Source organism: Apium graveolens, unplaced genomic scaffold, assembly GCF_009905375.1.
Source record: "Apium graveolens cultivar Ventura unplaced genomic scaffold, ASM990537v1 ctg1727, whole genome shotgun sequence".
Classification (NCBI taxonomy): Eukaryota; Viridiplantae; Streptophyta; class Magnoliopsida; order Apiales; family Apiaceae; genus Apium; species Apium graveolens.
In genome coordinates, this window is record NW_027417368.1 from 26,171 (window position 1) to 165,995 (window position 139,825).

Below are 139,825 nucleotides of genomic sequence, written 5' to 3' on the forward strand. Positions count from 1 at the left end.
TGATATTCAGTGAGTAGTTACCGTACAATCAATTCATTCTACCCTGCAATGTCACGATTAAATACAAGGCATGGAACTTGTGTCAAGCCTATCTTATTTAATCATTTGCTTTCTCATTCATTATGCTTAGTTCTATTTAATGTAAATTAGAAACTCCTTTCTAATTTCATTCACTCTGGCCAGAGATTCCTGAACTAGCATAAGTGGATCAGCATTGAACATTCTCTTCCTTCACTGGAAGGGGTAGATCCTTTATTGATCATACACTATCTTCATGTACAAATTCCTATACCCAGTAGAGCCCTTATAATTGTCCCTGGAGACTAAGAATTAAACCAAAGCATAGTTCAGTGTACACAAGATGACTATGATGACCTCAAGTCTAAGGATACTTGTACAACTATCACTATGTGAATAACTGCTGACACGTGAGTGAACTCCATCAGTTATTCAGCTGTGTGAGTCATGTCCAGTGAACTTATTCTATAATAAGCACCTACATACTAGCTATAGTGTCACCACACAAATGTCTATGAGAACAGACATCCTTCATAATGAAGCAAGCATAGTATGTACCGATCTTTGTGAATTACTAATTACCAGTTAGTAATCCTACGACCAGGAAATATTTAAGTTTAGAGTTATCATCTTTTAGGTCTCATTATTATGATCTCATCATAATCCATAAAAAGCTTTAGTCTAAACTATGGTATATCTTATTTAAACACTTAAATAGATAAAACCCGCAATAAAACCAAAACAAGTCTTTTATTAATATCAATGAAATCAAAACAGATTATATAAAAGTTATTCCTAAATCATCATACATGATTGGACTTAGGACACATCTCTTTCAATCTCCCACTTGTACTAAAGCCAATCACTCTGGTATCTAATACCCATCTTGTCTTTATGACGATCAAAGTGACTTTGAGAAAGTGGCTTTGTGAGTGGGTCTGCTACGTTGTTATGTGTGTCAACTCTCTTGACGTCTCCTCTTTCAATACAATACAAGAAATGTTACAGCGCTCCCATTAACCTTTTTGTAGACACATGATTCATCTATGTTTTTGATGAATCCAAACTCTTTGATTGTCTCATCAAAACGGATGTTCCATCTACGAGAAGCTTGCTTTAAACCATATATGGTTCGCAGAGCTTACACACTAGGTGTTCATTTACCTTGGAAAGAAAACCCTCTGGCTGTGTCATATACACTTCCTCTTCAAGTTTCCCATTAAGGAAGGCCGTTTTCACGTCCATTTTTCATAGTCGTAGTAAGCAGCAATCGCAAGCAAAATCCGAATTAATTTTAACAGGGCTACAGGAAAAAAAGTTTCATCAAAGTCAATCCCTTGCCTTTGGCTGAATCCTTTTGCCACGAGCCTGGCCTTATAGGTCTCCACCTGCCCATCTGCTCCAATCTTTCTTTTGTATACCCACTTGCACCCAATAGGCTTAACACCTTCAGGCGCCTCAACTAGAGTCCATACTTGGTTGGTATACATAGATTCCATTTCAGATTTCATGGCACTATGCCATTTCTCTGAGTCAACATTACTCATAACCTCATTATAGGTCACAGGGTCGTCATCATCAATGATTGACAACTCATTGTCATTCTCAATGACAAGGACATAATACCTCTCAGGTTGGCGAGACACTCTCCCTGACCTACGAATGGGCTGTTCCACAGAAGGTTGTTCAGTCTGAACAGGTATTTCCACTTGATCCATAGTAGTTTGTGCTTCTTGAACTTCATCAAGTTCAATTTTGCTCCCACTGTTTCCTTCAAGGATAAACTGCTTTTCCAAGAAGGTAGCATGTTTGGAGATAAACACCCGATGATCGGTGTAAAAGTAATACCCTAAAGTCTCTTTAGGATATCCCACAAAATTACATTTTACAGATCGAGATTCCAGCTTATCTGGGTCAACTTTCTTGATATAAGTTGGACATCCCCAAATCTTAACGTGTTTAAGACTCGGTTTCCTTTCTTTCCATATCTTTTATGGAGTTTGAGGAACAGATTTGGAAGGCACCTTATTCAGTAAATATACAGAGGTTTCCAATGTAAAACCCCACAGGAATACTGGAAGATTCGCATAGCTCATCATGGACCGAACCATGTCTAACAAAGTTCGATTTCTCCTTTTAGATACCTCGTTCAACTGTGGAGTATATGGAGGAGTCCACTGGGAGGCTATACCATTTTCTTTGAGATAAGCTAGAAACTCTCCATTCAAGTATTCACCACCCCGATCTGATCGAAGAGTTATAATACTATGTTTGGTTTGTTTCTCCACTTCATACTTATATTCTTTGAACTTTTCAAAGGCTTCAGACTTGTGTTTCATCAAATACACATATCTGAATCTAGATTGATCATCTATGAAAGCAATGAAGTATGAAAATTCACCCATGGCTTGCGTAGACATTGGTCCACATACATCTGTGTGTACCAATCCTAGCAAATCTGCAGCCCTCTCTCCATGTCCAATAAATAGAGATTTGGTCATTTTACCCAATAGACAAGACTCGCATGTAGGATATGATTCAAAATCAAAGGGGTCAAGTAACCCTTCCTTATGCAATGTCCGCAGTCTATTTTCACTAATATGACCAAGTCCGCAGTGCCACAAGAAAGTGAGGTTTTCATCATCCCTTCTTCTTTTATTATTATGTTCGATTTGTAGTAAATTATGCTCTATGTCACATACATACAGACCATTGTTTAAAATACCACTTCCGTAAAGAACGTTATCTCTAAGAATTGAACATTTATTATTCTGAATAACAAACGAAAATCCAGCCAAGTCTAACATGGAATAGAAATAATAATCCTCACAATCGAGGGAACAAAATAACAATTATTTAGAACAATAGTCTTGCCCGTAGGCATATGTAAATGAAATGATCCTACAGCTTCAACAGCAACTCTTGCTCCATTTCCCATCTGTAGAACCACCTCCTCTTCTTCAAGAGTCCTACTTCTCCTTAGTCCCTGCAACGAATTGCAAATATGAGAACCACAGGCGGTATCTAAAACCCAAGTAGAAATTTGACTTAGTGACATATTAACTTCGATCCTGAACAAACCTGAATCAGAAGCGGTAGTCTCACTACCCTTCTTCTTCTTTAATTCTGCAAGGTAAACCTTGCAGTTCCTCTTCCAGTGCCCCACCTTGTTACAGTGAAAGCAAACAGCTTTGCACTTGGGGTCTTCAGCTTTTTGTGGAACCGGCTTTTTCTCATCTACTTTCTTCTTCTTGGAAGGGTTCTTCTTCCTTTTCTTAGGATTGGAACTTTCACCAATTAGAAGAACAGAACTCTTCTTAGGGGGAAATTCGATTCCGCAGTCTTCAACATATTGTGGAGTTCAGGCAGGCTGACATCCTGCTTATTCATGTGAAAGTTCACAACAAACTGTGAGAACGAACTCGGAAGTGATTCCAAGACCAAGTCTTGGCTCAGCTCCCCATCTATGGCAAAACCAAGTTATCCAAGATGTTCAATCAAATTGATCATCTTAAGTACATGGTCATTCACAGATGATCCCTCAGACATCCTCAAACCGAACAGTTCCTTCGATATCTCATATCGAGCTGTCCTCCCTGCCACATCATACAACTCTTGTAGATGCATAAGGATAGTGTGAGCATCCATATGCTCATGTTGCTTCTGTAGCTCAATGTTCATGAAAGCTAGCATGATGCATTGAGCAACATTCGCATCATCTATCCACTTACGATACACAACATGTTCATCATTATGTGCATCGCTAGCAGGTTCAGTAGGCTTAGGTGAGTCAAGCACATATTCCAGCTTCTCAACCCTGAGAACAATTCTCAAGTTTCGAAGCCAGTCAGCAAAATTAGGACCAGTCAACTTGTGAGCATCTAGTATACTCCGGAGTGATAGTGCAGAAGACATAACGAATATAGTAAATCTGTAAATGATGAACACATAACAACACTTAGCAAATATTCAATTTCATTTTAAGACACTATATGAATCGGGTCTTTATTCATAAGTGGCTCCCACTAGTTTATCTAATTTATACAACCCCTAAGTGAAAATTAAGCATTCATAATGCTAGTGGGAATAGGGATCCTACATTCCATCACACAACCTCAGCTGTAGCATGAAAAGTCATGTGATGTTCAATCGGCAGACAACTCTTGTCAATTACATCTTATGTTATTCCCTAATAAAACTTTGGCCTCTTGAATAATTGAGTCACGGCTTAGCACGACAAACTCAATATTCTAAGTCAAGTCTAACCCAACATTTCGTACAATTGAATCAGTCTCCAACGGCCCACGGCTCTAGCACGTAACGACCTTTAGATTATAATTCAATGTACACATCTCTATGTAATAGACAAGTATTTCTTATTTCGAAATCAAAGCCCTCGGCTGTAGCACGAAATGACAATGATTTAAAGATAAGAACCACTTTCTACCATGTTGGAAGGCTATGACCGACACAAGCCCGTTGTGTCATTGGCCAATTACTACTTGGTATTATTTAATTTTAGAGGGATTATATTATGTTACAATCATAATCATATTATAAAGAGATTATTCCTTTTAAATTAAATATTTCAAATCAATAATCGATAATCAGATGATTCCCAGATCGGGGGGAGCATTGTTAAGAGGCGTCACTTAATACCCCTTTCTTACAGATAGAAATCTGCTTTTGACAGAATCATCCTTTCTCTCAATATTGAAAATTCATATTTAATTACGTGTTTCATAAACACAAGAATCTCATGATTGTATTCATAATATTATTGTTAAGGCAAGAAACGATTCCTATTCTAGATTTTCTAGAGCACGCCTTATATTGATTTAAGTTCACCTAAATCTATCATCGCATGGTAAACATAGGCATATATCTCATATATAAAATTAAATAAACAAGTAAATGTAAAGTGCAATAAAGTAAATGTGTTTGGTTATGGCCCTATCCTATGTGATCTTTATTAAGCTCATGATAAAGAACAAGGTCAATCTAATATGGTAATGGAAATAAATACAACTACTTATTACATAAGTCTTCTTTGTTTAGACTTCTTGTATGCCTCGTCTTCTTCTTTGTATAACCTCCATTGGATAACCTTTTTGAGTCTTCAATTACATTACATAGATTGAAAGTAAAACTAATCTAATGAACTTACAAGAATAACTCGACTTACATTCACGATTTATGATTACAAAGATTGACGACATGCAAGTCGTTTTTAAAACCAAAACCAAAACCATTACACTAAGGTCGAACGGCCATAACCATCCACCATGCTCATACAACACATAAAATCATGTTAAAACACATAATCTGATCTTAACATATCATATTATCCATGATCTAATCATAAAAAAAAATATGACAAAAATCAGAAAAATCAGAATCAAATCAGAAAAACAAGAATCACTATTTACGGGCAGTAAACGACGTCAAACGCCTTACAGAAGAGTCGTTGATAGCTATAGCTATCTATTTTGTTCAGACGCTCGTTTACCTATATTTTAGGGTATTCGTTTGCGTAAATCGGACACCAGACCCAGATTTCAGCAAATCTGAAGCAGCCAATTCAGAATCCGTATTTAATATGATTCTCATAATTAGAACAAACATAAATAATGTATATATCAATATATATACAGATTACATAATCATCTTATGATTATACAACTCACATGAATATCATATATTCAAAATCATACATATATAAGCATATTATATCAACATCAAATCATGGCGAATCACGTACATGCTCATATATCGAAAATAGTTAAACACATAAATGAATTAAAAACTTTTCGCAAGTAGCTCTGATACCATTGAAGGGTTTTTAGCACATAAACGCAACGAAAACGTAAATTTAAATCTTAAAAAAACCGAAACCCTCCGCAAGATCCATGCGAAAAATAATATTTAATTCGTAGTTCAGTATGTTTACCTTAAGAATCTTTACGTTAATGAAAAGGTGGAGGTCTTTAATAGCGATCCAAGAACGATGAACGGAGATCCCTAGCAGCAGCTCCTCAAGTGTGAAGCACTCCACCAGTATCCACCAAGAGATCAATGTAATGGAGGAGGAAGAGGTTGAAAGAATTAGTTGCCTCCCTCTATTTCTACTTTAGAATTATGGTTTTTATTTGGGTTGAGGCAAATAGGGTTTATAATAGTATATTTATAGGCAAAATTTTCAGCTGAAAATTTTGCATAAAATATTATTATTATTAACCCTTTAATTGATTATTCTTATTAACCAATTAACTAATAATTAAAACACCTTTTAATCATTAATCCTTTTTCTAAACACTTTAGAAAATTAATTCTCTCACTTGATTTAATTTCCAAAATTAAATTCTTAATTAATAATATTAAGAATTAATTAAATCTCATTTAATCAATTATTAAATCTGCTAATTAATTATTTATTTCACAAATATATAATTACCAACCATTATTAATTAATTCCTCCACCATTAAATCATTCTCTTTTATGGTGTGACCATGTAGGTTCAATATTAAGCCGGTAGTAGAAATAAATAATAATAAAACTATTTTATTATTATTTATATAAATTCTCTAATTCATTAAATATGATTAATTAATAAATTATCATATTTATTCTACATCGTGAGGGATACTTCTCAACATATCGCAACTATCCGGATAATACGAATTCACTGCTTAGAATACCAAGAACTTATTCAGTGAGTAGTTACCGTACAATCAATTCTTTCTACCCTGCAATGTCACGATTAAATACAAGGCATGGAACTTGTGTCAAGCCTATCTTATTTAATCATTTGCTTTCCCATTCACTATGCTTAGTTATATTTAATGTAAATTAGAAACCCCTTTCTAATTTCATTCACTCTGGCCAGATATTCCTGAACTAGCATAAGTGGATCGGCATTGAACATTCTCTTCCTTTACTGGAAGGGGTAGATCCTTTATTGATCATACACTATCTTCGTGTACAAATTCCTATACCCAGTAGAGCCCTTATAATTGTTCCTGGAGACTAAGAACTAAACCAAAGCATAGTTCAGTGTACACAAGATGACTATGATGACCTCAAGTCTAAGGATACTTGTACAACTATCACTATGTGAACAACTGCTGACACGTGAGTGAACTCCATCAGTTATTCAGCTGTGTGAGTCATGTTCAGTGAACTTATTCTATAATAAGCACCTACATACTAGCTATAGTGTCACCATACAAATGTCTATGAGAACAGACATCCTTCATAATGAAGCAAGCATAGTATGTACCGATCTTTGCGGATTACTAATTACCAGTTAGTAATCCTACGACCAGGAAATATTTAAGTTTAGAGTTATCATCTTTTAGGTCTCATTATTATGATCTCATCATAATCCATAAAAAGCTTTACTCTAAACTATGGTATATCTTATTTAAACACTTAAATAGATAAAGCCCGCAATAAAACCAAAACAAGTCTTTTATTAATATCAATGAAATCAAAACAAATTACATAAAAGTTATTCCTAAATCATCATACATGATTGGACTTAGGACACATCTCTTTCAAGAGTGTGGGAGAGGGAGGGGGACTCCGTTCTTGGTGCTAGTACACGCCTCGTCCGTACCGGCTTTCATGTGGATACCTCTACGGCGTAGATCGTTAAGGTGGGATACGTGGTGTTCGGTTAAAGCTAGGATTCCCTTTTGACAACCATAATCGTAAATCTCTTTAAGGTAAATATCTCATCCATGAATTAAATATTATTTTTCGCATGGATCATACAGTGGGTTTCAGTTTTATTCTGTTTTTACAATTTTATTTCATTATTTCCGGTTTGTTTTTATGCTCTGAAATTCAATATATAATACATATATATCTATATATAATATTTATATAAGTGTATTTATTTTCAACATTTAAAAAAAATATATGTACAATTTAATATATTGTTAAAAAGTATATGTTAAAATTATGAGACATACTTTTTAAATTAAAAATTGTTTAATGAATAAGATAATGATTCATTTATGTAATATGCTTAATTTTATATTTCAAATTCAATTGTTGAAAACTATCTCTGCAAATATTTTAGTAATTATGTTTAAAGTTGAACAAAATTTTCGTTATTTACGACGGTCGCATATGTGTATAATAAAAAAATAAGTAAAATTGTGGTGTAGTGATAAATAGATGTACATGTGAATGTAAAGACTTGGTTTCAATTCCCCCAAACAACATCTTTTTATATAAATATTAACTACATTAATTTTAACATTATATTTTTAAAATTATTTTAATATTTTTTAAAATTATATTTTTAACATTAATTTTTCATATGCTTAAATTAAATTTTAGTAGAATTTTAATATTTCAAAATTATTACTTTAAAATAAAAATCAAAATTGAAATCAATTGTATAATTTAACAGTTCGGAATTTTTTATTTTAGTTGCTATAAATCAGAATTCAGATTTTAGTATTATTCAGAAAGTATGAAATTCATTTTGATTAGTTTTTCTGCTCATTTTTTGGTTTTGCCCGTACTCAATTTCATGAAATTCTGAAAAGGTGTGGATATTAAATATTCAAGTCTAAGTTAAAGGTGCAACCCAATATTCCAATAGTTCGGATATTTATTTATTTTTGAAGAAAGTTTGAAAATGTAAAGTGCATTAAACTCAAATATAAATTAATAACAAACTTTCAGAGAGTTAATGTAACGTTATTGGAGAAATGGCTTTATTTAATCGCAATTTGAAGTTAAGATGGTCAAAATATTATTGTTTTAAAAATGGCATTTACTATCACAAATACACATAACTATTATATGTATTTATAATTTTTTTCCCCAAAAACATTATTTCGAATTGGCCTAGCACTATTGGACCTGATGGGGTTGTTGTTGGGCTGTGTTTCTTTCCAAAGAAACGCATCCAATGTTTTCAATTATTTTCCTCGCAAAATGCAAGTGTAACATTCGTTTCATATTCTTTTTTATTTTCTATTGTAGTATAAACGTATGACTGTTTTTTTTATAGAAATGGTCAATTTCCTGTTTTGTGATATTTTTTACCATTTTACTCTAAATTGTGATAAAAAAAGGTTTGATTAAATTTCTGAAATTAGTGGTGAATATGAATTTCAGATTTGTTATTTTTATTTAGAATTTTTAGATTTCAAATTAGTAGTATAATACAATTATTAATTTTATATAGTAGTAAACTTGGGTTTTAATTCTTGAAATGGATCATAATATATTGTGCATTGTTAGACCTCCAATTAGGCCCAAAATCATATAACTGGCCCAAAGCAAACTGCTTTCTAGAAACTACTTTCTAGAATACGGCCCCATTAAAAAATCACACATTTTATATGAAATATATACCGGCTTAAAATAATGTATTTTATTTTTCATACAGATCTAAAAATCGATACACATGTCTGATATTCATAGAAAATCATAATTTAACCTCAATTTAACAACACATGCGCAATAAAAACGTCTCTAACACTTGTACATCTCAATTCAAACTCTTATAATCTGTGGTGATTTATCTTTAGACTTCGAGGATTTTTTGGAGAATTTGTACTATCTCTATCTGGTATGTAGATATACAATCACATTTTTATATACATGTTATACATGTTTTTATAAGCGTAATCATTGGTATTGTACAAAGTTATTTTTATATTGAACTAGATATTCTTTTGTTATGTTCAATATTTGTAATTGCATATTTTCAAGTATTATGATTTGGATAGTTTATTTGTATATTTTATTATTTAGAGAGTGTAATATGTATATATATTCTCTTTTTTGTTGTTGGTTAATGTAGTTTAAAGTTGTAATGGAAGAATAACAAAGTTCGACAGTTAGTAGAGCTACAAAAAGATTTAAGAAATCTACATCAAAAATAGCAATCGATGCAATAGTTAATGTGTAGAAAGCTCTTGTCGCTGAAAGATCTGAACTCGAGCTAGCGTCCACATCTGGCATGATTTCTGAACCTTTACCCGACCCGTTGACCCAACGCGAACCCGACCGATTTCTGAGTCCCACACTTTGATAAAGGTCAGGAAAGTTGAAAGCAAACAGTGGGATGCAGATGGAACATGCTAGAAGATCAGTTTGGTTTTTGGTGAACTTTTCATAAAGTGGAACAAAATACACAAAAGGAAGGTCGAGTTGGCTTCCACGAGATTGGATGATGAGCTGTAAGTCTCGGATGAATGATGCTAGTGCAAAAGTCATTGATTTGGTAAAATAATCTTTGTCACTTTGTCATTTAATTACATTCAGTTAAGTGAGAAAGATTTTCTAACCTATCAACGACTCTGGCACTAACACCGTTCATCTGAGGCTTGTAGTTCATCTTCCAACCTTCTGGAAGCCAACTCGGCCTACCATTTGTGCATTTCATTCCTCTTTTTGAAAGCTTTACCCGAAATCAAATTGTTCCTCTAGTTTGTTCCATTCAGATGTCATTGCTTCCCCAATTGCTTTTAACTTCCCTGGCCCCCGTCAAAGTGGGGGACACATAAACTAGGTCGGATTTGGGTTCAGACAGCAGGTCGGGTGTGGGTTCGAAAATTGTGTGGGATTCAGGTGCAAGCTCTGATTTAGATGTTTCACCGATGAGAGTTTCTGATGTAGTACAGCACTCAATGAAGTCATAACTTTCTCAGCAGATCAATTCATAATAACTTTCACTCAGTTATTGGTCAGTTATGAGTGGTTATTAAAAACTGATTCAGGTGAGAAATCACCCCTGGTGGTTACTAGCAGTTAGTATAAGTAATTATTATTACTTATTTGAAATAAATCAACCTATAGGGGTTTGCCTAGTGTCTTTAAACAGTTAACTATTGTAGGATTGTTTAAATAGGTGTAAGCACTTATTGTACTGCTGATTGATTGATACTACTAAGAAGAAAAAATACAAAATCTTGTCAATGTTCTTGTTTATTCTGTATTGCTGAACTAGAATTGTGCGACGTTGATCGACAATTCAACACTTCTGCTACGCCAAGTGGTATCAGAGCCTTGTTTTCTCCTGGTCTGATGGCTATCGATGGTGGTAATGGGGGTGAGAGGGATGATTCTGACGTTGCTCGAAGAACCCTCGACATGGTTGAGCGGCTCGTAGAGTCTCAAACGCAAACCCAGTGCCAAATTGAGACCTTAGTAGCGGGTTTAACCAACCTTACGAAGACAACCACTCAACCTGCATTTCAGGGTGGAATTCATGGCTTTCGTAGGGAAAATCGTTCGCAAAACCAGCGAAACAATGGGGAAACAGTTGTTAGGACGGGAAATAGGCAGAATGTGATGCATAGTGGAGATTCAAGTGATGAAGAACTGGAAAACATGGCAGAAAATTTAAGAAATAACCAATGGAGGAACAATTTTCAACGAGATGGTTATAACCGAGAAAAAGGGAATGATTTCAAGGTTAAAATGGACTTGCCTTCTTTCAATGGTCAACTTCACATGGAAGATTTCCTTGACTGGTTGTCAGAAGTAGAAAAGTTCTTTGAATTCATGGAAATTCCAGAAGAAAAACAAGTGAAGTATGTTGCCTACAAGTTGAAGGGCGGCGCTTCAGCATGGTGGGATCAGATGCAACTTTCTCGAACTCGATTGGGTAAGCCTCCCGTCAGAACATGGATGAAGATGAAACGGATGTTGAAAAACAGGTATTTACCTCTTGACTATGATCAAGTTCTATTTCAGCAGTACCATAATTGTAAACAGGGATACCGTTCAGTTGATGATTACACAACAGAGTTCTACAGGCTGGCTTCACGTAATGACCTTGCTGAATCAGATTCGCAACAAGCGGCAAGATTTATAAGTGGGTTGAAGTACAACATTCAAGACAAAATTGCTTTACAAAATGCCCATACCTTGGGAGATGCAGTGCGCCTTGCCTTGAGAGCTGAAACAATGACTGAGAAGCCTCAAAACCGCAATTTTGGTGGAAAAATTTCGAATTCCTCAATTCAGCCTACAATTCAGCCTACACTTGAGCCTGCTATTGATTACCGTGCAACTCACCAACAAAAATCTGGAAAAACATCTGCACAATCGATTAGCACTCAATCTAATTATCCTAACCGAATTTCATAATCAAAATCTATAATTACCACAACTGGTTCAAAATATAATACCACGTCTGCCAACCCTTATGCTCCATCTACAAGTGATAAATGTTATGGGTGCGGACAGCCTGGACATAAATCAAATCGTTGCCCTCAAAGAAGCCAAGTAACCTTAACTACTCATGAAGAAGAATATGAGACCGATGATGTGGGATTAGAACAAGAAGAAGAGGTAGTTCAACCTGATGAAGGAGTTTCTTTTGTCATTCAGAGGTTACTTTACACTCCACATAATGAACAACAAACTCAACATAACAACATATTCCGGACAAGGTGTACGGTTAATGAAAGAGTTTGTGATTTAATCATTGATGGCGGAAGCAGCGAGAATATTGTTTCAAAAGTGATGGTTGATAAGTTGCAATTGCCTGTAGAGAGACATCCTGCACCATATTCAATCGGGTGGATCAAAGAGGTTGGAGAAACAAGGGTAACTTGTAGATGTAATATTGCTTTCAGTATTGGTAATCGTTATAAAGATGAAGTTTGGTTTGATGTTGTGGACATGGATGCATGCCATATGTTGTTGGGAAGACCGTGGCAATATGATGTCAATTCTGTTCATATGGGAAGAGATAATACTATTAGCTTCTACAAAGATGGGGTACGCATAGTATTGGCTCCATTAGGAAGGTCATCAGAATCTATATTTCCTCCAAAAGATGGGCATAATTTTTTGATCTCTAGCAACATACTTGAAGACTCAAAGGAGACGGGAGAAATTTATGCTCTTGTCATCAAAGGAAACAATAAACCTTTAATTGATGTTCCTTCTCAGGTGCAACCTATACTGAACGAGTTCAAAGATTTAGTGCCGGATGAGTTGCCAAGTATTCTTCCTCCTATGCGAAATATTCAGCATGGCATTGATTTAGTACCAGGTGCTAGCTTGCCAAACATGCCTCACTACAGAATGAGTCCAAAAGAACATGCAATTCTTCAAGATCAGGTTGAGGATTTGCTATCCAAGGGCCTAATACGACCTAGTATGAGTCCATGTGCAGTTCCGGCTTTACTAACTCCAAAAAAAGATGGGAGTTGGCGGATGTGTATTGATAGTCGTGCAATCAACAAACTCACTGTTCGATATCGGTTCCCAATACCAAGGTTAGATTATATGTTGGATGACTTGGAAGGTTCCAAAATTTTCTCGAAGATTGATTTGAAAAGCGGGTATCATCAGATTCGTATTCGGCCGGGTGATGAATGGAAGACTGCATTTAAAACTAAAGACGGCTTATATGAATGGCTGGTAATGCTATTTGGTCTATCAAATGCTCCTAGCACTTTCATGCGAGTTATGAATCAGGTATTAAAACCTTTTATTAGCCGATTTGTGTTTGTGTACTTCGACGATATCCTGATTTATAGTCGTAGCGTAGAAGATCATTTATACCATCTGTGGGAAGTTTTTAGTGTGCTGCGTGAGAATTCTTTATATGTGAACCTAAAAAAATATAGCTTTCTTACGGACAACCTGGTCTTTCTTGGCTATGTGGTGTCTTCTAATGGTATTCATGTTGATGAAGACAAGGTTAAAGCTATTAAAGAATGGCCTGGACCACAGAGTATTAGTGAAGTCCGAAGTTTTCATGGACTTACTACATTTTATAGGCGTTTTGTTCGTAACTTTAGTACTATTGCAGTACCACTAACAGATTGCATGAAAGGAAAACACTTTGTTTGGACGGATGCAGCTGAGAAAAGTTTTAAACTGCTCAAATAAAAGCTAACAGCAGCCCCTGTTCTTGCTTTACCGAACTTTGAGAAATTATTTCAGGTTGATTGTGATGCTTCCCTTGTTGGTATTGGGGCAGTGTTGTCTCAAGATGGACGACCAGTTGCTTACTACAGCGAAAAACTTAGTGATGCGCGGAAGAAATGGACAACTTATGAGTTAGAGTTGTATGCGATATATCAGTCACTTAAACATTGGGAGTACTACTTGATTCATCAAGAGTTTGTACTCTTTACTGATCATCAAGCCTTGAGAAATATCAAAAGCAATACTAACTCTAACAGAATGCACCAAAGATGGATTGACTACATTGAACGATTTACTTTTACTGTCAAGCACAAATCTGGCCAGCAAAATAAAGTGGCTGATGCATTCAGCCGTAGGGCTTCTTTACTGATTTCAATGAAAGCAGAAGTCATTGGGTTTGATTATTTGAAAGATCTATATGCTGAAGATGAAGATTTTGGCGAAACATGGGTTAAAATTACTAAATCTGGATTGAAAGTTGCTGATTTTCATCTTGAAGAAGGTATTCTATTCAAAGGGAATAAATTATGCATTCTGAGAAGTTCTCTTCGTGAGCATATCATTAGAGAACTTCATGGAAGTGGTCTTAGTGGACACATGGGAAGAGACAAAAGTATTGTTTTAGTTGAGGAGCGTTATTATTGGCCTCAAGTAAAAAGGGACATGAATCGTTTTGTTCAAAGATGCTACACTTGTCAAACGGCAAAAGGAAGTTCAAACAACACTGGATTGTATACACCTCTTCCTGTTCCGGACACACCCTGGGTTGATATTTCCATGGATTTTGTGCTTGGTCTTCCTAGGACTCAACGAGGTATGGACTCTATCTATGTAGTGGTTGATAGATTTTCTAAAATGGCCCATTTCATACCCTGCAAAAAGACTTTAGATGCTTCTCATATTGCACACTTATTCTTTAAAGAAGTTGTTCGCTTACATGGTATTCCAAAGTCCATTGTTTCTGATCGAGACAGCAAGTTTTTAAGTCACTTCTGGCAGACTTTATGGAAAAGGTTCGACACTAGTCTCAAATTCAGCACAACTTGCCACCCTCAAACTGACGGACAAACAGAGGTTGTAAATCGAAGTTTGGGTAATCTTTTAAGGTGTATTTCGGGAGATAGACCAAAACAATGGGATTTGGCGCTTGCTCAAGCAGAATTCACTTATAATAATTCCATTAATCGATCTAAAAAAAGATCTCCTTTTCAAATTGTGTATACCAGCATACCTCAACATGTAGTTGACTTGGTACCTTTACCAAAACTCCCCGGAAAGAGTATAGCTGCAGATCATATGATTGAGAAGATTGCAAAACTTCATGAAGAGGTTAAACTGAATTTGGAAAAGGCCAATGCAAAGTACAAAGAGGCGGCTGATAAACATCGTAGGTTTAAATCATTTGAGGAAGGAGATCTTGTCATGGTGCATCTACGAAGAGAAAGATTTCCAGCAGGAACCTACAATAAACTTAAAGCTAAAAAGTTTGGGCCGGTTCGTGTGCTCAAAAAAATCAATGACAATGCATATGTAGTTGATCTTCCTGAAGAATTAGGCATTTCTAAAAGTTTTAACGTCAAAGACCTTTACGAGTATCATGGAGATATGGAAAGTCTGCTGCCTTCAATTGACTTGTGGACAAGTCTTTTAAAAGACAGGGAGGATGATGTAGTACAGCACTCAGTGAAGTCATAACTTTCTCAGCAGATCAATTCATAATAACTTTCACTCAGTTATTGGTCAGTTATGAGTGGTTATTAAAAACTGATTCAGGTGAGAAATCACCCCTGGTGGTTACTAGCAGTTAGTATAAGTAATTATTATTATTTATTTGAAATAAATCAACCTATAGGGGTTTGCCTAGTGTCTTTAAACAGTTAACTATTGTAGGATTGTTTAAATAGGTGTAAGCACTTATTGTACTGTTGATTGATTGATACTACTAAGAAGAAAAAATACAAAATCTTGTCAATGTTCTTGTTTATTCTATATTGCTGAACTAGAATTGTGCGACGTTGATCGACAATTCAACACTTCTGCTACGCCAGTTTCCTACACATTAGCTATTGTACCGAATTTCGGTAAGTCTACGAGGCCGAGTAAGTCCGAGTTTTAATGAATGATTAAAAAGGCTGCTGCAATTTATCGTCCGACTAAAACATTTTTAGTGCAGTTTATCTTAGGATTAAGAATTATTTAGTGAAGTAGCTGAAGATTGAATGGCGCTTCGGAGCTTGTTTGAGACAAACACCATTGGTCTATCGATTAAATAAAAATATCAATTGTTCTTCAAAATACTGGAAATCGGGAGGTAGAATGTATGTACTTGAATAAATCCAAGTTTTTTGTTCATTGTAACTGCTTACTGTCTTAATTTTTTGAACCTGATAATATAGGTAATTGTCTGTTGAAAAATTTTAGACTTTCAAATGACTCAATTAATTTAACATAGACTAAAATACATACAAGATTTGTTTTTCATATAAGTAATATTTCTACAAATGACAATTTCTTTTTTCTGTATGGTTATTTATGAAGTTCTAAAATCTATGTTGTAGTGAATGTTATATTATCTTTGGCTTTTGCAATATTTCGCGAGCATAATCTTGAACTTGTTGAAGGTTGTTCGAATATGTTATAGAAGGTTCAATATTATAATGTTTAATATTATAATGTTTTCTGATTTTTTATTCTCATTCCTTATTTTATTTTAGTTTGTAAATTAATTCGAATATGTATACTTAATTACTTGGTGCTCTGTGAAGATATTGGTTAATTACACGGTGAACAATTTTTTTAATTTATGCGCTTACGGTAAAATGACTAGTGTTAAATATTGTATATTTTACCATAAACAAATATAATATATATTGTAACGAATTAAATATTAAAAAATATTAAATTAAACTCCAAATTAAGAGTGATTCAAAATTTTTTACAAAAATTGATACAAATTTTTATATTCATAACCATATAAAATTAAACACAATTAAAATCATATTTATTATAATATGGTTAATGTATAGTTTTGTTTCATAAATCAGTCCAAGTCCGTATTATTCAATCAAAACCAATTTATACATAATAGTCAATCAAAACAATTCCAAATCCATGTTATTTCATGTCTATGCATTGCGTTCGTAGCCCATAATAAAATAAAATTAAGGAAAAATAAATTTTATCATCACTCAACTATATTTTTTTTCTAGAAACATAATAAAGTTTATTTTTTAGCCAGTAATGTTACTTTTGTACTGGGTTATATCTATTTCGTTAATTCTGACTTCTTACCTCTAATGTCCATTATCTCTCACAATTAATATTTTTATCATCTCTGGTTTCACGCTCAAGTTATGAATCCATCAATCGACTCCACGATCTACACATCTGTACGAATAAAAATATCAAACACTTGTCGAATTAAAAACCCTAATTAATTTTTGAATTCGAATATGATTAAAACAAGATTTAGTGGGTGTGAGGAAATAAATGATCGAGAAAGTAAGAGATTGATTACGTAAACTTGCAACTTAGATTTCTAAAACATATAAAATGAAACTTTAATCAGGTATAAAGAACAATATAGAGAAATGAGATATACATGTCATCATGTTACGACAACTTATAAAATATTAATAATAAATTCAACTGTAAAATAAGGAATTATAAAATTATATATTTTATAGTTCAATTGAATATTTCAGGAGCGTGTCTGAGGGTGTGTGGCTTACTCGACGGAACAAGTCCCTAAAATTTATAGGGGCACATATTTTTTTAGATGAATGCCTATATTATATATTTTATTTGCAAAAAAAAGTATGATATCTTTTTTAATGAAAAAAATATACAAATAGAAGGCAAGTTATAGAGAATTATTAGTAAATGTCAAATGATTATAAATAATTATGTTGAGCTAAAGTAAAAATATTATATTAATTTTAACAATTTAAGTAAGTTAATAATTTTTTTAAAAAAATACTAAGCAAAGTATTTAATAAGAATATTAATTATTTTGATAACTAGTTTAGAATACTACTAGTCTTAACTATAAAATACTATGAATATTAGTTTTTTTTTGACAACTTGTGCAATATATTAGTTTTTAATAATTCAATTTCTAGGTTATCAATTTATTTTAAATTATATTTATATTTATATATTTACATATTCAATGAAAAAAGTTATTTAATATTTTATTAATTAATATTTAAATATAAATTTAAATAAGTTTGCATATAAATTTGGTTTTATGTGATTTTTTTTTGTTTATAATAATTATATCTTACTATTTATGTACTTGTAAGATTTTTTTCCAACTCTAATTTACTATAATATTTTATAAATATAAATTTTTATTATTAATTTTTATTATTTAATAATATACTTATTTTTCTTGGTCTCCGGGGCACAGTTTTAGTTTTTTGATTTGGCATAGGGCACAAAACATCTCAGGCACGACTCTGATATTTCTCAAAATGCAACTTATAGTACAATAGTTCTACACTTCTACTTGACATCAAAGATTTTTAAACTAACTATTTGATTTTTATGATTACTACATCAACGAGCATCAAAAATACTTGTAAATTATCATATATTATAACTTATATTATTGTCTTGCTTTGTGTCAAGTTTTTATGTCTGTCATGTATTGACAGGGTTCTCATATCTATATTATCTTTTCTGTGAGATTCGTTTTTATTCCTAACTATGGTGGGCCTTGAGAGATCGTTGGAGAAGATGTATGCAAATTTGGTGATAGACGACGAAGAGGAGGAATTAATAGTTACTGGTACGGAGATTATGGAAGCAAAGCAAACATTTGTATTAGTAAGAAAATTCTTAACGAAAAAGAATATTAACTTTAATACCATAAAAAATGTTATGGCATTGGTCTGGAGGCCGAAGAAGGGCATGGAGATTCATGATTTGGGAGGGTTTCGTTACTCATTCATTTTCTACCATGTAATGGATTTACAAAAGGTGATTGACGCTGGCTCATGGTCTTTTCAACAAGCTATGCTGGTGTACCATCAAATAAAAGGACTTGAAGAACCTCACCAGGTTGTGCTGAATGAAATTGAGATATGGATTCAAGTTTATGATATTCCAAGAGGATTTGTATCGGAGAGTATATTAAAAAATGTGGGGACATCTATTGGGAGATATATCAAATCAGATCCTACTAATTTCAATGGTGTATAGAAAATATGTGTAAGGATAAGAGTGGCTATGAAGAATGATAAACCCTTGAAGCGAAGGATGAAAATCAAGAGGGAAGGAGACACTTGTAATTGGATAAAATTTAAGTATGAGCGACTTAGTACTTTTTTTGGTGGCAAAGTAGGCCATTCAGAATGTGAACCCAGACAAAGTGGTTGATCGAGCTTATGGGGCCTGGTTGCACGCTCCATCGAAGAATGCTGGTATGAATACTGGGTCAAGGTGGTTACATAACGGAGACGATGGTGGAACTGTATGGCCTGGAAAAAAAATTCAACCGGAAAAAACAAACAAGGAACCAGAAGATTATGGTGGAAGATGGGATGCGAGATTTATGGAGATTGATGGAATTGTACGGGAAGTTAGGGGAGATAATGATGCTCTAAATATTCGATTGTGTGAAAATAGGGTGGGGGATATAGGAAATCAAGTAACGAACCAATTGGAGGATAATGTGGATATTAGTGTGGCTGAAAATATGGCAAGTGTAACTGAACTATAAAGAAAGCGTGTGAATGAGTATTAATGGGAAAAAATAGTGGACAAAATTATAAGCTGAATGAGGAGATACACAATGATATTGGGCCAAAAAAACATGCAAATGGCGGGTTCTGGACTCCAGCCCCGCCCGACATTATGAGTCTTATAGCCTGGAACTGCCGTGAACTGGCCATTCTACGCGCGATTCGAATTCTGAAAGAAATTAATAATTAGTTTTGGCCTAGTATTATTTTCTTAAGTGAGACTTTGGTAAAAAAAATAAAAAGGTTGGAAAATTTTGTAAAACTTTAGGGTTTGCGGAGTACTGGTCTTTTGATACTCAGGGTCATGGGGGTGGCCTTGCTTTGTTATGGAAAAATGTGGGGGAATTGTGATCACTGGGAGCACGTCTAATTATATTGACTTTGAAGTTTCTAATGACCAAGTGGGAAAATGGTGATACACTAGTTTTTACGGCTATCCTGAGAGAAAAGAAGGGAGGAATCGTGGAATTTATTAAGAGAATTGTCTCAGAAGTCAACATTACCTTGGTGTATTAGAGGAAATTTCAATTACATGGCTCATAGTACTGAAAAACGTGGTGGACGGTGTCATCCTAGATACTTGAGGGAAGGGTTTATTCGGACTATGGAGGATTGTGGTCTTCTAGATTTGGATTTTTCCGGAGATCAGTTTACATGGGAGAAGTCTAGGGGGAGTCAAAGATGGGTACAGGAACGATTAGATAGAGGATTAGCAAATCGAGATTAGGTTGATTTATTCCCAACAACATAAATTAAAGTATTAAAGGTGTTAACCTCTGATAACATGCCACTGTACTTAACACTGAATAGGCAAGTTTATGTACCTAAACAAAAAAGATTTTGTTTTGAAAATGTTTGGTGCCATGAGCAAAAATGTCGCAATATAGTGCAGGAGTGCTAGAATACGGTGGGTGTGATGGATATTAGGGAGAAAATGGCTCGATGTTGTGCTAGATTGGAGGAGTGGGGAGGTGGTTTGTTAAAAGAAATGAGATCGCAGTTAGAGAAATGCGGGAAGGATCTTCGAAATCTTCGATCGCGAAGGGATGTTAATGGTATTCAAAGTTATTATCAAACTCAGTGGGAGTTCATGAACTTACTTAAAAATAAGAGATCTTTTCGAAACAACGTGCAAAGCAATTCTGGCTTAAGGATAAAAACTCACATTTCTTTCACAAGTTTGCATCAATCAGGAGAGAGCATAATAATATAAAAAAAATACAGGACGCTAATGGGGAGTGGAAAGAATCTACGGATGATATAAAGGGTGTAATTTTGACTTATTTCTGAGAATTGTTTAAATTGAAGGGAGGAGAGGCATGTCTGTTGGACAGGGAAAGAGTGTGCTCAGCCACAGATGAGCAAAATCGAGAAATTATAGAACCTATCACAACTAAGAGGTAAAGATGGTTGTATTTTCTATACATTCAAAAAAATCCCCAGGCATAAATGGGCTAAACCTGGCTTTTTTCCAAATGTATTGGAGCATAGTCAGGGTGATGTTACTAGGTTTTATCAAGACTTCCTTGCTAATGAAGAGGTTTATGGTGATCTGAACCGTACAGTTGTGTGCTTAATTCCGAATGTAAAACATCCAAAGAAAATGACTGACTTCAGGCCGATTTCTTTATGTAATGTATTGATGAGGATATTATCCAAGGTGTTGACGAACATATTGAAACCATGTATAAAATATGTGGTGGCTGAGTACCAAAGCGCATTTATTGAAGGTCGGTTGTTAATAGATAATTCATTCATAGCCTTTGAAATAAATCACTACATTCAAAGGAAAACACAAGGTACAAATGGCGTTGTTGGTTTGAAAATAGATGTTTCCAAGGCCTACGATCGTATGTAATGGAGCTTTATTGAGAATATGCTTTACAAGTTTGGGTTTCATCCTATATGGGTCACGAGAATAATGACTTGTATTAAGACGATTTTGTATAGCTTTCTGCGTGATGGTGAAGTTTTTGGAGATGTAAGACCCCAAAAGGGGATTCGACAGGGGGATCCTATATCCCCGTTTTTATATATTCTTTGTGTGGAGGGCATGACTGCTATTATAAGAAAGTATGAGGAATGTGGTATGTTGCACGGAGGCAAAATAGCTAGAGGGGCACCAAGTATTTCACATTTTCTGTTCGCAGATGATTGCTACTTCTTCTTTCGTGCATCAGTGTTGGAAGCAAGGATTATGCAGACTATTCTTCAGAGATACGAATGTATGTCGGGGCAAGCTATTAATTTGAGTAAGTCTATTATCACATTTAGCCCGAATACTAGTACTGCAGATAGATGATCAGTGTGTGAATGCTTAGGGGTAGGTGAGACAGACACACCTGGACTGTATTTGGGAATGCCGATGTGTGTGGGTAAGAACAAAGCTGAGGTGTTTGGCTTTTTAAATGAGCGAGTAGGAAATAAACTTAAAGGGTGGTCGAATAAGGAACTGTCTAAAGACGGTAAGCTTACCTTGATAAAATCAGCAGCTTAAGCAATCCCAAATTTCTGGATGAACATTTTCTTGATCCCAACTGGTATATGCGAAGATATGGAGAAGTTGATGAATGGGTTTTGATGGGGAAATGGCTCAAATGGCAAAGGTATAAGGTGGGCGTCTTGGGAGAAGTTGAGTGCATCGATACATGGTGGTGGTCTTGAAGTGAGGAACTTAAAAATTTTTAATATTGCTATGCTAGCTAAACAGGGGTGGAGAATCTTGAATAAAGATAATCCATTAGTATCTGCAATCATGAAGGCGCGATATTTCCCTGGTACAGACTTCCTAAATGCATCTCTGGGCAGTAATCTTAGAAATACTCGGTGCAGTATTATGGCTACACAAGAGGCTGTGAAAGTGGGGTGTAGACGTAGAATTAGAAATGGTGCAGACATAAAGGTCTAGACTGAACAGTGGCTTCCAGATATTGATAATGGTTTATTAACGAATGCTCGACCATTGCAATTTCAGGACATCACAGTGGATAGTTTGATTGACATGGAGAGTGGAGGATGGGACTATGACATACAACGGGATATTTTTAATGCGAGGGATAGAGAACTTATTATGCGAGTTCCAATTCCAATTGAGCGGAAGAACGAATCCTGATTTTGGATTCTGGATGAAAAGGGCATATTTACTGTATAAAGTTGTTACCGACAGTTACAAGGGGTGTTTGTCTGCGAATATGCAGCTTTTTGGAAGTGCTTATGGTCTTTAAAATTGCTTGGCAAAGTTAGAAATTTTCTGTGGCGGGTAATGTGCAAAGGTTTTTTACCAACAACGTATGTCTTAGCAATGAAGCACGTGGATGTGAACACTCAATGTCCTTGGTGTCACAGTGGTGTGGAGAATGCTACACATGTTATGTTTGAGTGTGGTTTTGCTAAAATAGTTTGGCAGGATACGGAGTTCTGGAGTTTATTCCAAATTTTGACAGTTGATACTCCGTTTGATATACTGAGGAGAAGTTTTTCTCAGTGTGATTAGGATAAATGTGTACTTATTGGAATGATCTGTTGGAGTCTCTGGAATTGTAGGAATAAATGGGTATGGGAGAGGGAAAATGGATCAGTTTTTGGCGTTAAGGTTGCAGCGTATAATCTCCTCCATGATTGGCGTGAAGCTCAGGCAAAGGGTAGAAATGAGCAGCATCTAGTGACGAGTACAATGTGTAGTGTGGAGTAGCCCTACAGGTGAGTGGGTCAAAGTTAATATCGATGCAACTGGTGCTCGTAATGGTGGTATAGGTATTGGATGTGTCATTCAAAATTCACAGGGATATTTTGTGGGGGCTCAAGCTCGACGAATTGAAGGAAATTGGCACCCAAATGAAGTTGAAGCAATTAGCTTGAAGGAAGTGTTATCTTGGTGTAAGCAATTAAACTTGAACTACTGTATCTTTGAGACAGATTTAAAAATTTTGGCTAATGCTTGTAGTGGTTGACGTGGAGAATCCTATTTTGATACCATTTTGTCTGATTATAAGCAAGAGTTGAAGCACTTTGATCAGGTGCGGGTTGAGTTTGTTTATCGGTCTGTGAATTGTATAGCACGTTTGCTTGCAAAGATTGCACATTCTATGTCCGGCCTAGGAGAGTGTCATGTCACTGCTCCTGAGTTTCTAAATCATGTACTAGATTCTGATCTTAATTAAGTAATGCAAGTACGATTTGTTAAAAAAACTTAGATTATTAATAACCACATATCATATTTTCACCTTTCTTTATTTAATTCACAAATTTTACATCCCTTAACTGATAAACTATAAAATACTAATATACACGAGACCCTGTGCATAAATATATTAATAAGTGAAATTAATGTGAATGTAAGAGGTTGGTGACGGGTAACCCGGACCGGACCGATGGCCCTTTAATTAATGCATGAAGATGGACTACTGTACAGACGAGAAGTGGCTCCCGGACATTTTTGGCATAGCTGAACACAAAGTTCATTTTTTTGGCACACTCATTCAAAATATTCCAGAAATGGCACAAAACGCCACTTTTTTTGGGGTTCATCCCCAGAGGCCCAAAAGAAGTGGCGTTCTGGGGTATATTATTTTTTTTAATTTTTTTCTTTTTCCTCCCGGATTTGCAAGTGTGTGCAATGATTTTCAAGTGTGAAAAATTCTATGGAGACCTATTTTTGATCTCTAATATTAAACTGTAAAAAATATATTTTGGTGTAATTTTTTTTGTTGGGGAGTCATGCAAAACTATTTTTATTATATTTTGTTTTAATTAAAAAATAGTATAGATATGACTTTCGTGGCTTTGAAAAGGGTACCTTGCGAGTGTATAACGAATTTTTTTATGAACACACAGTATCACGGGTTTTTCAAAGTAGTTCTAATTTTTTTTTTGTAAGAACTTCTTTCCATGTAGTAATTTTTTTGAAAATTTATGAGTTTTGACTACTAAAAAATGGTAGTATAAATTCATGATAAACGAAGAAAGAACTAATACAAAACAATTTTCTAATTATGCTAAACAACACAACTTGTACAAAACAACTACAATAATCTAGATTTTCATTAAGGATAATCTAAATCAACAAGAAATTAAATGAATTCATTACTTAAGAGAAAACAATGTTCTTAACTTTTACCAAAAGTAACAAAATAAAATTGACTTGTCAACTTTTAAAAGTCCGAATCTTCTCACAAATAGGAAAAGTTAAAATAAGTATTGTGTGTACTTAAAGTAAATGCACATTTCATAAAATCACAGGAGTAGTCACATGCAATTTTTTAAAATGATTTGACAACTCAAATTTTATTCTCAAATCAACGACACAAATGAATACTTTAATCTTAAAATTTATTGGGCCAGTAACATCAATTATTTCCACATTCCTAACTGCACAACTTAATATAACATTTTAACAATGTAAAATTATGCCTGTAAATAGATGTAAAAGTATAAGACATCAACTAAATTTCCCCTTTTCTAGTATTACATTTTCTACAATTTGAGACTGCTACAATTAGGTCATGGACAAAGGCAAGGGACACGCTAGTTCGGATGTTCGTGATTACGGGGAAATTAATTGGTATAAATGGACCGAATCTCAGGTACCGACTGAAGCTCAACAAGAAGAAATATGTCCGGTCAAACAATTTGTTAGAAGAATGAGGTATACGGGCCGCACAAGGGTATGCCATCCATGAAAATGAACAGTTTGTTTTCTATGGGGAAATGTACCTGAAGTTTATGAAATCAACAATCGAATATGAAGAAAACATTAATAAGAGTTTCAACTCTGGTCACATTTCAAAGGAGGAACATGACTATGAGTTAAAGCAAATGTCTCGACATTACCATTTCATGGAGGACGAGCTTGAGATGAGGGAAAAGGAGTACGAGGATGCAGTCGCAAAGTGTAGGGTTGAAAAGATACGTGAAGAGGACCATCATTGGGATAATAAATATGTGAAATATATTGTCAAACTTGGAGATTTTTCTCAAGGCCACGATGATGCTGGTATGGCTACAACCATATGTCATGGCACTCAGGGCCCCCGCGCATGCCCATCACGTGATACTCGATCGAGTATGTACGCCTCGACCCACGGATATGGGAGGGAGGTCATATGCATACATCCCCTCAGATACAAGAGGATAAGGATGTAGATGATGAGATTGCTAATGAGATTACGGATCCAGAGTTTGATCAGTACGTAGTTAATCTTGTGGGTGACTAAAAAATTTGAAAGCTTCATTCATTATCCAATTTTCAGCTGCAATGTATTTCTCTCATTCTATGTTTACTTATTCAATGTTCCCTTGCAATGTAATATGTTTCCCATTTAAATGGAAAATGTACTGATCATTGTAATTATTTGTCTACAACTTTACAGAAACTTTTCTACTAATTGTGATAATATTCTCAAAGTTGATGAAAAATTAATTTTCAATAGTAGTTGTATTTTTTTTTTGGAAAAACTTCTTTCCATGTAGTAGTACTTTTGTAGTACTTTGATTACTTCATTTTATTAAAAATAAATAAATTAAAAATTTATGAGTTTTGACTACTCAAAAATGGTAGTATAAAATCATGATACCCGAAAATGACAAGTAAATGAGTTACGTATCCCGTGAATACACAGTATAAGGCACATGCAACAATTTTAAATAATTTTGATACCCAAAAATGATAAGTGCAACAGTGAAAAGCTTCAAGTGAAAGGAGACACGAAAATCAATAATGAAAAGTGAAATCATAAAAATGAAATAAAGAGGAAAAGGTAACTATTTGGTAAAAGTTTTCACTTTTTGCAGATGAAAGTAAATAAAGTTACTTGTATGAATGGCACTCCGCAACTGCAAAGTTGGAAGAGCATGCCACTACTAGGTAGCCATATGCAGACTGCAACAAAGTAATTGAGTAGTCTTGTCAAATGCAACAAAAGTTGCAGAAACTGTGTAATGTGACAAATCAATTTTATGTGTTTCGAAGCAGTATGAAAAGTAAGTAGCACGTGAATGTTACAGACATGTCTACTTCATTTATGTGGCCTTTCTTCTTTATTTATCATCCAAACAGGATGTTGTTTGGAAGTTAATATTGTATACTAATTGAAGAGAAATGAGTTACACTCATGGTGATATTATTCGAGCTACTGGTCGGAAATAGTTTTGTGATGACGATTTTAGGTATTTAATGGATTCGAATTTACGTTACTCAAGAGGTTCAGTAATCACGATGCATAGGGAGTGGGAATGGCGTGTAGGGTGTTTGCAAAGATGTGTAGCCCAATGTCAAGAACATGGAGTGCGAATAACTAAACAATGCGTCATTCACATGCAGCGAGACACCCCTCAACAATTGGAACTAGCTTTCTTCTGTGCAAGAGAGGAAGATAATCGAATGAGAATGCGTTTAAACCGAATGGATCTAAAAATAAAATGTAGGGAGTTTGCCGAAGATGGCAACCATCACAGCGCAAGAATGTATCATCATTTCGCTACGAGTCCCGACTATGTTTCTGATTGCTACTTGTCCGATGATGAGTAATAAACATATGAAGTGAGGTTCCGAATATGATAGATAATGCAATGCGTTGTATCATTTTTCATACAATATATTCGAATATTATATTTTGATATTGTACTCTATTATTTTGAAACTTTGAAATTATTATGATAAATTTCACAATGATCTGACTACTCAAATAGTGTGTTAGTGTGTATGATAAATTTATTATGTAGTACTGTATGAATCAATTGTGACGTAGTTGTTAGCATGCCCTATAAATGTCTCCTTACTTGTAGTTGAAAAGCATAAAATGGATTACGGTAAAAAAAGAGCATCTTCTAGCACATCTAAGCCCATTTGGCATCAGCTCAGTATCGCGGAATGTATCGGTCATGGAAAGGAAATTAAAGAAGCTGAAAGTGCCAGAAAGATGAAGAAGAAGGTGAATCAAAACATTTTGGGCGAGATAAAGGCTGATAAAGAAAAGATTCTAAAGGCTTACAATGATCGGTCCCTCACGGAGGATGAACGCATCTGTCAGATCGATGAAGTGTATAAAAAATACGACCAAATGGAAACCAGCCTGATTGAAAGAGAAGATAGTGAAATTACATGGTATGTTGAAGGTCATGAGGCATAGCGTGAAGTTGGAGAAAATGAGAATGAAAAAGAGGGTGAAGTTGTGGAAAGTGCAGGAAGTGATGAGGATCAATATGTTGTTAACATTGCAGATTTTAAGTAATCTTGTGATGTTTGTTATATAATTTTATTAACAATGTGAACGCCTAATTGAAATGTTTGTTTAGAATGTATAATTTTGTTGATTTTTAAGCTCGAATGTACAACACAATAAACCAACTTTTGCATGTAATGTTTAGAATGGGATAAGTTTACATATGACTTCTGACCTAATTTCAGGCTTCCATATGTCTGTCATAAAAACACAAAATGAATTGACACTGATACAATTAAATGCAATGACTTTAATTCATTTCATCTGTAAAAAGTGATAACTTTTATCAAATAGTTATACTTTCCTCTGTATTTCATTAATATGATTTGACTTCCACATGGACCTTTTCAGTATTCCTCCTGCAAAACTATTGAAATTGCTTGCATGTGGTTTCTACTGAGTACTCACGGGATAAGGGTCTATTAATTATTGCCATATTTCACATGGTTGGCAGTAATGACACGTACATCAACAAAATTAATAGCCTGTACATCTTCATTACTTTTCTCATCCACAACTTTTAGCCTTATTAACTTATCATTATCACTCAACTACTTATACTATATAAATTTTACACCCTCATACATATTTCATCCGAACAAAACTACGATGTCATCATCCACAAATAACAAGTGGTTGCTACGAGAAAGAGATGACGATTACCGTAGTCTTAGGGTAAGCGATCCAGTGGAGTATGTAACACCCCCAGATCCGGGGTCAGGGATCCGGGCCGTCACGGTCTTTCTTTCCACAATACCACTTCACTTAATTAATAATAATTAACCTTATGATGTGACCCCACACTAACACACACCACAACTCGTTATAGTCTCAGAGATGAAATTGAAATAAGTACAAGTCTTTGAATCCACAGTTTAAAAGTTATTACAACCCAAAATGATTACTTGATAAATTTATAGTTAATTGCCATTATCTGCCACAAGTTATAATTATACAATATTTGGTTCCCAAAAGTAGAATGTCTGATCTACAGGTAGATCTACCTCTACAGCTATAGCAGCTACGATCTCAACGGGAAGGCGCGGGGCGCTTCCCACGCTCTTGCGCTGGGTCTGCTTGAGCCTGGCCATCTTTCCTAACTGTTGTTGTGTGAAGAAGAAATGAAGCAAGAGTGAGCATTACAGCTCGCAAGATAATATATAGTGTTAACAATAATACAAGTATCTGAATGGATACTTACTAGAATCCTTTATCATGTGTAAGGTAATTACTTACTGGATATAAGTTTAAAAGAAGATGAAGTTACCAATTACTTCACTATACTTATACCATTTTTAGAAATCTACTTGAACTACTACTGTTCAAAGTATAATAAGATTCAAGAGGTCATCCCATAGATGAGACCATAAATTAAAACTTGAATATATTCGATCTTTGAAATATTTTTAAAAGAAATGAAGTTATGAGATACTTCATTCAATGGAAACACCAATAAAATTGTTTGACCCTGTCAATGCTTCGGCAACCCCCCATTCGTAGCCTTTCGATCGAAATGCTACGGGTAGTGTTGCAGAATTATCCAACTGGATGATGAACTCATTACGGGAGTTTGTTGTGCCAGGAAGACCACTTACGATGATCAGTCGCAGTAGTACAACCCCACCATTTTCTACATGTAGAGGAGAACCTGTCGGATTTACTTGTCAACCGAACACTGGACTCCTAAGGAATGGACCGTCTTAGCGAAACTTCCAGGCCATTTTGGGCCAATATAATAAGGCTGGGCCGGAGCCACTCGACCACTTACGCCACTCCTAGTTCAGATGAAATCCATGACTCTGAAACGTAAAGCTCGTCCCCCCTTTCCCCAAGTAGAAACTTGTTGATACGGCTCCACCAAGAAGTCGTATCTAGTTGGAAAGGAAAAATCACCGATATTTCCCAGGCGATGCCTGTTAATGGATTAACTTGTTCCAAGAATTTTACTTCCCGAGTGTTGGGTAAGTAATCAAAATTCTTTTATCAAGACAGCAACCTTGTTGCGAATATAAAACACACCACAGAGCCGGATCCCTCAGGTTTTGAGCGAGTATTTAAATCCCCTTCGAAAGGAGGATCTTAAATATAAAAATGAGTTTTGGGATCCGCTCTAACTTTTAAAAAATCATTTTAAAGACTCGAAAACACTTTAAAGAGTGTTTGGAGTAAGGCTGATTTAATAAAGTAAATCAGTCCCAATATATTAGAAAATATCTGAATATTATTAATTAAATAATATTCCCATAAAGAATAATCTTTATAAAAATAATTGAAGTAGATGTTGTAAAACTTATACTTGAAATGACTATTAAATAACCAAAGATATACTTATACGAAAGTAATATCTTTATTTGAATAATCAAAAGTAAGTTTGATTACCGACACATTATTCTTTAATAAAATAAAGAATATTAATTAGTAAATAAATCGGAGTCATAAGCCTTCGAATGAATATTCAAAATAATATTCATTAATAAAATAAACGGAGTCCTAAGCCCTCGAATGAATATTCAAAATAATGTTCAATAAATAAAATAAGCGGAGTCATATGTCCTCGAATGAATATTCAAAATAATATTCATTAATAAAATAAAGTTATCGAATTAAACCTTATTTGATTCATAGTTTTAAAAACTATTCATATATATATATATATATATATATATATTATACTCGGGAACCCCGACTCCCGGTTTTAGAAAAAGTTCACCTTTTGATCCCCTATACTAAGGGTAAACTCAAATACCGCTTATCTCTAGCATAGGTATTATGCAACTATAAGCATTGAACCAACAGATATATAAATCAAGAATATGAAACAGCCATGCATATATACCATATCACATGCTATAATATATCGCAAGAATTTGCTAATAACAAATATGCATTTATCGCAAGATCATGCATATACACATATACATCACAACAACAGTTATACGGGTAGAAAACTTGCCTGAGCGACTGTGGGTTATTAATGGCTTGGGACGAGTCTGGAAACCTATAAACAACATGTGAGTTGGAATTAAACCAAAGTCACTTGTAAATCTATACTTTAACCAAATTAGACTCTAACGCTCGCTTTGCGCTTACTGATTCTCTTAAGTCACTCGAGTACCCTCGGCTCCACCATTTTTAATAATTTAACCATTACGAGTTTTAAGGCGATTCCTTCGCGAGTGTCTTACCGACTGCCTAACACACTCAAAATAATTGTTTCATATACTAATTAACCCTTTTTAGGTCTTTATCCTATGTTTCAAGGTAAGGCGAGGGGTAATGTTTCGTTCGCGAAACGTCGTTACTTAAAACGGCCGTTTCTCCTAAACCGTACATCGGAATCAAACGAACCACATATCAAAACGAAGCTCGTAACATGAACTATATAAACATGGCAATGGTCAGAACCTAGCAGGGAGTTCTCGTGTCCTAATGTTATGAACAAAAGCAGTCTAAAGTAAATCGGACATTACGACGGCTATGTTTACGCGATTTCCCAATTTTATACCATTCCAATTCAATCACCAAACAACCCCAATCCATTCATACAATCAAAGTCCATCCATATCACACTACATCAGCCCCAATCAACTCAATATTAACAATTATACTTATTCTTAAACTTGAATTTAAACTATACTTAAATCCTTTAACCAAACCATAAGATTTCAACATTCAATTCACCATCATTCCAACCCAAACTCTAAACAAACAAGCTTCAAGCTACTCTTTACCATAACTATCAAAATCATCCTAATATACAAAGTAAAGCTAGGGTTTGGAGATGATATACCTTCCTTGAAGTGATGTGAGTAGCTAGGAAGCCTTAAGAAGCCTTGAGATGTCTTAGAGATGCTTGGATCTTAAAGGAAAAACAAGAAAAATCAAGTTAAAAACCTTGAAATCACTATTCATTGTCTTCTTCATTGATTTCTTGGAGAATATTAAGAATGAATTGGAGGCTTAAACTCATAAGATAGCCATAACTATGCATAAGGAGTACTAGAGAATTATCTTACCAATTTAGGAAGCTTGGAACTTGGATTTTGAAAAATCTTCTCTTTGAAAATGGAAAAAGCCGAGAGCAAATGTTCTTGGTGAAGAGAAATACAATTTTTGTTTTGATGAAATGATTTGTTTTGGCTTGGTGGATGTAGTTTTGTTTTTGTTTTGGTTAATTACCTTATTAACCTTGTCTTTGTGTGGTTATAAACCAACCACATCTCCTCCCTCCTTATGTCATGCTTACATCACCTTATTGTGTCATCATCTCTTACTTGTCCTCTCCTTATTGGTTGGATGACCTCATCATCCCTAACCTCCTTGATTAACTTCCTAATTGTTTGCCTAATGACCGCTGATCTGTTATACGGTTCGCTTAACTTTCGTTTTCGTTTATCGTTTGAGGGATCATACCCGGGATCTTATTACTTAGGTTCCCTTAACCTTTCTCAATACATTATATTCCTTTTATGATCCTTTCTTATAATCCTTTAATTTAAATCCTTTTTATCCCGTTACCTTATACTCAATTCTTTCCGTATCTAGTGGATTTCCGGGAAAAATCAAAGTGTTCGGAATTGGATTCTGACGATCTTTACATACACTTATATACCATTTAGAGTACTAATAAAATCTCAGAATATCCATAAAAGAAACTCTACATAGTGTGGCATGAACAGTTTTCTGATTCAGCAATATCAGCAAAAACACTATTCATAAGGGTTACAAAAAGTTCAAATTTTTGGGGGTTATTACAGTCTCCCCTCCTTAAAAGGATTCTGTCCCGGAATCAAATAGAAACAAATGGGGGTACTTTTCTAGCATTGCGCTCTCTAGTTCCCAAGTTGATTCTTCCACATTATGATTCTGCCATAGCACTCTGACTAGCTTGATTACTTTGTTCCGAAGCACCTGCTCCTTCTTATCGATAATCCTTACTGGCTTCTCCACGTAAGTCAGATCTGGTTGCATATCCACCTGCTCGTACTCCACTATATGTCTGGCATCCCGATGATACTTCCTTAGCATTGACACATGGAACACATTATGAACTTGATGTAGGTTCGGGGCTAAGGCTAGCTCGTAAGCCAACTTCCCAATCCGTCTTAATATCTCAAAAGGTCCAATGTACCTTGGGCTTAGTTTTCCTTTCTTTCCGAACCTCATTAATCCCTTCCAAGGGAATACCTTCAGCAGTACTAAGTCCCCTACTTCATATTCCTTATCCTTTTGGGCTAGGTCTGCATATTTCTTTTGTCTGTCTTGGGCTGCTACAAGCCGCCCTCTGATAAGATCCACTATGTCTTTGGTCCTTTGGACCACTTTGGGTCCGAGCATCTTCCGCTCCCCTACTTCATCCCAGTATAAGGGAGATCGACACCTTCTTCCGTACAGGGCCTCATAAGGCGGCATTCTGATGCTAGCATGAAAGCTATTGTTATAAGAAAACTCGATCAACGGCAAGTGATCATCCCAACTTCCTTTAAAGTCTATTGCACAGACTCTCAACATATCCTCTAGTATCTGGATGGTCCTTTCACTCTGCCCATCCGTCTGGGGATGGTACGCGGTACTCATATTTAACTTGGTCCCCGCACATTCTTGAAAGCTCCTCCAAAATCTGGAGTTGAATCTGGGGTCTCGGTCTGAGACAATGGACGTTGGGACTCCATGTCGCGTCACTATTTCCTTAAGGTGAATGTCCACCAGTCTATCGACTGTGTATCTCTCATTGATAGAAATAAAATGAGCTGACTTTATCAGTTGGTCTATAATTACCCATATGGCATCATGATTGGCTTTCGTCCTTGGCAAGCCTACAACAAAATCCACCGCTATCTGTTCCCATTTCCATTCGGGAATCTCCAGGGGTCGTAAAATTCCACTGGGTCTCTGGTGCTCTGCCTTTACTCTTTGGCAAGTCAAACATTTGCTTACCCATTCTGCTACATCCCTCTTCATGTTGGGCCACCAGTAATATTCCTTCAAATCCCTATACATCTTGGTGCTTCCCGGGTGAATGGAATACCTTGAACTATGGCTTTCATCCAAAATCTCATCTTTAAGCTCTTGAATGTTCGGAACCCAAATCCGGTAGGAGTACCTCATTATCCCTTTATCATCTTTCTCAGTATGGATCTCCTCTCCAGTCATTGACTCTCTGCCTTCATTCATTATTTTCTCTTGGCACAATCTGATCTTTTCCAATAACTCTGGCTGCATTGAGATCTCAAAAAGCTTTTCAGTTCCGGTTCCGGTTACCTTTACTTCTATTTCCATTCTCTCAAAATCCCTTATCAATTCTTCTGAAGTCGTTATCATTCTGAGTCTTTCCTTTCTACTAAGGGCATCAGCCACCACATTGGCTTTCCCCGGATGATAGAGAATCTCATAATCATAGTCCTTGATTAGCTCTAACCATCTCCTCTGGCGCATGTTGAGCTCTTTCTGCGTAAATATGTACTTGAGGCTCTTATGGTCTGTGAAAATCTCGCACTTCTCTCTATACAAGTAGTGCCTCCAAATTTTTAGGGCAAAAACTATTGCTGCGAGCTCAAGGTCATGGGTAGGATATCTAATCTCGTATTCCTTCAGTTGTCTCGATGCATACGCAATCACTTTACCGTGCTGCATAAGCACACACCCTAATCCTTTATGCGACGCATCACTATATATCACAAAATCTCCTTTTCCGTCTGGCAATGCCAACACTGGGGCCGTTACCAACCTTTTCTTTAATTCCTGAAAACTGTTCTCGCATTTCTCCGTCCATTCAAACTTCTCTGTCTTACGAGTAAGTCGTGTCAAAGGGGCTGCGATCTTCACAAAGTCCTGTACAAATCTACGATAGTAGCCGGCCAATCCTATGAAACTCCTTACCTCTGTGGGTGTGGTTGGCCTTTCCCAATTTGAGACCGCCTCTATCTTGGAGGGGTCGACCAATACTCCCTCTTTATTGATCACATGTCCTAAAAATTGTACTTCATTCCGCCAGAATTCACACTTCGAGAATTTGGCATATAACTGTTCCTCTCTGAGTATTCCTAGAGTTATCCTCAAATGCTCTGCATGTTCTGCCTCAGTCGTTGAGTAGATCAAAATATCATCGATAAAAACTATCACACACTTGTCCAAGTACTTCTTAAATACTCTATTCATTAAATCCATGAAAGCCGCTGGGGCATTGGTTAATCCAAAGGACATTACCAAGAACTCATAATGCCCATACCTGGTACGGAACGCTGTCTTGGAAATATCTTCGGGTTTAATCTTTAGTTGGTGATATCCAGTTCTCAGGTCAATCTTGGAAAAATAAACAGCATCCTTTAGCTGGTCGAATAGATCGTCTATTCTAGGTAATGGGTACCTGTTCTTTATGGTTAGCTTGTTCAACTCTCGATAGTCGATGCACAGCCTCATGCTCCCATCTTTCTTCTTAACAAATAAAACTGGTGCTCCCTAAACCCAGTGTTCTTTCCCGGTAGGGACACTACTCCTCGATTAAATCTAGTTGGGAAGCTCCTTCCTGCGGAACCTCCACCCATGCTCATACTTTTCCTCTTTATTCCCTTCTTCTCTCTTTCCTTCTGCATCTGTTCACTTCCGGCTTCTACAATTGTTGCCTTTTGCACCAAAGTGGCATAATCTGTAAGCTCAAGGATTGCCACCCTATTCTGAATCCACGGTTTCAGTCCCTGCTGAAACCTCCTAGCTTTCTTTTCCTCGGTGCTTACAAATTCTGGCACAAACCTTGATAACTCAGTAAATTTCGCTTCGTACTCTGCTACCGATAAGTTATTCTGCTTTAGCTTCAAGAACTTGAGCTCCATCTGGTTTTCCATAAACCTCGGGAAATATTTTCCCAGAAACAACTGACTGAATCTTTCCCAGGTTATAATAGCATTTGTCTCCATGTTTTTCTTGGCCTCCCACCAGTAGTTGGCCTCTCCTTTCAGAAGGTAGGTAGCAAATACAGTCTTCTGTGCCTCATCGGTACTGAGAATCTCAAAGGATTTCTCCATTTCCTTTAACCAGGCCCTTGCCCCAACTGGGTCGGCTGATCCGTGGAACTCAGGGGGCTTAAGGGACTTAAAAGCCCTGAAAGAGTTTGCCACAGCATTGTTATTTCCTTGAGGGGGTGGGTTGGGTTGACGTTCCAAGTTCTGCCTTAGTAGTTGCATGAACTGGCCCATGGGATCCATGCCTGGGTTTGGTACCGGTTGCTCAACCTCAGTTTCTCCTTCCTCAACCTCTATCTCAAATCCCTCAACATCATATATTTCCTGTTAGGTCCCAATTTGTTTGTAAAAGGGGGGTTGAATACAAACAGTACCGAATAATCGAATTAAATGCGGAATAAAAAATGTGAAACAAAATTCAAGTTAAATAGAAATATTATTAAACTTGAAGGGTGTTACAACAACTGTATCGATTACAAGGAATTAATCTCAAATTAATTATCACAAATCTAGAATAAATTTGACATGAACTTTTTCTATTTTTGTAATAAAAAGATTCAAATGCTAAACACAATTTGAGATTAAGTTCTAGCGATTTTGATCCGCTAGATTGTTACACAAGAACAAGAGAATGATTTCTAGTTGATTGGATTTAACATTACAAACTAGAAATTGTGATCTTGAATTAGCAGATAAGATGAAATATTTGGCTTCTTTTTCTCTCTGTATGTTCTTGACTTCTTTTCTGTTGGATTTATGTTGAATGGCTGCTTCTGTTTCTTTTTAATTCATTCAACAGAATTGAGTTGAACTGGAATGACAATCCTGAGCTCAGCAAGACTTTCGGTATGACAATCAAATGAACTAGCAAGACTATCATAATGAACTAGCAAGACAATCCTCCTCCCAGTGTAACTTTCGGTGAGACTATTATTTGTACTAGCATGACTTTCGGTATGACTATCAATTGTCATACCGATTGTCATATTAGTACAATCAGATTGTCTTGTTGAATTTAAATAGATTTTAATCCAATTTAAATTCTGAAAATTCCTAAAATTAATTCAGAATTAATTAATCAATTAATTCAATTAATAAATAAATTATTCTTCGCATATATAATTTATTTTCTTAATTAAATTAGATGCCTTAATTAATTAATAGAGAATTAATTCTAGTCTTCAACAGCACCCATTCTTCTGCAAATCTTCTGAAAATCACTGAGATATATGAATCAATTCCACCACTTCAATGTTGACACTCGATGTACTGTCTGGTTCATGAGTGACTAACTTCCGTGACGTTTCTTCATGTCTTGACTTTGATACTTTGATTTTCTTCAGATTAAATCCTTGTAATTAATGATACTCTGACGAGATCTCTGTCACTTGATTAAATCCACGATCTTGATTTATATCACTGAGGCTTGATCAATTTCTTGAACTTCTTCCAGTGAATTAACTCCTCAAGTCTGTAGATGAACCTTGTTTCTGAATCCTCTGACAGATGTTACTTTGCGAGATCTCTCTGACGGTAGATCCACTATTTACTTATTACATTCTTATTTGAGTTGAGTTGAATCCTCGAATATATAAATAAGCTATGACATATGACTTACAATCTCCCCCTATTTGTTTGTTAGACAATAACACACAAATACCTAAAGGATAACTCTACTAACAAATAAGAAAAAGATATAAAAAGAAATGCAAAGTAAATAGAAGAAAAGTTCTGGACTAGATTTAACATTTTCCAGATTCCAAGTAGATTTTCCTCTAGACTGAACATATCTTCAAGTAGTTTCATTTTCATTTGTACAACCACATTTCCTGTTGAGAAGCGCATATCTGTCTTGCTTCTCCCCCTATGAGATTCAACTGATTAAAGAAGATCACCTTCGTTTACCACCTCTCCCATACAATAGGATCCGCAGATAAAAACCAATGGTAATCCCCTTTTAGAAAACAGCTTCTTCCCTTACTAGAAAATCACCTTGTGTTTACTACCTCTCCCGTACAATAGGATCCGTAGTTACAAATAACATGGTATGGTGTAGTGTACATATGTAGGATCTTTTTCTTCCTCCCTGCTACTTCTCCCCCTTAGTTGAGGAATCCTCCAAACTATTACTTAAGCTTTTATCTCCCCCTTAAAGAAGGAATGTATGCCGTCGTCTGAAGGAGTTCTCATATTTCACTTGGTTGGAAAAGAAATAACAAGAAGTTTCTCTTTCTTCCTCACTGTGAGTGTGTGATTCTGTTTAGTGTACCTCACATGTGTTTCACTCTTCTCTCCACTCGTGTTTACACTCATTCTCACAAGTGTATCACTCTTCTCTCATAGCTCCATAATCCAGCTGTACCTACAAGGAAAATCACCTGAGCCATCCTTAAGGAGGTCACAGGTGGTGCAATGGGAGTTCGCAAATCCCCATCCTTGTTAAACTCGTCAGATGAATCTGAGTCATAATCTACAAGTTGCTAGTTTCCCTTTTAGGGTTCCAGATTTGAATTCTGGGAAGGTAAACAATGATCCAAAGAATTTAGCATAAAGATCAAAGTTCCCTTCTAATGTCTGTGAAGACATTTCCTTGTGACTCATCAGGTTATATCTGAATCATTATCAACAAGTTGCCGATCTGCACCTATGTCAGATCCACTATCCGCAGATGCATCCAGGGGATTTAAGCCTGGGGAGGTAGACACTGATCACTGACATATGGCTTTTGGATCAGTATCCTCTCCTAACACCTGTAAAGGCAATTGGTTCATTAACGAACCTTAAACAATCAAATCTGACCTTAAAATGGTCGAAACTCTTAAATCCGTCAACTCATCCTTTGTGTGTGTAACCTCTCCTTGTGCATCAAGAATTGTTTATGTTTGAAGTGGTGACACTACATCGGATACCTTGGCCAACAGGCAAATTTCAATAGACGCACCCTGTTGAGAGAATGAATCTAGTAACTGTTTTTGTGCCTTTTTAGCCATTACATCTTTTTGAGAAGATGTATGGGGGCTAGCAGTTGTCTCGGTTTTAAATACTACTCATCTTTGTAGGAGACAGAGCTACTGGGTTGACTTCAGAACCTTCCTTATGTGGTGCACTAAGGCACTATCTTCCTCACGCTCATTCATACTACATTTAGTGGTAAGAGAGTGTTGGTTGGTTCTGTTTTTGTGTTCGTCTTTACAGTCTGGGATAGACGTTGTGGGTTTTCAACCTCATGACTGTCAATGAAAGAAAGTCATTGGAGACTGAACCTGTAACACAGAACATATGGTAATAGAGAGAAAATAATTTACAATAGTGATTTCAAAAGATTTTACATGAAATAAGAAATCACTAATGTAGAAAGAAGTTTGATTTTATTTTTTAATATGAATGAGTTTTTGATAAAACATTGATCACTTAGGGTAAAGTCTAAGTAATTCTCATTCATGTCAAAAGCTTACAAATATCTGCAACATAATGTTAACAACATATCATTGACCGATACTTGTCAAGTACTTTAGATACTAATTGTTATGTTGCATAAAATTTAAAATAAAATAAAAATAAAATAATAAAAATAAAAAATTATACAATACAAATAATAATAATAAAAACAAATATCAATGAATTAAATACCAAATATCTATCAACAAGATATCAGCATTCAATTTCATATATCATACAATATTTACAATTACAGAAAATACAAATAAAAACTTATATAAATATAGCAAAAATATAGAAACTATTTACAAGTTCAATGATAACATTACCAGCTTGCAAACAGCCATATCCCTCAGATAAACCTTTGCTGTTATCTCCAAAGGTAACCAGGGGGCCAGCTTTCTCAATCCACATTTGATAGCAGGGCTCTATCTCCAGTCATATATCTTGATGATCCACTGTCAAGAATCCACACTCCCGGTTTCACCTGTTTAATGCCCTGCACTACAAATAGATTAACCCTTCTTCGGAACCCAAACTTGGTTGGGCCCGGCATACTTGTAGAACTGTCCTTTGTCAGAAAAAACAACATTTTTAATTTTAATTGTCTCAACTTTATCAATGACTGAACATTTGACCTTGTAAACAGCCTTAACAAATTTCTGTTTAAGTTTAGGCACAAATGTCTCCTTTCTAGCCTTAGAAGGACTAGCAGTCTTAGACCTATCATGCTTCTTGTTATTCACATGCTGTCGAGGAGTAGTCTTATCATTAGAAACATGCTTATCATTAAAATAAATATACATCATATTAAAAGCACAAGACATACAATTAGAAACACCACATGCTTTATGAGAGTGATTAATAGTAGGCAATTTATGCATGGCAGACATGGCATTTTTGTTATCCAACTCATGTGTGTCTGAGTTAGTCTCAGTTGCTTTCACAACTTTGATTGGAACTTTCGACACACTTGACTTGGAAACAACCTTCTCATTAGCATGATCTTCAGCACGTATTTCTTCCTGAATAACAGAAGAGGTCGCATCAAATGGTTCAGCAATTGATGGTTTATAGAGGGGTTCATCAACACCCTTAAGCACATGTGGTACTTCCCTCTTTTTAGCACATACACGAGGAGGGGAGTTTATGCCTAATTCTCCAATAGCAACATTGTAATCATAACCTATTCCAGATATTTGATTAACAGATTGCTTACTGTAGAACTCTTTAGCCTTCGAACAAGAATTGAAGTAGGCTCTAACCTTAGTCTCAAGACCGGTGATCTTGTCTTTGAGAATAGTTTCGAGTTTTCTATAACAGTCAACTCTATTCTCTAGAAAAGATAATTGTTCTTTCAATTTGTCTTGATTAATGTGCACAAGTCTTAATTCATTGACCTCTTTCTCAAGGTCTGTGATCTGTAAACTTAACAGTTCATTATCACGACGTGCACAATCTAAGTTACCTCTTAGATGATAAACCATTTCAGCATCAGAAAGTTTTACCTCTATTCTTGACGATGAAGTTTTTCCATCAATAGCCATAAGAGCAAGATTTCCTTCATCTTCATCTTCACTGTCAGTATCATCCCAGCTTCTTCCCTTTGTCAGATAAGCCCTTTCAGAGTTCTTTCTTACTTGCTTTGGCTTCCTACATTCTGTGGCAAAGTGTCCCAACTCATTGCAGTTATAGCATCTAATGGTGCTTCGATCAACCATCCCTGTTTTGTATCCACCACTGCTGGTGTTAGAGGATGAAGATCCACCTTTCTGGAATTTGTTGTAGTTGGACTTGTACTTAAGCTTGGGATTCCTCTTGAATCTGACATGGGAGAATCTCTTGACAATTTGGCCCATTGACTCGTCTTTCAATTGCTCCAGCTCTTCCAAGGAATAAAAATTATCACTTGATTGATTTGTAGTAGGAGGATCATATTCTGCTACTAACATATTTTCCTCAGCCTTGGAACACTGTACCATTCTCTCCAATTGTTGAGATTGTTGTTGTTGTTGACCTTCAGCTACAAGTGCAGTAGATGTGTTGACCATTCTATCCTTCCCGTAGACTTCCTTCTGTTGAATCTGCTCCAACTCATAAGTTTTTAACACTCCATAAAGCCTGTCCAAAGAAATCTCACTCAGATCTCTAGCTTCTCTAATGGCAGTGATTCTATGTTCAAGATGAGTTGGCAGTGTTAAAAGGAACTTTTTGTTGACCTCCCTGATTGAATAATATTTCCCATTTATGTTCAGGTTGTTGATCAACGCATTGTACCTCTCAAATACTTCAGTAATTCCTTCTCCTGGATTTGATTTAAAATATTCATACTCAGAGGTTAGGATCTCCAACTTGTTCTCCCTAACTTCCTTTGTGCCTTCATTGATCACCTCAATAGTTTCCCACATGTGTTTGGAATTTTTACAGTTCATCACATGTCTGTTCATCAAGGGATCAAGGGAATCAATTAAAATTAATTGAAGGCTGGCATCCAAGGAGGCTTCTTCCTTTTCATCATGAGTAAAATCTTCAGGATCTTTAGGATAGGTACTGGCTTTGGTGATCACAACATCATCTACTATCACCTCCGGTTCAATAACCATCGGAGTTTTTATCCCCTTCTTTAACAAGTTTGAATATTTGGGATTTGCCACTTGTAAAAATAAGAGCATCTTCTTCTTCCACATAATATAATTCTCTTTATCAAATTGTGGAATTTTAACGGTTCCAACTTTTTGTGAAGTCATTATGAATTTTTGAATGAATAAAAATTCAAGGAGTTGAAAAATCACAAAAGTCTAGGATCTTGATTTGTTCGTTAATCAGAAGGCTCTAATACCAATTGTTAGGTCCCAATTTGTTTGTAGAAGGGGAGGTTGAATACAAACAGTACCGAATAATCGAATTAAATGCGGAATAAAAAATGTGAAACAAAATTCAAGTTAAATAGAAATATTATTAAACTTGAAGGGTGTTACAACAACTGTATCGATTACAAGGAATTAATCTCAAATTAATTATCACAAATCTAGAATAAATTCGACATGAACTTTTTCTATTTTTGTAATAAAAAGATTCAAATGCTAAACACAATTTGAGATTAAGTTCTAGGGATTTTGATCCGCTAGATTGTTACACAAGAACAAGAGAATGATTTCTAGTTGATTGGATTTAACATTACAAACTAGAAATTGTGATCTTGAATTAGCAGATAAGATGAAATATTTGGCTGCTTTTTCTCTCTGTATGTTCTTGACTTCTTTTCTGTTGGATTTATGTTGAATGGCTGCTTCTGTTTCTTTTTAATTCATTCAACAGAATTGAGTTGAACTGGAATGACAATCCTGAGCTCAGCAAGACTTTCGGTATGACAATCAAATGAACTAGCAAGACTATCAGAATGAACTAGCAAGACAATCCTCCTCCCAGTGTAACTTTCGGTGAGACTATTATTTGTACTAGCATGACTTTCGGTATGACTATCAATTGTCATACTGATTGTCATATTAGTACAATCAGATTGTCTTGTTGAATTTAAATAGATTTTAATCCAATTTAAATTCTAAAAATTCCTAAAATTAATTCAGAATTAATTAATCAATTAATTCAATTAATAAATAAATTATTCTTCGCAGATATAATTTATTTTCTTAATTAAATTAGATGACTTAATTAATTAATAGAGAATTAATTCTAGTCTTCAACAACACCCATTCTTCTGCAAATCTTCTGAAAATCACTGAGATATATGAATCAATTCCACCACTTCAATGTTGACACTCGATGTACTGTCTGGTTCATGAGTGACTAACTTCCGTGACGTTTCTTCATGTCTTGACTTTGATACTTTGATTTTCTTCAGATTAAATCCTTGTAATTAATGATACTCTGACGAGATCTCTGTCACTTGATTAAATCCACGATCTTGATTTATATCACTGAGGCTTGATCAATTTCTTGAACTTCTTCCAGTGAATTAACTCCTCAAGTCTGTAGATGAACCTTATTTCTGAATCCTCTGACAGATGTTACTTTGCGAGATCTCTCTGACGGTAGATCCACTATTTACTTATTACATTCTTATTTGAGTTGAGTTGAATCCTCGAATATACAAATAGGCTATGACATATGACTTACATTTCCTCTTCCTCTTCATACAGGGAGTCATCCCGTTCCACATAGTCCTCATCTTCCTCTTCACTGTGTTCCTGGTTCCTATCATCCTGGTTATGGCTTCCCTGGTCCTCAGATCCAGGGTTCGCCCTAGTTCCAATCTTTCTTGGCGGCATGCTACTGATAAAAAAAAATTATTAGGAAATTCAACGTTAGGTCACAATCATACACAACATTGTGCCTTGCACAGCTCTATAATGGGGAGAATGTATCTCGCAATTCTATTATATTATGACAGTTCTAATAAGAAGTGCAGTAATAATAATGATAAAAATAGTGATCTCGTCACTAAGGAACTGAACCGAAAGGAAACAAATATATACATAATACGAGAAATACATAGTTTCGATCTGGTCAAAAGTACAACAGTGTTACAGCCATCTGTCCCAAAAGTGATACACAAGAGTCTATCTGTCTAGTCAGAAAAAGGGATGCTATATACAAGTCAACTATCCCGGAAAATTGGCTCTTACTAAGGCCTCGACTAACTAGACAACTTGACTATCCCATCGTCAATCCTGAATCACGCACCGGAGCGGGTCAGTTCCCGTACCCTCCATCGCATGACGGAAGATATAGTCGGCCTGCCGCCTGGAGATCCTACCATGCCTGTCCCCCTGGAGCGATCTGAGTCTCGCTCGGGACGTGAGCTCTATCCCCGTCAGCTCCCTCCTCAAGGATCGGGGTATAGCATCCCTAGTCTCATAAGCTCGAGTACGCCTACCCGCCCTCTCCGCATCCAACTCCCTCCTGACCTCATCCAGCCGGGCCTCTGCAACAGCCAATCGGGTCCTCAGTACATCCTGAACATAGTCGTGGGCTAACAAAGACTGCCTATGGGCAGGGTCGGGAGGTGGTGAATCCGGAGCCGCTGGGGGTGCCTCCTCGGTCTGCCTAGGCTCGGGAGTATGGGTCTCTGAGCTGTCATCATAGGGGCTCCAAGATAGTGGTGGAGGGGTAGGAGCTCTGACCACCGGGAGTGTGGGTAAAGGGGTACCAGTGTACACTACCATAGGTCCGACACGCTCCTCAGCTACTAGGACCTCATCCGAGTCCTCCTCATCTGAAATAGTAATGACCTCTGTCTCTAACTCCTCTGAGGGGTCCTCCTCATCCTCCTCCATCTCAGGCTCCTCCTGATCCTCGACATCTAGCAGTGCCTCATCATGCTCACGCTCGAACATCTCAGGGTCCTCTATCTCATGCACCTACACATTAAACGAGCCAAGTTACTATCATGATACTTATAAGGGTTCCCGTAAGGGTTTTAACTGTCAGCACTACTTTAAGTAGTCCGACCATGAACTTGGCAAGAGTTCTTATTATCTTTGTGAGTTTGTTATTATATCGTCGCATCATCTCTGAGGTTTATAACGCTTAGCTCTTATACCATTTCTGTAACACCCCCAGATGCGGGGTCAGGGATCCGGGCCGTCACGGTCTTTCTTTCCACAATACCACTTCACTTAATTAATAATAATTAACCTTATGTTGTGACCCCACACTAACACACACCACAAATCGTTATAATCTCAGAGATGAAATTGAAATAAGTACAAGTCTTTGAATCCACAGTTTAAAAGTTATTACAACCCAAAATGATTACTTGATAAATTTACAGTTAATTGCCATTATCTGCCACAAGTTATAATTATACAATATTTGGTTCCCAAAAGTAAAATGTCTGATCTACAGGTAGATCTACCTCTGCAGCTATAGCAGCTACGATCTCAACGGGAAGGCGCGGGGCGCTTCCCACGCTCTTGCGCTGGGTCTGCTTGAGCCTGGCCATATTTCCTAACTGTTGTTGTGTGAAGAAGAAATGAAGCAAGAGTGAACATTACAGCTCGCAAGATAATATATAGTGTTAACAATAATACAAGTATCTGAATGGATACTTACTAGAATCCTTTATCATGTGTAAGGTAATTACTTACTGGATATAAGTTTAAAAGAAGATGAAGTTACCAATTACTTCACTATATTTATACCATTTTTAGAAATCTACTTGAACTACTATTGTTCAAAGTATAATAAGATTCAAGAGGTCATCCCATAGATGAGACCATAAATTAAAACTTGAATATATTCAATCTTTGAAATATTTTTAAAAGAAATGAAGTTACGAGATACTTCATTCAATGGAAACACCAATAAAACTGTTTGACCCTGTCAATGCTTCAGCAACCCCCCATTCGTAGCCTTTCGATCGAAATGCTACGGGTAGTGTTGCAGAATTATCCAACTGGATGATGAACTCATTACGGGAGTTTGTCGCGCCAGGAAGACCACTTACGATGATCAGTCGCAGTAGTACAACCCCACCATTTTCTACATGTAGAGGAGAACCTATCGGATTTACTTGTCAACCGAACACTGGACTCCTAAGGAATGGACCGTCTTAGCGGAACTTCCAGACCATTTTGGGCCAATATAATAAGGCTGGGCCGGCGCCACTCGACCACTTACGCCACTCCTAGTTCAGATGAAATCCATGACTCTGAAACATAAAGCTCGTCCCCCCTTTCCCCAAGTAGAAACTTGTTGATACGGCTCCACCAAGAAGTCGTATCTAGTTGGAAAGGAAAACTCACCGATATTTCCCAGGCGATGCCTGTTAATGGATTAACTTGTTCCAAGAATTTTACTTCCCGAGTGTTGGGTAAGTAATCAAAATTCTTTTATCAAGACAGCAACCTTGTTGCGAATATAAAACACACCACAGAGCCGGATCCCTCAGGTTTTGAGCGAGTATTTAAATCCCCTTCGAAAGGAGGATCTTAAATATAAAAATGAGTTTTGGGATCCGCTCTAACTTTTAAAAAATCATTTTAAAGACTCGAAAACACTTTAAAGAGTGTTTGGAGTAAGGCTGATTTAATAAAGTAAATCAGTCCCAATATATTAGAAAATATCTAAATATTATTATTTAAATAATATTCCCATAAAGAATAATCTTTATAAAAATAATTGAAGTAGATGTTGTAAAACTTATACTTGAAATGACTATTAAATAACCAAAGATATACTTATACGAAAGTAATATCTTTATTTGAATAATCAAAAGTAAGTTTGATTACCGACACATTATTCTTTAATAAAATAAAGAATATTAATTAGTAAATAAATCGGAGTCATAAGCCTTCGAATAAATATTCAAAATAATATTCATTAATAAAATAAACGGAGTCCTAAGCCCTCGAATGAATATTCAAAATAATATTCAATAAATAAAATAAGCGGAGTCATATGTCCTCGAATGAATATTCAAAATAATATTCATTAATAAAATAAAGTTATCGAATTAAACCTTATTTGATTCATAGTTTTAAAAACTATTCATATATATATATATATATATTATACTCGGGAGCTTCGACTCCCGGTTTTAGAAAAAGTTCACCTTTTGATCCCCTATACTAAGGGTAAACTCAAATACCGCTTATCTCTAGCATAGGTATTATGCAACTATAAGCATTGAACCAACAGATATATAAATCAAGAATATGAAACAGGCATGCATATATACCATATCACATGCTACAATATATCGCAAGAATTTGCTAATAACAAATATGCATTTATCGCAAGATCATGCATATACACATATACATCACAACAACAGTTATACGGGTAGAAAACTTGTCTGAGCGACTGAGGGTTATTAATGGCTTGGGACGAGTCTGGAAACCTATAAACAACATGTGAGTTGGAATTAAACCAAAGTCACTTGTAAATCTATACTTTAACCAAATTAGACTCTAACGCTCGTTTTGCGCTTACTGATTCTCTTAAGTCACTCGAGTACCCTCGGCTCCACCATTTTTAATAATTTAACCATTACGAGTTTTAAGGCGATTCCTTCGCGAGTGTCTTACCGACTGCCTAACACACTCAAAATAATTGTTTCATACACTAATTAACCCTTTTTAGGTCTTTATCCTATGTTTCAAGGTAAGGCGAGGGGTAATGTTTCGTTCGCGAAACGTCGTTACTTAAAACGGCCGTTTCTCCTAAACCGTACATCGGAATCAAACGAACCACATATCAAAACGAAGCTCGTAACATGAACTATCTAAACATGGCAATGGTCAGAACCTAGCAGGGAGTTCTCGGGTCCTAATGTTATGAACAAAAGCAGTCTAAAGTAAATCGGACATTACGACGGCTATGTTTACGCGATTTCCCAATTTTATACCATTCCAATTCAATCACCAAACAACCCCAATCCATTCATACAATCAAAGTCCATCCATATCACACTACATCAGCCCCAATCAACTCAATATTAACAATTATACTTATTCTTAAACTTGAATTTAAACTATACTTAAATCCTTTAACCAAACCATAAGATTTTAACATTCAATTCACCATCATTCCAACCCAAACTCTAAACAAACAAGCTTCAAGCTACTCTTTACCATAACTATCAAAATCATCCTAATATACAAAGTAAAGCTAGGGTTTGGAGATGATATACCTTCCTTGAAGTGATGTGAGTAGCTAGGAAGCCTTAAGAAGCCTTGAGATGTCTTAGAGATGCTTGGATCTTAAAGGAAAAACAAGAAAAATCAAGTTAAAAACCTTGAAATCACTATTCATTGTCTTCTTCATTGATTTCTTGGAGAAGATTAAGAATGAATTGGAGGCTTAAACTCATAAGATAGCCATAACTATGCATAAGGAGTACTAGAGAATTATCTTACCAATTTAGGAAGCTTGGAACTTGGATTTTGAAAAATCTTCTCTTTGAAAATGGAAAAAGCCGAGGGCAAATGTTCTTGGTGAAGAGAAATACAATTTTTGTTTTGATGAAATGATTTGTTTTGGCTTGGTGGATGTAGTTTTGTTTTTGTTTTGGTTAATTACCTTATTAACCTTGTCTTTGTGTGGTTATAAACCAACCACATCTCCTCCCTCCCTATGTCATGCTTACATCACCTTATTGTGTCATCATCTCTTACTTGTCCTCTCCTTATTGGTTGGATGACCTCATCATCCCTAACCTCCTTGATTAACTTCCTAATTGTTTGCCTAATGACCGCTGATCTGTTATACGGTTCGCTTAACTTTCGTTTTCGTTTATCGTTTGAGGGATCATACCCGGGATCTTATTACTTAGGTTCCCTTAACCTTTCCCAATACATTATATTCCTTTTATGATCCTTTCTTATAATCCTTTAATTTAAATCCTTTTTATCCCGTTACCTTATACTCAATTCTTTCCGTACCTAGTGGATTTCCTGGAAAAATCAAAGTATTCGGAATTGGATTCTGACGATCTTTACATACACTTATATACCATTTAGAGTACTAATAAAATCTCAGAATATCCATAAAAGAAACCCTACATAGTGTGGCATGAACAGTTTTCTTATTCAGCAATATCAGCAAAAACACTATTCATAAGGGTTACAAAAAGTTCAAATTTTTGGGGGTTACTACAGAGTACTTTGCTGGTGTACGTCGAGAATGGACATTTCGAAGTGAAGAATCTGAAAGTCTTACACATGATCTGATCGCGATGAGTGTAAGGGTTCCGCTTCGTCGTTCCCTATCCATATATCCTCGCCCTGAGGAAAATCTTTCTTGGTCTGAATTTAGGCGAAAAGTGGTTAAAGTCGTGACCCGTATTTGGCGGGAAAATAACTGAATATTGTTGCGTAGGAGTCGTTATTATATGTTTGAACTAGCATAAGATTCAATTCGTGTTTCTGGTAGAGAGCTTACGGAAGCAGAACAACACAGACTACTACAAAATGAGGATTACATTTCCGATGATTACATATCTGATGAACAAATTTGACTTAAATGTTTTCCTTTTTTTTATGTTGTATTACTACTTCTAACAGTTTCATGAATGTCCTTCCCACTTCATAGTTCCATTTTTAATTTATGGATGAACTATTTTACACTTGCACTTCCATTTTCAGACGATACAAATTGTTACGGTTTCTACCTTTATTGAAATTACTTTTATTTTTAATGCTCACAACACACTAAATATACGTCTACGTAAAACAAAGAACACTTTTATAAATTACGTTTTATAAACTATGTACCACTGCACTTCTAAAATGCTTGATTACCAGTTTATACACTATTCCAAGCAACTAAAACCTGGAAAAAAAAATCTAAATTAAAAATTACATACTACTCATTCACTTTATTGCATATTGCATGTGCCTACTCATTAATTTTGTTGCATATTGCATGTGATTACCTAGCAGCGGCATGCCCTTCCAAATTTTGTTACATTTGACAAGACTACTCATTTACTTTATTTTTCGTGTTTCTTTCCACTTCAACCTTTTCAGTGTTTCACTTGTCATTATCATTTCTCAAAATTTTAAAATGCTTGCATGTGCCTTATACTGTGTGCTCACAGGATACCTAACTCATTTACTGATAAGGGTCTATAAATTAAAACTCACACGGCCATAGGTCATATTGCATTTCTTTTGCAATTACATAAGTTACAAACCATTTACTACATTTCAATGGATTCAGTACAGTACACATCACTAAGAAACCTTCGGCCTGTAAGTCAAATTCAGTGGAGAATCAAAGTTCAAGTATCACGACAATGGGATGACTATAGCAATAACAACGTAGTGTATCGAGGTTTGCAGATGATACTTGTTGATGAATATGTAAGATGCTTTAAAAACTTAATCTTGTCAATCACCAAATTCATTTATATGGTTCTCATAAATCTATTCATGGGTCCGTACAGCGCAACCGTATGCATGCATGGATATCGTTTGGGGAGGTAGGTCGTTTTCATGGTCGAATTATCGAAGGTCAAACTTATGATATTTCAAATTTTCTTGTGACACCCTACGAGGGAAATTATAAATGCGTCGAAGGGGATATACACATTCTCATTTGTTATTTAACTCAAATTACTGAAGTTCCCGATATTTATGAAGATGTATTTGACTTTGTTTATCTTTCAACAATTGATGAGGTTCACTTCCAAAATGATCACTGCGTTGGTAATCGTTGCACTCCATTTTCATTAAACCTTTTGGTATTACATTTCGTTACATATTAACATTTTCTTCTTCTCTGGGTTGTAGATGTGGTTGATTAATTGTTGACCGAGGCAATGTACAACAAGTTACAAATGCAAGAAATGTACAATAAAGGTCTTTGGAAATGGTTATTGGTGATGAAATGTAAGAAAAATAAGTCAAATCCATCCTTGTGCAAAGATTTTTCAAAATATGTATTTTGTTTTCTCAAGATTGCTCGTATATTGCATTAACAAAGTTAAAGTTGTCTTTTCGGAAGCAAATATTGTACCAGTTAATAGGGAGTTGAACTTCGTTGCTCTGCAACGTCTACACCCATATATCATCACCATTTCTAGTTGCAAAATGAACCTTGACACTGATACAGGAGAGACCTGGCTTACCGATGCACCTTCAACCAGGTTTTATGTTAATCGTCAGAGTGCGGAAGACAGTGAGTTACGCTGTAGATTGAGGGTTAACAATACACATATTGTGTGGACACAAAGTTTTGGTGACCCATGATCATGGTGATGTTGCACCTCGATCGCAACATGTGGACAAGAATTATTGTGTTTAGATTTGAGTGCCATTTTTTTCCTTTTTGAATTTATGCATCCTAGCTCTATATTAGTTGTATCTTTCTTCATTGTAATGTTATTATCATTAATAGTTGCATGCTCATTTCAGTTTTGTTTCGAATTACTGTTCTGTATTAGTAAACAGTTGAAACCACATGCAAGCATTTTCAATAATTTGAGATAAACTACTGAAAAAGTTCAAGCGGAAGGACACATGAATTACAATAATGACAAGTCAAATTATATAAATGAAATACAGAGGAAAATATAAGTCTTTGCATGTAAAGTCATTGCATGTACAGAGTATCGATTTCACTTTACAGCAGATAATGAATCCATAATTTTGAAAATAATGCAGGTGAGGGCAACAATGACAAGTCACAATTAAGTTTTAAAATATGAACTGTAATTGTATAGTATATTTAGCACATGAAATGTCATTCAAAGTAGCTTATGTCTTCTTTACCAAATCACTTATAAATAGAGAGTTACAACCTCATGAAGTCACACACGTCAAAATAATTATATCTTCACTCCCAAATTTGGATTATTGTTTTTGTGAAAAAATAGTTGTTGTAGCGCAATACTGGAAGGGTATTGACGCAGGCAGGCGGTTTATCAAATGTCCTGACGGTGTTTGCATTTACGAACGTTGGATCGAAGAGCCGCTTGAACCCCGTGCAGCAGTTCTTATTAAAATTCTTAGGGAAGAAATTACCACAGAGAATGTAGCCCACTGTGCAGAAATTCGTGAGTTGCGGCGTGAAAATGAGGAGTCAACGAGGGAATTGTAGAGAATCAAGGCGTTCATCGAGTCCCATACCTGGAACATCAATGAAGATGATGATGACTCGGATGATACAGATGAATGATTCAGTTCATATATTGTCTTGCATCATACTCATTTATATTCATGTATCGTGTTATTATTGTGTATCGAACTATGCACAGTTTTTCAACTGTGTGTTATTATATAACTGATGTTATGTGATGGAATTTGTGTTTCAAGTTAAGTATCCATTATCAGCAAATGAGCTCATATCAAATATAAGGCCTCGTAAAAATAAAAAATATTCCCCCATCATACACTATTCCAAAATATTCCCCCATCATACACTATTTCAAACAACTAAAACCATACCAAAAAATAAATTAAAGTTACATATTACAAATACGTTTACATCACTAGTCAACAGAAAAAGAATTAAACAAGAATAATTTTCTGGGAACTAAATATGAGATTTGCAAAACATGCCCTCACGTAACAAATGCACACTCGACTGGTTTGATACCCTTTTCAAAGTTACAAAAGTCATATATTTACAACCTTTTTATTGAAACAAAAAATACCTACCAAAAATATGTTTGCATGACTCCCCAACAAAAAAAATTACACCAAAATAATTTTTTTACAACTTAATATTAGAGCTTCAAAATACGGTCTCCGCATAATTTTTCACACTTGCAAATCCGGAAGGAAAAGGAAAAAAGGAAAAAAAAAATAATATACCAAGAACGTCAGCTTCTTCCGGGGCTCCGGGACAGATTTATTAAAAAAAAGTCCGGGAGCCCGACCAGAAGTTCTTTAGTTGCACAAGCCCAACCCAAATTCTAACCCAAAACAGGAACACAAATTCATCCTTAACCTTATGTGGCGCCAAATGATCCCCAACCGTTTCAATTTCAACTAATAGATAATGCCGTCAATCATTTCCCCCAAAAATGTCTAACATCAACTTCACGCCTCTCAACAACTTCAACAATATCACTCTCTTCTCCTCATTTAAATCCCCAAATTTGATCACTCGCTACTCATTTAACTCTCTTAAAACCTCAATTCCATCTCCCTTGTTAGTGCGCTCAGCTTCGCCTCAAAATGAAAACGAAACTCAAGTTCCGCAGCCTGATGTGCCTAAAAAGCTCTCGAAGCAATCGTCGTGGGAGGCGAAAGACTCCGAGGGCCACGATTACTTGTACCGGCTTGGAAAGGAGTCGGATAATATGAATATTGCTGTTGGAGCTAGGGCTGGTGTCATTGATGATCTTTTCACTGGCCAATTCCTCGGGCGAGACGGTACACCTCGATCAATGAATGTTCGATAAATGAATAAACTCGTGTTTTTATACAATGTGTTTTTATTCGTGATAAATTGAATAATCTCGATAATTGGATAGAATTTTAGGATACTAGGGGTATTTATTTGTAGGTTAAAATGTATGCACATTCTGTATTGCTAATTCATTTCTGTCGACTGTTGTGTCATCATTGCGCTATAGGTGTGTGTGTGCTGAATTGTGTTGCTTATTCAATTTTATTCTATGAATTGTTTGTTTAAATCGTTATCCTGTGTTAAATTGCAGCGGATATTGTGTTTGATTACCGTCAGACAGTCACTAGGTCGTTTGAGTACCTTCAGGGCGATTATTACATTGCTCCTGCTTTCATGGTACTTTGCCTTCACCAATCTCGTGTTTTTCTATTCACTGAATTATAATCTAACTTCAATTTAGTATGTTCAATCTCATATGTCGATTCATGTTTTAATTATAAAAGTGTAGTATACAAAAACATATATAATGAGTGTTGTAAGTCATCAAAGTTTTACGTTTCAGGTTATTGAATTTTATATAAATTATATTGTCGTTGAGAGCCAATATTTATTAATCTTATATTTGTGACCTGTATTAAGAAAAATCTGGCCTATCTGTTTGATCTTATAAGCTTTTCGTTTTTTTATTGGCAGGATAAAGTTGGTAAGTTCAATCAGGATAAGCATAAACCACTTCTTTTTGACGGAGATGTAAATTTATGGAGATTTTTGTACCCTTTCCTTTTCATTAATCATTTCGCTAATATATATTGGTCTCTTCTAACACTTCTGATTAAGGTTTGAAACAGTACTTGGTAGTTTATGTTTGTAAATTATTAATCTTGCTTTGTGTTTGTCGATGATATGGGACTATAGCTGTATATTATGTACTGCAGTATAGAATTTCGCTCTGCAATGCTGTTACTAATATTATATTATGAAGTCATGAGGAAATAGTTCTCAATTAAGTGGCTCAGATCATCTCCAAGAGGCTCTAACTGTAGATGTATACTACTTATTTTTATTTTTATTTTCAACTTCTTCATGTTATATAATTCATATATGTTTGTAGCCTAATAGGGTTCTAAATAAGTTATATATTTAAACAAGTTTTATTATAAAAAAAACTAAATATACAACAAACAGAATTTCCATATTTTTACTTGAGGGCAGTTCACGGTACAGCAAAAGTAGCTGACTAAAGTACCGTGCCCTTGCAAGTTTGCTTCTGTTATCCATCTTTCCTGGCTTGATTGTCTTTCTGTTTTTGCTTCTAGCATCTTTACTGTTTTTATTATATTTTTGAATCTCAACTTGTATTTTGCTTCTTTTTTCATGCAGTATGCCACATCGTGAAGAACTACATCGCTCACCTTCTTAATGTCAGAGTTCCTCTGATTCTTGGTAATTATTGTATTACTGTAGTGGAGGTCTCTGCAAGAGTGAATGTTGTTGCTAAATTTCAGAATGCGTGAAACTGTGTTTAATCATGTATATATAGATATGCATGCCTACTAGCTTAGTCAGTGGCACCACAAGTCTCAGTCAGCCCCTTGCTTTCTCCATTTTGGAGTTCTCTGAAAAAAGTAATCTAGCAAAATTTATAATTTACTGGAACACAGTACAGGAACAGTAGCTCATTTCGCATTGTAATTACTTTCGAAAAATTATGAGGTAAATTCAGTGCACTTGTTATGTAAGTCACGCACTATATATATAATACTGTAATTGTGATATGCATCATATCTAAAAACAAATCTATTATAGGTTCTAACGATTCAACTACCACTGTTTCATATTTTTATTGTATGTTGCATATTGTTTTCCTGTTCTTCTTGCCAAATTGTCTGCCATCCTGATAATTGTTAACTCAGTCGCCATCAATGCCGAATAAATTATGCCTACATTATGTGTCTGTTTCAAGGAATCCCTTTTTTGCTAGGTTTATATGATTTTCGAGGGGTGTGTATATACTGATTCACTATATCAAAAGTAAGAAGAACCTGTCTTTCTTTTACCTTTGTCTTTCACTCATCAAGACTGATGGCTATAATTTACTATTAAAGAGTTTTAGCTGTGGAGTCCTGACAAGCAGATTCTATTTACATGTATGCTGTCCAACAGGCATTTGGGGAGGGAAAGGCCAAGGAAAGTCCTTTCAAACTGAACTTATATTCCAGGCCATGGGAGTTGAACCAGTAATCATGTCCGCTGGGGAATTAGAATCGGAAAGAGCTGGTAAGCTAATTTCTGGAAGGTGTGCTGATCTTAAATTAACTTCTTATTTCTTTTCATTCTTTTCTTTTATTGTTGTATTGCATGCAATTTGTGAAATCCTTATAAAAGAAGATTGCAAGTATACCTACTATCAGTAACCTATTATGACAAAAAAAAGGTATCCTTTCAAATGAAGGTATACTGCTGTTCCCTACTCTCGTTTGACAGAAAGACTTGTGGTGATAGTGAAACTATGTCCTATCTTCAAATAAAGATATTTGATTAAATTCATAGCTTATGTTGAAATATTAAACAACTTTTAAAATGTAGGAGTCTAATGAAGTGAAGTACAGTATTTCAATTTTCATGGTATTGAGTAATTAGAAAGTACACTTTTTGTCAGCTTTGTATATATAAATTTTTTACACAATTTTTAGAAAAAATGAAAATTAGGGGTTTTGCAAATGTTCTAGAAAAAAAAATTAAAACGATCCATATTCTGAAACAACAAAGGGTATGAGAGAAGGCCTGATGCACATACTAACATATTGATATTACAATTTCATATAACTCCTCAGTCCTTTCGGAAAGTGTGCAAATGATATCTAAATCTAATAGAGAAGAATATAAAATTTATTTCATAATTGAAACCAAGTTGAATAAATTGATAACTTCTTTTAACCTCTCAAAGTTTCTAGATCTTATATATATATTTCAATTTTTGGCTTACCGGAAATCAAATGTTGTCCATAACAGGGGAACCGGGAAGATTGATACGTGACCGGTACAGAACTGCTTCTCAAGTTGTCCAAAATAAAGTTAGAAGCTTTAATACTTTCTATTGATATATGTATGTCTAGGGTAGTGAACTTTTTATGTTTTTTATTGTTAGTTTAACGCTATATTTTCTCTAAGCCCCTCAAGAATACATCTTACGCACGGGGATACACGCTTATGCATACATAGTCAAATGCACAATTTCATTATATGTTGAGGCTTTCCTGTATCTTACTTCGAAAATTTAGCTGTTTTTCTGCATACTACTTTAAGGGCAGGTCATAGGATACCGATTCGTGGTTGGATGATGAAGTTCCACAGATTATTTGGCCACGGGGATACATGCCCACACATACATAGACCATTAAGTTTCAGATTTGAAAATTAATAAATATGCACAATTATAATTTGTATATTTTCAGTAGAATGTGGTCATAAAATTCCGCTTGATGTCTCCGTTCTTGGTTGCAAAGGACATTTTAAGGTGGCCCTTTTGTTTGAACTTCATTTGATGAGTATTTATTTAAAGTCAACAACTGACAAAGAGGACATCCTTAAGTTTGGATTTTCGGTTTCTTACAAGAACCTTGTCCCTGTGGTTGTCCCTGTGTTGGCCAAAATTCCGTAGAACCGCAACTGAACATGTCCTTTATATGTCAAAATCATTTTGTGTTTGTGAATTTTTCATTTTTCCTCGAGTTATTGGTGTTTCTGAGCTTTTGCTTTTTAAATACCTGATGCAGGGGAAGATGAGCTGCCTAATGATCAATGATATAGATGCTGGTCTTGGTAGATTTGGTGAGTGACAGTCTATATTTGATGGAAAACTTAATTGGATTAATTAGTGATACTTGCATGATTCTTTTCTGGTTTTTAACTTTGTCCAACTTTTTTTTCTATAACTTTTCCTGATATATCTTTTTCTTGATATGGATGACATCAGTGATGATAAAGGTACTTACTACCTGTGGTTTTTATTGTGATGTTTCTTTGTGTTATTCAGGAAACACTCAAATGACAGTCAACAATCAAATTGTTGTGGGGACTTTGATGAATTTGTCAGATAATCCTACAAGAGTTAGTATTGGGCAGGATTGGCGTGCATCAGATATTACGAATAGAATACCTATCATTTTCACAGGAAATGATTTTTCAACCCTCTATGCCCCTCTAATACGTGATGGAAGGATGGAAAAATTCCTTTGGTAAATATCTTACTACAATAATAGCCAGTAACCTTAGAATGAAATCTCATTTGAATTTGTGGTAGGAAATTTGACGTCTTAAGCCAAATACTTCCCCAAATGATTAAATGCCACAGTTATTTACAGTTGAATTGCTAGTTTGAACTTTTTAACTATAATTATTATAACAACTTAACTATTCCAAAAGTTACTATTGGGTGCTTCTAGGATCTTTATCAATTTTCTAGGATTAATTTTTTCTGAACAGGCAGCCAAACCAAGAGGATATCATAAATATTGTTAACAGAATGTACGAGAAAGATGGCATATCAAGGGATGAGGTTGAACACATAGTGAATACATTCCCTAATCAAGGTAATTATGTGCCACATATTTCTGAAAAATAATATATCAATAGATATGAGTGGTTCTTATACACTTGGCTTATGTCACATTTCTTTGTGATTGTATCTTAATTTTTAGTTTAACCAAGCCTGTCAGATTAAAAACTATTCCAAATTGTAGTAGTCCCTTTCTTCATATGGTCTGAGATATATATAGATTTATATACAGGTAATAATAAAATATTGGTAGATAAGCAATATAAGTATTGTGTATGTATAAATATGTATACATGGTTGTGCCTTTGTGGTCCTTGTGGCGCTAGTTGCGCCAGCAAGAAGAGCCAATTAAATACTACCATTCAAAAATTGCTATTTGTATTCAATATAGAGAAGATTTAATCTGCTAATTAATATTTTGCCTCAATAATATTATGGCTGTCCGACTATGGTCTCCCAGTAATTTATAAAAACCTAGTGATATTAATGTCTTATCACAATCAAGAACTGTAGCATGTAGTGGCAACTGCAAAGGTTGAAATATGAAAGTTTAGGGCCAGCAGTCACGCTGGGAACTGTGATACTCGTCTTTAGTGTTATTTGTGCTTTTTAAGTATATCTTGATATTCAAGTCTTGAAATTTAAGTGTGTTTAATATTATGTTAATTCCAGTTTCAATGTTATTTGTTCTATCAATATAATATCTTCAATTTTAAATGTCAGCGCTGGACTTTTATGGAGCTCTTAGGTCTCGAACCTATGATAGGTCAATCTTAAAGGTACGAGTGTTTTACTGTTTACTATGTAACACTGCACCTAAAATTACATGGTGTACATCCTTCTAGATTTTATGTTGAAGAGCCTGGTTCTAAATTTTTTCACTACTTAATCACTTCTGGATTACAATACAATTCGTAGGTGATATTTTCAGTGATATTCCCCATATATTTAGAGTTCCTGAACATTATTTTAATTAAAAGAAAAAAAATTATATTACATGTTTTTAATCCCAGCATTATAAGTACAGTGTAATCATAAATCTCTATAAAGGAAAAAAAATCTGTTTCCGAAGCTATTCCCTTGTAGAGGTTTTGCTGTACTTGAACCTGGAGTGATTAATTAGAATTGTTAAACTAATGAATTTTCGTGCAGGCTGTTCAGTTATAAATTAACAAAGAAATAGGTATTAGTCTATTTTATTCTGAAAGTTTAGAATTATAGCTTGCCATATATTCGTGCCTCTGACTGTATCTTTGATAGGACTAATACAATTTTTTAATTTTAGTGGGTGGAAGATACCGGAGGTTATGAAACTCTTGGAAGTAGACTTCTCAGCCGTAAAAAGGATGATAATCTCCCTATGTTCATTCCCCCCCAGGTAGCTCAAGACTAACTTTTAACCCGCCATCTCCTCTTAAAAATTATTAGAACAAAGGTCTGAATGATTAGAATATGAGTATAGTAAATTCATATAAGATGCATGCACTATTAGAACAAAGAAAGATACAATTTGGCAAATTTAAAATCTGCTTATATATCGAAGTTGGTAATCTCTCACTGAAAACTAAAAAAAAAAGATTTTACTCGTTATGGATGACCCGTCCCCAAACTAGTGAGCTTGAGTTCGGCTTCTTAAGAAGTTATATTCTTCGAGTTTGGACTGTAGTTGATTTGAATCCAGAAATGTATTCAAGTCCAGTTCTTTAAAATCTGTAGTGTTCAAGTTGGCTTGATATATATATTCAAGTCAAAAGGTGATTGTCAGTTATTACTTTTCTTAAACATTACATTGTCATTGATTACATCTTTTTATTTCATAAGCTAGCTACATTCTCGAACTTGTTAGCAAACATTTGTTAGAGTCGTTGACTAATTTTGTGACCAAACTCCTTGTTTGAGTTCAGCTCTTTTATAGTTTCAAAGTTTGAAATTGAAGTCAACTTCTCCTTGTCTAACTTTTGAATAAAATATGAATGGAACTTAACTGAGTCGAGCACTGAGCTGGTCGAAAATGTGCTGTAACTGGATATAGTTTTCACAACCTTGTTGAAATATAGGAGCTGTATTCCTGGAGCAGATTTAAGAATCTGATGGATTAAAATGATATATTATCTAAATGTTGCGTATTCCTGGATCTGGTGTTATTTAAATTCTCTTTATTTTTAATGTACTTTTGAATTGTGAAAATTTGGATTGAACAGCAAACAGTAGAAACATTACTTGAGTCGGGGAATTCTCTTATAGAAGAACAAAGGTTAGTAATGGAGACCAAACTTTCCAAGGAGTACATGAAGAATATGGATGACTAATAACAGGTAGGAAAAAGTAAACATTTCCTGGTTTTGAAGACATGATATTCATTTTCGGAAATAGTTTTTTTGATGTAATTTATTTTTACATGAATAAAAAGTAACTTATTTTCTAAATATAATAATTTCTAGTGCTCTGTATTTAAATATATATAATCAATGAAAAGTATATAGCCGAATGTGACTCCCCATCCCCCACTCTTCAAAATATTTATTTATTTGGAAGGTTTGTTAGTTGAATACCATCCTTTTCAATTTGCGTGATTTATTTGAATTCTTACAAAGATTCTCATCTTTTCAAGTTGAGGATGACAATTGACATTTGTTCATTATTTTCGAAATGAAAAGTGTTTGTAATCATGTATAGCTTCAACTTACGGTCAAAATGTTTGTAATCATGTACACCCCTCCTGTACTAAGAATAAATGTGTCTGAGGACTTTAATCGGAGTACAATCTATCATTTATCAGGCACAATTTTTATTAGAACTTGAAATTTTCATCCATTCCTCATTATTTAGATGGCAACTACTACTGCTGCTAATACAACTTCTTAATGTCTGGCCAACAAAGTTTTGGTGCAGTGGTTGAACTCTTGTATCCCTTGCGGAAGGACTCCTGACGTGTGCGTGTGATCAATTAGCAAAATAAAACTTCTTAACGCTTGTGTTGACAAGACTTCTCAATTTCCTTGAGACAAGTCAACCGGACAATCTAATTCTATTGGCTATTAAGAACACTCTAGTGGGGTTTATGAGTGATTGACGAGTTTATGAGATCACAAATGCATCTCCCCAGAAATATAAATAGCTAGCTTACAAAACAAAAATAGTTCTCCCATCAACTTTTTAGCCCGTAATGTTTTTTTTTGGTTCCAAAAGAGTTCAAATCACGTGCTTTTGATACTTAATTTGAGGGGAAATTTTCCTAATATTCCGAATCTTGGTACCTTGTTTTTCTCGTTAATCAATAGTATAATTTCTTACACTAATTCCGGTCTTCACGGAAATAACCTCCTTATTCTTCTTATTCTTCAAATCGGAGTAGGGGCATGATGTGCGACTATACGTACATATTAATTTTCCAAACCCTGCCTAGCTCTGAGCGAAAAACCGGGTATGTTCGGTTTGGTTCAAGACCACTTGGTTGTTTACGTTATTTTTCGGCACGTTTTTCAATGTCCGTTTAAAGTATAATTTCATAATATTTTTTTAAAAATCTGAATAAAAGTTTTATGTTTAAATTTTTATTAAAAAAATTAAAAAAAAATATTATGAAACTATACTATATAAAAAAAGTGAACGTAAACATTCGAGTGGGACGGATGGAACAACGGAGGGAGTAATAGACTAGAGTTAGCAGAGGTTCCTCCTCCACTGACAATGGTGGTCGAAATAAACGAAATAGACTGAAGGGCTGAGCCCAAAGCTACGCTTACGCAACACTTTATGAGTTTAGTGCCCACTGCTTGCCCCCATCCATCAATCCATCACCCACCACCCACCAAATGAGGTCTCCTTTGCCTTTCATTGCCTTGTAAAATGTCTATTCAAATCGCATTTCCCCCCTACAATTGCCCATTTAAACATGGTATGAGATTCTTCTAGATTGGCCTTTTATATGTCTAATTATTCTCCACTTGAGTCCGTATATAAAGCATGCTTACCTAATTGTCCAATATGTTTTATATCTATCTGTCCACCTTGCAATATTTGAGGATTTACACACACACAACCAAACCTGTTTTGTTGACCTAATCTCTTGGATAAAATTCATCCATATACGTTGATTCTTTGTAGCTTTAGGCTCTTGCTTCAAATTAAAAGTACATTTTTTATATAAAATGTAAAAATTAATGACCGCATATATATACAGTTAAATCTCGATAAATGAATATCCTATATATATACAGTTAAATCTCGATAAATGAATATTCTTGGACTGAAATATTTTATTTATTATTCGAGATTATTCATTTATCGATGTTAAAAATATATTGTCCATATTAATGATAGTACCGAAAAAATAATTATTTAAAGAAATTATTCATTTATCGAATATTTACTTGTCGAGATTCTACTGCTAGACCCCGAAGTTATTACACGAAGGATTATATGTTTTGAATACAATAATAAAGAAGAAAATGCAAGTTATTATTAAAAAAAATTGAATATTTTTTTTATTAAATCTAAACGGCTACCTACCAAAAAGTAAATCAATGATTGTCCCACAAAGTAAAACTAAAACATACTAATTTTCCATCTAGTAATAACCTAATATGTTGCATGTATTTGTGTGGTAGAGTATACCCCTCCGTCCCAAAATACAAGTTTGTTATAATTTTTAAATATATTTTAAGATAAATAAAAAGAATAATTTTATAAATCATTTTTTTAAAAAAAAATTCTAAATAAAAAAGTATAGGATAAGCAAAGAAATTAGAAACCCTTGTAAAAAATATAAGAAATTAGACACCATCACACTTCACAATCACACTTCACACCCCTAGTAAAATACATTTAAAAGAGTCTTCTGTTTAATTTTTATTATTATTTTTTCCAAGTCGTTGAAGTTGATGAGTGTCTGTGCAATTAGAAGGATGTCGCATCTCTTGCTACTCCCTTTATTTTATTTTTATTTGTCGTTTTGACTTTTGTACGTATTTTAATGTGATTTGACCGGTTAGTTAGAAATAAGATTTTAAAAATTTTATTTTTATGAATTAAAATATAAGTTGTCTATTTTTATTTATAAAAAGAAAATTTTATAAATGATAATTTTAACTGGCCGGTTAAAGAACATTAAAATGTGTGCAAAAGTCAAAGCGACAAAAAAAAACAGACGGAGTATTATTTTTCTTCATTAATCTAGTGCCCTTGTCTGATGGCCTGTCCATTTCAGACCGTACAGTTAACCACGTGGCTTCTAAAATGCTACCGACATTAGTTTGTTGATCCTGTCATTCTTACTTTTTTACAATTATATTATATGTATCATCAGCAATTATATATGAACAATTATATCTTTGATTTAACTAAGGTCAATTAAGATATTTTTGTATCAGTTTTTGGTGACTTAAGATTTTCTTTAAAAAATAACTGTCAGTATTATGTTAATCAAGATGTTACATTTTTCTATTTTAGTTATTTCATATATTATTAACATTGCTGAAATGATTCTCCGTCAGTTTTATGTTTGATTTAACGAAAGTATTAGAACATTTTAAATATATTTTTTATATATAAATTCATGCCAACAAACAAAAAACTAATTTAAAATACCTGGTTTCAAAAAAACTAATTTAAAGATTAAAATGTCCTTGTCTGACAATTATTTTTGCCTATATATTTAATTACTCGGAGCATTAATTGGACATGGTTAATAAAAAATAAAAGTAATTAATTTATTAAACTAAATATAAAGTGCAGTGATTAATCAAATTATAAAATTAAAACGGCAGAGTATATCGAAATGATTAATCAGATAATTAATCAGTAAAATCGATAATATTTAGAATAAAAATCATTGATAATTAAGCTTCGAGCACGGCAACATGTGTTTGGAATGGAAATGTCAAAGTCGGAGAAGAAAGCAAAGGGATTCCCGGGGGCCTATCAACAAACGTGTCAATTAGTAACACACTAAGAGCATCTCCGACACAACTTTTTATTTAAGTTCTTAACTCAAAATTCGAGGAGAAAGAATCTAAATGTTATTTCAACATGCTTTTTAAACTCATTTCTCATTTTTCTTCTCAATTTTAAAGTCAAATTTCACTCTTAACTATTATTTTATTATATATTCTTATTAAAATTATCTTTCTTTTTCCACTTATTTTTGTTTTCTTGTGAATTCAAGATGTTTTTAATAATAAAAAATAGATTAAAGAGTCAATTTAAAGAGTATTATTCGAAGATGAGAACATATTAAATCACTAAAAATCACTAATTTGATATTATATTATTTATAAAGAGTGAGTTAGGAGTTGTTGGAGATACTCTAACACTACAGTTTCCGTGTCATATATAATGAACTTCTTTATTTCAATATCATATCAATCATAATTCATAACTCATAATCAAGAAATGGAGTCCATATCTTAGATTCCTTCCGCGTTCCCTAATATGTTCTCTCTTTTTTTACTGGTTGATTCATTAATAACTATGTCTCCAATCAATTGCTTGATAATATATAATGTTAAAAATCGATCAATTATAAAAGAGTGAACATATTAAGGGACACATAAGGGGACAAGGAATTATGACTTTTAAGAGATGCTTCTTTTCTCTCTCTCTCGCTAATAATCCTAAAAATACAAAAAAACTGCCTAGTATAAGTACATACTACAAACGAAGCAAAGTTAATTCCAGTTCTCCAAGTCTAATCTACTTTTATATACGACTAACCTAACCGTTATTTGTCGTGCTGCTCTACACTTCTACTACCAAGTACTAAGCACTCCTCTCCTCTCTCTCTCTCTCTCTCCCTCTCTCTCCCTCTCCCTCCCTCTCTCTCTCCCTCTCTCTCTCTCTCTCTCCCTCTCTCTCTCTCTCTCTGTGATCACATTTTTTTCATCACCAACTCTGCTCTACAAGATACTACACGCTCTCCTCCCTCTACTGCAGCACTCACTTTGTGTTCATGCAAGACAGCTGATCTGATCGATTATATAAACACATGCAATTAAGCAAAACGTGTAAAATTATACTTATATTTGAGGGAGATATCTACACATCATCAGTTTAAGCAAATAACAACGGGAGGAGTTCTGGCGGGGCTAAGGGAAATAGCGAAGCGAATCGTAGTGACTGTCCGGAGGAGGAGGAGGAGAAGGAGGCCGATCAAGGTGACGGAGCTGTGGAAAAAGATGGTGTTTCCTGTCAGAAAACTCTGTGTAGGCGTCGTTTCCCGTCTCAAGGCTCGCAAAAATGGTCAGTATACATATTTGACACTTTTTATATATCGTACACATACGCACACAGGTCGGGGATCTTTCAGAAAACAATCTCTTCATTCAGTTCTTCTGAATGTTCAGAAGAAAAACTGCGTATATCTGACCCTCCCCAGACCCTGCGAAAGCGGGATATACTAGATATGTTTGGTTTGGTATCATCGGCTCATCCTCCCTCTCATCTATGTGTTTCTATTGCATTTTTTTATTCTTTTTTTAGTCACTACAAGTATTAACAATGGTTGATGTCAAAACTATTAAGATACACTATGAACTGTGACAAGTTAAACATGCCAATCAAAAAAAGTAGTTTTAAAGGATGCTAGCTCATAATTTTTTGTATAAACACTGCTATCTGCTATAGATTCAAAGTTCTGTAGACTTTCGCTAACTACCCCATCAAGTTCAGTGTTTTTGAGTTTAATTTCAATTAAAATATGGTAGTCTGTAAGATGATTCAAAATACTCAATTTCATCACGAAATCACTTCGTCGGAGTTCGGTTCGTTTGATTAAATGGAATCACTTCTTCATACAATAACTTAATATTTTAAACCTTCCCCCAAATAGTAATTTTTAATTAATACTCTATTAACTTCTACATTTGATCATCTTTGCATCTTTTGGAAAGTGGTTTTTTTAATCAACTTCTTCAAAGCATGTATATGCCCAATTTGCAAGCTTTTCTCCTTTACTACTTGTTTTCGAAATTTCCTTTTTTCCCAACATCATTCTTACCGTTACGTGTCTTTTGATCATGACAGAACTTGTAATCTCAGACATGCCTTTTCCTAATCATTTACCCACTCAAAGCTCTATTAAGTCGGTGTTAAATCTTTCCACAACCACCCGACAATGAAAAGTCATGATAATCTTTGCTGCTGAAAACAGGGGTAAAAAGCTACGCTAACCTAAATTCGAATTATAAATACTTAATTATTGCTACCGAGTTTTTAAAAGGAAGAAAAGTAAGTAATTTAAGTTAAAGTACTTTCATCCAAATATTTTTGTAAGCGAAAGAATACCAAATTTGTATTTATCGTCACTTCATTTCGTTCCTTTTTAAAACTCGGAGCACGAATATAAATGAAAGTAATTTATTTATCTTACACTTACTTTCCTTATTTTTTAAAACTGGGGAACAAGGGAATAGTTTGTTCTCTGTTTATAAGATATTTTAATTAATTTAAAGTCAACTAGTATGTATATGTGCTTATAAAATTTTGTTGTTAAACTTGTTACAACAAAATGTTATTATTGTAACATATCTTCTCTTACTACAAAACAGACAAAAGTTTCACTAACATTTAGTATAAAATGTATTATAAAATCAATATTTATTTGGAAAATTTTGACACGAGATGAGACTCTTTTCTTTTCCGTACCAAACATTTACAAAATCTTGAGTGGGCACTTATTATGTTATAATATGTAGTATTTAAAAGTCAATAAGATATAATTATAGTAGATCCCACATCATTAAAGCTTTTTCTATATTAAGAAGATGTATCATAATTTGAATAATAATGCTACCGTCACTCATAGAGTCCATTGTAACTCTTTAATAATGTCAGAATTGAACGGTGGAAGAGCTTTTTCAGCTTTCATTATTGTACACTCTCATTAGTAGAATATAAGGAGTGCATGTAAAAGAATGAAGTATTGCTATAAGATTCCATTCATCACTAATGGCTTCATCCACTATAACAGTTCCACTAAGTCATCATTAGTGTGTTTAATTAACCAAGTTTATGAATTAGAGCGTCTTATTTAATAATATACATAAACAGTGATCTCAGTGATCTCAGTTTACAGGGTATTGAGTTATTCCCACACTATGCACCTGCTAGCCCAGTTACTGAACTAGGTCAATCTCCAGTTAATTCCCGTATAACCGGATTCGTGAAGCATTATTAAACAAAAACATAACTATGTCAGATCTGATACTCATGCGGTTGAAAAAGTAAAGAATTCATCCCTAATGAGACTGTTAAATCTACATAGATTGTTTAAACTAAGATACCAAGCTTTGTAATAGAAAGTTTTTGTATCTCTTAAATTGGAAGACAGGCAATACATTCCAAGAAAATTTTGCAACATACTGTATACCTGTATATGAAATTGAGAAACAGATGATGTAATCTAACAGATTTACTTACTTTTGGTTGGATGTTGCTTGGTTTAGGTGCTGCGCTCTTGAAGCTTCACAATGATATACAAACCTGTGGTTATGAGGATGTTCAGGTAATGTGGGAAATGCTTAGAAAAACGGAATCTGAGATGATTGCACGCCCCACAAAGCGGAAGCAAAAGCCATTTTGGAGGGTTTTTTTATGGCACAACCACGAGGGCACTTCAACGTTCTCCATGAACAAACTTAACTAGGGTGTCTCTGGTTCATACGTCAATAATAATCGTCTCCTTTCATGTGCTGCAAGAAGACATGGATGGCATCAGTATGTAGAAGCATACTTCTAGCAGCAGGGAAAGTGATATGGCTCGAGAGCAATCAGATTGTGTTAATCTCTATAACCACTTACCAGTACAACGAATACTTTCACAAAGGTGGTCATTGTAAATATGTAATGTTTTTACCAATATCTAAATTTCGGAAAATTTTAGGGTAAATATAGCAACGGAATTTTCACTTCCCCTGAAGATCGGTGATGCAGTGAGTATCTGTAAGTGTAATCATACCTAAATCATACCACTTCCGTCCATAATCTTTTTCAAGGATCAAAAGAAGAGAGTACTGTAAAGGATATTAGCGCAATTGCTTTTCATTTCTATGGTATTTAACTAAATTTGAGAATGTTCTACTCATAACTTTCCAATAGAAGCGTCAAGCAAGCTACCTAGTTACTTGACACCCCAAATAGCTAGTTGACTTCTCACTCAGAACTTAGATCCATATCAAATTTGCAAATAACAGAAACCGTGACCTAAACTTAGCAATGTGTTTTGTGCGTCTCTGACAAGTGGTTGTGTCAGTTCCAAAAAGAGTCTTAAAGTCTAGGCAAAGTATTTTATAATTCATGCAAAAACATGCAGTAAACATGAAGGTAGATGATGGCAACTTTGAGAATGCAGCGCAAATACATAATTTTTGAAACACTTTGCACATTAGGCATCTATTTTCTTTCCCATTTCAACTTTCTTATCATCTTTCCTTATTGCATCCTTACCTCTTCCCAGATGTTGCCTTTTAGTTGGTCCAAATGTCCACATATTAGTCAAAGGATCTCACACGGAACAAGTACCGTGTCCAAGTGCCTGACATGGGTCTGGCAGCCGAAACTAATAGCAACATAAACTGTGAACCTCAACTCCTCTTGACCCAATCAGTAAAGTTGAGATAAAGGAGGAGCAAGTACCAACCAACTTACCTCACACAGGGATAGGTATTAGCTTTGTTGATTAAATGGTTTGGCTACCAGAAAACTTACCATTGTATTTAGAATGCTCCGTTACTTAAAAAAACCAGGAATATCAACCATTAAGTTGAGATAGAGGAAAAGGAGCAAGTTCCGACCATTAAAGTTTTATTTAAAATACTCCATTACTTGAAGAGACCGTTACACAGACTCTTCAATTTTTCCTCATACCTGCCGCCTGCGTCAATCGGACATGACATAGGTATGTAATCTGAGTAGGAACCGTCATATGAAACCGAACACCTCCTCATACCTACATCAATCGGACATGACATAGGTATGGGATCTGAGTAGGAATCATCATATGAAATCGAACTCTTCAACTGGAAGCACTCTAGTTGAAACTGATTTACAAGCCTCACAACAACTTGTTTCTAGAGAGTGATGTCCATAGATGACTATTTCAAATTTTCAATGTTATCCTTTTGATTCATGCTTTAAAATTGACATATACTGTCATGTGTATGTTTCATTGGTAGAAGACACTAATTTCAAAAATGTACTCCCTCCATCTCTTTTTAGTTGTCACGTTTGACTTTTCAACGGTCAAATTGACTAACTTTTGACCAAAGATTAAAACCTATTTGTTCCTTATTTTAAAAACTGAAAATTATATCATAAAATAGATTTTGTAGTTTTTAATGATATGATTTTTTTTAATATTTTTAATATTATAATATAACTAAATTTCGGTCAAATTTCGGTCAATTTGACCATCAAAAGTCAAAACATGACAACTAAAAAGGGATGTAAGGGAATTAGGGAGTATTATAAATAAAAAACTATGTATAATATTATTTATGTTAAGGTTATAAGTCGAATTCCCGCACGGATTTAATTTTGGATCCAAGTTCAAGGATCCTAATTATTTCAAACTAAGAATCTGATACTTATCCCTTACCCGAGTTCAGGTTGCATTAAGTGTTCATGATGTCGATTCGGCCTGTTGCTTAACAGGCTCAGGGTCTACTATAAGCTACTATGAATATATTCATAAAAGAAGAAATCACATACATAGCTGAGCAAGAAGCAACACTAGTTGCTAGAAGTAATGCTGAAACTGAGTTCATGGCCATGTGCTTAAGATCGTTAATGAATCTGGCTGAGAAGTATGATACATGAGTTTATATTTAGAGAATAAGGATCCTAAGGTATACCTTAAGAAACTTTCCTGAGATAATGATTCATGTATGTGTATACAGTTCCCTAAGTTTAAAACAGAACCAACATGGTAAGTAAACATTTAGTAATAAATGTCTAGATTTTCTGTTTACATGTTATTCTCTTATGATCTCAGGCAAAATATTCTGAGGTCTACCTCAGGATCCCTATTCTCTTATATTAAATAGTGATCCTATAAATCCACGGAACAATAATACAGTTTCCATACAAATCTCCAAAACTCTAGTTCACCGTAATAACACCGGGCATTTAGAGATAACGGACATTTAATGCATTGAGGATAGAAAATATGGCCTTGAAACTCACAGATGTATGTACAAGTACCAGAAAATATAGACAATTTTGAAAATTAAGGTTCATTTTGGGTCTGATAGACATCCACAAACCAAATTAGAAGGGGAGTGCCGAAAGATTTATATGTTAACTATCTCTAGATTTAGTAGCTGTTCTACATCATGCTTCAATTTCTATATTTTATCAAGTTGATTACTTTTAACTGGAGATTACATCTTTAAAAGGACATATTGAGTATTTTTTTAAAAAAAAATCAAATAATTTAGCTTAGAGGAATGAGAATTAATTTTCACGTAGCTGTATAAAATATAAATAACCCCATAAGGTCCTGTATTTTATTCAACTTATTAATAAAATAACTTTCTTCCTTCCTGTCAATGTTCAATAGCATAATGAGATTCTCTCCGATCAAGGCACATTAATAATAGAACATGTGGAAATAGGAGTTGTCCTACGTATCTCTACTCGGAAGCAGACAACCTAAATCAGGCTGAAATTACACAACCAAACTAGTCATCATAAGATTCTTAAGCCTCCCAAATTTTTTGATTAAGATGGACAGGTTGGTATGTGCAACACACATATACTCAACCACAACTTGGTTAAAAGTGGAAAATTAGACCTAGCCTTGTGAAAACTGGTCCGTGACAAATGCTATATTTAAGGCCATGGTATAATAATAATGGAAACCTGTGGAATTACATTCATTATTTCTTAAACATAAGTTCGACTTTTAGAGTAAATAAATAGCAGACGAAGTAAAATCACATGTTAAGTTCAAAGATATGTTTAAAACTAGTTATCTTCTATTATGACACCAACTCACATGTAATGTATTAGAACTAATGTGAGAAAGACGCATGGATAGGAGTATAACCTGCAGATTTCTGCACAAACTAAAGAACTTTAATCTTCAAGGTTAGAGCTCATGAACTAATTAGAACTTCATATTGCTTATGGTATAATTTTAGATGAAGATCTTAATTGTATTTTACTCGCAAATTACTTGATTAGACTTTTCATTCACATATTAGCATGTCCGAAGCCAATTCTACAGCAGATTGAGGCAAGAGTAACAGAGAATCAAAAAGATCATATTTGAAGATAGCAATTTAGAACACTTACAGAAGCTTTATCCAGGAAAATACATGAATGCTGTCTAGCAGTTTCAGATTCAACCTGTAGAAACAGGAGTCAAAAATCATCAACCATTACATATAAAATTGACAAACAATCTATACATTGCCTGACTAGAAAAATGATATGTAGAAATTAAAATAAGATGTTTTTAGTCCTAATGCAATATATTTTGGTACAAAGATGCTTTAAAAGGAATAAAAGCTTATTTTTTTTAGATAAACTTAGAAAGGTGTACATCTTTCAGGCACCAAGCTGATTATTATTTTTCCCGGTATTTCCCAGCTTTATATGCAGAGTTCAATATGGATGACATAATAAACTAGATAAAGTAAGGAGGATTTTGAAGACGAGTGATGATTTAATGCTGCAATATTTGAGTTTCATCACATAGAAGAAAGGAAATACATAAATAAGCAAATGAAAATAAGGTTTCATCAGCGACGTAAACCTCAGCGGCATTAAGAAAAGATAGCTTCTGCAGATCCCCATGTGCACCTTAAAACAGTCAAATTTTGGTAATTTTAAACTAATTAATTGAAATTGCAGTGAGAACCTGACAGACTGACAGTTAAATTTAATGTCATTTCAATGCGTTATATAGTTTCATATTTAAACGTTATAAAATCTAGATCATTCAATCATGAATGCCACTTCAGGGAACATAAATAACTAAGAAGTATAGTAGCTGAATATTTTAGTGCAGGTATACAATTGAATTATATGAAAATAAGAGGGAAATCCAATATACTACTAGGTTGAATCTTTACCTCCTTGCTAAACGGTGTGCTTAGTATTAAAATTCTAGTCAGTGATTACAGTTAAAACTACATGAACAAGAACTCTTGCGACATGTAATTTTAACTTCTTACTATAATATAGAACTACAATGTATTTCTACAAAATTGCACTAAATCTCCTGGCAGACTTTAACTTACAAAGCAACTGGAAATATACAATAGAACATATGGTTATCTTACAAAAGGGGAACCAATGGGGTTGGTTTCTTCAATTTCCACTGTTTGCTGCTGAATAATTCTGTGTCTGAACTAGGTGAAGCTCTGTGAAAGGAGAATACATATATTACTGCGTTGATACACCGTTTTCCTCGGGAAAGCCATGTAAATTAGACTAGTCCAACAAGGTCATGAAAGTACGTGAACGCAACAAGAATGCCCGATGCATGACTAAAACTATGTGGCTTTCCATTAAACCAACCAATTTGAACCTGAGAGGTAGACAATAAAGTAGTATCACATCTCTTCCGCATCTGCACGTGCACGTATTTTCTCCAGCCATAAGGGCCAGTCCTCCCCGAGCTGCTGTGTATTCAACTCCATTGCAGTTCTAAAATCTAGCAAAGATATTGGACAACGGGATCTATGTTCATGCATGACATCTGAAGGACTACTGCTAGTTTGTGTCGGATATTGATGACCAGATCTAAAGCCATTAAACATCTTCAAATGAGCCTGATGCTTTTGGGGATTGTGGTCTGATTGAACAAGCCCTGACCTTGCTACCACTAGTTCATGAGAAGACTTAATTAAACCCTTCAAGTAAGCATCCAAAGCACTTTTCAGCAGTTTAGCTGTGTCAATAGATACCCCTTCAAGGCCATTTTCTGTAGCAATATGCTCCATGTGTTCCTTCAATGTAACAGTATCTAACAAATCACCACTGTTATATGAGCTAGCAAATTTACTGCTACTAGCTAAAGGTACTAGCTTGCGGGCTCCTCCTACACTAGCAGCACAAAATGGAATACCAAGTGGGGGGTTGAGCAATCTCCTAGCAGATACCCCTCCTACATCTTTCTTAACTAAAAACTCAGCCTGGTCCGTGCTATGTACAGAAATTGTACCAACTGCAGATACTTTAGATAATTTCACCAGCTGGTCATCTAAAAGCTGTGTGTCCTTTTCCGCTTGACGTTTGAGTCCTTGATGCTGCTGCACCGTTCTCCTATTAGTATTAGTTGTAATAAATTCCCCATTTTCTGAACTAGCCCTAAAATCACCATACTGTGTATTTAGTGCTTGTTGTGCCTTCCCATTTGCACTAAGAGCACTACGTCTATCCCCAACTCTACGTTCTCGATTCCCTGTTCTAGCCTTCTTTGGTGATGGTGGCAGTATGTTACCGTTCGACAAAGCTGAAGGATTTGGAATCTGGTTTTTGGCAGGATGAAATCCATTTTGTTCACGAACATCACCTGAAGGCTCTTTACTATCAACTTCTTTGGTAGCCTTATGAGCATCTACTCCATTAACCAACGGAGGTACTTTAGCAGTATACACATTTTCGAGAATCGCACAAATGAACTGATTATGCAGCGGAATATTCTCTCTTCCAACAATCCCCTTACACATCTTATTAAACTCAGCCTTGTTCACTTTTAACTTCAACAATCTATCCAAAAGCTTAAAGTAATGCTTAGACCTCTCCGGCCCAATTTTCCTCACTATCTCCGCTTTCAAACCAGCAAGATTGATCCTTTCGTGCTGATTTACTGATTGCATTCTCAACACATCAAATACACACACAACAAAATAATATAACACTTTTCCACGATCCTTGACTATAAAATTAACAAAACCCCCAAACTTAGGGTTTCGCTTCACCAAACCGAAAACCTAACCTCGCCACCACTAACAACACTGTTCCGAAACCAACAACCTAAATATACAACAGTTGACACAATTCCAACTAACTCTCCCTCCAAAACCGAAACTCCTCGAAAATTCAAATTCCGATCCACCTCACCCCAAACCTCACCCAATCACAAAACCACAACACATCAAACTCCAACAAACTCCACAAACATCATCCAAACCCTTAATATCCACCTCCTTACCGCTCGAAAACTCGAAAAAACCTCGATTCACTCAACTTAACAAACTCAAACCACAAACAACCTTCTCACTTCACATCAAACAAGTTCAAATCACAACAACAGAATCACAAACACTACAACAACACACTTCAAATTCAAATCATAAAAACACGCAATTAAACAAACACAACACACATTGAATAGATTCAAGCTTGCAAATACGAAATTGAAGTTGACCTTACTGTAATCTCCACCGAACTGAATCAAAACCTATAGATTCAGAGATTGTGTGTGTATATTCACCACAAGCTTCGCTTATTCGAGATAAAACAGTAGGATGCGCTGGTTCAACACACGCATTACGATTGAGTTGAATATAATCAGTTGAAAAGTTGTGTGTATATGTTTGCGGTTGTATGTATAGGTTGAATCGGAGAATGGAGATACTGGCTCCGTGATCGCTGCTCCGATACTCTCCCCTGATTCTTTTTTGTTTTTTTTTTTGTTTTTTTTAGACACAAAAAGATGATTTATTTTTGTGTATATTTATTTTTTATTTATTTATTTATTTATTTATTTTATTTTTATGCCAACGCGCGAATAGGAGTGTTGAAAATACGCGAGGTTGTATTGGCTGTTTGTTGCGAGGTGATTTCAACGCGCTGTGAGGTGACTGTAGATGGTGTGTTAAGTGAAAAATTGAAAAAATAGAAATGGACCGATATTTCAAATAGCATTTAAATTGGTGAAAAATATTTGAGCGTAAATCACGATAAATCCTCATTTTTTTTAAAAATCATCCTAAAATCACAAAATTCGGTAACGCGAATGATTAATTCCGATTTCTGAAATTTGATATTGTTATACGAAGTTTTAAAATATTGATTTAGAAAAAATAAGCTTTCTCAAAAACAAAAGACTAGACTATTTTATAATTTAAATGGTATTTGATCAAGAAAAAGAATTAAGGGGTCATTTGGTTGGAGGCATTGTGGTATCAGAGAATCAGGTATAACTTTCGTTCATTTCAACTTTGATGTTTGGTTTAGAATTTTTTTCCTTCAAACTTATTCATCATACCCCAAAATATGAGTTTTTGATACCCAAGGAGAAGTGGGTATGAGGAAGGGTATGGGTAATCAATTTTATTTATAGTATTTCAACTTTATTTAAGCAATCAAATGTAAATGTTTAATACAAAAATAATTAAATGAACTAAAATTTATTAAAATAATAATTAAATAATATTTAAATTAATTATAGTATTTCAACTTTATTTAGGCAATCAAATGTAAATGTTTAATACAAAAATAATTTAATGAACTAAAATTTATTAAAATAATAATTAAAATAATATTTAAATTAATTAAAATTAATAACTTAAGAAATATTTTAAATCTAAAATATTTATTTCAGCACTCAGTCAAACTCCTGATTTCAACCTCATACAACTCCTCAAACCAAACGACCCCTAAACGAGGATAGTAGAAATATAATATGGTTTTGAATTTTGATAGATATCACGAATTTGTCATTAAAATATGAACGGTAAGTAATTTATAAATCTCTTTAATTTTTGAAAATATTAGTTGAAGCAAAATCTTTGAAATTTAGTTTATCTGGTTATTTTTTTGTAAAATAAGGTAGAAGTCCCAGAACCCTCTCTAGTAAATACTCTCTCAAGTCTGAATTAACTTCAAAAATAAAAAGAGGAAAAAATGTGAACCTGACGTGAATCGAACACGCAACCTTCTGATCTGGAGTCAGACGCGCTACCATTGCGCCACAGATCCATTTGTTTAAAGTTTTGTTTTAAATTTAATAATACTAGAAACAAGAGACAGTGTGTAGAGAGCTGAGTTTTTAACCATGTTTAAAATTTTGGATTGTTCCGACGTAAACTTTATGAATGCACTGGGTTCGATTCATCATCATTAAAAATTATATAAGTCAATTAAAGGATTTCAAATTTATAAAAAATTAGTGTTGCTAGTGAACTAATTTAGTACAAACAAGTATTTACTCGAATAGATGTATACAATATGTGTGTGTGAAACAGGCTTCGGGATTTTTGAAAATATAAAACTGTTTTTTAATGATTTATAACCGACTATTGTTTTACAAGGTATATTCGATATGATTTTATATCTAATTCACACGGAAATCCCAAATGATTTTCTTACGGAAACACTATCTGTTTTTTATGTGAAAAAGGCACATGCCCCCATCGAGAAATAGAATTGTCTAATCCTAAGACAGAGGGTCGAGAAACTCAACGCCACTATTCTTGAACAACTTGGAGCTTTGATAATTGCTTTGCAACTACGTTTAGTAGTCTTTCTGGGATCGGGTCTTATATTAGGAGGAGAGCTAATATTTGTTGGGTATTTTGATTTGAACGCTCCAATTAATCAAGATATACAATGAGGATGCTTTTGATTCAACACACTTCCATTGTAGTGTCCAAGTAGATACTGTTTTTTGAAATGCTCCAAATTCTACTTGAGCATCCAAATCGGTTCGAGTCCGAGTGGCTGTAGACCTTCTATAGAAAGAAAAAAAGAGAAGAAAGATTAAATATATAAACCTGTTTATTCATTTTTTGCAAAATTGGCCTCCTCCGTCCCTCGGGAAAAACAAGGGGTAGTACAAGAACATTCACATATTGTATTCAACAGATACGACTAAAAAATAACATATTTTCTTTCAAAAAATAGATTCAGAATTGCATTCCTAGTCATAGTATGTAGATTGTGAAGAAGACTTTTTATTTTTTTTGATTTTGGATTTTTGGATTAAAAAAAAAAACAACCTTTCTTCTGAATTTCGAATATTATTCAAGATCGCTACATTAAAGCCTAAATGTAGGATAGAAGCGGCAAAAAAATATCGATTGCTTGTTGCACCCTGCGAAGTGCCATTTCGAAGTCCTGGAGAGGAAGATGCATCCTCACGGATAATTTCATTCCCTTCACTAGCAATATCACGCCCCTCATTACGAGCTTGTACACATGCTTCTAGAGCTACTCGACCGATGACTTACGCCTTACCATGGCGTTACTCTACCGCTGAGTTAAAAGGGCCCCTCTCGGTCTGCTGTTTTCTTGATCAACCCAATTGGTCTTGGTGTTTGTTACAAGTTAAGGCATTTTGTAACTTGTTAACTTGTAAGAAAGGTTAGTTATACTACAAAAATATTTTCTTCTTCGTAAGAATAATCAAATTACAAACAATGTCAATTGTAGAATAAGATCATCTCATTATCTAGACTCAAGATTTTGAAGAATAAGGATTGCAAAATATAAAGGTGTTGAGGATTGAAAAGTATCCTAAATATTATGTCAAATGATTCTTAAATTTATTATATGTCACAATGTCGAGATGTCAAATGCATTTCAAATTTTAAGGATGTTGTATATTGGGAGTTGTCCCACATTATTGGTGAGGGCGGCATGCAATTAGTTAACAATATTATTATTAGGCATTTTGGGATGTGCCTGAAAACAAATCCGTGTGAATTCGGTCCAAAACAGACAATATCATATTGATGTGGAGTAAGGTCTGCTTAGCAAGCCTAACAAGTTATATCAGAGCTACTATTTAACGGTTCATAACAATCTCGCATTGACTCCCATAATGGATCTAGGAAGACGAAGATGAAATACCTAGTATGGGCTCTAGTAAAAGACATGTAGGACTTCCAATATGGGTCTAGGGGAGGCAGATAACCACATGGACTTTCAATATTGGTCAAGGGGGAGCCGGATCACACAATCAGGAAGCAAATCCTAAAGGTGTCGATTCTGATGTGTGAATGGGGCAAATGTTGGGGGTTATCCCACATCATTTATAGGAGAGCATATTGCTAGTATATAAACAATCAGTTAATTCCATTAGTATGAATCATTTTAAGATGTACCCAAAAATAAACCCGTGCATACTCGAATCAAAACGGACAATATTATATTGATGTGGAGTTAGGTCTGTTGAGCAAACCTAGTAATGAAGTCTATCCGGTCGTAAAATCTCAATTAACGAATTTGATCAAGCCGTGGATAATTATAATGTACTACAGAGAATTCTAAAGAACTATGATGAACTCCATTGTACTATAAGTTCCTCTGCATTAACTATGTAGTGAAGTGGAATTGCGACAAAAAGTATACTCCATTTTCGAAGATATCTCGACGAGCCTGTTTCATGTAAAGAGGTCGACAAAATACCTGGTACAATTGTACAACATATTTACGTAATCATAAGAAACAAACAAATCAAACCACTTATTTAAAATTCAGGATTTTACTTACTAAAATAACATTTGGAGCGTACAAATAAAATTTGAAGATTACTCGAAGATCAAGGGTTAAGATAAAATGGATAAAAAAATATATAACAGAAATATCGTGGAGGTTTAAGTTGCAGATTCCAAAATATTGACATGGGATAATCCGTTGTGTAACAAGTGTACCGCTAATATAGATGAACCTCTTTCAGTAGTGGGAAAATTGAAGAGAATAAATAAAAAGAATATCAAGAAAATACTTTATATTATAAGTTATCGAGAAGAAGTTCGGAATTTATATTCAAATTCTGAGATTCTAAAATCCTTAAACCGATTAACACAAAATTAGTTTGAAGTTTATATCTGTACTTTTTCATTTTGATTATTTTCATACACAAATGTTTAGACTATTTCAATATTTCTTCAAAATTTATCTTAAGAATTCGTCAAAAGATTTAAACGCTTTATCATTGCATTCAACTCCACTCATGTGTGAATTTATACCCAATAAATACTATTATTTTATTTATTTTGTATTTTTTTGGCAACAAATACTAATTTCAGTTGTGTAGTCATTACTTTTTCTTATGCAATAGTGACAGATAATTCAATTCGGTGAATTAGTGTAAGTATCTAAAATACAAGTCATACTTATATCTATCAAGAATTCACTAATTATCTTATCTAAAATTTATCTAAAATTTATGACGATATTTATAAAAAAATGGAAACTTAAATTACGAGATAAATATGTAATAGTTTAGTTTTTAATCTAATCAAGTGAAGACTTGGTTAGTATATAAGATGAAATAATATAAGATGAAGTACTGCTACCATTTACTCTAACAAACTTTAATCTTGAAAGTTCTGGTAAAATTATGGATGGCTTCATTGCGCTTGAATTGATATTTTTAAATTATTTTAATTTGGATATTTAATAAATTTAATAAATATAAAGTAAAGTAAAATCCATTCGTTCTCTTTATTTTTCTAAAAAATCTATCAAAGGTTTATTTGTTTAATAATAATAATTTTATTATTTTATATAATAAGAAACATTCAAGTTACAAGCATGTGTGGTAAACCGGCAACAAATTATGCCGCAAGATCTGGTTAAATTGCAAAACCTAGTTGTTGAAATATGTATCATGTCGAGCTTGTTGTCGTAACATTTTTGTTCATGACTTTTTGTACTCTCCTCGGAATTCAACCGCATCAGAAGCCAAAAACCCAAATGTGTCAAAGACAAGCGACATAAAACTGTGTTGATTATCCTTACACGCCTGATCATACTTGATAATCTTCGCTTCAGTTGCTTTAGTTGTCGTCTAATCAACTATACATACCCCATTACCAAAATTGCGAAGCGGGAAAACTCATATTCATGTAATATCAATAAAAGTATGTTTCCTGCATTACAGCTGTATACCAAAACATCAACTAGTCTAACAAGTCTAACAGTCGTTCTAACTTTTCCATGAGGGGTAAGAAAATTTATAGGTGCCTTTTTCTTAGCCGAAATCCCTGTCCTCCAAAGAATATCGTATAACACATATTTGACCATGTCATGACGATACTTAAAACCCAATTACTTTTAACACATACTCCTCAAATATGTCTATGCGAGATAAACATATAGAACAATGTGCACCTTCTGGGAATAAGGTGATCATAAGTCTATAGTGCAAACACAGTAGGTAGATTCTTACCAACGTCGCTAAAGTAACAATTTGTCAAATGGTGCATTGGTTTTGTAGGGACAAATCTCTTAGTAGTTAATTTTTTGAGTTAAATGCATTTTACACCCTACTAAGTTATTTAAAAAATAAATATGTAACAATTTTTTTGGAAAACTCAATTTGCATCCCTATACTTTATTCATTATGCACCTTTTTTTTGAATTTTGTTAAAATGGGTAAGGGTAAAATCAAAATTTCAGTAATAAACTTAATCAAAAATAAATTTTATATTTTTCAAATTATATTAAAATTTGTATTTTCTTTTTAAAATAATAAATTTTAATATTTAAACTATTAATTTCAGTTTCGATTTTCATTTTTATAATAGTAATTTCAAAATTTTACAACTCTATTACAATTAAATTTAAGTATATAATCAAAACTAACTGTTAAAATTGTTTTTAGTAGAATTATATATTATCAACATTAATACTATATAATGAAAATCAAAATCAAAATTATTAGTATTATTTGAAAATTTACAATTTAAAAGTTTGTGTCGAAATTTAGTTTTTAATATTATTTGAAAGATATAAATTTAATTTACTTAAATTTTTTGTTGAATTTTTTATTTCCCCGTTCAATTCAATGAAATTATGAAAAGGACTGTATAATGAATTCTAAAATATAAGTAAATATTTATTTTTATATTAAAATTGAGGATACAAAGTGCAATTAAATCTTATTTTTTCAAATTACATGAGTATAAGTTTTAGAAAGTTTTGTGCTTAAACAAAGTGCTTCCCAATGAGAACCTCATTACATTCCTTCGATATATAATTCTCCGGTGACGAGCAAAACTATTCAATTCTATAATAAAATTTAATCTATTTATATAATTTTTAATAGACTTCGGATTACAAATTAAATCACATCAATCATATTTGTCCCCAAACAACTAGGGGAATTTGCAAGACGGGTTTAAAAACTATAACTTACTAAATATCAAAAATTAAATTATGTAAGGAAATTTTATATATTTTTATAATTATTGTGAGGATATTTTTATATATTTATTTTAAAATTTTAAATAATGAATAGACATTAAATTTATTTATAGAAGACACATGTCTCCCCTATCCTTAATAGATCATCCTACGACGGTTATTGTGCATAATAACCTACGAAGGTAAGAAACTTGTCATGACCGTATTTGAAAGTTAAAAATTTGAGAAGAAATTAACATATTCAGTCAAATTATAAGTTTGACCATGTAAATCTCTAATAAGATAGTAATTAGCGAATTGAAATAGTGGGACCTAGTGTAACATCCCAAATCCGGGGTCAGGATTGGGTGTCACTAAAAAACTTTAAATAATATAAACCTGTATGTTGAATTAATATATACAGATAACCCCTCATTATTCCGGATTACTTACAGGTTATGGTATGAAAAAAAAATCTAACCTTCTAAAATTATAATAACTAAATACAATTTCCTTACCTCTTTACTAACTTCCTCGTATTATTCACTCTGACACCTCCAAATTCTTTCAGCTGGAATCTCTCCACTTTTGTTGTCTATTAAAAGTTATTCACTCTTGTCCGCATTCGATACTGAAAGAAACAAGAATTCACAAAGCAAGAGTGAGCCAAAAATGCCCAGCAAGTATCATAAATGGTTTCCAGGTATCAGATCAAAGAAACTTCTGGAAACGTTTTCTGAATGATTTTAAAACATCTTTATTTATTTAAAACAGTTGAGCGAATAAAACAACGGCCCTCATTGGCCTTTAATCATAAATCACATTTTTCTGTAAAAGAACAGTGAACGTTTCACTGATTCATCTCTTTGAATCAAATCTTTATTTGATTTTATAATCATAAACTATTCATGAGGGAATGCCGTTAATGGCGATCAACAATAAATTATACTAGACACTAGAAACCAACATACGCACTATAACCTGTTGATTAGTCAGGATATAGTGCGGATCTATACCCAACTACATAGACCCACCAACATATGTGGTACCCAGGCAACTATGGCCTAATAATCAAGGGTTCAGCCATCTCTGGCCCTTAGGGTCCAGCTCATTCCTGACCCTCATCATAACCATCCAGTCCGTAGAGTATTTTAATGTCAAATCATTTTAATTTCAAAACACCCTGATTCAGGGTCCGCAAATAACCCGAAAGAATGTGTATTTGCTCAAGAGATCAATCGATAATCAAGGAACAAGATCAAAGAGGTACTTACATAAATAAGAGTAATTGCAGCGAAATATAAAAACATTTAACTATTCTGAACTTAGAATAGGAATGAAGAAATATTTGCAGTATTTTAGAAGAAAGGTTAGGAATACTTGCCTCAATTGATAAACCTCTGATCTTTAACTATCTGCCATATCACTCAGTCCTGATGTATATGTATTTCCGTTGACAGGTCCTTTGACCTTTCTTGTCAATCACCATTTCAGGTTTATCTCTATTCTGAATTCACTCGTTTCATTACTATACGTAATCAGACTTTACTTTTACTATCTCTGCCTGACATTGAATGCCTCGAACTATGTGTATCTATCATAAAAGGTACCGTTCAATTAACTGACAATATATAATTGTCTAGTCTATACGTTTATCCTTATCATCTACCCGCTCGATAATAACAGATAAGGACCATCTTTAATCAGATAGAGTTTAATCGACACGTGGACTCATAGTTCACATAACACATAAACACATAAGGCACGTATCACATATTTCATATAACACATAGTCACATAATTCATGTTACACATAAGTTGAATCGTCAAAAGATAGTTCTCGATACGTTTAGAATTGAAATCGGGTCAAAAAGAGTATTTTATCGATCAAAAACCGATTCATAATTATTATTCCTAGTGAACTAACAATGAGATTTACAGAAGGGGGGTTGAATGTAAATCTCAAAACTTTTTCAAGTTTTGAGCAGTTTCAAAGGCTGTGTGTTTAAGATAAACAAGTGTGTGAATTGCTTTAAGCTAATACAGACAGATATATATTCAAGCACAAAAGTACAGAACACAACAGACCTTAAAAACTTTTCTGGTGGATTTGTTGTTCCACCGGAGATGGTATTTCAGAAAATCTATGATTCAAGAAGTTGATCACAGCTGCATCCTAGTACAAACTAGATAATTTTTCTCAAGATTTTTCTAAACAGCTCTGGAAAGATTCTATTCTAATTACTAGCTGCTACTTGGTTTATATAACACCAAGTTTACAAGTGAAGACAAAGATAAAAAGTACAATAATAAAATAAGTTCTCCACTTGTTTCTTCTCCATTTTACTCCAGTACATTGTTGACTATTGCCTCTTTATACTAGAGTAGAACGGCTGCTTTTTCTGATGTTCCTGAAATAGGCTACCACATCTCAGTTGTCTCTGTCAACCCATGTGCCTCTGTTTGTAGGTACAACTACCACTTGTCAACTGCTATTTAACAGAACATCCGTTGAAGCCTTCATCCGTTGATGGCTTTATCCGTTGATGTGTTAGCAGTTGAAGCTCTATCCGTTGATGCACTCATCCGTTGAAGGATGTTATCCGTTGAAGCTTTAGAGACATCCGTTGAAGCTTTGTTTCTCATCCGTTGAAGGTCTTTAAGTTATCCGTTGACACCATTTCATTTATACAAAATTTCAAGACATAAAATATTTACAAATGGCCTTCCTATCTGCATATCCTTTAGTAGTCAACATGACTTATAATTTCCCTCAACATTTAAGAATTATATCTCAAATTCAGAGACTGAAATGTGCTACAATACTAGACTTATTTCTAAGTAAAGCTACACCATCAACGGATAGCCAAAGTGGTCTTATCCGTTGAGGCTACAAACACTAGATTTCTACTTAAGTGTTTTGTTAAACATATCATCAAACTAATGCACATATATTCCTAACAATCTCCCCCTATTTATGTCTATAAGAATTGTAGACATAAATTCCAGGTTAACTTGATGATAACAAAACACTTAACAAATATATGAACTGAAACTAAGTAGAAATTTAAAAGTGCTGCAAAAGTGTATGTACTAGAAGGTAATTGAAGATTTACAGTATTTCCAAGGGTGCTCCTCTAGCCTAAGCAAATCATCTTTTTCTTCTTTGATCCCTGGTTTTCTTTCCTAGTCCTTTGTCATTTTCCTCAATTTGGAGTTGGAGTTGTCTGAAGAATTCAGCTTCATCTTCATCACTGATATCCAACTTAGATTGCATTTCTTTGAGAGTTTCATTGCTGGCAATCTTGAGTTGGTCTTCAAGTCTGAAAAATCTTCTGACTCCTTTATCATCTCTGAATTCCATCGACCAATGAGGTGATTTGTGAATTGTAGTTCCCCTTTCTTGAATGAGTAAGGTTCTGGGCAAAGCATTGGGCTCCCTCCAAGTTTTCCTTATGTTGGCAATCTTGTTGAGAATTTTAGTCTTGGCAGTCCTGGTAAAGCCAGAATCCTTTTGTATGGCTGAAAAGACTCTGATCAAGATAGAGTAGCCTTCATTCAGAATCCTGTAGAGAGGCCATGTTCTTTCCCCAGCTCCTTTGTATCTGAACACCAATCTCTCTGGTAGCTGTCTGTAAGCAGCAATTCCCCTTACATCCTCCAGCTCATCCAGATAGAGTTCAATGTCTGAAATTTCTTTTATGTCACAGATGTGAACATAATCATCTTTAGAAATGGGTGGCTTAGGGTTAGGTTTATGTTTTTGAGTGAATTTCTTAGAGTTTAGGGGAGGTGTAGATTTGGATTTTCTTTTCTGTTTCTTTGGTAGTGGAAGAGTGGTTAAAAAGGTAGGCAAATTGATGGTGTCCCAATCAATAGGTTCCTCTTTTGGGATGATTGGTTCACCATGGATGTTTATAGTGGGATAAGCAACAAAGGGTTCAGGTATGGAAGGTAGAGATTTGGTTCCTTCAGTGTTGCCTTCACTCCTTCTATGTGCCTTGGCCTTTCTTCTGTTTCCCTTCTGCCATTCCTCTTTTTCCTCCATACTTTCACCAAATATACTCCCAAAAACCTCATCTAAGTTTGCAATCTTGTCTTCACCCCTGACTTCAATTCCTTTCTCATTTTCAACTAGACTTGACTTTAGCTTTTGTTCAAGCTTTGCTTGTGCTCTTTTGTCAGCCTTGAGTTTTTCAGCTTCTTTCTTTAACCTTTTGGTTTCTTCCCTCTTGGCTATTGAGAATTTGGGATGTCCTTGCATCACACATATGCTCTTTCCCTCTCTAAAGATAATAGCCATGTTTCTCCTTACTGCCTCATCCATGGTCTCCTTGTGTTTTATAATGCTTGTACCCAAAACTTTGTCTTCATCAGGCTTTGGAAGAGGAAAGTCCACTTCTTTCATCTGAGCAAAGTCTAGAGGGTTCTTTGTGGAGTCCTTGCTGGATCTGGTGTTGGGCTTGAGAACCATAGGTTTTAGATTCTTGAAAGAAGTCTCTCCAACCTTATTTCTCCTTTCTGGCTTGTGCTCCATATTGATTGGTTCAACCTTTGTGCTATGTTTCACAGATATTGATTTATCTTGTGTTGAGCCAAACAGCTGTTGCATCCTTTCATCAATTCTCCTCCTTTGCTCTTTCACTTGAATTTCAGCTGCTGCTAGCTGGATTAAATCAATTCCATCAGGCTTTCCTTTGATTTGAATGATTTGAGAAGTAGTGATGGCAGGAACTAGCACTTTAGATATTTGGATTTTTGTAGATGGCTCTCCTTCCCCTTCCCTTTTACTCTCCCCCTTTTTGTTATCATCAAGGAGAGGGGTCAAGCCCTGTGCTTTTGCCAGCTGCATAAGTAGATTTGTTTGAGATTGTTGGTTGTGAAGAATGGTGGCCACAGAATCTTCAATAACTTGAACTCTGTCTTCCAATTTGGCCAGCCTCTTTTCAGTATGTGATTCTTTTTTTAATCTCAACAAAATGTCCTGCATTGTACCAAAGGGCATGACTGAATCCAATTTTTCAGAATTGTAGGATTTCAAGTCAGCAATATCCTTTCTGAGTTCATCCACACTCAGATTCTGTCTTACTTGCTGCAACTTCATGAGATGCAGTGAGTCCAAGTGAGCTGTAAGGATAGCCTTTGTACCAGCATGAGAAGTTTTATGAATGGCCTGTTTGATAGTACTGATTTGTTTGACTAAGGAGACATTGAATTGCCCTGTTGTAGACTCCTTTGTGAAGGCCCATTCAGGTATATTTGGAATAGAACTAGGGCCTTCATCTCCCCCTAAGTTCATGCTTCCATCAGAAGAAACAAAGTCATCATCATCAGAATTTACTCCAAATTCTTCAAATGACTCACCAGCTGTTGAAGGCATCTTGTTAATAGCAGTTTTGTCCCTTTGAAGAGATGCTGTTGTATGTACTAGATGTAGTGTCTTTTCTGCCTCCACATTGCCCTGTGCAGCCAATACTTGATAGGCTGAAACAGGATGAGTAAAAGTGTCAGCATCCAAGGAAATGTTATCAATTACAGCTTTGTAATATTGCTGAAATTGTCTTTCCTTTTCAGCATCATTCACAATCATTGACTCACTAGCAATGGCTGGATCCATCCTCATATCTGCTGTACCTGCCTTTCTCTCATTTTCTCTATGTTCGTGCATCAGGGGCTCCCCCTGGCTCACACAACTCACTCCCTCACCTTCACCTACTAAGGTGGTACTCCTCTCACTTACTTTTGCCATGCTAGAAGAAATAGCATGCATATTTGAGCTCTCAATCTCTCCTTTTGCCTGGGAGCAACCCAGCCTCTCACTCAAATTGTCACTCCCTTCCCTCATTCCTAGAAGTGATTGTACAGTAATCAAGTCTTCTACACTTGGAATTGTTTCAGTTGTGTGTGTAGAGATTATCAACGGATGAGGAATAGCCGTTGAAGGTGAAACAGATGGTATCAACGGATAACTGCTGTTAAGCTTATCCGTTGAAGAACAACCACTTGTCAACGGATGAGTGATATCCGTTGAAGAAGGAAAAGAAGTAGAACTTGAAAGTGATATAACTGTTGAATCTGTGTAGATTGATATTAGTTTTGGTGACACAGATCCTTCAATTACATCTGAAAGAATTTGCGGGTGATCCAACAAATCATCTAAAAGATGATGATCACCTGTATTTGAGTGGGGCTCCTCCCTGAGTTGTAAAGAGGGAGAATCAGGAATTGATGGGAATAACATATCCACATCTAGAGATGGTGAAGAAGTGTGTGGTGATTGATGTGTGTTAATTGTGAGAGAATGGGGCTGTGACTCCACATTTGTTGGAGCCACATCAAACTGAGTTTGAGAAGGCATAGATACAGATGGATGTATCTGTGCAGTGTGTGCACCCTGTGTAGAAGATTGGGTTCTAGCTCTCTTTCTTCTTATAAAGGCTTTTGTTGGTGAGTGTTTGGCTTTAGTGTCCCTCCCTCGTTTGTGTGTTCCTGGTTGGGAACTATTTTCAATAGTCACATCCTTTTGGGAGGATGCAGCTAGGGATATGCTAGTAACCTTTTCAACCACCACAGCTTTTTGAGAAACTGTGGCTTGGCTAGCTTGGGAAGCACTTTTCTCTCCTTCCTTATCCTGGGGGTTTCTTTGATGTTCACCCCTCCCCTCACCACTCACACCCTGTTCACTCCCCTCAGGGTTAATGATAGGTGTTAGAGGTGGTTTTCTTTATCTTTAATTTTGAAAGTTTAGTTTTGGTGACCTTGGTAGGAATCTGTTGGGGCATTGTCACAGATTCCATGGCCACACTAGAAGATAAAGAAATAGAGGGGTTGGAAGAAGTAGGAGTTGTAGAAGCAATTACCTCACCTACCTGAGGTGCATTCATGATTGGTAAATATACCAATGGCACACTGCTGTTGAGATCCCTTCTCAATAAATCTGCAAGAACTCTTTTCTCTTGTGCCCAACACTTGAGTTTATTATTCTCATTCGTAATGACCAAACCTTCAGCAACATGGTTAGCCAATAACATAAAGAATCTAGCATAATAGATGTTATTAGGTCTATTAGCTTTGTTACCTAATCTAGTATCCAATTCTAGCATAACATAGTTGCTAAAATTAAAATACCTATCAGAAACAAGCATATAGAGCATATTAACAAGAGATGAAGTTATGGCATCAAAATTGCTAATTTTCCCAGAGAAAACCTTGATAAAGGCATCCCCAAGAAAACTCCATTCTTTCCTAAGGCCTTTTCTTTTAATACTCCCTAAACTAGCAGAGTTAAGAGAATAACCTATGGAATCTAACATGCTGGATACATCATTATCAGTGTGTGGTGTCATTGCATTGTTCTCAGGTAATTTAAAACATGCTAGTAAGTCATCACAGTTAACACAGTGATTTTTACCTTTGAGAGTGAAGGAGATAGTCATATCTATGGAGTTGAACTCAGCAGTTGTCCAAATCTCCTCAACTACTTCACAGTAAATCGTTGGGGCTTCCAGCATTGCATAGCTAAGTTTACAGTTTTTGATGAAGTCCATCATTTTGTGATAATCTGAGTGGGCTTCATTCTTTTCTACCAAAGCTATGAAATTGTTCTTCTCATAGATGAACCCAGATTGAGACATAATCTTTACTACTGGTGTCATTGTTGTGAGTAGAAATTGCAGAGAATAACTTGAAGGTTTTGCAGAGAGAAAATCGTAAAAGCTTTGAAATTTTAAGAAAGCGTAAAGTAAAAATGAAAAATCAGAAGGGCTTATATACTTTCTCAAATTAAAAAAAAACATAAATAAGAGATTAAACAATAATAAATATGTGTAAGTGAATTTCAGCCGTTTAAGAATAAACTGTAAGTATTCTAAAAACTACCTTTAAAACAAATACATACAGCTGTATGTATGAGTATCAACGGTTAAGACAATAGAATCAACGGCTGTGAAACACTTGAATCGACTGATGTGATATTTCAACGGATAAGGTAAACTGTCATCCGTTGAAAAGCACTTCAGTTTTATCCGTTGATGGATAAAAATTCCAGAAATGTATATGACTTTCAACGGATAATGAACATCCGTTGATAGAACAATTTTGACTTTCAACGGATAGGGAATATCCGTTGATGGAATAATCTATGTTAAAAATCAAATTTGTTCTTGCAACTAATACATTTCAGGCTTCATTTCAAATTGCAATAAGGACATGAATTTTAAGAGTAATTAAGCATACCTAGCTCACTTACCAATCTTGTGAATGTTGATTCATCAAGTGGCTTGGTAAATATGTCTGCAATTTGTTGTTCACTTGGAACAAAATGAAGTTCCACTGTACCTTTCATCACATGTTCCCTAATGAAGTGGTACTTGATATCAATGTGCTTGGTCCTTGAGTGCTGCACAGGATTCTCTGTTATGGCTATGGCACTTGTGTTGTCACAAAAAATAGGAATTCTATCAACATGTAGTCCATAATCAAGGAGTTGATTCCTCATCCATAACACTTGAGAGCAGCAACTTCCAGCAGCAATGTATTCAGCCTCAGCTGTAGAAGTAGAGACTGAATTTTGCTTTTTGCTAAACCACGATACAAGCTTGTTTCCTAGGAATTGGTAGGAGCCTGTTGTACTTTTCCTGTCTATTTTGCAACCTGCATAGTCTGCATCTGAGTAGCCAATTAGATCAAAACCAGACTTTCTAGGGTACCAAATTCCTAGATTTGGAGTCCCCTTGAGATATCTGAAAATTCTTTTAATAGCTACTAAGTGAGATTCTTTAGGGTCAGCTTGAAATCTAGCACAGAGACATGTAGAAAACATTATATCTGGTCTACTGGCAGTTAAATATAAAAGTGAACCAACCATGCCTCTATAACTTGTAATGTCCACAGACCTTTCAGTCTTATTTAATTCAAGTTTGGTGGCAGTGGCCATGGGAGTTTTTGCAGATGAACATTCTATTAAGTCAAACTTCTTTAAAAGATCATAAATATATTTAGTTTGACTAATGAAAATTCCATCACTAACTTGTTTAACTTGTAAACCAAGAAAATAGGTTAGTTCTCCCATCAGGCTCATTTCATAATTACTTTGCATTAGCTTAGCAAACTTTTTACAAAGCTTATCATCTGTAGATCCAAATATTATGTCATCTACATAAATTTGAACAAGTATACTAGAGCCATTAACATTCCTAAAGAAGAGAGTTTTATCAACAGTACCTCTAGTGAAGTGATTCTCCAAAAGGAATTTTGATAAGGTTTCATACCATGATCTAGGTGCTTGCTTCAGTCCATAGAGTGCTTTCAACAGATAATACACATAGTCTGGAAAATTTGGATCTTCAAACCCTGGAGGTTGACTTACATAAACTTCTTCCTCCAATTTCCCATTTAGAAATGCACTCTTGACATCCATTTGATAGACTTTGAAATTGGCATGGGCTGCATAGGCTAGAAAAATTCTGATGGCTTCAAGTCTTGCAACAGGAGCATATGTCTCATCAAAATCTATTCCCTCTTGTTGAGAATAGCCTTTAGCAACCAATCTGGCTTTATTCCTTATGACAATGCCATTTTCATCCATCTTGTTTCTGAATACCCATTTTGTGTCAATAGGACTCTTGTTCTTTGGTTTGGGTACCAGCTTCCAAACTTTGTTTCTCTCAAATTGGTTCAGCTCTTCCTGCATAGCTAATATCCAATCTGGATCCAATAAAGCTTCTTCCACTTTCTTAGGTTCCTCCTGAGATAGAAAACTACTATACAGACATTCATCTTGAGTAGCTTTTCTTGTTTGCACTTTAGATGATGCATCACCAATGATCAGTTCAAAGGGATGATTCTTGGTCCATTTCCTTTGAGGTGGAAGATATACTCTAGATGAGGTGGCCTCAGTATTGTCATGATGTGAGACAGAGTGTTGATTAGTTGAAACTCCCCCTGAGTTGTTGGTCCTTTGCAGGGAACTTGGAGTTTTATCAACTGATGATGTAAATCGATTATCCGTTGATGAACTATGATCAACGGATGCTTCATTTTGTACTTCAACGGATGATGCACTATGTCTTTCAACGGATACTGCATTGCCTCTATCAACGGATGCAGAATTTTGTGCATTATCCAAGGGCATGTTTTGAATCCCTTTTGAAGTGTCATCTCCATCAGTCTCCTCTTCACTATCATCACAATATATCTCAATGTTGTCAAATTTGAGTCTCTCATGGTGTCCCTCATCTGTTAGTCCATCAATCTTTTTATCATCAAACACAACATGCACAGATTCCATAACAATGTTGGTTCTTAGATTGTAGACCCTATAAGATTTTCCAGCTGAGTAACCAACAAATATCCCTTCATCAGCCTTTGCATCAAACTTCCCTTTATGGTCAGATTGATTTCTCAGTATAAAGCATTTACATTCAAAGACATGAAGAAAGTTTAGAGTTGGTTTTCTTCTCTTGAACAACTGATAAGGAGTCATGCCTTTAGCTTGATTGATCAAAGAAATATTCTGAGTGTAGCAGGCACAATTAACAGCTTCAGCCCAGAAATATGTTGGTAACTTTGATTCTTCAAGCATTGTTCTAGCAACCTCAATTAAAGATCTGTTCTTTCTTTCAACTACCCCATTTTGCCGAGGTGTTCTTGGAGCTGAGAACTCATGCATGATTCCATTTTCTTCACAGAACAGCCTCATTGTCAAATTCTTGAACTCAGTTCCATTGTCACTCCTGATATTCCTAACCTTCAAGTCAGGATGATTATTGACTTGCCTGATGTGATTGATAATGATTTCACTTGCTTCATCCTTTGATCCAAGAAAATAGACCCATGAAAACTTTGAGAAATCATCTACAATCACTAAGCAATATCTTTTTCTTGCAATTGACAATACATTGACTGGTCCAAACAAATCCATATGTAGCAGCTGTAATGGTTCATCAATTGTTGTTTCAAGCTTCTTTTTGAATGATGCTTTCCTTTGTTTTCCTTTCTGACAAGCATCACACAAACCATCCCTTGAGAATTCAACAAGAGGAATTCCTCTAACTAAGTCCTTTTTGACTAGATCATTCATTGTCTTGAAATTCAAATGGGATAGCTTCTTGTGCCATAGCCAACTTTCAACTGGACTTGCTTTGCTGAAGAGACAAGTAATAGATTCTGCATCAGTAGAGTTGAAGTCAGCTAAGTACACATTTCCTTTTCTAACTCCAGTTAGAACCACTTTGTTGTCTTTCTTACTGGTGACAACACAGGCTTCAGAATTGAAGGAAACTGTATTCCCTCTATCACATAGTTGACTGATGCTCAGTAAGTTGTGCTTGAGACCATCAACTAATGCAACTTCATCAATGATGACATTCCTTGTTGAAATCAAGCCATATCCCATAGTAAACCCTTTGCTGTCATCTCCAAAGGTTATGCTAGGGCCAGCTCTCTCCTTAAACCCTGTGAGCAGGGAGAAATCTCCTGTCATGTGTCTTGAATAGCCACTGTCCAAGTACCATAAATTTCTTCTGTTTCCCTGCACACCATAAAATCAATCAAGTTGATTTTGGTACCCAAGTTTCCTTGGGTCCATTCATGTTAGCCTTTCTCCTAGACTTCATTCCTCCTGCATCTTTAGACTTAGGTAACTTTGAGTCAACCTTGATCTTAGATGTAGTTGGTTGAGGTGTAGGGTTAGTCACAGAATTATTTAGCACATTTGGAATTTGATAAGGCATGGATTGTGCAAACATGTTATTCCACATAGGCATATTGTATGGCATTTGAGGCATACTAAATGCAGCAAGATAAGGATTGTTAAAATATGGCATGTTTGCAAAATGTGCATAAGGATTCTGTTGAGACATAACAGGCATAGCATGCAGAGGTGATGCAGACATATTAGGCATGGAATAGGGTACATGTATGGGAGTTTTCTTAATAGATTTGCAATTAGCAGATAGATGATTAACACTATTACAATGCACACAGCTTTTTCTAGGAGCATACTTATCAGGTGTGTAATTGTTATGTTTGTTAACCCCTACCTTCCCATTTCTATTAGATTTCCTTTTAGTTTCCTTTTTATCCTCAACCACTTTGAGCCTATTCTTTAACTGTTCTAAGGTCATGTGTCCTATATTCACCTTACTGAAATCTTTGGATGTGCTTGCTTCTTCTTTGACAAAGTTCTTGGAAGTTGAACCAAACTTTTTGTTGAGTTTCTTTAGATTTTCACTTTTAGAAACATCTGCCTGTTTTAATTGAGGAACCTTCAACGGATGCTCCTTTTCTTCCTTCAACGGATAATTTTCATCATCCGTTGATTCCACATCCGTTGACAGCCCATCAATTAATTCCATTTTCTTTTTGTTTTTATCCCAGGCAGTCTCACAAAATGATTCAATTCCTTGGACCTTGACAATTTGAGCACTAATATCCCTAGATGTCTTTCAGGCTTTAATCACCTCTTGCTCTCTCTCTAATTGATTAGAAAGTATTTCTACTTTCTTAACAGATTCAGCTAGTTCATTTTCAACAGATATACAATGTAGCTTAGTTTTCTCTAGGTCAATCAACTTATCTTCTAACACAGCATTTCTATTACTTAAAAACAGATTGTTCTCTTTAATCCTACTATTTTCTTTAGCAAGAGATTTAAGAGACACACGCAAGCGATACAATTCAGTAGACATATCATTAAAAGCATCATTGCACTCTTCTTTAGTAAGCTGTGTTAAATCAGTAGTGATTACCTGGTTGCTTGATGAACTAACTTCATTTTCCTCAGAATCAGCCATGAGAGCCAAGTTGATATATTCCACATCTTCATCCTCTTCTTCTCCATCAGCTGCCCAGTCTTTTTCTTGAGTAATGAAAGCCTTCTCCTTTTGCTTGAGCAGATCAAAATATTTCTTTTTGTAATCTACTTGGTCAAATTTCTTCTTTTTAGTAGTTGGCTTTCTGCACTCACTTGCAAAGTGTCCACTTATACCACAATTGAAACACTTGAGCTTGGATTTGTCCACCATGTTCTTATGAGGTTTAGTGGCTCTAGTGTTTTTCTTAAATTTCATCTTTGCAAATCTTCTGGACAGAAATGCAAGATGCTCATCAGTACCATCAGAGTCATCTTGGCTGGAGTTGTCTTCATTCTCAGCAACTTGCTCCTTCCCCTTGCTTGATTCTGATTTGCTTGTGCCATCTTTGGAGTTTAATGTTGATCTCACAGTTTCTTGTCTGCATTCTTTCTCATTTTCAGCTACCAAGGCAACTGAACCTCCTTTCTTTCTTCCCTTCTCCAATACCTCATCCTGTTCCAGCTCTAGTTCATAAGTCTTCAAGATTCCATATAATCTTTCAAGAGTGAAGTCCTTATAATCTTGAGAGTTTCTCAAGGAGACAGTCATGGGTTTCCATTCCTTTGGCAAGGATCTTAAAAATTTAAGATTTGAATCCTTCACCTGGTACACTCTACCATACAGCTTCAGTCCATTCAACAGCTTTTGGAATCTATTGAATGTGTCATTTAAAGATTCATTTTCTTCAAAATGAAAATACTCATACTGTTGAATGAGAAGCTGCATTTTGTTTTCTTTTACTTGTTCTGTACCTTCACACAGTAGCTGAACTGTGTCCCAAACCTCTTTGGCAGTTGTGCAATTTATCACATTATCAAACATATCCTTGTCAAGAACATTAAACAAAATGTTCATAGCCTTCTTATCCTTATGGACTTCTTCTGTGTCTTCCATTGTCCATTCTGCTCTAGGTTTTGAAATGGATTGACCAACAACAATTGTGGCTGTAGCAACTGTGGCTACTTTGTGGGGAATGTGAGGACCATTCTCAATGCAGTTTACATAACCTTCATCTTGGGAGAGTAGATGAAGGTGCATTTTCACCTTCCAATGGTGATAACTGTCTTTGTCAAGAACTGGGATTTTTACTCCAATATCCTTCTTACTCATCTTTGTTAGTTTCCAAGAACTTTAAACTCTTTGTATGTCAAGAGCCTGCTCTGATACCAATTGTTATTCCTAGTGAACTAACAATGAGATTTACAGAAGGGGGGTTGAATGTAAATCTCAAAACTTTTTCAAGTTTTGAGCAGTTTCAAAGGCTGTGTGTTTAAGATAAACAAGTGTGTGAATTGCTTTAAGCTAATACAGATAGATATATATTCAAGCACAAAAGTACAGAACACAACATACCTTAAAAACTTTTCTGGTGGATTTGTTGTTCCACCAGAGATGGTATTTCAGAAAATCTGTGATTCAAGAAGTTGATCACAGCTGCATCCTAGTACAAACTAGATAATTTTTCTCAAGATTTTTGTAAACAGCTCTGGAAAAATTTTATTCTAATTACTAGCTGCTACTTGGTTTATATAACACCAAGTTTACAAGTGAAGACAAAGATAAAAAGTACAATAATAAAATAAGTTCTCCACTTGTTTCTTCTCCATTTTACTCCAGTGCATTGTTGACTATTGCCTCTTTATACTAGAGTAGAACGGCTGCTTTTTCTGATGTTCCTGAAATAGGCTACCACATCTCAGTTGTCTCTGTCAACCCATGTGCCTCTGTTTGTAGGTACAACTACCACTTGTCAACTGCTATTTAACAGAACATCTGTTGAAGCCTTCATCCGTTGATGGCTTTATCCGTTGATGTGTTAGCAGTTGAAGCTCTATCCGTTGATGCACTCATCCGTTGAAGGATGTTATCCGTTGAAGCTTTAGAGACATCCGTTGAAGCTTTGTTTCTCATCCATTGAAGGTCTTTAAGTTATCCGTTGACACCATTTCATTTATACAAAATTAAGACATGAAATATTTACAATTGGCCTTCCTATCTGCATATCCTTTAGTAGTCAACATGACTTATAATTTCCCTCAACATTTAAGAATTATATCTCAAATTCAGAGACTGAAATGTGCTACAACACTAGACTTATTTCTAAGTAAAGCTACACCATCAACGGATAGCCAAAGTGGTCTTATCCGTTGAGGCTACAAACACTAGATTTCTACTTAAGTGTTTTGTTAAACATATCATCAAACTAATGCACATATATTCCTAACAATAATGATTCATAAAATAAACGTCCTTTTGATACAAAAGAATTTAGGTCTCGAAAATATTTTTAATAGAAGAGAAATATTTTTCTGAGTCTAGAGGCGTTTGTTTCGTATTAAACGGACGAACGGTCTATTTAATACCAATTTCTAAACATTTTTCGGAAATAAACTAGGTCTCCAAATCATTTTATAATTAAATAATACGGTTCGAACACCCGAAACTGACTTTAATATGATTTTATAATAATTATCGAGTCTTGAAAATAATTTAAAATAATACTTTAAACCTCGAAACTATTTTTCGGAATTTTTAAATCAAAAATAAATAATTAAATCTAATTAAATAATCAATTAAAATTAATTAATAAATAATTACATTAATTAATCAATTAATAATTAAATTAATTGACTAATCAAATAATTAATTATCAACTAAAATTAATTAATTAAATAATTTAGATTTATTTTTGAATTAAAAATAATTTTCAGAATAATAAATGAATAATTTTTTGGAATTTAAAATAATTAAAAATAATTTTTGAAATTAATTATAAAAAGAAAATACAAATTTTGAAATTAATAAAACAGGAATACGATTTTTGAACATTTTAAAACATAAATCTGATTTTTATGAATTTTTAAAACCCCATGGACTGTGTTTGTAAAAATGGGTAAAGAACGATGGCTAAAATGCATTTCGTGCTTCCTCGCCTTTCTTCTCCGGTTGCTGGCCGCCATTAACGGCGGCCACCAAGCTTTCCGGCGAGCTTGAAAGCTGCCAAGAACTTGACCAAAACATCGACGAATGCTCTGTGAGATGCCAGGAATAAATCTGCAGAATCATTTTCCCCAAACACTCGATCATTTAACCGGAATATTTGATCGAAGTTTCGCAGCCGGCGAACCTCGATTTTTCGATCTCTGTCTTCCCGTAATCGTTTGGTGATTTCAAATATACCATTCGATTGGTTTTTAAACTATCTACAATCTTGTGCAATCAATTTTATCTAATAACCCTTGAATTAAAAACGCCCAAAAATCAATTAAGAACATTCATACTATATAAACCCTAATTTTTGAATTCGAGAATCAAACTCAATTTTCTATATGTTATTGAACTCCAAATCAGTCATATAATATACCAAAATGATCTGGACAAAGTTATCTACAAGATATAATCATCAAATCATACAAACAACATCAAGAACAAAAATTCCTATTTTAATCCATAATTAGTTCGAATTAAAATAAATAAAGAAGAAAATCACCTTGATTTCTGCACTAAAATAGTTGATTGATTCAGAAAGAACTTTTCGAGAGCTTCGCTTTGATATATGTTTCGCCTGAATCGGAGTTCGATAATGCCTTCGTTCGAGGGTTTGATTATGAAGAACGCAACGTTTTTAGGGTTTTTTCTCTGTAAATTCTATATTTTTACTTATTGATTATGATTATACGAATAAAACGAAATAAGAAAAAGGCTATTTATATTTATGGAATATTGGTTCATTTTGGATCGTATTGGATCGATAAATTAGTTACTTAACCGCTAAGTAACTGCAAAAACGATCCGATTTGATACCCGTATGGATAATTATCCAAACCGGGCTTCTTATAAAACACTTTATATGAAAATAATGTAATATCATCCCGTCTTTCGAGAATACGGGTTTTGTTGATTTATCGAAATGATTATCGTATCGAAAATTTTGCGTCGGGCCGCGCACGGATCAAACCGTAATCCGAATCGAAAAAGTCAAAACACGGAAAATGTCCAGAATTATCAGATTAGGTTAGGAAGGATTTTTCGAAAGAGTTTCGGGTTGTAAAAACATAAAAACGGTTGAAGTTGGACGATTCTCGACTTTATAAAATAGTTTCGTAATTATTCAGAAAATAATTCATAAATTCATAAATCATTATAAAATCATATAACACTCCAAAAATTACCAGAAAAATGCCTTAATTATCTATATTTTATTCGGGACATATTAAAATTAACATACTCACATTTTAATATATACAAACATCCAAATATTATTATCAATCATCAGATAATTCACCAAAAATTCACATAATAATCATTTATTGATAAAAAAATTAGATGCTATGTCCCGGATGTTACATCCTTCCCCCCTTAAAAGGATTCTGTCATCAGAATCACACTAAGGAATAAATACTGATACTTTTCAAGCATCTCACTTTCATTCTCTCAGGTGAATCTTTCAACCTTACAACTTTTCATAACTTTAACATACAATATCAATTATTTCTCAACAGCCTATCACTAACATCATATTCTATTTGTTGCTCGTATAACTCAACTCAAATCTCCATCTTCTATATATAATGGAGCTAAATTACTTTTTCTGAATATATACGCATAAATACCTTATGAACCTGCTATACAGGTGGTTGTGAAGTCAACTCACTTTCACTTATCCTGCCTATTTTTACTGTCTCAAAAGGACCAACATAACACATATAAATTTTCTTTTCTTTCTAATTCTAGTAATTCGTGCTCATAACTTTTTCCAATAGTTAACTGTAACATCCCCATATGTTTCTTTGTTCAATTACCCTAGTTTGTAATTGCTTCCAATCGTATTCGAGACTATTTAATCTTTCTCTTAATCTTCTTGTCCATCTGCGAATGATATACTGAAACCATGGCGTATTCGATTTCTAACGTTCTCAAAATTACTTCAGAATTAAGAATCAACGAGAAAATCTTGACTGGATATGATTGACGCACAAACGTATTATCATACCTTAATTTCCTTGAATCACAATCGAGTATATTTGTCGAGCGACAAGCTTTCACTATTTAGAAGAAAATATTCTAACCTGAAGATATTACCCGCATATTCTAACCCATATTATCATTTATTTTGGTTCCAAGGAGTTCTCATACAAAACTAACTGCAATGCTCTCCCTTGATGTCTAGTCACATATAACGTCTATTCTTTTCTTTATGTCATATTATCAGAAAGTCTTCTTTGACATCTATGTCTTACCTCATATTCTTGAAATAACTTGACTCCCTTGAGTTAATAATGTTTAGCCAAATTCCACTCTTTTAATTCTGCCGTACTTAATGCTCGTTCATCTAGGAGTGGTATATACTATTCTGGTTCGACATAATTCACCGTATTCTAAGTATTTCTGTCAAATCTCCAATCAAATAGTATTGATCATTCACAATCAATTCCTGGATCTGATGACGTACCACCATTTCTTCAAGCAGCAATTAACCCACTTATTAGACAAGATGTTCATTAATAAAAGAGAATGACTAGATTTGGGATAACCTATCAATAATGATTCAATTGACGTTTTCTTCCATTTCTCTTCATGTCTGGTCACTAAATATTTTTTTAGCCCTCGGTACTTAATTGTATTCCTGGGATGCATTCCCTATCTTAATTTACAAATGTTTCATCAAATTCTTCACTTTGCTTCTATCCAAAAATATTAGATTAAGTAATAATATCGATCAATTCCAATCCATACTTGAATCTAATAACGTACCGCAATCTCCGTGTAGCAATATCAAGTTATTCTTTAGGTAAAGTATTTGTTAACGAAAGAATGATTGGTTTTAGTTAACATATCCTCAATAATTTAAATAACGCTTGCTTCATCTCTGGTTTTCAAGTGATTCTCTATATCGTTCCTTAACGAGCTATACTCATTTTTTAAAAGGTTACGGTAATAGGTTCACCTTCTGATGTTGGCTTTGATTTTTCAATAAATATGACATTTACTTACATGTCCTTCTATATCCATTCTTATGCCATGTCAATCCATACCTTCGTTTAAATTTCCATATTTAATCGCAGACTTCAAATGAATTTCCTATCTCCAAATATAGGTGTCTCACTCCATGCCTTACATTAGCTCTGGCATCCTGACGTTCATAACTTTTTTTATATCCTGGACAATCTTATAAAATTTCTTTATCATCCTTTTGATGTCACTTTCCTTTCTATCCAAGTTCTCCATTCTTATGACTCATTGTCTCTTCTTAACATAAGCGATTACTTCTTTCTAATTGTACTGATTTGGATTATCATTAGGTAAACCATTCTGTGATTAACACTGGAATGAAAACTTTCTATAATTATTTGAATTCTTATCGACCGATCTATCAAAACCCATTGACAACTACTTCCTTAGCCTTACTCACATAATTGCTAATCGCACAACTTTCATTTTTAATCAACTTCAACTATCCTCTGTCACATCTTTGGCTTCTTCGCATTAAAGATATGTTTCAAATTATTGAGGTCTATGTCCGTTATATGTCGTCTTTCCTGCATAATCAAGACATCTCCTTCTTTAGTTCACATGCCAACATTGTCAACTTATATCATACATCAAATACTTGTATTTGCGAGTTCTCCGGTACTTTGGAATAATTCTTATTACATTGTCATTCTATATTGATATACTTCCAAATCCTTTAATAAAACTTTATTGCAGATGATAAAATTTCTGTAATCGTCTAACAACATCATATTGGCGTATTTTCCAAATTATTCTTTATTCAACCTCTCTTCTTCATTCTCTTCCTTCCTTCTCTTGGTTCTTATCTTGATCCTTGAGTTCTTGAAAACATTCTTCTCACTCGCATGTGCAAATAACATTTTAATTCTCTTATCTATTACAAAGGCATATTTATCCAATTAAAGCCTCGCACACTTTCAGTAACATTGCGCTAATTCCGCTAAACTTCTGAATTCTACCGGTGTCCTTACTTCCTCCAAATTTCTCATTGCTTTGACTTTGGATCAGAAAATCACATCAAAATTTGACTTAATCTAATTGGAATCGATTTCCATCTAACTGGCCATAAGTTGGTAAAATTAACCAATTAACTCTTTTAATTGATCAATCGAACCAAGGTGATGACTAGCTAAATGAAATCAGAGACCAGTTATATAAAGTCAGTTTGGCTACAACCATTTCTTTCAAGAACCGAGATCGCAATCATTTGGAGTATCAACAGGAATATTAATAACATACGGAAGTATACTTTTGCCTTTAAAAGTAGGGTATTTCTAAAAATTTGGGAAGCATCTCCTCTATATTATGGACTACCAGTTGGACTCAAGCCAACACCAACAATCAACCAAACAACCAACCATATCAATCCACCACCATGAACTCATCATTTCACCATACTTCGGAACATATCATACTGATATTTACATATACTACTAACTAATATAACATACATCTTTTTATCCAACTAGGGACATCTCCAAACCTTTCATTTATTCCTTCAAAATATCTCGGAACTCCACTAATGAATATCAAATTATTATGCTGTTTCTCAAGAACTTTATTCCAAGCTTCTTCTAGCTCATCATTAAGCTCTCTAATTAACAATTCATATCACTTATATCTGTTCATAAATCCGTTTGAAAGAAATCTTTTAATCTTATTTTCCACGGCTCATACATGTATATGGATGCTTTTAAGAACTTATACTGCATCTTTCAACTGATCAACAAATCATCTGCCCTTAAGACTATATGATTCTTCTTATTAATTTAACTTGTCTAACTTCGGATTGCCAACACATGGTCTCAACTAATATTATCATAATATGTGAGAATTCATTTAGTTACAAAGCGTTACTTCTTAAGAAATTTCACAATTGCATCCCCATTTCTTCATTTCCACCTATGTCTTTCTATACGGAACCTTTGTCGCTGGCTCATCTATGAGCGTCAAATTTACCATAACTCACATACTTGAGTTGAACATCTTAACAATTCCTTGAAGTGCATGCTCAAAATTTATTTGTAACTAGAATTTCTTCGATCTTGAATCTTCAGGACAAGTATCTCCCACATGATTGGAGTGTGCTTCATCTTCTTACGTATTAATCGCTTGTCTGGGTCATTATTGAGAATTCCTTCATCTACTTCTGTTGTCTCGTCAATCATTCGCCTCGTCTGATGTACGCAACTTTACTTTCTTATTTTTCTATTTAATTTATCTCATATGGTTCGCTGATTACTTCAATTCACGCCAAAATCTCAGACTTGAAACGTATCATGTATATAGATTCCGCTTCTGATTTGATGTCGTCATGAAAACCGTATTATTGACATAATGATTCACATATGTCCACCATTTATTGGCTTGCAATCATCTTTATACTCAACAAGTAATTTCATCTGCTACACAAGGTTATTTTCTTCTTTTAGAACGCTGAAAGAGTAGATTTTATACAAGAAGAGAATTTGTGTATATGATTCTGATCGAAAACCTTTTTTGTAAAGAATAAGAGTACAAGGAAACAATCGGAAGGATCCATAAATCCATAAGTCATAATTAAAGAGGAAAGAATGAATGATGGTTTATATATGAATGAGACAACCATATTTGTACTCAAGATGACCAGTCTTTCATACTATATGACATACATCACAAGATTAGGTGGAGTCCCATCAGACTCTTCGTCATTTCGATAAAGCGTCACATCATAATACTGCCTGCCTCGTTAAAAAAAAAATTCCGAGAAGAGAAATAAATTGAAAAGGAATACGATAAATTTTCTTTCCTTCTTGTCTCATATATTTATTACCAAAAGAAGCTCACACGTATTCAAAAATCAAGAAGAGTGTACGCAATCGTGGAAAAGAATGACACTGTTGGTCGTCATCTACGTTGCGCTTATGCATACTTTCAGGGCTCGTTCGAGTAACATATTCCAGATCCCCGTCAGATGATAGATTCGGAAAATCTTCTGGAAATACCTTTAACGTTTTAACAATTTGAGTGTAATTATCTTCTCGTTGGATTTGACGTCATCACTTCTTACTTCATCCCTGTCATGTAAGTTTGGTATTTTTAGCGTCATGCTTCCGTGTTTGATACTTTAGTAATTCGACCATAATCGCGTTATTACGGAATTTATAATCATAATTTCTAATTTCTTCTATGCCGCGTAGCATAAGCATTAATCCTGCAATGTCTCGACTCCGTCGATAGAAATATTTTCCTTCTTCAATCGTCTGGAAGATTCCTCCATTGTCTTCATCATCCTCGAGCTTCTTTTTGGGTCAGAGAACCCATTTTAAAATTTAATAATTTCATAAATTGGATAAATAACGTTCCCGCACGTTGATTCAATTGTTGATACTATTAAATAAGGTTTACATTCTTCTTTCGAGAAAATTTTAAACTTCTATGTACTAACGGCTCTACTTGGCCCTCCGAACTAACAATATTGAGTTCAATCAAGTATTCTTCTGGGTAATCTAATACTTCTAACAACAAGAACTCAAGTAGTAATTTGACAACCAAAATTTTAAAACTGATTTTGTGTAAAGATCTTTTAGAAATTCTGTTAAGAAAATCTTTTTCGAAACTTGTTTTTAGAATTTTAAAAATCATACATCTGGTCATCCTTACTATACGAGTTGGTTGTTGTTCTCTTCAACCACAACAAGGTATCTAATTGAAGAAAAAACCACCTAAGGGTCCATCCACTTTAGTATATCTTCTACCCCTTATTGGGTTCATTTCTCCTTCATTAGTCGACAGAAATTTCATTTATCGTTGCATATTATTTTATTCGTAACTCTAACTCCAGTGCTGACATTTGGTACTATCTTTGATATTTTCATCGTCGTCCTTGATGTCACATTTACAACCAGTTAATGCAACTCAACATTCTATACGTAAATAAAAGTGTATCTTCTTGTTAATCTTCAATATAACTAATAAGGTAGATATCATTCCTTGCACGGCGCCCGAAAAATGATAAGAAGCTTTTTGCCACAGTGGTGCCTTCAAACTCGCGACGTTGGCTCTTCATCAGCTTCAATCAACTTGTTACCTCCAGTCTGAAGCTTGTCCTACTACATAATTCTAAGTTGGATCATCTTGAAACTCATCTATCTTTTCTTATACGAAATTCTCACGCGAATCAATCTCTTCTTTCTTTAAAACCACATAAAAGCAGGGTAATTTACCCATTCTCCATCAAGCTATCGACTCTTCGCATCATAGGATCTGAGAACTCAATATATCTATATCGTCAATATATTCTCCTTCCACTTATCTTAACAATATCCTATCTTACTAATCCATATCAGATCTGCTAATCTTAATTCACACTCAACTTGAACTCAAAATGAGTATACTTATGGTTTTCCTTATCTTATATGACCTGTCAATCCTATCTTACTTCCATATATTCTTATTTCAGGGACCAATAACCTGTGGCTCTGATGCTAACTGTAACATCCCCAGATCTGGGGTCAAGATTGGGTGTCACTAAATAACTTTAAATAATATAAACCTGTATATTAAAATAAATATACAGATAACCCCTCATTATTCCGGATCGCTTACAGGTTATTGTATGAAACAAGAATCTAACCTTCTAAAATTACAATAACTAAATACAATTTCCTTACCTCTTTACTAACTTCCTCGTATTATTCACTCTGACACCTCCAAATTCCTTCAGCTGGAATCTCTCCACTTTTGCTGTCTATTAAAAGTTATTCACTCTTGTCCACATTTGATACTGAAAGAAATAAGAACTCACAAAGAAAGAGTGAGCCAAAAATGCCCAGCAAGTATCATAAATGGTTTCCAGGTATCAGATCAAAGAAACTTTTGGAAACGATTTTTGAATGATTTCAAAACATCTTTAGTTATTTAAAACAGTTGAGCGAATAAAACATCGGCCCTCATTGGCCTTTAATCATAAATCACATTTCTCTGTAAAAGAACAGTGAACGTTTCAATGATTCATCTCTTTGAATCAAATCTTTGTTTGATTTTATAATCATAAACTATTCATGAGGGAATGTCGTTAATGGCGATCAACAATAAATTAGACTGGACACTAGAAACCAACATATGCACTATAACCTGTTGATCAGTCAGGATATAGTGCAGATCTATACCCAACTGCACAGACCCACCAACATATGGGGTACCCAGGCAACTATGGCGTAATAATCAAGGGTACAACCATCCACGGCGCATAGGGTCCAGCTCATTCCTGGCCCTCATCATAACCATTCAGTCCGTAGAGTATTTTAATGTCAAATCATTTTGATTTCAAAACACCCCGATTCAGGGTTCGCAAATAACCCGAAAGAATGGGTATTTGCTCAAGAGATCAATCGATAATCAAGGAACAAGATCAAAGAGGTACTTGCATAAATAAAAGTAATTGCAGCGAAATATAAAAACATTTAACTATTCTGAACTTAGAATATGAATGAAGAAATATTTGCAGTATTTTAGAAGAAAGGTTAGGAATACTTGCCTCAATTGATAAACCTCTGATCTTTAACTATATGTCATATCACTCAGTCCTGATGTATCTGTATTTCCGTTGACAGGTCCTTTGACCTTTCTTGTCAATCACCATTTCAGGTTTATCTTTTTCTGAATCCACTCGTTTCATTACTATACATAATCAGGCTTTACTTTTACTATCTCTGCCTGAATTTGAGTGCCTCGAACTATGTGTATCTATCATAAAAGGTACCGTTCAATTAACTAACAATATATAATTGTCTAGTCTATACGTTTATCCTTATCATCTACCCGCTCGATAATAACAGATAAGGACCGTCTTTAATCAGATAAAGTTTAATCGACACGTGGACTCATAGTTCACATAACACATAAACACATAAGGCACATATCACATATTTCATATAACACATAGTCACATAATTCATGTTGCACATAAGTTGAATCGTCAAAAGATAGGTCTCGATACGTTTAGAATTGAAATCGGGTCAAAAAGAGTATTTTATCGATCAAAAACCGATTCTTAATGATTCATAAAACAAACGCCCTTTTGATACAAAAGAATTTAGGTCTCAAAAATATTTTTAATAGAAGAAAAATATTTTTCTGAGTCTAGAGGCGTTCGTTTCGTATTAAACGGACGAACGGTCTATTTAATACGAATTTCTGAACATTTTTCGGAAGTAAACCGGGTCTCCAAATCATTTTATAATTAAATAATAGGGCTCGAACACCCGAATCTGACTTTAAAATAATTTAATAATAATTATCGAGCCTTGAAAATAATTTAAAATAATACTTTAAAGCTCGAAACTATTTTTCTGAATTTTTAAATCAAAAATAAATAATTAAATCTAATTAAATAATCAATTAAAATTAATAACTAATTACATTAATTAATCAATTAATATTTAGATTAATTGACTAATCAAATAATTAATTATCAACTAAAACTAATTAATTAAATAATTTAGATTTATTTTTGAATTAAAAATAATTTTCAGAATAATAAATAATGAATTTTTGGAATTTAAAATAATTAAAAATAATTTCTGAAATTAATTATAAAAAGAAAATACAAATTTTAAAAATAATAAAACAGGAATATGAATTTTGAACATTTTAAAACATAAATCTGATTTTTAAGAATTTTTAAAACCCCAGGGACTGTTCTTTAAAAATGGGGAAAGAACGATGGATAAAATGCAATTCGTCATTGTCTTCCTCATTTGACCGGAATATTTGATCGAAGTTTCACCGCCGGAGATCCTCGATTTTCCGATCTCTGTCTTCCCGTAATCGTTTGGTGATTTCAAATATACGATTCGACTGGTTTTTAAACGATCTACAATTCCGTGCAATCAATTTTATCTAATAACCCTTGAATCAAAAACGCCCAAAAATCAATTAAGGACATTCATTCTATATAAACCCTAATTTTTGAATTCGAGAATCAAACTCAATTTTCTATATGTTATTGAACTCCAAATCAGTCATATAATATATCAAAATGATGAGGACAAAATTATCTACAAGATACAATCGTCAAATCATACAAACAACATCATGAACAAAAATTCCTATTTTAATCCTTAATTAATTCGAATTAAAATAAATAAATAAGAAAATCACCTTGATTTCTGCACTAAAATAGTTGATTGATTTAGAAAGAACTTTTCGAGAGTTTCGATTTGATATATGGCACACCCAAATCGGAGTTCGATAACGCCTTCGTTCGAGGGTTTGATTACGAAGAACACAACGTTTTTAGGGGTTTTCTCTGTAAATTCTATATTTTTTACTGATTGATTATGATTATACGAATAAAACGAAATAAGAAAAAAGCTATTTATATTTATGGAATATTGGTTCGTTTTGGATCGTATTGGATCGATAAATTAGTTACTTAGCTGCTAAGTAACTGCAAAAACGATCTGATTTGATACCCGCATTGGATAATTTTCCAAACCGGGCTTCTTATAAAACACTTTATATGAAAATAATGTAATATTATCCCGTCTTTCGAGAATACGGGTTATGTTGATTTATCGAAATGAATATCGTATCGAAAATTTTGCGCCGGGCCGCGCACGGGTCAAACCGTAATCCGGATTGAAAAAGTCAAAATACGGAAAATGTCCGGAATTATCAGTTTAGGTTAGAAAGAAGTTTTCGAAAGAGTTTCGTGTTGTAAAAACGGTTGAAGTTGGACGATTCCCGGCTTTATAAAATAGTTTCGTAATTATTCAGAAAATAATTAATAAATTCATAAATCATTATAAAATCATATAACACTCCAAAAATTACCATAAAAATACCTTAATTATCTATATTTTATTCCGGACATATTAAAATTAGCATACTCACATTTTATTATATACAAATATCCAAATATTATTATCAATCATCAGATAATTCTCCAAAAATTCACATAATAATCATTTATTGATAAAAATAATTAGACGTTATGTCCCGGATGTTACACCTATTTTGCAAATGAGGGTTTTCAATTAAAAATAATTATTTATAAGATGATTTCATTCAAAATAATTAAATTTAATCTGCTAGTCAAAACCGTTTGCTCAATCCGCTAGTTAAAACAAGTAATTCAACCCATTACAACTAATCACTAATTATTAGTTAGTCAAACCAACTAATTTATTCCGTTACTAAAAGATAACACCTAATCATTAGATAACAGGTAATATCTAGTTGTCAATTCCAGGATTATAAACCAAACACATACAATAGTAAATATTCAAATATACTGTTACAAAAAGATAACAAATCACTAGATAACATGTAATCACTAGTTGTCAAATCCAAGATTATAAACGAAACATATAAAATAATAAATATTAAAATATAATTCAGACGGTTACTAATAGATAACAGCTAATCACTAGTTGAATTAGTAGTCAAATTCAGATTTATAAACGAATAAGTTAATAGAATAAATATTCAGACCCCGTTTTTTTTTCTTTTTCCAGATTTTGGCACAACAACATATAATAATAATTTAAATTCCTATCACACTGGCCTTCTTTTTTCTTAAAAATCCGAATATAAATTCTCATTATACTAAAAAGAAACAAAATCGAATAGTGGGACCTATTTCGCTAATATTTTAAAAAAATGTAGATGAGGGATTTCAATTAAAAATATTTATTTATCATACGATTTCATTCAAAACAATTAAATTTAATATGTTAGTCAAAACCGTTTGATCAATCCGCTAGTTAAAATAACTAATACAACTCGTTACAGCTAATCACTAATTATTAACTAGTCAAAACAGCTAATTTATTCCGTTACCAAAAGATAACAACTAATCACTAGTTGTCAAATTCGGGATTATAAACGAAACGCGTAAAATAATAAATATTGAAATACAATTCAGACGGTTACTATTAGATAACAGCTAATCACTAGCTGGATCAGTAGTCAAATTCAAAATTATAAACGAAAAAAGTAAATAAAATAAATATCCAAATCCCGAATCTTTATTTTTTTTTCTTTTTTCAGATTTTGGCACCAATAATAAATTATAATCCTCATTTAAAATCCCTTAACATTGACCTTCTTTTTCTTAAAAATCCGAATATAAATTCTCATCATACCAAAAAGAAACAAAATCCGAAATAAATTTCGCTTACCACCTAATTTCGTGATTATTACATAAAAATCCAGCGGCCCCACATACCAAACTTTAGATTTTTAAAAAACCGAAAAAGTAATCGAACGCTTTAAATCCGATTCTGCAAAATCAAACAGTGAGGCGGGTATATTAATCTCACAATTCTAGGGCTTTATTTTTCAAATTAAATTGAAATTTTACAATTACATTTGTGAATTGAAGAAGCTCAACACAATTAACATGAAGCTCACTGTGAAGACTCTCAAAGGCAGTCATTTTGAAATTAGGGCTCAGCCTCATGACACTGTGAGCCATTTTTATCACTTTTTATACTCACATTTTGTTTGTTTTTATGTAAAAATGTCAGTTTTTATTGGTACATTGCTTGTTTTTTTGGTTTATGGTGATTAGCTGCATTGATTTAATGTGAAATGTTGAAATTTTGATGTGTGATTGTGATTTTATGTAAAGATTGTGTTTTTAATTGTTAGATTGCGAGTTTTGTAATGTTTTTGATTTGTTAATGTACAGTGGAGATGGAGTTTTTTTTTATTTTTGTGGAATGTTTTCGGTGATTTTTTATTGGTTTGTGGAGTTTTCGAGGTTTGTCAGTGGATGAATTAAGGCATTTTTGTGTGCCTGTTTATCGAGTTTTTTCACACAAAGGAGAAACTTGTCTTGTTTGGATCGAGATTGAATTCACGTGTAAATTTGATTAATGAGAAATTGAATTAAATTTATGTTGATCTTCTTGATATATATCTGTGTTGTCATTTTTTTTATGGAAAGAGTGGCAGGTTTTACATTGTACATATCGGATAATTTAATCTCATCCTGAATGAGAACTTTCTATGTCTGATGTAGTGAAAGTGTAAAACTACAATTTCGTAAAATGTACAGTAAACACCCACATGGGAAATGTAAAAAAGTTGTCGGATTGGCACCATAGCCTATATGATGTAGATGTCAATGGATTATTATGTTGATGTTGTTTAAAAAGTTAGAGCTCTTGGGTGCCCAACACATCGAGGTGCAACTTCAGTCAAGCACACAAATTGTCTTTTGTATAAACTTGAAGAATTAGCTTTTGACTGCTCACTTTCTTAGTCTATAATTATACTTGGAGCTGTTTTATAAATGGGATTACTGGGGTGGGGTTTTTTAATGTGATATGTAATTCTATTTGATCTTTTTTCCTTTTCAAAACCCCAGGGCATACGTGTCGGGCACACAAATAAACAAGAATGCAGGCGGCAATCTTTAAAACTAGTTACAGAACATGCTTGAAATATGGAAATGTTTTTGAAGTTTATTGAAAGTTTTTGCAGCGTAGGATGTTTACTTGTTTTTACATCTTTAACTGAACGCTTGCATTTGAACTTAGCAGGTCGGACCTGGAAATATTAACGTGACTCAGGATACCATAACATAGTTAGGGGATCTTTTAGTGGTTATACTATAGTTGCAAGTTGCTTAAAAATTCATGTGTTACCTTTTCAGGACATGATTTAGTTTGTTTAGGTTTTGCTCTATAATGATCTTTCCCTGATTAAAAATTGGGTCTATAAGAATAAAGTAATGGTATAGTAACTCAAAAAGAGGCATTACCTGGTTAGCCGATACACCCCTACCCCTAGGGTCATTGATCCCTTATATCGTCCTAAGGACTTTGCCCTAGATTATATACAGCAAACAGTTATAATCAAACTCTTTGAGTAAAATACTTAGTATGATTTGCTATACTGATAGATAAAGAAGACGCACACAGCAAACAGTAGAAAAAGCTGCTCGAGTAGTCTGCGTACTTGTTGTTTTATATATATATATTTTCTGTTTAATGAGTATGATTCCATATGATATTATCTTGAGTAATTGTAATGTAATTGCATATGATTGTAGGTCATGGAAATAAAAAAAAACATTGAAGACCTGCAAGGAAAGGACAATTATCCATGTGGGCAGCAATTATTGATCCACAATGGAAAGGTATTAAAAGATGAGAGTACACTTGCTGAGAGCAAAATCTCAGAAGATGGATTTCTCGTGGTCATGCTCGGCAAGGTAAATTTACCTTTTGTCATAATTATCCTATAGAAATTCCACCAGGAACATATACACGCCTTAACATTATCTTCTTTGAAATGGTTATGGTCAGAGTAAACCTACGAGTTCGAGTGGGACACAAGCTGCACAGGTATTTTTTGCAATGATATTTCAACTTGAAAGTGTTTCTCTACTAAATATTTTTAGGACATGTTAATCCTTTAACTATGTTTAAACAGTCTTCATCTGCACATGCACCACCTTCGACTGCAACCGTAGCTCCTGCTCCAGCTGCGATCTCTAATCCTGCTCCATCTGTGATATCTACTCCTGCTCCTGTAGCTGCAGCTTCTCAATTAATGTGAGTTGTAATCTGAACCAGGTCTCTTTATATCTCAATTTATTATTATCTAGTCCTTGAAATTTATGTTGCACAGTATCTGATGTCGCATCAGCTGAGTGTGCTTTCCGTTTTTCATATTAATAATTTATTATACAAGAATGTTATCATATATCTTAAAGATAGTATAAATGAAATTTTGCTTTGCAGTGCTCCTTCTGATACATATGGTCAAGCTGCTTCCAATGTAGTTGCTGGTACTAATCTTGAGCAGACCATTCAGCGTATTATGGACATGGGTGGTGGTATGTGGGACACAGACATGGTCACTCGTGCACTTCGAGCAGCTTACAACAATCCAGAGCGAGCTGTAGATTACTTGTATTCGGTATGTTTTGACTGTTCAACATGCTTTATATTCATAATTTTTTTTGTTAAGTGTTTAGCTCTACAATTTTTTTTCTTTTATAATCCAGGGGATTCCTGAAATGACTGAAGCTGCAGTTCCGGTGTCCCCTTTTCAGGGGGACCAGGCAACTGCTGGAAATATTACTACTTCTGAAAGTGGTGTAAGTGGGGCTGCCCGTGGAGCGCCTAATTCATCGCCCTTAAACATGTTTCCTCAGGTCAATTTTATTCTTTGAATTGGATCTGTATATCTACTATGTTATGTACCTTACACTATAAAAATGAAAATTTCAGGAAACTCTTTCAGGTGCTACCGAAGCTGGTCTTGGTTCCCTCGAATTCCTTAGGAACAACCCACAGGTTGGTTTCAAGCTAGTTTATTGATTAAAAATCCTTATTTGTTTTTTTTATGATATCATAGCTTTAAAAACTTATTAACAAACTCAGTGTATTTAAATCCCGTGTTACTAACTTTTAAGTAAACTAAACTCTATATGGTATTTCTCAAAATTTGCTTTAAATGAATCATATGAGGTTTCTTTTGGTCATGGATTCTACTAAAAGTGTCTCACGCTCTTTTTGCCTGCACCTCAGTTCCAAACTCTACGCTCTATGGTGCAAAGAAATCCTCAGATCTTACAGGTCTGTGCGATTAATGTTATTTCCTTTTGAGTTATATTTCTTTGTTGATATGATTGTAAGTTGTGTACTTGTTTCTTATTTTGTAGCCCATGCTTCTGGAGCTAGGGAAGCAAAACCCTCAACTTTTGAGACAGATCCAGGAGCATCATGAAGAGTTTCTACAATTGATTAATGAGCCAGTTGATGCATCTGAAGGGTAAATACTATCTACTGTTATACTAAACTGCAATCGTAATGAAGTAAATGAACATTTACAATATGGAATATTACCATAACTGCGGCATTTATCAGTTGGTAGCTAGAACTGCATTAGTTCACACACCTTATTTAGAGTATTTTATGTGACAAGTAAAATTATAGAGATAACTTCAGAAAACTTTGTCTTTGTGATGATTAATTTTTTTTCTTCTGATTTGTTTGTATAATATGACCCTATTAAGCCTTCCTAAAACCTTAAGATTTTGGAGAGTTGGTTACTCCATATGACTGTATTGGTTTATTCACAAATTTCATATTGTAGTTGAAGTAAACGATTAGTGTAGATTACTTTGAACATGTATTGATTAAGGAAAGTAAACTGTATGCCATACAGGGAGATGTTTGATCAACCCGAGGAAGACTTGACTCAAGAAGTTACTGTAACTCCAGCTGACCAGGAAGCTATTGAACGAGTATATAATTTCTCTACCTGCTGATTCTCCTTATCCCACATTTTAATCTTTCATCTGTTTTTAAACCAAATTTCGTTATTGTATAACTGTATCACATCTAAATTGTTTATGATTTTATTTCTCATTTCAGATCGAAGCGATGGGATTCGATAGAGGCCTTGCTATTGAAGCGTTTTTAGCATGTGATCGCAATGAGGAATTAGCGATTAACTACCTACTGGAAAATGCTGGGGATTTTGAGGACTGAAGGTAAATCTTAACCCCACAAATTTGTTAAGGCACTGGCTTACTGGATTAAGTTTCCAAAAGAGTGGAAATTTCATGTCTATATATTAATGATCTTTGCGTCATTGCGTTTCTCTTTTTTATATATAAAAGTTTCTTGTTTAACAAGATCTATGGAGAAATCACCTTGTTCTCTCAATTCTCATCGAACGACTATATTGGTGCTCACATGACCCAAAGAGACCCTTATCTTCTTGGTCATTATCCTACGTTATCTTTCTCTTTTGTCTGGTATCTTTTAGCTCTAAACTTGGTAGCATCAGCCTGCTTATCCTGCAACCTACTTACACGAGATTGATTGTAATTGCTTTAATTATTTGTTCCAGACTTCCAGTTTATCATTTTTACTTCACTTAAAAAGTTAGAAGTTGTTTTGATATTGAGGCACCTCTCGCACCTCTCTTCCGTGTAATGCCCAAGTTCTGTCGATATCGGGGCATCTCTGCTTTTTTATAATGCCTACTTTGTGTCAGCATTGAGGCATCTTTCTTTTGTGTAATGCCCTGCTGGATACGTCTTAAATATATATTTATTTCTTTGGTTTAAGCCCCATCATACCTTTTATTTTGCTTACTTTTGTTGTCAGGTAAAAATGTGAGAGCTTTGAAATTTGACTGAAATTGTGTTTTTTTAACATCTATTTCAGGTCTGTTCAGAAGGGGATCATCGTTGCTCATGGAGTATTGCGGAAGCAGACACATTACCTTGAAAACTCTTCAGCACCGATGACTCTTCTTTATAGTTTCAAAATATAGTGGACAGTGAATCAAGTTGTTTTTTAATCATGAAAGTGCCTGTAAACTGAATAACTAGGTGTTTTGCGCAATTGCGCTATGACAGTTGTGATATTTTCTTGATTTCCATATAGGTTTCATTGATAAATTATTTATGAATTATGAGTCTAGCTAAATATACAAAGCCAGAAGTTGTAGTCAGACCTGTTTTTGGTAGGCTCTGCAAGATTTCTTTGTTAAAATACAGAGATCGTTCTTTTGGCGAATGTAGAGATTAGTTTCTTCCCTATTGAATAGTCGTGTTTATTAGTTTTATGCTAAATTTTGCTGTTCAAGGAAATCAGTTTACACTGGTGCAGGTTATTGATCCTTGAAGTCAGTTTTGGACTTTCTGACAGTCGAACACCGTATAGTCTAAACCTGAAGTCTTATCTAATGTTAGAAATACTTATTAATATTAGTAATGCTCATCATTTCTCTCCAACAGCAATCTGGAGGAAAACCGACATGTTTTTCTTGCAAAGCGATTCCGACATGTTGGAAGCTTGGAATCGTCTACTAAGGTTTGAATTCTTGATTGACTTGTGAAATTAAGTGATGACTTTGGCAATCTGTTAATGTGACATATTGTTTCCCTACAGATACAGCTAAAGTTTTTGGCCGAGGAAATGCAAGCTATCAGCAAAGGACTAGAGAAGGTAGTTCAGGAATTGTCTGTCTCATGACAGCTTCTGGAGCTTAGGGACAATGCAATGTTTCCAGGTTTAAGAGAATGGCTCACCAAGGTCCTGTGCTCGATAAAATTTCTTTCTAATTATCACTTTCTCGGTTTCTCCAGATCTCTATGAGTATGACTTAAATATAAAGAGCAGTAAGTACGAAAAATAAGATTTAATAACCTTATGGTTTGCATCAATATACTCGTAGGCCCCTAAAATACAAAAACGTTCCTTTTTTTTGCTAAATCAAAAGCGTTTCTTTTTGATTCTATAGTAATGAAAACGTATCGTTAAACCTTGGACCGCCTAGTTTATACCATTTTTTCCCGGTCATTCGGATTTTTTTTCCGGTCCAGATTAAAAAGGTACATTTTCGGTAATACAGGGTAAAAAAGAATGCCTTTGTGCTTCAGGGGCCGATAAATATATTGATGCAAACCTCGAGATTTAAAAGTTTATTAAGCCGAAAAATAAATACGAAACCTGATAACAATCCTTTCGTGAAGGGAATGCTCTTTCAATACAAAACCAATTACAAACGTAAAGCCAGCACCGTAACAATATTAAAAAAAAAACTTACAATTTGTTTTAATAAATTCGCACATTTTTTTTTATTTCGGCACACTTCATAAATTAAACTGCAAGATCCCTTTTCATCTTACCATATCCATCCCCACACAGGTAAACGAGTCAAATTATTCGTGAGGTACTCGAGCTCGGCTGGTTAAAAAATTCGAATTCGGCTCAAAAATAATCTAGTCTAGCTCGAACTCGAGCTTTTTTAACCGAGCCGGGCTCGAGCTTCAAGTTATTCGGTTCTTGAGTTTTGCGAGTCTTATCAAGCATATGTTGTTTTTAATTTTTTATTATAAATATATTTTTATATAAATATTAAAAATAATACATATTATTTATTTTTTATCGAATCGAACTCGAGCCAAACCGATAATATTTCAAGTTTTTATTAATATTCAGTGAAATTAATTCGAGATTTCGAGCTGAACTCGAGCCTACCAAATATTTTACAAGCCGAATTTCGAGCCTGAAATTAAAGGATCGGTCGAGTTCGAGCTCGAGTCCGAACTATTTTAGTCAAGCTCGAGCCAAGCCTGGCAGTGTTCGACTCGGCTCGATTACACCATGATCCCACGTTTAGTGTTTAAATAATTTACACATTTTTGAAGCTTATCAAAAAAAATAAGTTCAGATATATCTTTTCATTTCTTATTGTTTTTTATGAAAATTTGAACTTTTTTTTAATACGGAGCAAAAAATATAAAGATTTTAAAATCTTTAAATATGTTTCTTATACGCGTAAAAATGCTGATTTAGGACAATTATTAAATTTACAACTCATAATTTATGCTTCGTATATTTTTATAGGTAACAAAAAATAAAAAGATAATATCTACAACTATTTTTTCGTAAGAATAAGGCGTATTATTAATTCATGCGTTCAGAGTGAAATGGGTGATTTTTATTTTTTTTAAAAGACTAAAATTTATTATAGCTCATAATTTGTAGTGTAATTTTATCTCGAATCTAAATCCCGTACCCGAGATAATTAACACTTGTGTGTACCGGCCAGGCCAAACAAGAAAGAAAGGTGCAGGTGCTCAGTTGAGCTTTGAAAACATCTAACAAACAGTCTGATTTCCAACAAAATCCGGAACAACACTTGTTAAACATGCTAAGTAGATGAAAGGAGCACCCCTTTCACATAAGCAAACCAGATTGCATTTATTAAAAGATTTGATTAATATCCAAAAGCAGTTCTTACACACGTTACTAGGGATCATCCATTTACATGGGCTGTTCTCCGGCTTATAGCCATACTTTTTTCCAACTTATTTCATTTTTTCCACTTTTTCTAAAGTTTTGATTTTAAATATAAATTTTAATATTTTTAATTTAAGATCATGAACTAAGATAATTATATGTAAAATTATTGTTTAATTCATTAAGTAAAAAAATTCTGACTTATAAGTAAATTTATCCAAAAACTATAGAACTTATAGAGTATTTATCATTACACTTATTTCGTTCACTTACTCATTTTAAGTCTAAGTTACTTATTTTAAGACTTTCCCAAACGGGCACATAATGTCTGCTTTCAGTGATTCACTCATCACAAACATAATATATACAAACAAGGCTTAGAACTCCCTCTCTGGGAAAAGATGTGGGGCAACCATTGACCAGATAAACAACGCTGCAGTTGCCCAGCCAGTCAAGATACGAACCCAGACTGATGCCCAGCCCACATCCACCAACTTGCCACTCTCCCCAACTGAAGTCGACCATCCAGTGAGAAGCATTGCGGAGTACATGCTGGCCAGGGAGAAAATGATATGGAAGAAGGAATATGAGTATGTTACAGGCCTTGCATTTTCTTTCTCTTCATGCTCATCTACCTTGTCCAGAGGAAGCAGAGGCTTATCTTGACACACACACACAAAAAACAAGAAATCAAATTCCGACTTGCAATCTGAATTCCTAATTACATGGAGGACAGTGCAATTAACTTACAAGTCACAGTGCATTGTGGCATTTCTTGCCCATACCAACGACTTGTATTAAGATGGATCATCAAAAAAATATGAAGTAAAGAATTTACTGTATAATACGTTAAATCACTTCTACGGCATATTGATTTATTTAAGGAAATAAAAATTGCTGATCAGGTAAAATATATATTCGAAGATGAAGAACCTTGCCACAAAACAAAATCTTCTGGAAAATAAATTTGAAAAAATGCCAACTTCATTTCTAGTAAGCAAACATAAATGCATAGTCACTCAATCAGTAATGCACAACATGTAAATCCTGCTAGGCTAAATCAATGATATTTACACTTACCTGCTCGAGGTGAGCCTGGAGGAGAGAGCAGAGTTGTTGAAGATCCAGCACGAACCGCAGAATAGACAACAGATAGCACAGTGGTCAACAGTCCAACAGTAAGTGTGCCAGTGCTGACGGCTTGAGAGTGCTTGTGAAGACCATTACAAGCGTAATCCCTAGGTTCACTAGCAAGCCCACTGTAGCAGAGATATGTACAGTACAACGAAATAACCGAGGCAGGCAAAATGCTGCCACTTACCTATTATCGCATTATAAGGCATTTCATCTTCTTATTAGAAAAATGGGCGATTGTGAAAGGAGAGAAGTAATTTATAAAAATTAGCCAAGACTAAATAAAGAAAGGCACTTACTGTAGGATGTAATGTAACTATGGCAAAAAGGAAAGCAAAAATCAAAGTCATCACAATGAAGAACGTGTTGAGTCCACAATCTTGTCCAGATGGAGTAAACAAATAAAAGAGGACGCCAGCAAATGAAAATGTCGCCACGTAGCATACAAGTGAAACAACAAGCAAGGCTACGTACCTGATACGTGTATAAAGATGTTAATTACTATATAATACAGAAGTTAAAAAAGCATCAAAAGGACAGAAAATAACACTTGAAGGAAGAGAAGAAAATAGTAACTGACCAGAACTGCTCATCAAATCCCACCCACTTGTCATTCCAACTGTGCACAAAGTCCAATAAAAGCACAACTTGAACAAGAAGAAACAAGCCAGAACCAAATTTAGAGGTAGTCTCTGCATTTCAAACCAAGTATTAGTATTAGATCACCCAATAAAAAATAACAGGACTAAGAAACTAGACAAGAAAAACAAAATGTTATAATAATTTTTTACGACTAATTGAAGTCTAAAATGAGCAAGCATGTAGGTAATATCTATCCTCCAGGGCCTACTGAAATTAAACAAGGTGGTAATGCCAGATTATACAAAACACTAACTGCCCAGTTCTTTTTTAAATGCATATATACGCACATCCCACAAGCCCAGTTCAGGCTTCTTTAAAATACTACATAAACAAAACAAATAAAGCAGCTTCACATTGAAGCCTAATCCTACTACTGATCCTGATCTCGGTTTCAACGTGAACATTATACATAACTCTGACAGATAAATGACCTTTCTTATTACATCTATGACTGCTGGAACAACCACCTCATATCAAAAAGTTCAACTAAACAAAAGAAACGTCATTTCATAAGCATGCTGTATCACAATTTCAATCACACCGCACAAATATGTGACATAATTGAGGTCAATGCAATCAAGGGTCAGCTCTGCTCAAGATTCATTGTTTAGTTATCTCTGTTACCAACTTCAAGAAACCTCTTCCGTCTATATTTGAACAGATGGTATAGCTACCTTATTTAGCTTTTGCTTTTAAATAAGTGCGCTATTATGTTCCCACACAAGAAGAAATATTTATTAGTATTGTTTACGGGAAATTAAAAAAAACTGCAGGATATGTATAATAAGAAACTATATCCAGATCAAATACGCTGACAGTATCTCATTTAAGGATATCTATACACATATGGTGTTGCCAGCAATCAAATTCTATACAAAAACAAAAATTTAACACGGAATGCTTATAATGAAATGTGAACAGTAATAAATAATATCTTGCAACAGATAACCTCTTACAGAAGAGACGGATTACCGTAGAAGCTGATAAACTCATTTGGAAGGAAAAACATTAAAATGACCAAGAGGCACCAGCAAATAACTTTCATCATCCATCCTCCATGGTGTATGCCATCTCGAGGATCCTTCTGACTTTTAACACCAACCATGATAAAAGACAAGATGGAGAAGAATAAGAAGTTGCCCAAACTGACCCGCAGCACTGCATCAGTTTCAAACCATTCCCTGCTCGGAGTTTGGTGAAAATGATTAATCCCTGCATCGGCAGTAATAAAAATTCAGCATACATCTGAACATATTTTTGAGCAACAAGCCAACAAGATTTCATGCAAAGCATTAATAAAGCCGTGACGTGTTTCATTTTGATCAGGGTGTCTCGAGATCATCACACATCAGTTTCTAAGAAAAGAATAATGACAAAAAATCCATCAATGTTACTCGGAAAGAGACCAAGTTCACTTTGCTAGAGAACCAAGGTATGAATGGTAGTCATATACTCCCAAAACTTGCAAGAGTGACTTTGCGACAAACCACATAAACCAGTTAATCAAGTATGTACACTCCTTTGCTTATATCTATAGGTGCTTTATGCCTTTCACATTACATCTACCACGAACTTTATACCACATCTGCCAGTAAGGAAAATGTGGCTGATAATATATCGTTCAGTGCAAGGAAGATGTTGTTTCTCTCAAACATGATACCGTAGTACTACATATAAGGTCATAAATCACTAAATTTCAACCAATCTAATTGTCTTGTTATAAATCAATTTAAGCTAAACATTTAAAATATACAAATCCGATCACGCTTCTGCGTCTAGTTAAAATATTAGTTTAGGTCGAGTAATTCAATTAGACGCGTCTAGTTAGAAGATTAGTTTAGGTCGAATAATTCAATTATCATAACAACTAACAAACAACCGTCCAAGTGTAAATTCTAATCAGAGACATTTAAAAAACAAACAAACACGAAATATTCCGTAATCACTACTTACAAGGTATTTTCTCCATAAAAGGAGCAGCCACAGCACGAAGAATCCACGAAACAATAAGCGACAGCGCAAACAAACCACAATACGCAATCCGAGCAGATCGCCTACTAATCCCCGACACAACAGTTTGACAAGCAGTACAAGCGCACCCGGCGCAACACGAAGCTAGGCATGACGCCGCCCACATATTCGATGTTCAATTCAATATATATTTATCTAACACAAATTATACACAAAACAATCCTCAGAACACACACATATAAATCAAACCAGATCAATTATAAATATCTTCGATACAATATTTACTTAATTACTAGCATGAATTGATTATTTAATTAAAACGAATTGTACAAACCCTAGAAAAAATAAATAATTGAGAAATTATTATTTAATGGATCGAAAAATATGAAAGCGTACCTGATGGAAAAGATGATTGACGAGTTGGAGTATGAATGATGATTTTGTTGTGGATATACACGGTTTGTGTATTGTATATGACGACTTGGACTTGGTGTTTATGTGACTCGTTTGTGACTCGGTGAGTGAGTTTCATCCAAGCCTCCACTTTAATTTTATGATCAAATTCAATTTTTCTTTTTGTGTTTAATTTTTGGAGAGATTGTTAAGAATATTATTTTCTATAAGTTTTTCTTTACAATTGATTTATGAATTTTATTACTCTTGAAAAATACATGATATAAGCAATAAGTGTGAGAATAAGCGTGAGATGGACATATAACAAGTTAGAAGTTGCGGTGTAAGATGTCGTTAAATTGTAAATTCTATTTGTTGAGATTTATATTCAGCCAAAATTGATATTATTATATTCTTGTTCATATGTTTGTGTACTCTACTTCTATATTTAAATGTTTAAAAATTCGAATTAGTTAAATGCAAACAATATAAAATTGTGTTTATTATCTTTAACCACTTGATTTTGCTTATTTACCTTTATTTCAGTTATTTTAGTTGTTGTCTGACCAACAAAAGAATTCATTAATAAAATAACTTATCAAAAAAACTCGTGTAAGATCAATACATGCGCGTTTAATGATCAAACCAGTCTAAAATATTTAACTCCCCTTGTAAGGACGAGAAAGTTCACTAATATCTCTCTTTCTCCAAAGAATATCATATAACACATCTATAAATATGTCACTCACTATACTTAAAATGTAGATGTTTCTGATAATGAACGTCATGTTCTCCATATATGTTCATGCGAAATAAGTATAAAGAAACTAGTCATCGGGGGTTTGTGGCATTAAATTACATGAGCAAAAAAATGATTTTAAAGATTGGGGTTTCTCAATTTTAAAGTTTAATAAAACGCTGAATCACAACCGTAACATTTCTCCACATACTTCCGGTCTTTTCTTCTTTGATTTATATTTAAATTCCGAGAATTCACTACACCGTTGAATGGATACAACAACCACCCGAAAAAGTTGTTTTGGGGTCTAAAATCATTGCAATATAGTATATTGCAATGTTTTTGCCAAATACTGGCCTTAACTTAGGTCGCGTTATGATAGGTCGATGTAGTAATAAATACGGTACCATATGGGGCCTAAAAAGGTTGCAAAAAGCTATGCATGACAATGATTTTGTATTTACAACAACATACTTGAGCCATTTAGTCTATTGCAATTCTCGTTTTTTTTATTTTTGTTAAACATTGCAATATGTGGCTAATGGCAACGAATTCAACAATAATTAGCAACATGATTGGACCTATAATAATGCTTTAGTATCCACAATAAGGACACGTGAAAATAATTTTTAGTATATAACAATACATTTCTAAAAATAAATAAGCATGACTTATTTGTTTTGCTTACAAATCCACTATTAATTTTATATATTATAAAAGACCAATCCAAAATCAAGTACATTATTACAACCATTCTAAAAGCAATATCAAGATAAGTCAAGTTCTAAATTTCAAATTCAAAATAAACGATAAAGTTGCACACAACTAGTTTGTACATTTTTTATACACCAAAGATAACAAAATAAAAAAAATTCGCGGTAACAAGTCAAACATCTGCTCCACCCCCTATGCAACTCATTTGATACTCGTAAAACTTTGTCCAACTCATCCGGACCTTCACCATTGTTGGTTTCGTCATTCTACTACAACATTCAATATTTACCTACAAATAATCAAAATATTTCAAACACTAAGTCTAATACAAAAAAAATATTGAAGAGGTGGAAGTAATTTCAAATATATTGACCCAAATTAAAAAAATGACACTCCTTTGTTTGGTAATATATTCACCAAAGAATACATTAATTTCTAAATATATTGATCGTATTGCGCACATAATTAAACGTAGACTGACATCTTCTTAATGGGTCGGGAATGAATTTCAAAGATCTACCAATTTTACTATTGAAAATTTGCATTTCATTTTAATATGTATAGAATGTTGACTTAGAGACTTAACGGCTTGTGTCGCTTTTTTTTCTTTTTTTTTTGCGCACTGGGTAAATCCTACAGGCTCACGCAATAGTCTGCAAACCACGTGAACCAAGGTAAACCGCATTTAAGCGACAGGCTCTGGCTCAGGAAGCATAATCATAAATTCTCCTCCCGTGGGATTCGAACCTGTGACCAAGATGATAGTTATCCCTCTTTAACCAACTGAGCCTACCCTTGCAGGCGTGTCGCTTTTCTTTAAGGTATATATATCATGCTCATCTTCATATTATTTTAATTAATGTATTAACATTTTAGCAAAAAATAAGAGTAAAAAGGTGTATTTTGTAGTTCTAAGTCGTTTCATGACTTTGTCAAAGTAATAATTAATATCAGATGAGGGAATTATAGCTCATATCATAATAAGAGGCATTGTGTAATTCTATAAGCAAAAAAACAAGAAACAATATTTTGCAACGATGACAACCATGTGATGACTGCAATTGAATTGATATCGCTACCTGATGAAACTGTCGAGAAATTCCATAAACCTGAAATTGGATCAACAAAGAATTTATTAGAAAACAATACCAATTGAAATATACATGTATGGATAAATTTAATAATAGATAAAATTTTGATGCTAAATGAAGCAGCCTTATTAGCAATTTTGCTTGAAAGCCATCTTGGTCCCTCGTATAGGCCCTCTCCAGATGTAGCACACGTATTCTAAATGTACATGAAAAAGTCAAGAGGTCATGTACTCGTGTTAGCACTTTGTTGGAGCAATATCACGGAGAATGTAAGCCAAGTTTGTCAGTCATCTCGGCAGTATTCATGACATTTAGAAAATCTTGCTTGTTTGCAGACACGAGGGCTAATGCATTTCTCAGTTCATCTTGCAATAAAAATTATAACGTTAGCACATATAATATGAATGTATTTCATATCGCAGGAAGATACTTCAGATAAGAGCATTCTACGTCCCTTGGTACTTGGTGGAATATAGTTACAACTAATGAAATGCAAGAGACCAAACAATATGTCTTTCAACATCCGGTGCAGTTTATCTCTTGCCTCCATCATAAGGTCTCGATCATTATTGTCAACCACAAAGGTCAACCGAAAAAACTACCAATAATAGAAAAATAAAACTAGAAAATCTTTAAACTGGATGGAATTAAATAATTTGGCAATCAACAAAAGTGGTGGAAATCTTGTACCCAGAAAAATATATATAAAAGAATGACAACAATTCATCTGAGCCGAATGTTAAGGGTTTAGAATTTTCTCATAGAAACTCCAAAATAAACAACCTAATACGCTAAAATAACATGACCATCCTTTACATAGAACGACAACTTAATAGATGAAGTGCAAACGATAAAATGAAACCCATCTACCACTATAGCGTCCATTACATGATTGAAAAGGCTTGCAAGCATATGCTATCTTAAATGATTTTGGAGAGATGCATGGGCTTTTAATAATCCTACGTACTTAATCTTACTTTTTTTCAACTAGTTTTTTCATCTCTTCCATCTGCCAGACAGATAAACATATTTAAAGAAGGACAAGAAAATTAGAGAATGAAAATACTGATAACAGCTTACACTACTAAAAACACAAATAAGACTCAGTTGTAGAATATATGAAATAAAATTCATAAACTGAACATAAATAATTTTAGTTCATCGTATAGCTTTTTAGAACCCTTTTTATTATCTTTACCGGCTATAACTACCAATTGTTAGAACATTCAAGTATAAAACATATGGCGATTTTCTAATATTATCTCTTATGTATTAATTTTTAGTAATATATATGCTAGAATCAAAAGCATACATTCCCTTAATGGTAACATTCTGAAATTTACGCGAATGGTACTATAATCACCTAAATTCAATGCAGATATTAGATGTAACACAATAAAGGTCACTGTTGGCAACCCCACATTGAAGTTGTATGTCCCGACATTCTTTTAGGAGCATCGTCACCTGACAGAAATTGAAATCAATTATAGCTTTCATCCAACAATTAACCATAGTATGCAAATGCAAAACACATATAAACTACTCCTTACATATAGATTTACTCTTAATTCAAATAGTAAAACATTTAGGTTTCTTCTTCTTACATAATTCAATGCTCAATCACCATACTGGATCTTCTTAACATTATTTTATACAATGAGTACAACAGGCTCAATTTCACTAACATAATAATGCAATCACTTCTGACCCCACATACTCATAGCAGCATATCACTCAAACAATCCGCTAAAGTCAACTGTCATGATTTGTTAAAACTACTAAATATCAGATATCATGGAAACATTTTAACTTAATAATCTCTTCGAGAACATAGGATAAGCAACATATAATAGTATACTCACACAACAAAACAATTGGAGGTACTTATTCGAGATGTGCATCTATTCTTTTAATATTCTGAAGTGCTTCAAAGAGAGAATTCTAGTTTTTCTTGTTCAAAAAACTTGAAATTATGTGAAGGTATCTACAATCTAAATACAATTTAGCTTATTTAAGAGTGAAATTATATGATTGACCAACAGGTCAATCAAGTCCTAAAGTTGTTGAAACTTTTCTACGGTCCATTGTTTGAAGAACGACGAGTCAAGAAATTTACATCACCATTGTTTCCTGCCCTCATCCGATTTTCACCAGTTTTATTTGTGGTGAACACAAAGCACCTTATATTCTGAAGTGTGTCTTCTTCTTCTAGCACCTTTTAACCACATAAAAACCAAACACCAAAATGAAATATGAAAAAATAAGTCCTCAAATCTAAACACACAAAAAAACCCTAATTAAATTGATACATAAAAGGTACAAAAGGAAAATAATCCTAATTTAAATATATACTAAATTTAAGCTCTAATTAACATTAAAACAAGTTTCATTTTCAAACATAAGCCATAATTTTGAGCTTGTAAATCAAAAAATCCCCCATATCGAGTCGGATATCCCTCGTATTTGAGCTTTGATCTTTAAACTTTATTATATGTGCTTTAATCTTTGAGCTTATATATTCTTGAATTGGAGTCTTCAATCTTCAAGTTTCAATTCTTAATCTCCAATTAAATTCTCTAACTTGGTTGTTCATATTTATCTCGTGTGTCTGTATCTATATTCATTGTATGTGTCTGTATTTGTGTTTTTATTTTTTTATCATTTTTTTATTTTTTATTTTGACTTTGACCCGCCCAAAATTTTGAAATTCCGCTTATAATTTAGAACCCCCCAAAGTACCATTTTTGTGTAATATCTGTGTTGTGGGCACATGGGATCTTTCTTTTGTATAGTGCCCCACTGGATACGTCTTTTATGTAAGGTCCTTAGAGACAATAGATTTAGGGAGATCATAATATATGGGAAAACGCCGGTGGTTATGTTGATTACTCCCTTCGTCCCATATTAAACGTCCTAATTTTTTTCAAGTTATTTTCATGCATTTCCACGCATACAAAAATCACAGTTGTATAAATTAATGAGTAATTGGCAGTTTGTACCCTACTATTATTTTCATTTTTTCGATTTGGGCCTATATTATTTTTTCTGTCAGTTTGCACCCCGAACAATTATTTTCGCTTCTTTTTGCACCTCATGGGCGCTTTTCCATCCAACTGTGCCGTTAACGTTAACGGGAATGGGGGCATTTTAGTCAATTACTAATTAAAAACAAAAAAATAGAGTAAAACAAACAAAAACAGGAAACCAAACTCCACATCAATTAAACCTAACCACTCTCTCATTTTCGTTAATTTGTGAACCCCTAATTGAAACCCCTAATTTGTGAACCCTAGACAACTGTGAGAAAATGCGAGATCGTATGCGAGTAGTAAGTGATGATAACTTGAGAACAATAAGTTGGAATGAAGTTCCAGAGGATTATTGGCTACAAGTGTTGGACAAAGGAGTTGAAATCCCGGTGATTGAAGCACCAATAATGGAAGATGATGCTGAAATACCAGAATATGGGGGTAAATTTCTATTCCAAGTCTGGTTATAGTGTTTGTATGGTATCGATTAAACCCAATATGTTTGCATGCATGATTTTTAGGGTTTTTATTGTTTATTGAACAATTTGTGGTCCCTAAATACTTTGTCATCTAGCAATTTCAGTTATCAGTTATACAAGTGGGGTTACTTTGTCATCTGAGTTTTTAGGGTTTTTTTTGTCCAATTCGTGGTCTTTTTTAACTGTGACAATGTGTTTATGTTGTGATATTATTGTTTACATGTATACAAAATTGGTTTTGTTTCAGATTATTCACTTAATTTCTCCATTAAACTGTTATATGGGGGAGAGTTTAGTCAAGATTTTATTGCGTACATTGACGGGGAATGCAAATTTTTTGATATGTGCTCTCTTAGAAATTTTAGAATGGTTGATTTGGACTCAATGTGTAAGGAAATAGGCATAGGAGAGGGTTCATATGATCTGTGGTTTTCCCTTCCTGAGAGAGAGTTATGTGTTGATACTATAAATCCATTAGATTTTGATGATGATGTTGGGACCATGTTGGATATGTTAGTTTACACTAAGTGCCTTCAAGTTTATACCACTGCCAAAGATAATTATAGTGACTTGCTTGACTTTGATTTCACTCAATTTAACACTGATGAGAGAATACAAAGAGTTGAGAGTATGATTGAAGAGTGTCAAGCAAAAGGAAAACGGGAAGAAGTGGGGAAAGATGACTGTGAGGGGGATGAAGAGAAAGATGATGTGAGTTTTAATGGAGATAGTTCAAATATGGATTCCAGTGAGAGTGAGGTTGAAATTAGTCCTAAAAAGAAGAAGAAGAGAATACCACCTCCCAATCCTCCTTTCAGAACCAGGAAAAGAGGAAGATACTCAATGCTAAGGGTAATATCTAACTCTCCTTATCAATTTTTAATTATTGCATTTTCATAAATTCTGCTTTATGGTGCATTTTCAAATATGGTGCATTGTTTCCTAACAGGGCTTATTCAAGAATACTGTTGACACTCCTGTAGTGCTTGATGAAGATGATGGTCCACCTGTAAGTCAGAGTAGTCAGCCAAAGAAGAAAATTAAAAAAGGACAAGCACAGTCAAGTAAAAAAGGAAAAGAAGCAGTTAGGGATGATGCATATGAAGGGGACAGAGAAGAATAAGTGAGAACCAGTGCAGATATTGGTGATGATGAAGGTTTGAATGAAGTTGAGGGTGATAGAGTTGAATGTGAAGAACCAAAAGTTGTTGATGAAGAAAGTTCTGAGGGTGGTTTTGACAGTACCGATGAGAGGATGGCTGTTGACTCCTGTGATGAGGTTGACACACAATTCCCTGAGTTTAATGAGTTCACTGATATGGATGACCCTAAGTTTGAGCTTGGTATGTTGTTTACAAGTGCTAAGGTGTTTAGAGCAGCAGTTAGAAAGTATGCAATCAAGAATCAGAGGGCCATTAGTCTTAAGAAGAATCATACTGATAAGGTGAAATGGATGTGCTCACCTGGATGTGAATGGAAATATTATGGTATAAAGCATAGAAGGACATACACCTTCCAGATAAAGACATTATGCAAGACACACTCTTGTAATCCCACATGGGAACAGAAGTGTATAACTTCTACATGGATTGCAGAGACATATGAGGATGAATTAAGACTGAACCCAACCTGGGCAACAGTTGCTTTTCATGCTAGGGTTGTGAATGATGTAAAGTGTAAAATTTCTTTGTCAATGATATATAGGGCACTGAAAAAGGCTAGAGATAACATCACAGGTAAGCATGAGGCTGAATATGCTAAGGTCTTTGCATTTGGGAATGAGATTAAGAAACAAATGCCTACCTCCACTGTCAAAATCATGTCTGAGCAAGAGGAAGATGGAAACAAACTTTTGTGCTCTTTTGTTAAAACCAAACATTTACTCTAGGTCCATTTGTAGTTTTATGTGGCTGCAGTTTGGTGCAATGTTTTAAATATTATTGGATCCGGTTGGTTTGAAGTTAATACTAACGGTTTTAAGTTTGCTTTCCTTTTTATTGCATTGTACAATTCAGTTGCATCCTAACATACAATTTCCACAACATACAAAAAACAGCTAAAAACTTGAGACTTAAGAATAGTTTCATTACAAACATCTGTCATGACAAATATATTTACTCCTTATCAGAACACAAATAAATGAAAATACATATCCATGTCAATATTAGAAAAGTCATGGTTTTGCTACACCATGTCCCCTTTCCTCCAATCTCCACACCATTTTCATTCATCACTTCGAAATTCTTGATTTCTTCTTCGAGATTATTAATTCTTCGAATAAGTCCCGGAATGATAACTTGAGCACGGTGACACAAAGGGCCATCTACCCATCGGAAAAAATTGCACCTGCGATCCGGACATGCCAAGAAACGTCGACCCGCATTTGCCGTTATCCAAGCCGTCTGTTGTGCTGCAAATTTTAGACAATAACATCTTGTAGTCATTTCTTATGGCTGATTTGTTGAGAGTAAAGAGTTTAGGCCTGATTTGTTGAGAGAAGAAGAAGAACACAGATAGTACATAATGGAAAGGGGCTGCATATATATATACAGGACATACACATTGCAAAAGAGCCGTTCAAAAGTGTTTTTCCATATTTACCCCTTCTCCCGTTAACTTTAACGTCACAGTTGGATGGAAAAGCGACCGTGGGGTGCAAAAAGAAGCAAAAATAATTGTTCGGGGTGCAAACTGACAGCAAAAATAATATAGGCCCAAATCAAAAAAATGAAAATAATAGTAGGGTACAAAGTGCCAATTACTCTAAATTAATTTTTGATTTTTTTATTTTGTATAAGAGTTTGAACATCCTATTTTTGTACAAGATCAGAAAATAGGGAAAAATCTATAAATATGTTTTTATATGCTTGGAAATGTGTGAAAAAAATTAAAAAATAGGATGTTTACTATATGACGAATGAAGTGTTGAAGATATAGATTATCCCCCTCGCCCATGCTTCATTATAAGCAAATTAGTTGACAATGAAAAATCATCATTGAATCTGCGCATCATTTTATTTCGTATCAATCGGCTTCAAAGTGGTCCAGAAATTAATTGGGTAAAAAATAGGATTGAGGCTCCAATAGGTTGCATCGCCCCCGGCATATCATCAACATATGTGTGTGTATGTAGATTATTGAATGTTTATAGCAGTGCGTGAGGATTTAGCCTAAAAAATTCCCTTCAGCTGCTCTTTCCAACGATATTTAAGTATCCCCGACTTATATTTCTCGAAAGCGATCAGAATTACGATAAGTATGGATGACACCTATGTAACATCCAGGAAATATCGTGTAAATATTTGTATAAATATATGATTATTATGTGAATATTATATGAATTTTTGGTGAATTATCTGATGATTGATAATAATATTTGGATGGTTGTATATAATAAAATGTGAGTATGTTAATTTTAATATGTCCAGAATAAAATATAGATAATTAAGGTATTTTTCTGGTAAATTATGAAGTGTTATATGATTTTATAATGATTTATGAAATTATTAATTATTTTCTGAATAATTACAAAATTATTTTATAAAGCCGGGAATCGTCCGACTTGAACCGTTTTTACGTTTTTACAACCCGAAACTCTTCCGAAAACTCCTTCCTAACCTAATATGGTAATTCCGGACATTTTCCGTGTTTTGACTTTTTCGATCCGGATTACGGTTTGACCCGTGCGCGGCCCGACGCAAGATTTTCGATACGACAATCATTTCGGTGAATCAACAAAACCCGTATTCTCAAAAGACGGGATAATATTACATTATTTTCGTATAAAGTGTTTCATAAAAAGCCCGGTTGGGATAATTATCCAAAACTAATATCAAATCGGATCGTTATTGCAGTTACTTAGCGGCGAAGCAACTAATTTAACGATCCAAAACAATCCAGAATGAACCAATATTCCGTAAATATAAATAGCATATTTCTTATTTTATTTTATTTGTTTATTCATTCACAACCAGTAAAAATACAGTAAATACAGAGAAAAACCCTAGAAACCGATACGTTCTTGAAAATCAAACGCACAAACGAAGACGTTATCGAACTCCGATTCGGGCGTGCAACATATCAAAACGAAGCTCTCGAAATCTTCTTTCTGAATCAACCATTTGTTTTTTCCCAGAAATCAAGGTATTTTTCTGATTTAATTATTTAAATTTGAATTAATTATGGATTAAAATTTGAATTTTTGTTCTTGCTGTTTTTGATATGATTTGATGGCATAATCGTGTAGATTATATCTTCCTGATCATTTTAGTATATTATACTTCAAATTTGGAGTTCAATAACATATAGAAAATTGAGTTTGATTCTCGAAATTGAAAATTAGGGTTTATATGGTTGAATATTCTTAATTAGGATTTAGGCGTTTTTGATTCAGGAGTTATTGGTTGGAATTGTTTACACCATCTTGTAGATCGTTTGGAGACGAAGTGAACGGTATATACAGGATTAACGAACGATAGCCGGAAAGAGCTCGCCGGAAAAACGAGCCCAGCGGCGGTGCGTTTTTTCAGACGAGATTTCCGTCAATTTCTGTGAGTTGTAGATGTTATGGCATACGTATATAGATTCCTGGAAGTAAAACCTTTATTCCCATCAGTCTGGAGTTGTTCTGGAATGTTTTAGGGGCGCCGGAAAAGCTCCATGGCGGTGGCCATGGAGTTCCGGCAAGCCAGGACGGAGAAGAAGGGGGAAGGGGTGAAATTACGATTTCAACCCCCGTAGTTTGCAACGGTTTACAGTTCAGTCCCTCACGTTTATAAAAATTGCAATAAATGGATTGCTGTTTGAAAATATTTTAAAAGTGATATTTGGTTAATTTTAAAAATCAGAAATTGTTCATTTACTCATTTTAAAATTTTCGAAAATTCTTTTTAATTATTTATTTACTTAAAAATAAATTTGATTTATTTTATTAATTAATTTATTAATTTTTAATTATTTTAATTAATTGATTAATTTAATATTAATTGATTAATTAATTTAATTAATTTTAATTAATTTAATTAATTTTAATTAATTTAATAATTAGATTTAATTATTTAAAATTAATTTAAAAATTCCGAAAAATAGTTTCGAGGTTTAAAATATTATTTTAAAGGCTCGATAAATATTATAAAATTATTTTAAAGTCATATTTAGGTATTCGAACCCTATTATTTAATTATTAAATGATTCGAAGACCGTTTTAATTTCGAAAAATGTTCAAAAATTCATAATAAATCAACTGTTCGTCCGTTTAATACAAAACGAACGCCTCTAGACTCAGAAAAATATATTGCTCATATTAAAAAATATTTTTGGGATCTAAATTCCTTTGTATCTAAAGGACGTTTATTTTAGGGATCATTCTGAGTCGATAATCGTTCGATAAAATATTCTTTTTGACCCGATTTCAATTCTAAACGTATTAAGACCTATCTTTTGTCGATTCAACTTATATGCTACATGAATTACGTGATTATGTGTTATATGATTACATGCCCTTATGTGTACGTATTATGTGAATAATGAGTCAGCGTGTCTTTTAAACGTTATCTGTATGAGATGTGATTCTTATCTATTATTATCGGGCGGGTAGACGATAGGGATAAGTGTATAAACTAGTCAATTATATATTGTCAGTTCATTGAACAGTATTATTTGTGATAGATGCACATAGTGCGAGATGTTCAAAGCCAGATAGAGATGGTAGAAGTAAAGCCTGATTGCGTGTAGTGTTGAAATGAGTGGATTCAGAATAAAGATAAACCTAAGAGGGTAAATGATAAGAAAGGTCAAGTAGCCCGTCAAGGGTAATACAGATGCGATAAGACTGAGTGATATGGCAGCTAGTTAAAGATCGGAGGATTATCTATTAGGCAAGTATTCCTAACCTTTCTCCTAAAATACAGTAAATATTTATTCGTTCCTATTCTAAGTTCAGAATAGTTAACTATTTTATATTTCGCTGCAATTACTCTTATTATGCCAGTTCTTTTCATTATTGTTCCTATAATTTGATTGCTCTCTTGAGCAAATACTCATTCGTTCGGGTTATTTGCAAACCCTGATTTGGGCTGTTTTGAAATCAAAATGATTTGATATCAAAATACTCTACGGGCTGGACGGTTACTATTAGGACCAGTGATAAGCTGGATCCTATGGGTCAGGGATGAACCGGACCCTTAGGCCATAGTCGCCTGGGTACCCCATATGTTGGTTTGGTCTATGCAGTTGGGTATAGATCCGCACTGTATCCTGACTGGTCAGCAGGTTATAGTGCATATGTTGGTTTCTAGTGTCCAGTCTAATTTATTGTTAATCGCCATTAACGGCATTCCTTTCCGAATAGTTCATACTTGCAAATTTTAAGAGGACGAAATATTGAAACGATCACTGTTCCTTTTACAGAAAAATGTGATTTATGATTAAAGGCTAATGAGGGCCAATGTTTTGTTCGCTCAACTAGTTAAATATGTAAAAATGTTTTTAAAATCATTTAACCATCGTTTCCAGGAGTTTTCTGATCTGATACCTGGAAACCATTTATGATACTTGCTGGGCATTTTTGGCTCACTCTTGCTTTGTGAACTCCTATTTCTTTCAGTATCAAATGAGGGCAAAGTGAATAGTTTTTAATAGTTAGCTAAAGTGGTGAGATTCCAGTTGAAGAAATTTGGAGATGTTGGAGCGATCAATACAAGGAAATTAGTAGTGAGGTAATGAAATTGTATTTAGTCAATGCAAATTTTAGAAGGTTGGATTCTTGTTTCATACTATATGACCTGTAAGCGATCCTGAATATGAGGGGTTATCTGTATATTTATTTTAATATACAGGTTTTTATTATTATTTAAAGTTGTGTAGTGACACCCAATCGTGACCCCGGATTTGGGGGTGTAACAATCCTAAATCTATATTCCCCAATGCATCATTGTCGATTAAAAATCAAACTAGAATTCGACCGATGATATAATCATCTTCAAAATGTTCGATTCGATCAACTACCACAGACATTTGATGAATTAACAAGGCTATAGTTTGATCGTCTATATTAAGTAATGAATACAATACAGAGGGGGGGTGAATGTGTTTTGGATGATTTTAAGGCTTTTTGAATGTTTGTTACTTGGCGAACTAAGTAGATTAGAAATGCAGTAATATTATGTTAACTGAAATTAAAATAGTGCACACAATATTTCAAAACTCACTTAATTTTGTATTAAAATCAAGCTAGTGGTTTGCTACAAATCTTGGGTTCTTTGTAAGTAAAGAACTCAGCTTCTTATTTAGCAAAAAAAAACTCGGCTTCTTCCTTGAGAGAGTTACAAGAAAAACTAGATCTGTTTGATACAATTTAAAAGCAAAGGACCAGTGTTTACTTTACAGATTAGTAAACACAGGTCTACACAACTTGTAATAAGATGTACTAAACCCTACTTTGAGTTATCTCTAAAGCTTTCCATTTCTGGCTTAATGTATCTTTGCAAATCCTGTGAATCTATGACTTTCCTTTGTCAGTTAATCTTGGCATTTGATCTTGTACTCTTCAAGCTGCTTTTGTAGACTTTTCGATCTAAGTGATTAGATCGTTTGTTGATTGATAATCCGTGTATATTCAACTTGTCTGTATTTTATACTTTGAGCTTTATGTCGAGATCTCCATTTTGGATGTATAGAGAACTGACATCTCGATAAGTGTTTTGACTTGTCAAGGTCTCCAAGTTCTCTATAAAGAAATTTGGCTTGCCGAGGTCTCTGAGTTCTCGATAGGTAACTTTGACTTGTCGAGATCTCTGAGTTCACTATAAGTGAACTTGGCTTGTCGAGGTCTCCAAATGTATGCATGTAGAAATAACTTGTCGATATCTCTAATCTTTTATATTTTCATTTGCCTTGTCGATATCTCTTAGTTCTCGATATGCAGAAATGACTTGTCGATCTCCAATCTTTATATCTTCATTTGAATTGTCGATATCTCCGGGACTTCTCGATAAACCAATTCGGACTTCTCGATAAGTCATTCGGGAGTACTCGAATGACTTCTCTATATGACTTGATCTGTGACTTGTAGATATCTTGACTTATAATATTTTTCCCAAAACAGATTTATTCAACTCCAAGTTTCTTCACAATTTCTCTGAGGCATGATCTTCTTCATCTTCTTCCAGGATTTATTCTCAGGCTTGAGACCATTTACAGAAAAATACTCAAGTCTAATCTTTGACATTTTTACAGACTCAAATAATACAAATAAAATAAAAATTTAGATTTGTTGGATTTTTAAACGCAGCGGGGCGTGGCAAAACACTTTTACACATACAAAATCCAAATAAAAGCATATAAATCGTGAATAAAAATTCGAGGGATCGAATCTAACCTTTTAAAATAATTCGGAGACAACGATCAGAGATCCTTAGCAGTTGCTCCTCAAGTGTGAAGCACTCCACCGGTATCCACCAAGAAAACGATGTTAAGGAGGAAGAAGGAGGTGGAGAGAATTGGGTTTTCCAAACTTTTTGGGTTTTCGGGTTTGATGTGGGTTAGAATAAAATAGGGTCTATAATAGAGTATTTATAGGCAAAATTTTCAGCTGAAATTTTTCCATAAATATTATTATTATTATCCCATTTATTATTCTTATTAATAATTAAAACACCTTTTAATTATTAATCCTTTTTCTAAACACTTTAGAAATAATTATCTCTCTTGATTTAATTTCCAAAAATTAAATCCTTTAATTAATAATATTAAGAACTTTTCTTAATTAATTTATAATCAATTAAATCTCATTTAATCATATTAAATTTTCCAATTAATTATTTATTTCACAAATAAATAATTATTAGCCATTATTAATTAATTCCTCCACCATTAAATCATTCTCTTTTTATGGTGTGACTCTGTAGGTTCAATATTAAGCCGGTAGTAGAAATAAATAATAATAAAACTATTTTATCATTATTTATATAAATTCTCTAATTTATTAAATATGATTAATTAATTAATCACATTTATTCTACATCGTGAGTGATGCTTCTCAACATATCGCGACTATCCGGATAATATGAATTCACTGCTTAGAATACCAAGAACCTGTCAGTGAATAGTTGCCATACAATAAACTCTTTCTACCCTACAATGTCCCAATTAAATATAAGGCATGGATCTCGTGTCAAGCCTATCTAATTCAATCACTTGCTTACCATTTACTATGCGTAGTTCTATGCAAATTAGAAACTCCTTTCTAATTTCATTCACTCTGGCCAGAGATTCCTGAACTAGCATAAGTGGATCAGCCTTGAACATTTGCTTCCTTCACTGGAAGGGGTAGATCCTTTATTGATCATACACTATCTTCGTGTACAAATTCCTATACCCAGAAGAGCCCTAATAATTGTCCCTGGAGACTAAGAACTAAACCAAAGCATAGTTCAGTGTACACAAGATGACTATGATGACCTCAAGTCTAAGGATACTTGTACAACTATCACTAAGCGAACAACTGCTGACGCGTGAGTGAACTCCATCAGTTATTCAGCTGGGCGAGTCATGTTCAGTGAACTTATTCTATAATAAGTACCTACATACTAGCTATAGTGTCACCACACAAATGTCTATGAGAACAGACATCCTTCATAATGAAGCAAGCATAGTATGTACCGATCTTTGCGGATTATTAATTACCAGTTAGTAATCCTATGACCAGGAACTATTTAAGTTTAGAGTTATCATCTTTTTAGGTCTCACTATTATGATCTCATCATAATCCATAAAAAGCTTTACTCTAAACTATGGTATATCTTATTTAAACACTTAAATAGATAAAGCCCGTAATAAAAACAAAACAAGTCTTTATTAATATCAATGAAATCAAAACAGATTACATAAAAGTTATTCCTAAATCCTCATACATGATTGGACTTAGGACATATTCCTTTCAATCTCCCACTCGTACTAAAGCCAATCAATCTGGTATCTAATACCCATCTTGTCTTTATGACGATCAAAGTGACTTTCATAAAGTAGCTTTGTGAGTGGGTCTGCTATGTTGTTATGTGTGTCAACTCTAATTCAATACAATATAAGAAATGTTACCGCGCTCCCACTAACCCTTTTGTAGACGCATGGTTCATCTACGTTTTTGATAAAATCAAACTCTTTGATTGTCTCATCAAAACGAATGTTCCATCTTTTGAGAAGCTTGCTTTAAACCACATTAATCGCAAGCAAAATCTGAACTGATTTTAACAGGGCTACAGGTAAAAGGTTTCATCAAAGTCAATCCATTGCCTTTGTTTGAATCCTTTTCCCAAAAGCCTGGCCTTAGAGGTCTCCACCTGGCCATCTGCTATAATCTATCTTTTGTATACCGTACACATAGATTCCATTCTGGATTTCATGGCACCATGCCATTTCTCTGAGTCAACACTACTCATAGCCTCATTATAGGTCACAGGGTCGTCATCAACAATGATCGACAACTCATTGTCATTCTCAATGACAAGGCCATATTACCTCTCAGGTTGGCGAGACACCCTCCCTGGCCTATGAATGGGCTGTTCCACAAAAGGTTGTTCAGTCAGAACAGGTGTTTCCACTCGATCTGTAGTAGTTTGTGCTTCTTGAACTTCATTAAGTTCAATTTTGCTCCCACTATTTCCTTCAAGGATAAACTCCTTTTCCAAGAAGGTAGCATGTCTGGAGACAAACACCCGATGATCGGTGCAAAAGTAATACCCTAAAGTCTCTTTAGGATATCCCACAAAACTACATTTTACGGATCGATATTCCAACTTATCTGGGTCAACTTACTTGACACAAGCTGGACATCCCCAAATCTTAACGTGTTTAAGACTCGGTTTCCTTACTTTCCATATCTCATATGAAGTTTGAGGAACAGATTTGGAAGGCACCTTATTCAGTAAATATGCTGAGGTTTCCAATGCATAACCTCATAGGAATACTGGAAAGATTTGCATAGCTCATCATGGACCGAACTATGTCTAACAAAGTTCGATTTCTCCTTTCAGATACCAATCTGGAGGAGTCCACCGGGAGACTATACCATTTACTTTGAGATAATCCAGAAACTCTCCATTCAAGTATTCACCACCTCGATCTAATCGAAGAATTATGATACTATGTTTGGTTTGTTTCTCCACTTCATACTTATATTCTTTGAACTTTTCAAAGGCCTCAGACTTGTGTTTCATCAAACACATATCCGAATCCAGATCTATCATCTATGAAAGTAATGAAGTATGAAAATCCACCCATGGCTTGCGTAGACATTGGTCCACATACATCTGTGTGTATCATTCCTAGCAAATTTGCAGTCCTCTCTCCATGTCTACTAAATAGAGACTGCAATGCCACTATGAAGTGAAATTTTCATCATCCCTTTTCTTTTATTAGTTTGTTCAATCTGAAGTAAATTATGTCACATATATACAGACCATTATTTAAAGCACCACGTCCATAAAGAATATTATCTCTAAGAATAGAACATTCATTATTCTCAATAATAAATGAAAATCCAGCCAAGTCTAACTTGGGAATAATATTCCTCACAATCGAGGGAACAAAATAACAATTATTTAAAACAATAGTCTTGCCCGTAGGCTTATGTAAATGAAATAATTCTACATCTTCAGCAGCAACTCTTGCTCCATTTCCATCAGTAGAATCACCTCCTCTTCCTCAAGAGTCCTACTTCTCCTTGGTCCCTGCAACAAATTGCAGATTTGAGAACCAAAGGCGGTATCTAATACCCAAGTAGAAATGACATATTCACTTCTATCATGAACATACCTGAATCAGAAGTGGTAGTCCCACTGCCCTTCTTCTTCAATTCTGCAAGGTAAACCTTGCAGTTCCTCTTCCAGTGCCCCACCTTGTTACAGTGAAAGCAAACAACTTTGCTCTTGGGGTCTTCAGCTTTTGGTGAAACCGGCGTTTTCTCACCTACTTTCTTCTTCTTGGAAGAGTTCCTCTTCCTTTTCTTAGGATTGGAACCTTCACCAATTAGAAGAACAGAACTCTTCTTAGGGGGGAAATTCGATTCCGCAGTCTTCAACATGTGTGGAGTTCAGGCAGGCTGACATCCAACTTATTCATGTGAAAGTTCACAACAAACTGCGAGAACGAACTCGGAAGCGATTGCAAGACCAAGTCTTGGCTCAGCTCCCCATCCATGGCAAAACCAAGTTATCCAAGATGTTCAATCAAATTGATCATCTTAAGTACATGGTCATTCACAGATGATCCCTCAGACATCCTACATCCGAACAGCTCCTTCGATATCTCATATCGAGCTGTCCTCCCCGCCACATCATACAACTCTTGTAAATGCATTAGGATAGTGTGAGCATCCATATGCTCATGTTGCTTCTGTAGCTCAATGTTCATGGAAGCTAGCATGATGCATTGAGCAACATTTGCATCATCTATCCACTTACGATACACAACGTGTTCATCATTATGTGCATCACTAGCAGGTTCAGTAGGCTTAGGTGAGTCAATCACGTATTCTAGCTTCTCAATCCTGAGAACAATTCTCAAGTTTCGAAGCCAGTCAGCATAATTAGGACCAGTCAATTTGTGAGCATCTAGTATGCTCCTGAGTGATAGTGCAGAAGACATAACGTACAAAGTAAATCTGTAAATGATAAACACATAACAACACTTAACAAATATTCGATTTCATTTCAAAATACTATATGAATCGGGTCTTTATTCATAAGTGGCTCCCACTAGTTTTCCTAATTTATTCAACCCCCTACGTGAAAAATTAAGCATTCATAATGCTAGTGGGAATAGGGATCCTACATTCCATCACACAACCCCGGCTGTGGCACGAAACGCCATGTAATGTTCAATAGGCAGACAACTCTTGTCAATTACATCTAATGTTATTTCCCAATCAAACTTTAGCCTCTTGAATAATTGAGTCACGACTGTGGCACGACAAACTCAATATTCTAAGTCAAGTCTAATCCAACATTCGGTACAATTGAATCAGTCCCCAAAAGCCCACGGCTGTGGCACGTAACGACCTTTAGATTCTTATTCAATGTACACATCTCTATGTAATAGACAAGTATTTCTTATTTCGAAATCAAAGCCTCGGCTGTGGCACGAAACGACTATGATTCAAAAATAAGAACTACTTTTCTATCATGTTGGAAGGCTATGACCGACACAAGCCCGTTGTATTTGGCCAATTAA

The 139,825-nt window shown here is 34.4% G+C and overlaps 5 protein-coding genes, 1 long non-coding RNA gene and 1 other non-coding gene across 7 annotated transcripts; 4 read left to right on the top strand and 3 right to left on the bottom strand.

The window, feature by feature from the left end:
* Positions 1–21,607: 21,607 nt before the first annotated feature.
* LOC141700060 (uncharacterized) lies at positions 21,608–22,798 on the top strand. The gene is made up of 4 exons (XM_074503833.1): positions 21,608–21,911; positions 22,008–22,151; positions 22,293–22,588; positions 22,661–22,798. Exons 1-4 carry the CDS (start codon positions 21,608–21,610, stop codon positions 22,796–22,798), a joined length of 882 nt encoding a protein of 293 aa, XP_074359934.1.
* Positions 22,799–52,710: 29,912 nt separating this feature from the next.
* Positions 52,711–60,159, top strand: LOC141700059 (ribulose bisphosphate carboxylase/oxygenase activase, chloroplastic). Its single transcript, XM_074503831.1, has 12 exons — positions 52,711–53,148; positions 53,436–53,521; positions 53,819–53,828; positions 54,506–54,568; positions 55,289–55,402; positions 56,138–56,199; positions 56,902–56,956; positions 57,162–57,363; positions 57,611–57,717; positions 58,407–58,462; positions 58,969–59,061; positions 59,885–60,159. The coding sequence occupies exons 1-12, from the start codon at positions 52,797–52,799 to the stop codon at positions 59,990–59,992; spliced, it is 1,308 nt and encodes a 435-aa protein (XP_074359932.1). The 5' UTR covers positions 52,711–52,796; the 3' UTR covers positions 59,993–60,159.
* A 4,110-nt stretch (positions 60,160–64,269) lies between these two features.
* On the top strand, positions 64,270–67,691 carry LOC141700055 (uncharacterized). The gene is made up of 2 exons (XR_012566209.1): positions 64,270–64,922; positions 67,127–67,691. It is a non-coding gene; the product is annotated as an uncharacterized LOC141700055 (long non-coding RNA).
* Positions 66,852–74,320, bottom strand: LOC141700054 (uncharacterized). Its single transcript, XM_074503828.1, has 3 exons — positions 71,969–74,320; positions 70,977–71,030; positions 66,852–67,372 (listed from the first exon to the last, which is right to left on the bottom strand). The coding sequence occupies exon 1, from the start codon at positions 73,508–73,510 to the stop codon at positions 72,242–72,244; it is 1,269 nt and encodes a 422-aa protein (XP_074359929.1). The 5' UTR covers positions 73,511–74,320; the 3' UTR covers positions 66,852–67,372; positions 70,977–71,030; positions 71,969–72,241.
* Positions 74,321–75,545: 1,225 nt separating this feature from the next.
* On the bottom strand, positions 75,546–75,617 carry TRNAW-CCA (transfer RNA tryptophan (anticodon CCA)). Its single transcript has one exon. It is a non-coding gene; the product is annotated as a tRNA-Trp (tRNA).
* Positions 75,618–108,890: 33,273 nt separating this feature from the next.
* Positions 108,891–114,195, top strand: LOC141700058 (ubiquitin receptor RAD23b-like). Its single transcript, XM_074503830.1, has 12 exons — positions 108,891–109,091; positions 110,685–110,846; positions 110,941–110,979; positions 111,068–111,189; positions 111,379–111,556; positions 111,645–111,794; positions 111,871–111,936; positions 112,171–112,218; positions 112,305–112,414; positions 112,811–112,889; positions 113,020–113,138; positions 113,821–114,195. Exons 1-11 carry the CDS (start codon positions 109,026–109,028, stop codon positions 113,134–113,136), a joined length of 1,137 nt encoding a protein of 378 aa, XP_074359931.1. The 5' UTR covers positions 108,891–109,025; the 3' UTR covers positions 113,137–113,138; positions 113,821–114,195.
* Positions 114,196–116,697: 2,502 nt separating this feature from the next.
* On the bottom strand, positions 116,698–120,704 carry LOC141700057 (uncharacterized). The gene is made up of 7 exons (XM_074503829.1): positions 120,550–120,704; positions 120,136–120,348; positions 119,155–119,394; positions 118,121–118,232; positions 117,840–118,014; positions 117,487–117,727; positions 116,698–117,067 (listed from the first exon to the last, which is right to left on the bottom strand). The coding sequence occupies exons 2-7, from the start codon at positions 120,317–120,319 to the stop codon at positions 116,784–116,786; spliced, it is 1,236 nt and encodes a 411-aa protein (XP_074359930.1). The 5' UTR covers positions 120,320–120,348; positions 120,550–120,704; the 3' UTR covers positions 116,698–116,783.
* Between the last annotated feature and the right edge of the window lie 19,121 nt (positions 120,705–139,825).

Bases quoted from the DNA above. Each gene is read 5' to 3' on its own strand.
- LOC141700060 (XM_074503833.1), top strand. From the start codon at position 21,608: ATGACTTGTATTAAGACGATTTTGTATAGCTTTCTGCGTGATGGTGAA. The intron at 22,152-22,292 runs GTAAGCTTACCT...CAAATGGCAAAG, and splicing joins TAAGGAACTGTCTAAAGACG to GTATAAGGTGGGCGTCTTGG. The intron at 22,589-22,660 runs GTCTAGACTGAA...TTGCAATTTCAG, and splicing joins GAAATGGTGCAGACATAAAG to GACATCACAGTGGATAGTTT.
- LOC141700059 (XM_074503831.1), top strand. From the start codon at position 52,797: ATGTCTAACATCAACTTCACGCCTCTCAACAACTTCAACAATATCACT. The intron at 54,569-55,288 runs GTAATTATTGTA...GCTGTCCAACAG, and splicing joins CAGAGTTCCTCTGATTCTTG to GCATTTGGGGAGGGAAAGGC. The intron at 57,718-58,406 runs GTAATTATGTGC...TTTAAATGTCAG, and splicing joins GAATACATTCCCTAATCAAG to CGCTGGACTTTTATGGAGCT.
- LOC141700054 (XM_074503828.1), bottom strand. From the start codon at position 73,510: ATGCAATCAGTAAATCAGCACGAAAGGATCAATCTTGCTGGTTTGAAA.
- LOC141700058 (XM_074503830.1), top strand. From the start codon at position 109,026: ATGAAGCTCACTGTGAAGACTCTCAAAGGCAGTCATTTTGAAATTAGG. The intron at 112,415-112,810 runs GTAAATACTATC...TATGCCATACAG, and splicing joins CCAGTTGATGCATCTGAAGG to GGAGATGTTTGATCAACCCG. The intron at 112,890-113,019 runs GTATATAATTTC...TTCTCATTTCAG, and splicing joins ACCAGGAAGCTATTGAACGA to ATCGAAGCGATGGGATTCGA.
- LOC141700057 (XM_074503829.1), bottom strand. From the start codon at position 120,319: ATGTGGGCGGCGTCATGCCTAGCTTCGTGTTGCGCCGGGTGCGCTTGT. The intron at 118,233-119,154 runs GTAATCCGTCTC...TTTGAAATGCAG, and splicing joins TGAGTTTATCAGCTTCTACG to AGACTACCTCTAAATTTGGT. The intron at 117,068-117,486 runs GTAAGTGTAAAT...GTGTGTGTCAAG, and splicing joins TCCAGGCTCACCTCGAGCAG to ATAAGCCTCTGCTTCCTCTG.